Source organism: Panthera pardus, unplaced genomic scaffold (assembly GCF_024362965.1).
Source record: "Panthera pardus isolate Hobbes unplaced genomic scaffold, ASM2436296v1 HiC_scaffold_4, whole genome shotgun sequence".
NCBI lineage: Eukaryota > Metazoa > Chordata > Mammalia > Carnivora > Felidae > Panthera > Panthera pardus.
In genome coordinates, this window is record NW_026526969.1 from 6,056,625 (window position 1) to 6,199,267 (window position 142,643).

Consider the following 142,643-nt stretch of genomic DNA (forward strand, 5'->3'; position numbering starts at 1 on the left):
TCCTTCCCAGTAACTGGGTCTCTCTGTCCCCACCCTCCGTCCCCAACCCAAATCCAGGTGTCTGGTGAATGGCCCCTGGCCTCGCTGATCTTACCGGAGCCTCGGTGCCTTTGCGTACCCCGGGGACTGTGATCGGACTGGGGAACACAGGGCCTGGGCCATCTCTTGGGATGCTTGGCAGTAGTAACCTGCTCCTGGACCCCCAGGGGTCTCTCCCATCCCCGGGCTCCAGGCCTCCTGCCCCTCTAGTATACTCACTCCCAGAGAAGAAGGCTTCTGGCCGCTTTGGCTTGCAGCCCGGTGAGCTGCAGGAGGGACGGGACACACGATGGACACACACAGGTATTCCCGGCTCCATAAACCAACCCGCTACCCAGGTGAGGAAACGGAGTCTTTCGGAGGCGCACAAGGTCACCCAAAGGCATTATGGCCTGGAACTGAGGCCTCTGGAGTATTTTACCCTGGCAGCTACCCCCCTCTCTGACAGGGTGATGGCCGTAGCTTTGGGGTACACTCAACATCTGGAGAGCAGGGCCCTCTCTTCCCTGGGCAGGACACCCCAGTTCTTCCCGTGCTGGCTCTGGGAGCTGGTGGGCAGAGCTGTCTACGCCTTCCCTGCCCGGCCCGTGCTCCCTTTGCCTGGCTCAGGGCGATGCTCCCTCCTGCGCGCCCTTATCGGCTCACCTCCTCCAGCCCATCGTGCCCAGGAGCCCTTCCAAGAGCCTGAGCCGGGAACACTGTTGGGCGGGGAGCTCTCTTCCTCCTGGGTTCTGCCGGTCTCCATCCCTACACCACGTTTGGCCACTCCCTGCCTTGGGCAGACCCCTCCACCCATGCCCGGAACCCTCAGCTGGCCTGATCCCTGTGGCGCCAGGCGGGTCCCACGGGGCGGACAGGGCAGCTGCCAGGATGCAGGGTGGGAGGCAAGCGAGGCTGGGCCAGGGGCTCCCGCTGGGCCCGGGTTATCTCCTCCCTCGTTCCTTCTGGTCTCCACATTCCTGAGCTGCCTGCTTTGGCTGGGCCTTGGTCTTGGGAGGGGTGGGGACAGACGGGACACCAGCACCTGCAGTCTTGGGAAAGGAGATGTAATCAGGAAGGCTTCCTGGAGGAGATGATACCAGAGTTGAACCTGTTCCTTTCTCTCCCAGGGAGATGTGTTCCGGGTAGTGTATGCAAAGGCAGGAAGACTGAAGGCCCTGGCCTTTGCCCTTCAGCCCACCCACGGGCTGCCTGCCTGTCTGCCTGCCGGGGAGCTTCCGGAAACACAATCCCAGCTGTCCCGCCCTGGGTAAAACCCGCCAGTAACTGACCTTGGGAGGATGCTGGCCCTTCCTGCTCAGCCTTCACGCTCTACCAGCACTTTTCAAATTGTAGGCTGTGACCCATCGATGGGTGTGAAATTGATTTAGCGGCTCAGAAACGGCATTTTATTTTATTTACTTATTAAAAAAATTGTTTTTCGGGGCACCTGGGTGGCTCAGTCGGTTAAGCGTCCGACTTCAGCTCGGGTCTGATCTCACCGTTTGCGAGTTCGAGCCCCGCATCAGGCTCTGTGCTGACAGCTCGGAGCCTGGAGCCTGTTTCAGATTCTGTGTCTCCCTCTCTCTCTCTGCCCTCCCCTGCTCACCATCTGTCTGTCTGTGTCAAAAATAAATAAACATTAAAAAAAAATAATAAAAAAATAAAGAATTTTTTTTCATGTTTATTTTTGAGAGAACGAGAGAGAGAGAGAGAGAGAGAGAGAACATGAGCTGGGGAGGGCCAAGAAGGACACAGAGAATCAGAAGCAGGCTCCAGGCTCCGAGCTGTCAGCACAGAGCCCGACGCGGGGCTCGAACCCACAAGCCGCGAGATCATGACCTGAGCCGGAGTCGGACGCTTAACTGACTGAGCCACCCAGAAGCCCCCAGGAACAACATTTTAAGATGCAGAGAACAGGGTGGAATGGAATGGACGAAGGGTAATACTTGTGACCGGATCAGCCTTGCTGTCTTCAATCTTTTGTCTGAGTTACATGTGTTTGCGTGCGAGCCCTGGATTCTTGTCCCGCATGTCACGGTCAGAAAGTCTGCAAGATGCTGTTGCAATCCCTATTTACGAGCTGTCCGTGTGCATGCGGGGAGACTCTCACAGTAAATGTATCAGTGAACAGGTGGGGGCAGGAAAACCTCCCCCCTTTGACACACCTCGTTGACCCCCATGGCTTGGCTACACATCAGGGTCTTGCCAAGCTGATAAGAACTGGGGTCTTGGCCCCCAAGCTTGGGTCACATTGTTCTTGTGGTGTGGACTATGCGTGCTCCTGGCCCCAAAGCCCTCCAGACTCCTGAGGGTCGCCTCCCCGTGCCGCCCCGGGGAGGACATCATGAGTTAGGACTTCGCTCCCGAAGACAGAGGTGGGGTCGCCGGGTGGGCATGACTCCTGGCCCCACGCAACAAATACCAAGGCAGACACGGTTTTGTGTGGTTTATATACTGGGGCTCTGAGTAACATTTCATTTGAAGGAGGGCTTTGGGGGCGTGGAAATCCTGGAAAAGGCCACTCTGGTGGGAAGGCAGGGTCCCTGCCCATCCATTCCCTGACCCGCCCCAGTTGCTGTGTGACCCTGGGTAACACCTCCCCGCTCAGGCTCGGACCCCCCTCTGAACAATGGCTGTGCAGAGCGGAGAAGGTGCCGTCCTCTAGCTGTACGTCAGAACCCGTGGGGGTTTCTAAGTCTCACTGCCCAGGCCGCACCCCGGATCACAATCTCTGGTCTAGGGCCCGAGTGTTGGGGTTTTCCCAAGACCTTCTGATGCACAGCAGAGCTTGCAAAACATTGGGGCCAGATGGCCCATCTCTGCAAGTGACTCTCCCACAGGGGACTCCGGCTGTCTGGCCCGCGGTTCTCAGGGTTTAACGAGCACGAAAATCGTTGGTTCTCAAAGTGCGGTCCCCGGACCAGCAGTGGCATCAGCACCACAGGGGACGAAACTTGTTAGCAACGCAGATTCCCAGGCCCCGCCCCAATCTTCGGATTCGGACACATGGTGGGGGGACCAGCGATCCGTGCTATAATGAGCCCACCAGATGATGTGTGAGCACCTTCAAACATGAGAACCACGGGCCTAACCTTGACCATCAGACCCCTCTGTGTGAAGGTCACCTGTATCTTCCACCCACAGCTGCTGCTTCTGGAAAGAAGGAGGAGCCACCAGAGGGTGTACTAGTCAGCCATAACCAAAGGACTACAGACTGGGGGGAGGGGGGCTCAGACAGTAGGAACTTATTGTCTCGCTGTTCTGGAGGCTGACACTCGAGATGAAGGGTTGGTTTCTCCCGAGGCCTCTCTCCTTGGCTAGCAGATAAGATGGCCGCCTTCTTGCCGTGTCCTGTGTGGTCATCCCTCTGTGTATGTCTGTGGCCTAATCTCCACTTCTTACAAGGGCACCCATTCTCCTTCAATGACCTCATTTTGACTTAATTAGCCTCTGTGAAGACCCTAGTCTCCTCCTTCCTGCCAGGCCCCAAGTGCAGCGAAGGAACATTCTGGAACTAAGCCCTCCGGACGCTCTGATTCCTTCCCTGACCATCCACACGTCCGTGGCACCTTCTCCCGAGAGCAGACCCTTTGGTTCTGATTCTTGCCTAGAAGGACAGAATACCCCGCACCCACTCTGACCTCTCTGAGGGGTCTTTCCCAGTCACACGGTGGCACCAGACGGTCCGAGTATCCAGGCGGGGGGATATCATTGTTTTCATTCATTTCTTTAAAAATACTCTCCGATTCCAGCTGAACTGCCCCCTCTTCTCCCAACGGCCCGGACGAATGAGACCACTGGCCCCCAGAACCATGCGTGCGAGAGCTCGCTGATGTAGAAAAAGGGCATCTGAGGGTGTTAAGGGGAGGCCTGGGAGGGGGGATCCGGCAGAAGGGGTGCCAGGTGGGGGGCCAGTTGAGGAAGGCTTCCCCGAGGAGGTGAGATGTGGCTTTGGAGGCTAGCCTCTGCCGATTCTGCCACCTGTCAGTGCCATTCTGGGAACTTCCGTGACACTAGCTGGTTTAATGTCCTAACAAAGGTGGGGGCGCTGTTATTCCCTTGTATTAATCATATCTTTTTATTCTGCGGTTTTGGTGCCTTGATGTCTTGGGGCTGCGTTGACCCTGGAGGGGCCACCCCTCCGAGGGCGAGCTAATTCCTGGCGGCAGCAAACAGCCTGTCTGGGGCCATGCTTTTCATGGATGAACCAACCCATCCAGAGCCTACACCTCAACCCCCAACTTTATGGGGCTCTCACGCTCCAGGCCAGTACCCACTGGCCCTAATCACGCCATGGCCAGGCATCAGACAACTGGGGGCCATCTCTACACCCAAAAGCCCACCTAACTTATTCAGGGTAGCCAACTCTGAGTCCGCTTATCCTGACTCACCCGCTCCTTCCCACGGCAACCACAGCAAAGGGTCCTGTCCGCATTCCTTCCCCCATGGCCTTCTGACCAGCCCTGGGGCTTCCCCGTGTGGCTCTGCCTAGCTAGCCCCTCTCTCTTGGGATCTGCGAGTAACAAACTACCTTTCCTTTTCTTTTTTAAGTGTTTATTTATTTTTGAGCAGGGAGGGGCAGAGAGAGAGGGCGAGAGAATCCTAAGCAGGCTCTGAGCTACCGGCACGGAGCCCCATGTGGGGCTCGATCTCATGAACCAGGTGAGATCATGACCTGAGTCGAAATCAAGAGTCAGATGCTTAACCGACTGAGCCCCCCCAGGCGCCCCTTGGATCATCTTTTCAATGGCGATCCTCTCCTGATCTGTTGGCCTCACCATACCCGACCTGTATTTTGAAACATTCTCCTGCCATTATCAAAAGAACAAACCGAGGCCCAGAGAGGTTAAGCGACTTGCCCAAGGCCCCACAACCAGTCATGGCAGATGGATCTGAGCCTTCATTCAAGTCCAGCGTCTCTCCCCAGCCCCTGTCCTCAGACAGAGCAAGGCCTGGGAGAGATCGGAGGGGAAGAGCAGGGTGTTGGGAGGGGGGCTGATGCACAGCTCCTGGAGCCGGCCCTTTGCCCTGGGGGTCCTCCCCTGCCTGGCCCATGCCCTCCCCAGGCTGGCCTATCACTTACTCTGCTTTTGGGATCCGTCTCATCTCTGGATTCTTGAAGGAGGTGTGGAGAGAGGGGGGATGAGACACCGGCTCTCTCGGGAAGAGGGGCAGACCTGACTTAAAGTCTGGCCCCACTCCCTCTGGATGTCAGGAATTTATTTCACCGCCGGGAGCTCCTTGGGAGATGGCTCTAGTCTCGACCCCTCTGCGTCCCCAGCACCCATCTTGACCTGAGCCAGAACTCAGACCCAGAAGGGGGTAAGTAAATGGGTGGATGTCTCCCGCTGTCTGTCCCTTTCTCTCTATCTCTTGATCTGTGTCTCTCTGCCTGCATATCTCTCCTTCCAGTCTCTGTGTTCCTGTGTCTTTCTCTGCCTCTGGGGGCGGGGGTTCACTTCTGCAGGGCCTGAGCATTTCAAGTCCCCGGGTTTGCATTTAAGTAGTTTATGCTATGCAGACTCGGCTGCCTGAACTTTCCTTCCAGGCCCCAGGGGAGGAAGTGTGCCCCGTGGGGTGGTCTCTGTGGCCCTGGGCATGGGTGGTGGCTTTCAGGTTTGGGGCAGATACATCCCGTCTCTGCCTCATGGTCCACTTGAAATCACCAGGGCGGCCTGGTCAGCCCTCTTGCCGACCCCTGCTGATTGTACAGGACGACACCAAGGCCTGGGGGAGGTGTCCATGAGAGTGAGTGGGCCTGCATGTGTCAGTCTTACGTGGGTGTTACCTCAATTCCACAAGAGCATTTCCTTCCTTCTTTCTATCTTTCTTTCTTTCTTTCTTTTTTTCTTTCTTTCTTTCTTTCTTCCTCTTTCTTTCTTTACCTCTCTTCTTTCTTTCTTTCTTTCTTTCTTTCTTTCTTTCTTTCTTTCTTCCTCTTTCTTTCTTTACCTCTCTTCTTTCTTTCTTTCTTTCTTTCTTTCTTTCTTTTTTTCTTTCTTCCTTTCTCTTTCTTTCTTTACCTCTCTTCTTTCTTTCTTTCTTTCTTTCTCTCTCCTTCCTCCTATTTTTTTTAATGTTTATTTATTTATATTTGACACACAGAGAGAGACAGCATGAGTAAGGAAGGGGCAGAGAGACAGAAGGAGACAAAGAATCCCAGGCAGGCTCCACGCTGTCAGTGCAGAGTCCAAAGCGGGGCTCAAACTCGCGAACCGTGAGATCATGACCTGAGCTGAAAGCAAGAGTCCGGCGCTTAAACGGCTGAGCCACCCAGGCTCCCCCCACAAGGGCATTTTAAAGTGGGAATAGCACACGCAAAGTGCACAAAGCTTAGATGGGCCGCTCGAGGAGTTTTGCCATGTGTATATACCCTATCACCACCCCCCACATCAACGTACAGACCATTTCCAGCCCAGCAGACTCCTCTATGTCTCTTCCAAGCAGTACCCGCCGGAGATCACCGCTCGAGCTAGTGTCTGTCACCATAGATTAGTGGTGCCTGTTCTTGGACTTTGTAGTGGGGTGAGTTGTGTCCCCCCAAAAGATACATTCAAGTCCTAATCCCTGGTGCCTGTGAATGTGACCTTATTTGGAAATATGGTCTTTGCAGATATAATCAAATTAAGATGAGGTCATACTGGATTAGTGTAGGCCCTAAATACAGTGACTGGTGTTTTCATAAGAAGGCCATCTGAAGACATAAGGACATAGAGACACAGGGGGAAGACGGCCAGGGGAAGACACAGGGACACACAGACACACAGGGAGGAAGACAGGCACGTGAAGACAGAGGCAGAGATGAGAACGGAGCACCTGGAAGCCGAGGAAGGCTGACAGTGGCTATCAATGACCAGAAGCCGGGGACAGGCAAGGAAGTTCTTCCCCAGCGCCTTCTAACACCTTGATTTTGGACTCCTGGCTCCAGAGCTGTAAGAGAACACATTTTCGTTGTTCCAACACACCGCGTTCGTTACAGCAGCCCCAGGAGACTCACGCAGACTTCATATAAAAGGAACGTCACAGTCTGTGTTCGGTGTCTGATTTCCCGCGCTGTTACTGCGTCTGTGGGATTTGTCTGTGTCGTTGTGTGTATAACAATAGCACATTCGTTTTCGTCGCTCGTGGCATTTCATTTTATCAATTTACCACAGTTTATTTACCCATGCTGATGGCAATGTACATTTGGGCTGTTCCCACGGTTTTGCTGTCACAAATAATGTCGCCGGGAACATTCTTGACACTTTGCGGAGACATGTCCTCATTTCTCGTGGGTACAGGGCTAGGAGCGCAATTGCTGAAGTTTATGGTAATCGTATGTATAATTTTTGAGGAACTTCCAGACAGCTACAAAGTGGTTGTACGGGGGGCGCCTGGCCGGCTCAGTTGGTGGAGAGTGCAACTCTTTGTCTTGGGGTCATGAGTTCGAGTCTCACCTTAGGTGCAGAGGTTACTTAAAAATAAAATCTAAAAAAAAGGGGGGGTGCAGTGGTTGGCCCATTTAATATTCCCATCAGCCATGTCTGAGTGCCAGTTGTTCCTCATCCTGCCAACACTTAGAATTGTCAACTTTTTAAATTTTAGCCATTCTGGTGGGTGTATAGGGGTATCTCATTGTGATTTTAACTTTTGTTTCCCTGATGAGTAATGATGGTGAACACTTTCCCACATGCCTTTGGGCTTTTGAACATCCTTGTTTGTGAAGTGTCTGTTCAAGTCCTGTCCACTTAAAAAAAAATTTTTTTTTTACATTTACTTATTTTTGATAGAGAGAGACAGAGCACAAGTGGGGGAGGGGCAGAGAGAGAAGGAGACAGAATCGGAAGCAGGCTCCAGGCTCCAAGCTGTTAGCACAGAGCCCGACGCGGGGCTCGAACTCACAGACTGTGAGATCTTGACCTGAGCCGAAGTCGGACGCTTAACCGACTGAGCCACCCAGGTGCCTCTCCATTTTTGAAAATTGGGTCATTTACTGTTTTTCTATTGAGTTGTAGGCATTCTTTTTATATGCTGATATAATTCTGTGATTGGTTATATGTATTTGAAGGATCTTCTCCTACTCTGTGGCTTGCCTTTCTTTTAATGTTGCCTTTTGGTGAGTAGAAGTTCTTGATTTTAACAAAGTCAATTTTATCAATCTTTTCTCTAGTGGTTGATGTTTTTTCTGTCCTGTTGGGAAATCTTTGCTTACCCAAATGTCATGTAGTTATTCTCCTAGGTTTTCTTTTAGAAGCTTTACAGTTTTACCTTTAGCTTTTATTTTTATTGTTATTTTTTTTAATGTTTATTTATTTTTGAGAGAGAGAGAGAGAGACAGAGTGTGAGCAAGGGAGGGGCAGGGAGAGAGAGTGAGAGCGAGAGACAGAAGCTGAAGCAGACTCCAGGCTCCAAGATGTCAGCACAGAGCCCAATGTGGGGCTCGAACCCACGAACCGCAAGATCAAGACCTGAGCCGAAGTTGGACGCTTAACCGACTGAGCCACCCAGGTGCCCCTACCTTTAGCTTTTAACGTTGACCCAGAGAATTTTAAATCTCAGAGAGCCAGGCCTCAGCCTGCCCCCACATCCCCTCCCCGAGCTTGGTGGCCCCGGTGTCTGGGAAAACTCCCTTCCTCCTGGGTCACTGGCCTACTGCCGCTTTCCCTGGCCCCCGTTCTTCCTCCAGGCCCTGGAATTAATAAAAGCTCTGAGCTGCCTGTGGTTTTTGGAATGAGTGTTTGTTCCGTCAGGATTCAGGCAGCGAGTGGGGTCCCCCATCCCCTCTCCATCCGCACTGTTTTTTCCCATCTGGTGCAGGACAGGCTCACCGGTTCACACAACTCGGTCTGAGGGTCCCCAGACTGAATCTCCAGGAAGCCTCCTCACCTGATCTTTTCTTCCTCTTTCCTAAACCCACCCGACAACCTGGACCTTCCTGGTCACTTCTCTCCACTCGTTCATAGATTCAAGGCCAGGGGAGCTCATCCCCTCTCAGGATGGCAAATAGCTTCCATCACCAACCATGTTTGCCTGGCAACGGTGGCCTGAAATGGGGTTAAGAAGGATTCTGCGGATATCCCGGTTTAGCGGGTGAGAACCATGCAGTTGCTTGGTAATGTCTGCCTGGGAGCAAGCGGCAGGGGTTGTGCTTTTCATGCCTCTGATCTAGTCTGAGTCCCCATTCCCCATTAGGACTAATCCAAAGTAGAGGTCAGATGCTTAACCAACTGAGCCACCCAGTGCTCCCTCCCGCCCTTTTAAAAGTTAATTTATTTATTTTGAGAGAGAGAGAGAGAGAGAGCATGTGGAGGAGGGGCAGAGAGAGAAGGAGAGAAAGAGAATCCCAAGCAGGCTCTGCCCTGTCAGCACAGAGCTTGATGACGGGCTCGATCCCACGAACCGTGAGATCGTGACCTGAGCTGAAATCAAGAGTCAGATGCTTAACCCACTGAGCCACCCAGGCGCCCCTCCCGTGATTTTCTTGATGCCAATATTTGAGATATAGAATGAATGCATCCGGGGTTTCACGTGATGGTCACCTGCCCACTTCCTCCACCCTCCAGCCCCAGTCATTTTAAAAAGAATGGAACTTGGTGGTTGACTGTGGTTCCCCCTTTGAAATAGTTCTCTCCAGGCGACTTTCAGGAAAGGCATCCACAAACAAGGCGGGTAAACACAAAGGTGTGAAAACCCTAAGTGCTGATGAAAAGCACTGGGGAACTCTGGGGTGTCTAAAATAGTCCTTGGGGACTGCTCCGGCACCTTCTGTGACAAACCCACCCGTCTTGACCTGCTGCACCACCCTTTCCCGCTCTGAGCTGGCCTCGGGATCCTCCACCCTTCTCCAGACGTGATACACACTTAACGGCACGCACACACGCGCGTGCACACACACGCACACACGGGGACGTGAACACAGACAGTGTCTCTCTCTCTTTCTCTCTCCCACTCACATGGCAGTTAAGAGCCAAGGTTCTGGGCTCACGTATCTCAGGTTCAAGTCCCCACCGTCCCATTTTGAGCTGTTTGACTCTGGGTGAGTCACCCTCCCCGAGCCTCAGTTTCCCCTGTGGTGAGGAGTCAAGGAGCACGTTGCACACGTCGGCTGTGGGGTAGCCGCTCGGCAGACAGTAGCTGCAGCCTCCTTGCAGCCCTACTGGGATCCCTGGTGCAGGAAACTGGGGCAGTGAGAGGGGTGTGGCCCGGCCCCAGGGGCTCTGCAGAAAATTCGTCTCCGTGCCCCCTGCCCAGAGCTCGGCACTGGGCCGGGGACATAGTAGAGGCTCAGTCAAGCCCTGTCGCGGGAGGGAGGGCGGGCGGGAGGACCAGGATTTTGCTCTCAATCTTGGGGTTGTTTTCCCTCCGCGAAAGACTTAATTTGTTTCAGAGGCATAAAGGGGCATAAATTCTGCCTGTTTCTGGACCAGCTAAGCTGGGAGAAGGCCGTTGCGGCCTCCGCTGGACGAGAGGGGCCCCGGGAGGCGAGCCCCACCCTGCTGCTCGGTCTCACTGCCCTCCTGGGCCCCATGTTCTGTGCCTTCTGTCATGTCCGCCACCCCAGCTGGGCCCCGGCCAAGCCCTTGCTCGCTGGTGAGGGCCAAGCCGCGGCCGTGCCAGGCTTAGCGGAGGCCCTTGGCCAAGAACAGCCGAGCCGTTCTCAGGAAAGCTGGGGGATTAAGCCGCGGGCCAGCGGGGACTCAGGTATCCGCCTCTTGCCGCAGCTTGGGGATGAGGGGCACGGCGACCTCCCAGCTGCCAAGGCTGTGAATGCGCGGGGACCGGCGCGAGCCGCCCACCCGGGGACATGGGGACACAGTGCTGCCTGGGCCAGCTCGCTTGGGGACGGGCTTCGGGAAGGAGCCGAGGCCACATGGCTCCTGCCTCCTGTCTCAAATAGTCCTAGGTCCCGGGGCCTGGAGCACTGTCCCCCCCCCGGCCCAGAGCCAGACTGGAGCCTGGATGACAGCAGCCTAGTTCCTGTCCCTGATGCTCCAGACGTGGGCTCTCAACTCCTTGGAGTCTCCTGGGGTTGGGTACGAGGATACGGATGGCTCACGGCAGGTGGTCGCTTCTGCTGGGGCCACCTCTCTGCCCAGCCAGGGTGATGTGGAGTCAACAGCCTGGCCTCGCTGCGGGCGGTGGTGTGACGGGAGGGTTCTGGCACCTGTCCCGGGCTGTGGAGGGGCCCACCTTGCTGGGGTGTGGGTCCGAGCTCTCCTCCTCACCTCCCTTCTAGAGCGTGCCTCTCCAGTCCTGTCCTGTCCAGATCCAACCCATCCTTCCTTCAGGACTTGCTTGCCTCCGGGAGACTTCTTTGACCTCGGGCTGGATTGAGGTCTCCTTTACCTCCCTCCCTCCCCCCCCCCTCCGCCCCCCCGGGGCCCTATGGCGTGACATCAACCACCTGGACTGCCACCACCATCTGCAGTCACCTCTGTCTCCCTTAGACAGGAGGCCCTTAGAGGTCACCCTTCCTGCCTCGACTCCCCGGACTCTCTCTCATGACCCTAATGTTCCCGTTGCCCTCTGGGCTGTGCCTGCCACTGGCTGGGCCCCATCAGAGCAGGTGGCCGCCTGACCTGGCCTGGTCCTCTGTCTGGGCCTCCTCTAAGGCCCCTCCCTGTGGGCTCAGGCGGGTGGGGGTGTCTGCAGGGACGCTGACTCAGATGTTATTTTGGGCTCCCCTTGGGCCCGGCGTGCTCTGGGCCCTCAGGCCTGTTTAGACGGCTGGGCCGGATGTGACCAACTCCAGGCACTTGGTTCTCCGCAAGGCTGGGTGAGAGGCAGGCCAAGGCAAATGCCGGCTGGGGGTGGGGGTGTGGGGGGGTTCGGGCAGGAAGGACAGGCCTGGCAGGTCAAGGGACCCAAGGAGTGACCGAGGCCCTGCTCACCTCAGGCTTTGTTCTTAGCTCCAGGGGTCCTAGCAGAGGCCCTGAGCTGGGGGACAGGTGCACTCGGCCTTGAGAGGTCATTGTCTGGTAGATCCATGGTCTCAGAATCTCAAATTAGAATGCCGGTCAGAGGGGTCAGACCTCAGAGGGCATGGCCTCGACGGCCCTCACACAGACATAACACCTGTGCCCCTGGGGCAGGGGCCTGAGGCCCATCTCGACCTGGGTCTCTGACTGTCCCCCTCTCCCACGCCCCACTTTAGAGCTGTCATCTCAAAAGCCGCTCAACCAGAAGCCAAGAGGCAGGTGTCCTGTGGGCCCTGGGCAAGCTTCTTCTCCCGGTGGGCCTCAGATTCTTTGCCTGTGGAAAGAGGTATTTGGTTCCAACACCCTTTGGACCCTGGTGCCCTGTTCACCTGTGGGCCAGGACAACCCCGGTTCTGCTGTTCTGATGTGGCCCTTCCAGACGGGGGCTGGTCGTGCCTGACTCTCTCTCCCTGAAGTCGTGTGTCCTGAGCCTCTGCCCCAGGCCCTAGCCAGGAAGAGTCTAAGGAAACGTGAACATCGTTGCGCTCTGTCCACCACGTCCAAATTGAAAGCAGAAGAGGCCGGAGCCTTTGCTGTTAGCTCCTGCAGAGCAGGTGACCAGCCTAGGGCTGCAGCCGGACGCCCAGGTGCACCCCGGGGGCTGACGCCTGTGCAGGGTCCCTCACCGCCACCAGCTACCTCGGTGGGAGGTCTTTCTGAGGGAGGGTGGGGCTGGGGCACTGACACTCTCTCCAGCCGCCCTGGGGGACCAGGGAAGCACACCCATCCCAGAAATGTTCCGGAGCCACCTGAGTGCTGTGCGTGTGGACAGCACTCCCCACCACCGCCACCTTGCTTGGTCACCCGCAGCACAAGGCCAGGGACCAAGGTGAGATGAGACAGAAGGCCGAAGGGGAAGGAGAAGCAGGGCATGTGGTCAGAGGAGGTGTCCCAGGGAAGGCCCCGTGGCTGGCTTCTGAGCTCAGAGCAGGAAAAAGGAGGAAAAGCGGTTGCAGGCAAGACATCCACGGGAACAAAGCCTGATGTGTCCCTGTCACCATGAGGTGAGGGTGTGGGGATACGGGTGGGCCCCTTCCTATGCTCCTGTCTAGGTGGAGACTCAAAAGTTTCTAACTCTAGACCCCTTGGAGTTGGAAGCCCTCGAGGGAGCCCCTTGTATGGAGGGTAAGACTGAGGCTCAGAGAGGGGCACGGCTTGCCCAGAGTCAAGGCCCGTGGCCAGTAGGGGAACAGGCATCCAGGTCTCTGTCTCCCACGTTCAAAGACAGTGCTTGGCCAAGAGGAGCCTGGGCGTGGGTGGGGGGCAGTAGACCTCCATTCCCAGCAAACTGCGCCCCCCCCCCCCCACTCCAACCTGATCCCAAACCCAGAGATATTCCCACCAGGTCTCCCAGGCAGGTGGTGGAGAAGGGTGGCCTTCCAGGGCCCGGGCCCCTTTGGACTGAGGACACGGTTGGCCCGGGAACCCCAGCGTTCAGGCAGCCGCCCAAGTATGTGGACGGCAGTGTGGACAGCATTCTCGCCACGTTCCCAGAGCACGCACCAAGGAAAACATGGAATGTTTCTTGGATGACACAGTCTCCATCCAAAGTCATGCATTCCTGTGGGAGGGCAGTGAGGAGGGGTCGTGGCTGTCTGCAGACGTGGGTCCCCAGGTTGTGCCCAGAGCCAAGGGAATCTGTGTTGGATGCATCACCTGGTGGCTGTGCCATTGGCTCGTGGCTGCAGTGCCTGGGCAGCGTGTCAGCAGACGCTGGCCTTGTGTGGACGGCCGACGCCCTGGTTCTCTTTCCTCCCCGGGGCGCTCAACTAGGACATCTCCCGACTAGCCTGCCCTGGCCCATGTGTACCTCCAGCCCCGAGCAGGCAGCAGGTGCAGCCCTCGACCTTGTACACATTGACCTTCCCTTGTTCATGTGTCCTGCCTGGGCACCAACTGGTAGGTCCCGTGCCCTCTACTTAGAGGGGGGCGTGTCCTCAACCTGGTCTGGACACAGGGTCACTTAAGGCAGTTGACCAGCTTGGGCTCTACCACCGTTTGAGTTTGGCTTGAATAATACGTCCTCTCCCCACCTCTAGCCTCAGTTTCTCCCTCTCCTAGCAGTCCTGGCCATTGCCTTCACAGCGGTCACTGTGATCAGGATGGAGGGCAATGGGCCAGGGCTGGGCTGGGGGGGGCGGCGACAGAGTGAACATGTGAGGGTGTGGTGTGGAGGCCCCATCCTTTTGGTGTCTCAGTGATGGCCTTTTTGTAAAAGGAGGGAGCTTCTGGCTTTGAACTTGGAGATTCTGAGTCCTGGACAGTCCGAGGTGGAAGTTGGGGACCCAGAGAGGGCACACCTGAGGCTTCCGGCCTAGACGAGCCCAGTCAAAGGGGGTACAGTCTGGGAAGAGTGCTGAATTCTCTGACCAAGAAGGCTGGGCTAACACTGGGGGGCAGTGGGAGCTGAGGGCTCCCTTCCCTCTACCTTCGAGAGGCCACGATGACTCTGGAAGAGCGGACCTGGGAGATGGGTTTTGAAGGTTGAATAGGAGTTTGCCAGCAGATCAGAGCAGAGAGGGATTTGGGAGCCAAGGCATCATGTGTGCAAAGGCCCCAGCGTGTCAAGAAGTGTGGGCACATCCAGGGACGTGCGGGAGGTCAGGAAGGCTGAGCGTGAGAAGGGCCATGAGGAGCCACGAGGGACGGACCTGGCCTGGGGGCGGTGATGAAGGGGAGCCTGAAGTCAGGGAAAATTCTGCAGCAGGTCTGCCTTGAGAGTGGATGCAGAGTTGGGCAGGGTTCAGTGATGAAGCAGAATCTGAGAGGGAGGGATGGGGATGGTCTGAGCAGTGGCACAGAGGCGGCAGCATGGGGAAGAATGAGGGGTCCAGGACGGCTGATGAGGGAATCGAGGCCTGGCCCTGGAAGGCCCTGGAAGGTCCTGAGGCCTCCTTCTGTCCAAGACGGCTGCCTCGTCCTGCTCTGGTCTAGGTGTCTCTGGCTGGTACGGAGAAACCGCAGTGCTCACCCCATTATGGTTTACATCGCTTGCATACCTCTGGGATCTTATCTCCAAGGGTCTGTCGTGCGTGCCCACCTTGCCAAGTGGTCCCGTCGCTACTTGCCTCATAAATCAGGCCTGTCTCTCTCCACCACCTCCCCGCTCCTGCCACACCCTCCTGGTGCTGCCTGGCCTCACCCCGAGTTCCACCCAGCTGGGGAGGCAGAGAGGGGCCCGGAAGCAAGCCCAGGCCCTGCCCGGGAGTTCCGGAGCTGCAGGGAGGATGTCCTGGCTGACCTGGTTTTCAGGAAGTATTCCCAAAGATCTCCAAGGATGGCTCCTTGGGGGGGGGGGGAGTCAAGCCTGCCCCTTCCTGCTGTGGCCTGACCTAGGGTGGGGTCAGGAGCGGGCAGATCCTAGTTGCTATTCTCAGGAGGCTGGACACCAGCCCTCTTCGAAACTCACAGGCCTGTGTCTATACTCCATGTGAATTACAGCCACCACTGCTCTTCCAGGCCTTGCGTCCCTTGTCTGGAAAATGGGCGCATTCACTCATTCATTCAACAAACACGTACTCTGTGTTTGTCCCTGTGCCAGGCCCCAGCATGGAGATAAATCGAACAGAGCCTCCTTTCTTAGAAAGAGGCAGAAGATAGTTGGGATCTCCCACCCTGCCTAGGCTGCGCCCCATCCACACCGGCTCAGTTCAGCTCACCCTGCAGGACCGCCTCCGACAGGACCACGGCTCAGGAGGCTCTTCCGGGCCAGAAGGCGGCTCTTTGCCTCCAGCACCCATCTTGCTTTCCCACTGGGCGTTTCTGGAAAGGGCCAGGGAAGGCTTGGGGCCCAACCCTCTGGTCTCATTCCTGGCTGCCCACATCAAAGGCATCCGCCTGGGAGCTCAGCAGATGCCCCTGAGGCCTCCCCGGACTCTGGGAGGACCTGAGCTCGAGGCATTTATTCTCTGGAAAAATCTCTTTCTAGGCTCTTCTTCCCCAGCAGTGGGCTCCTGAGAACTCAGGTGGGGTGGGGGGAGAATGAGGGTGGTGTGGGCTGTTGCCTCCAACGAGCCCACCAAAAGCCACCCGTTGTCAACCACTGGGCTCAGCCTCGCTGAATCTCAGACACGAAAGCAGGCGAGCTGGAGGATTCTACCTCTGTCAAGTTCAGAAACGGCCAAAGTAGTCTCTGGTGGGAGACGTCAGAGAGGGCTTCTCCTTGCCAGGGCAGGGGCCCGGGGGCGGGGGGGGCGCGGGGGGGAAAGAGCTGTGACTGGAAGGGGGTATCAGGCGGCTTTGGGGGGGGTTGACCGAGTTCTGTAGGTTGACGGGGGCTCTCAACTCAAGTGTGAATTTTCACACACTGAACGCATTGGTTCAAAAAGGAGTTGCGGTATTTTACGATATGTGTATGTATATGTACGTGTGTGCATGTGTGTGTGTGCAAATCTCTCCCTCTCTCTCTCTCTGTCAATAACAGCAGCCACTTAGCTCTATATTTGGGACAATCTGGCTAATGCTCTCTCTCCATGCGATTGGGTTCAATGCTGGGGAGGTGGGTGGGTGGAGGGAGGTAGGGACTATAGGTCCCGCCCTCTCACCCTGGACTGGCACCCTGGGGATGGGGAAGGGCCCCTGGGGCCCCGTCCAGCTGCAGGGACCAGCGGCGCTGGCCAGAGTGGACAACTGTAGCCCCCTCCCGTCCCTGCTAACTGGCAAAAGGGGGCTGCCCGGGCTGTAAACCCCTCAGGGCAGACCTGTGCACCCCGGAATAGCTCATTGTTGACCAACCGACTGCCCACCATGCAGACTGCTGCCCACCGCTGGTCAGGATGCCCAGAGGCAGGCTGGAGCGCGGTTGTCCCAGGGGCCAGGGAACCTTCTGGAAAAGAGCCGTTGGTTCAGCTGGCATAGACTCGGGGACAAAACAAAGGGGACAGATGGTTGGATATTTGCACACACACAGTCACGGACACATGTGGGTGTCCACATGCCTAGCTTGGCCCCAGACATCCAGACACACACGTACCCTGCTGTTGAGGGGCACTCGTCCCACCCCGGACTCGGAGAGCCTTGGGGTCAGTGCTGGGGCCTGTGTTGGGTGGCCCTCTGTTGGATGACCAAAGGGGTGAGGCACAGCTACCTGGAGCACCCAGGGCCGCACCCTGGTGGAGTATAGACACACTGGGAAGGGTAGACACGTCCTTGCCAGGTCTCTCAATGGCTTCTCGGTCTGGCTATGTCTTGGCTGGAAGGTCTGGTTCTAAACAACCATTGGAAAAACCAGAGAGGATTCTGGGAGGAGCACTGAGGTAGGGGGGCACAGATGGAGTCCTACACTGGAGATCTGAGTCTAGGCCCCTCTGTTCCACGAGGATGCCACACGTGTCCCCGTCCCCTCGCCCCTGCCACCTCCTGATGGCATTAGCCTTTCACCTCCCCCAGCCCTGGCAGCTGGCCGGGGTCCTTCAAGGGTCTGCTTTTCCTGTGCAGCATTTGCCAGCGACCCCTGACCTCTCCCTGACCCCTCCCTGACCCTTCTGCTGCCTCCTGCCTCCCACCCTCATTGCATCCCAGCCCTGACCTCATGTCTGCAGGGCTGCGGGCAAGGGTGAGATAAGGCGGGCATTGCACCGCTCCCTCCTGGGGACCGACGGGAAGGGCGGGCCGGGCTGCCAGCCTCAAGTGCGCCCATGACTCACCAGGTGGGCAGGGCCGAGGCTGGCATCCGGGAGGAAATGCCACTTCCTCTGGATAAGGCTGCAGGCCCTCCGGTTTTGCCTTATGGTGTGTGCACTCGGGGTTTTGTTTCAAGTTCTCCCCCTCCTATGTTACAAAGATATTCTCCAACGGTTTATTCTCCTCTTGCTTTTCCTATCTAGGTCTGTCTTTTATCGCTTTGGAGTCATCTTCTTAGGAGAGACTAAGTCTGCTTCGGTGGTAATTTTTCTCCATAGAGTGAGCCCATGTCCTCAACCCGACTAACCATTCCATCCTTAACCCGTGGACCTGGGGCTGAGTTCAGCTCCCTTTGAACCGGCTGATCTGTTCTGTCGCCCATCTGGCTGTTTTTGTACCCGGATCATACTGTTTTCCCGACCGGGGCTTCATAGTCTGTGCTAATAGCAGGCAGGGCCAGTCCTCCCCTCTTTTTTTCTCAAAGTCAGCTAGCCACTTACAAATCTTTATTCTTCCATATATTTTAAATGTTTATTGATTTTTGAGAGAGAGAGAGCAAGTGGGGGAGGGACGGGGGGGTGGGGGGACAGAGGATCCGAAGCGGACTCCGTGCTGACAGCCGAGAGTCCGATACGCGACTCGAACCCATGAACCGTACAATTATGACCTGAGCCAAAGTCGAACGCTCAACCCCGACTGAGCCACCCAGGCGTCCCCTCCGTATATTTTAGAGTAAGTTTATCAAGTTCCTCAAAAACATCCAGCTGGAATTCAGGATCTTGGTTCAGAGGAGGACTCCACCGGCAACACGGCAGACGGGAGGAGGATGATATTTGTGCGTCTTAAGCAACAAGGGACTGAGGTTCTGGAATACACATGGGATGGCTGTGAAGTGAGGACGGATAGACTGCAGCCCCTATAGCAAAATGGGCAAAGGGTATGAACTGGCCATTTGCAGGAGAGGAAATGTAAACAACCAGAGAACAGAAAGGACCACTCAAACTCACTTATAATCCGAGAAATGCAAATCAGAATAATAAGAAGATACTGCTTACCACCCATCAAGCTGCCAGGCAGTAGAGAGGTAGGTACTGGCCAGTGTTGGCAGGATGTAAGCAGGAGTGGCCCCAATGAGGGGCCATCCAGCAGCGCTCCGTTCAGTCAAATGCATGTAGAGGCAGGGAGAGGGCTTCCCCAGGTGCCCATCAGTGGAGTGTGTGTGCAAAAGGTGGCCACGCCCACACCAGGGCACCATGTGACAGTCACGTGTGAAGCCACAAGCCCAGTGGAGATGAGACTAGGTCGTTAGATCTTAAAAACAGAGCACGAGGGGCGCCTGAGGGGCGCCTGGGTGGCTCAGTTGGTCCAAGAGTCTGACTTCGGCTCAGGTCATGATCTCGAGGTTCGTGAGTTCGAGCCCCGAGTCGGGCTCATTGCTGTCAGTGCAGAGCCTGGAGCCTGCTTCGGATTCTCTGTCTCCCTCTCTCTCTCTGCCCTCTTCCCTGCTTGCACACACTCTCTCTCTCTCTCTCTCAAACAAATAATAAAATAAAACATTAAAAAAAAAAAGCAGCGCGAGTGGAAAAAATAAGAAAGAAGTACAGCCCACAGCCCAACTCCACTCATGCAAATAACATCCCCTCAACAGCCAGACACATTTTTAAAAATGAGGTGAAAATGGGGCGCCTGGGTGGCGCAGTCGGTTAAGCGTCCGACTTCAGCCAGGTCACGATCTCGCGGTCCGTGAGTTCGAGCCCCGCGTCAGGCTCTGGGCTGATGGCTCGGAGCCTGGAGTCTGTTTCCGATTCTGTGTCTCCCTCTCTCTCTGCCCCTCCCCCGTTCATGCTCTGTCTCTCTCTGTCCCAAAAATAAATAAAAAACGTTGAAAAAAAAATTAAAAAAAAAAAATGAGGTGAAATTCACATAGCGTAACATTGACCCCGTTTTGAAGCATACAGTCCGGTGGCATTTGGTACAGTCACGATGTGGTGCAGCCACCAGCCTAGTTCCAAGACATGCCATTCCCCAAGAGGAACCTCCGTGCCAGTTAAGCATCCAAGAATACACAGGAATAAAAAAGACATGCTTGGGAAAGTTTGCCTGTGGGGGCACGAACAGGATTGAAAGGAACAATATAAATGAAACTTCCTCGGCACGGGGAATATAGTCGATAATACGGTAACAGTATGATAATATGGCACCCGGACTTGGAGAACGCATGTGCATATGTATTGTTGTGCACCTGAACTCATACAATATTATTTAAAAAAAATTTTTTAATGTTTATTTATTTTTGAGACAGAGAGAGACAGAGCATGAATGGGGGAGGGTCACCGACAGGGAGACACAGAATCCGAAGCAGGCTCCAGGCTCCTAGCTGTCCGAGTACAGAGCCCAACGTGGGGCTTGAACTCACGGACTGTGAGATCATGACCTGAGCCGAAGTCAGATGCTTAACCGACTGAGCCACCCAGGCGACCCGAACTCATACAATATTGTATGTCAATTAGTCTTCAATAATAAAAAAAATTAAATCAGTGAATCCTCTCTACTTGAGGGCCAAAAAGAGATTTAAAAATAACATATAGGGGCACCTGGGGGGCTCAGTCGGTTAAGCATCTGACTCGTGATTTTGGCTCAGGTCCTGATCTCACGGTTCATGGGTTGGAGCCCCATGTTGGGCTCTGTGCTGACAGTGCAGAGCCTGCTTCAGATTCTCTCTCTCTCTCTCTCTCTCTCTCTCTCTCTGCCCCTCCTTGGCTCACATGCACTCTCTCTCTCTCAAAATAAATAAATAACCATTAAAAAAACCCCATATAAACTGGAGGTTCAGGTTCCCTCTACTCCAGGCATCCAGGGATCAGAGACCCTGGAAAGACCCCGGTGCCCCAGAGGAGTGTCCCCTATCCCCTCTCGGCTCCTGGCACACGGCAGGAGACCAGGGCAAAAGTGGTAATTTGGCCTTGGAAGGAGGTGGTCGGGAGGAAGCAGCCAGTGTCGGGCGGGGGTGGAAGGGGTGGGAACCTGAGGGCCGTGTCAGACACCCCCCTTCTGCTGGCCCCTGGTCTCCAGGGCAGAGCAGGGCTTCATTTTCTGAGCAAGAAACCCAGACATGAGGTTTGCCAGAGGCCTTTTTGTTTTTTTGGATTTGAGCATTTATTTATATGAAAAGTCTTACCAAGGTATAAACATTCTGGGCCTTTGCACATGCTGTGGACTTAGCTGGAATGTTCCCTCCAAGCCCCCCTCCCACTGGGTGTCCGCCTGGTGAACTCCGGCCACCCCTGGGGGGCACCTCCTTCGGGCAGCTTTCTCTGCCCAATGTCTTTCCCTGCACCCCAGGGTGCTCACTCCCACCCTGGGGGGACCCACAGCCCCTCACGTGATGGTCGCCATCCGTTTCCATGTCAGTGCTCCCCCCCCCCCCCCCCGCCACCTCCGCTTGCCGGGGATTCTCCAGGACAGGAGGCTGCCTTGTTGTACTTTCCCAGGTGGTGCAACCCCATGGGGTTCAGAAACGTCAGGTGCACAGATAACCGGTGGGTGTTTAGCTGCACCTGCCTGGGCTCTGGACCATGGTGGGGGCTATCTTCCCAGCGCCCAGTAGTTGGAGTCTGAATTGAGGTGGTCTCCAGGCCCCTCCTCACCTCCCTAGGAGGCTGGGGCAAACTTATTCTCTCCTGCCAGAGACTCAGGGCCTGTGACAGGGAGGTCTGGTCCCCAGGGTGCTGGGCATTCAGTGTGTGTGGGTAGTCAAGACCCCCGACTCCGGAAGGGAGAGGGGAGAGGGGGCAAATGAGGCTGTCACGTTGGGGGGCTTTCTGAAGGGCCCAGGGCTCCTATTTCCATCTCAGCTGCCCTCGGTTGGCTCAAAGGATGGGGACACATGCGTAGCCTGCTCACCACCCACCCCGAGGCCTTCCATGGGCCCCCGCCCCAGCAGCTTCACATGCCTTGTCTCCAAACGGGTTCAGTCTTCCCAGACAAGGGGCCTTGTCTGGGCCAGTCTGGGGGACTTTTTTTAAGCCCCCAGTTTGGGAACGTGAGGGAGAGATGGGATTTTTTTTTTTTTTTTTAATGCATGTACTTTGGTTTTCTGTGCAACCAGCTCCCAAAGTCACTGCTCCCCTCCTCGCTTGGCAGGGCTGCCCCCCTCGTGCTGTTGACCTTGGCTGCGGGTTTGCGGGGGCTGGAGCTCTCACACCATAAATTCCTGTCTTCTAGGAATCCAGCCTGGGAAAGAAAGGAAACACGGAGGAGAATATTTGATTAACATTTTTCCAATGTGACCACATCACAGAGACGTGTGGCCGGAATTCTCACCCTGGACTGGGCAGGGCAGGACTCGGCTCGTGCCCAGCCGTGGGGAGGGTAGGCTGGGCTGGGGGCCCTTCTGGCCCGAAGGAAGAGTGGGGTCTGAGCTGGCCTTGTCCCTCGGGATGGAGGTTTTTGGATGGGAGCCGGGACAGGTCAGACCCCGGGACAGATCTCCCCTGGGAGAGCTCACCTTTGACCTCAGTGGTTCTAGGGCTGCACCCTGAACTCGGGACAGGCCCCAGAGATGCGAGGCTCTGACCTTGTTTTAACCGTCAGCTCTCCACTCTGGACAGAGCCCTCTCTGAGCCCAAACTGAATCTTGACCCTAATTCCAGACTCAGACCTGGCCCAGTGACCTCTGACTCCAACCCCAGGCCCAGCCGGGGCTTTCCTCTGTCACTGAACACTCACACAGAAGCCCTTCATGCCTCCCTCTCCGTCCCCAAACCCTGAGCCTTTGTCCTCAGCCTGGAACTAGTTCAGTGGGACTGTCCTCAACCTCACATCTCCAGGCCTCTGGCCAGCCGGCCCCTCTCCTCCCCTGTCTCTCCAGGACAGACCCCTTCTACCAAGGGGTGCCCACCTGCGCCTGGGCCCCTCCCCCCACCTGCTCGACCACCAGCTATCATTGGCACTTAAGCACTGCACCATCAAAGGAAGAAGAGAACCTTCCCGGAGCCCCACTCCCACCTCTGGCTGCCCCATCTCTTACCTCCCTGCCCCGGCCAGTCTCCAGAAAGCTGTCTGCATACTTGTCTCCACTCCTCACCTCCTTCTCACTCCCCAGCACACTTCGTCGGCCTCCCGCTCCCACCCAGGTCAGTGGGGACCCCTTGGAGCCCAGCCCCACCGGCACTGCACTGGTGTCACCTCAGCCTCATTCAACACCGGACCACCCGCCCCTCCCTCCCCCAATACCGTCCCCTTCCCGGGCTCCTGGGACCCCACTCGACCCTCCTTGGTCCAGATGGGCGGTGCTGTCTCTGCCTGGATGTCCATCTCTGGCACCTCAATCTCAGCAGTCCGAACCCAGAGACCTCCTCTTCCCCCCAAACTGCTCCCCCCCCAGTGCTCTGGGTCAGTGACGCAACTGTCCCTGTTGAACAAACCTGAGTCACTTCTACACACGTGCCTCTTCCTCCCCGTCCCAGGTCCAGCCGCCGGCATGCCAGGAAATCTCATGCTTGTCCATGTCTAGATTTCCACTAGGACAGCACTGTCCTGTTACCCACACCCACCGCTCCCTACCCTCGTCACCCCTCCCCCCTTACCCCTCTGCTCCCCGCCTTCCCCTCGAAGCTGCTATCCGATTTCCACCCTATCTCTTGGGATAGCTTTCCCACCCTACCCTCATCCCCTCCTGCCCCTTCTAATCCAGTCTGACCTGTTAAAAACACCAACCGTAGAGTGTCACTTGCCCTGCACTAACTGCCCACCACCTGTAGGACAACATAAGAAACCCTTGCCGTGCCCACAAGGCCCTGTGTTCTATGGCTTCAGACCCCCACAGCGATCTCGCCTCGAGTTCTCTTGTCCGACTCTGGGTCGGCCACCCCGGACACACCCGGGTGTATCATGTGCCCCTCTCCCTGGAGTCCTCTTTGCCTCGTTCCCTCCTGCTGGTGGCGGCGTGACTGGCTAATGTCTGCTCAACCGTCGGCTTAGTGCAGACATCACCTCTAGCGGGAAGCCTTCCTTCCTTCCGAGGGCTAGTCTGGGCCCCCTGCTCTGGGCTGCCATGGGGACCCGCGGAGCGCAGATCACATGAGTGATAATTTCCTGGCTCACTGACCTGAAGTTTGGAAGTCCCCCAGGAGCAGAGACCGAGTCTGGGCGCCCACCACTGTTTTCCCTGTTCCAGGAACACGGCAGTCCCTCCAAACCATTTTTAGAATGAATGAGACAGGGGGCGCCCGGGTGACTCAGTCAGTTCAGCATCCGACTCTTGATTTCGGCTCAGGTCATGATCTCACAGATCGTGACATCAAGCCCTGAGTCAGGCTCTGAATCCTGCTTAAGATTCTCTCTCTCCCTCTCTGCCACTTCCCGCCCCCCGAATGCAATGAATGAACTAAAGAGAGCTCTAGGTGGGTGGGTCCCTGGCTTCTTTCCCTCCGTGTCCCCAGGGACAAGAAGAGGGCAGGTACAGAGGAGGGGATTTGCAGGCTGCTGAATGAATGCATTAGCATTCATGAAAAGCCAAGGTAGCAGTGGGGCCAAAGTGAAGGAAGGCTGTTTTCCCAGAAGTGGGGACTGATGGACCCAGAGTGGTGGGTGGGGAGGGACAGAGTCCCGGTAACTGAGCATTTCCCCTTTCCAGGGACCAGGAGGACATTAAGGCTCAAGGGAGGTAACAGGAAAAGGAAGCAGGCCTGGGTGTCTGGGGAGAGAAAGAATAGGTTGGGGGGCCCGGGGGACACCCCTCAATCAGGTTTGCAGCCCTGTGGCATGGAGAGGACCCTCATTTGATAAAGGGGCTCCGAGGCCCAGGGAGGGTCTGCAGCTTGCGACAGCGGCCAGCGGCAGAGCTGGACCCTGGAACCAGGACCTGGACTTTGATACACGTTCTCAGTTCCCAGAAGATTACACCCCCTTGGCTTTGGTCTTCACTTCCCGTGCTCACATCATCACCCCTGGTTGCCCACCTGGCTCTCCTCAGCTGAGAGCCCACCTGGCTCTTGGGAGCTTCCTCTACCGCTCACTCACAATCCCCGTCTTTGAGTCTCTGGACCTGGTTCCACACTGGCCTCCCATTCCCCAAACCCACTAACCTCTCCACCCACCCATCCTTCCTCTCCCTGCTGCCCACCTCAGTCCTGTACCTGAACCAATCCCACACCCCGCCCTCCCCGACCCCCGGGATCATTTACACATTGATGTAGCGTGTACTGAAATGGTGGGGGGTGAGCCAGGTATTAAGGACAAGCATTTTTTTCTTAGAACACCACCAATGGACCCTGTATTTCATCTGGAAAAATACATGGGGGACATTTTTTGTAAGAAATTCAAAACAAGAGGAGAAGGAAAGGGAATAGGATCCTGTGCATAAGAACAGTATTTGCTGTGCACCCACGTGTCAGACACTGTACTGAGTACCTCACATGCATGCTGACTACAACCCCATGTGAGGTTGTCACGGGGGGAGTCTCCACTGCCATCCCCACCTCATATTTCTATGAGAAGGGACTTTATCAAGAGGATGTTCCTGGCCTCTCTCTCCTCCCTTGTTCCTCTTTCATCAGGATACTTGTATTTCAACTGTGGTCTGTAGTAACTTGATGGGAGAAGGCTCTTCCAGCAGGTGGAGGGAAGACCCAGGGGGTCCAGCACTACCTATGACACAGGTTCAAGTCTACCTAAGTCAGGGATGAAGGATCAGAGTGCCCACTGAGGCTTTGCTTTTTGGCTTGATTTTCTAATCATATTTTCATATCTTTTTCTTGCCTTATTGCAAAGGCTGGACTCTCTAGTACAACGTTGAATCAAGCTGTGGCAGTGGACAGCAGTCCTCAGTAATAAGGTTAATGTTTTATCTCTGTGACTTATTCCTGTAGCTATCTCTCAGTTTGTTCTGAATGTGTGAGGAAGATGTTATTTATAGAATTCCTAATACTCCATTTTACAGCTGAAGAATTCTGAGGTAGCTTGCCCAAGGTCACACATTTACTCAGTGGCAACGTTCCTATATATAAATCCCAGTGAGTTCGACTTCAAAGACCATAATCTTAGCTATTATGCTATAAAGCCTTCCATAAAACATGTTCTAAAAGAACAATAATTTAATAGCGTGCTACTAGAGTAGATCAGAAACACGCACCATTGGAACAAAACACAAAGCAGCAATTATATACAAGAGCCTACTATATATAAAAACGCAAGACTTGGTAAAGCAAGTATTATAATGAATTGGAGGGACAGCAATTTGGGGTGTGAGGAAATTAGCTAACACTTTATATTTATAAATTTATATTTAAATTATCTCCAGGCAGATGACAGAGTTAACACTTACATAAGTAAGTAATAAAATTCTACAGTAGCTAGTAGGAAACATTGCAGTCTTTCTTACCTTCTGGAAAAGCATTTATACATTTTTGTTAACTTCCTTAGCTTTTCTTAAACTTCCCAAGTGGTTTATAAGTTTCCAAGCAATAGAAGAAATCACAAGGAAAAAGATGAATCTTTTTGGCTCTGGGATGGGTGGTGTGTGGGTGGCGGGGGGAAGGGGTAGTGCCCCAGGAGTGACCACGGGGGACAGGGCCACAGTGACCAGAAATCATCTTTGAAGATCGAGAAATACACACCAACACACCACTGCCAAGTCACCGGTGTCTGGAATCCCTGGGCAGCCTGTGAATGCCCACATGGGTCACACTGTCAGGGCACACTCACACCCTTGGTTGTATGCTAGAACTCTGGTTTGCAATCTCACACCCTTGAACTTCCATAGACATGTCTTCTCTTGGCTTCGCCACCCCCATCGACCTCCCGCCAACGTGCACCATTGGGGACTTGCTTTGAGATGTCTGTGCACATGTAGGTCCTTGCACACCCAATGGGAAGGTGCAGCCTGTGGCTGGGCACAGGTCAGGGCTCCACCCGTCTGCATGGTCCGGGCCTCTCTGGGTGGCCACCTCTCTCCATGGTGTGGTAGCTGTGGACCCTGTTAGACTCCACCAGGCCAGGAGGACTGAGCCCAACCCACTGGCCCAGTGGGAGCCCACTCGGTCCGCTGCTCCACTCCCTGCCCCCACATGGGACCCTTCTCCAGCCCAAGAGGGATGGCACATCTCTGTCTGCTCTGAGGCCTATCTGCAGGCCCTGAAGATGAGTGGCATGTTCTTGGCCAGGGTGCAGGGTCCCATCATTCCTTTCACCTGCAGGGTCAGCTCTGTTCTCCAAGGGCACCTACCCAGGCTGAGGCACCACCACCTTCTCGGGGGGGCTCCGAGGGAGCAGGGCGGACCTCCGCTTTGTGCCTCCCAGGTCTGCTCCTGCCCACCAAGCCCCACATCTGCCCTTTACCCTCCTCTAGTTGGTCCAGCCCCAACACCCAATATCTGTCTAGGCTTGCCTCCCAGCCCTGGAACTCCCCCCACTCCCCCCCGCCCTCAGGATTTGAGCTCTACCCACAGTTGTGTCTGGAGCTTGGCTGAGCCTGCGTCCAGTCTCCAGGCCCTTGTGAGCCCCTTCTCTGGCAGGCCAGACCCCCATGCCCTGCCTCTGTGCTTGGGGACTCCAGACAGAGCTGAGCACAGTGCCTGGCACATACCGGGCCCTCAACCAATATTTGCCAAGGGAGTCAATTCCTCGATCATCCCCTCAAGTAGTCCAGTGAGCTTCTCGACCCATTCCCTTAGTCTGGACCCTACAGGTGGGCTGCTTTGGACCAGGGGATGAGAACTTGCTTGACTCCATTCTGTCCGTGCCCCCTCCTCCCTGCCCCCCCCAACGTATGTATGCAGGATGGTGCGTCCTTCCCAATTCAATGTGCCTTCTCCTGGACACGAAGACCAGGGCCTTCGTGCCACAAAGTACCCTGAATGGTGCCCTTTCTGTTGACCTAAGGTCTTCTGCAGGCCTGGCTCACCCTGGACCATAGCCACTCTGTCCCATTTGCCAGTCCGGCTCTTCCATCCGGACCCTCCTGCGTCAGGCGACCTTATGCATTTCCCTCTCGGGGCTGGATGGAGGGTTTCCAGGCAGCTCCAAGGACATGCTGAACCGCTTCCCTTCTCAGCCAGCCCTTGCTTCCCCCTGCCTGTCGTCCTGCAGCCTTGTGGTTCGAAATGAAAAAGATGATGGGGGGAGGGTTAATCTCTTTGTAGGTCAATGTTGCGCAAGATTTACAAGAAGCGTTAGGGCAGGTGGGACCCACATCTCCCCGCACGCCTTAGAGAGTCTCCCCACCTTACTGCACGATGACCCCGACAGAAAGCTCGTCCTCCCGTCTCTGATCTCGAAGAGCTTGGGTTTGCCCTCAGCCCCAACATGTGACGCCCTGTCCGGCCCACCCACAACAAGACAGGGAACTCTGGGAACAGTCGGTGTAGGGGAGAATGCTTCTAGTCGCCTGCACCTGTGTCCCCGAGCTGGATGGCTAGTGTACCCCTCTGGCCAGGGACAAGGCTGCAAGCGGGGCTCAGGCTTTTTCTGGGCTTCAAATGCGCTGACTTTTCCAGGGACTTGCCCCCAAACTTGGATTTCGTGGGTCCTCGCTGTGGCCCCCCACGGGACAAGTAGCCCGCTCTTGGGCACCCAGGCTGATTGCTGCCCGACCTGAAGTCTTCGGGGAGGGAAAAGCATGTTTTAAAAACACACAAAAACCCCATCCTGTCTGAACTGAACATTTTTTCCTGCTTGTCCAACACCATCATTTACATTCTTGGGCTGGTCAGCAGCCAAGATATTTATAGCATTGCCCTGGCACTCCATCTTGCCTAATTGGCGTGGCCGACGGGGCCCCCATCCGTCATGGTAAGTGGGCCTTTCACCGGCCTCTGGCGGGCGCTCAGCTGCCCGGGACATTCCCAGGCCTGGGGGAGGCTGCCTCCCCATGCCCCCTACCAGTGGGCCCGGCCATGCCAGGGGAGCCCCCAGAGCGAGCGTGTGACTCAGGCCAGCGGCCCCATCCAGTCCGAGTGACTTGACGGCCTCTCCCCAGACATTCCCAGGCCTCCCTGCTGCCTTCGAGTTCCCAATCACCCCTCACTCCACCCTTCTGATGCACAGAGGTGGCTCTGTTATTCTGCTGTCTGGTGACTTCTCGGGCTCCTTGCTCTGCAGGATTGGAGCCTCAGCTCCATCAGCCTGGGGAGGACCATCACCATCCATCCCATGACCCGTCCAACCTCCTGGCTCGCTCTCCGCCCCAGCCACATGCCGTTTCCCACAAGGGAAGGTGTGCTCCAGACCTTTCTATGGGCCCTGCCCTGTGCCTGGCATGCTTCCCCCCCCTCTCAGCTTGCTTAACCTCTGTTCCTCCTCTGGTGTCTGCCTTCGACGCCCCCTCTTCTGTGAAGCCTCACCACCTGCACCCCGCACTTCCCACCCTCTGGGGAAGCCCAGGGCTCTCTCACCACACCATCCAGCACATTCATCATCAGACTGTCCTTGCTTGACCTTGAACTCTCCAGGGGGCCAAAAGGCAGGCCTCCTTTGTGCCCCCAGGTGGTTAGGGAACAATCCTCAGCACTGCTGAGAAATCCATTACTGTGTCCCTTGGGTCCTAAGGATTGAATGGTTTTTGTTCCCCAAGTACCGTATTTCACCAATTCCCAGACGACGACGCTGTTACCACAATCTCACATCTTTGAAATTTGGGATGGCGCGTGCTGATTTAGTTCTTGGAGTCTTTATCTGACTGAATGGGCCGTAAAACAGCGGTACACCTTGCAACCGCTGACTTCTCGGACTCGACGGCCTATAGCAAAGGCATCGAGGACGGTTCGTGACCGAGACGGCAGGGTGGCTAGAAGGTCAGACCTCAGAGCTGCCCGCCGTGGGCTCTTAACCTGTCTCTGCCGTATTCTGGTTGCGAGATCCTGGGGTGACTGACCCTGGCTTCTGAGCCTTGGTTTCCACGTCTGAAACTTGGTGGGTGTTGATGTTGCCTCCCTCGGTGGGTGGTGAGGTGACTGCATTCAACACGAGAGAGCGCTGGAAATGCTCAAGAAATAATGGCCACTGCAATTACCCCGCCTGGTAATGCGTCCAACAGAGATTTGAATGCCATCCCGGGATGGGGATGATGGCTGGCAAGGCAGACACAGCTCTCACGGGCCTTGGTTAGTTGGAGAGACAAAAAGGTAAACACGCAGTTATAAATCAAGGAAAATTCCTACAGAGTGGCTCTGAGGGAACGGACTCGGGGCGACCCGGTTTGGTGTGCTGAAGGATGCAAGGTACGTACCAGCCGGGATGGGAGGGACCGGGGGCGGGGACCCGCTCGGTGCAAAACTGCAGGGAAGGGCTTCTAGACAGAGCGAGCAGTGAGTGTCAATGCACAGATGCAAAGAGAACGAGACAGCACGGGGACAGTAGATGGAGGTGAGGTCACGAGGTCATGCCAGGTCACGGGGGACCTCGTAGCCATCGAGGGGTGTCAGTTTGGCTCCAAACGCAGTAGGAAGCCTCTGGGAGGAGGCAAGAGAACGGTGGGGTCTGCTGTATGTTGGAAGCTGGGGCAGTGGGCCGGAGGGGGTGGAGAGCAGCTTAGCGGTGCCGTCCAGGGAGAGCGGGTGGTGCCTTGGGCACAGCGGTGGCAGCGGGAACCGAGGGAGGCGGGTTCGGGATTTATTTTGGAGGTGGAATTGACAGGTCTTGGCAATGGATCGATGTGGGTGGCGAGAACCAGGAGGATCCAAGGGTGCCTCCCAGTTTTCTGGCCCCAGCAACTGGGCGGACGATGGTGCCGCTTCCTGAGACGGGGAAGATACGAGGAGGAGCAGGTTGGGGAGGAAATCGAGAGTTTACTTTCGGACGCGTTAGGCTTGAGCTGCTATTTGCCTTTGCCTGGCTCACGGCTAACAGAGCTCCATGGGCCTCAGAGCTGCAGGGAGGCCAGAGAGCAGGATGTCTCCAGCCCACGTGTGGCCCCAGGAGGTGTCTCAAAGCGCTGAAATTGCTCAAGCATCTCTTATCCCGCCTTGTCAATGCCAGAGGCCACCAAGCCTTCCCGGTCCCTGGTAGCAAAAAGCCCTCCATCCTGCGGCCCAGAAGGACCGAGGCCTGGTCTACGGGCCCAGCTGGCGGTGGGGGGGGAGGCGCCCACATCTCTCTTGGGACTCCCCAGCTACTACGCGAACTCTGGGCCGGCCCCTTCTCCATCCCCCAGTTCAGCCCCCACCTGCACATCCTGGAGCCTCTGTAGAATTCTCGAGAACCACGCAGACTCCAGTCCAAATTCCGCCTCTCCCAGCCACATCTACCAGCTATGAGCTAGGTGGCGGAGGGCGAGCGTTCCACATCTGTGCAGTGAGGGTGATGACATCAGTGCCCCCCTTGGGGGTGCTGTGAGCAGGCGTTGAGCCAACGCTTGTAAGAGCTTCAAACCAAGGCTGCTCGAAAGCAAGCCCACAGGCTGCTCTTTTAATTATTTATTATGGTGAGGCACCTCGCTCAAGCCGGCTGTAAAGCCCCGAGTGTGACATCCCCAGGCTGGGACCCCAAGTCTTCCCTTCTTTCCCGGCCTCCCCTCTGGGGGACCCCCGACAACGCTTGGGTGGTGGGTGGCAATGCCAGTTAACGGGAAGGGAGGGGGCACTGAGTCACCCCCTATTGGCACACGGTGGCCTCTGGGGCCTGCAGGCAGGGTTGGCCTTGTCTGGTGACTAGAGCAGGAGCTGGAAGGGGGCCAGGGAAGGGGGGACAATGGGCCCTTGTCTTTGCCGAGCTTTCTCCTTCCAAGATGCTCCAGCCCCCAGACAAATATGACCTCACTCCTCCTTAAGGATCCAGGACGGAGGACAGACACCGGCCCCAAGTTGGACCCACCCATCCCGTTTCACAGACTGGAACACCAACTCACTGCGGGGGAAGAAGACAAGGGGGCACTGAGGCTCTGGCCCCGGTACCTGGCCTGAATCCATGCCCTATCGGGTGGCCACCCCCAGGGCGGGGACCCCAGAAGGGCGAGGCAGCCACAGCCCAGATGCTGGTGGGCACGCTCACGGGTCAGACAGGCTGTGATCAGGTCCCGCTGCCGCCACTCCCAGCTGTGTGCCCTGGGCAATTCAATCAGCTTCTCTGGGCTTCAGTTTCCACATCTGATAGGGGCCTGGCCGCCTCTTCCCGGCAGGGTCCGGTGTCCTTGAACATCCCTGACGAAGGACAAGGGCTCAGACCAGGCTGCTTAGAGCCGTGGTGCCCGCCCTCTACCGGAGGGGTGATCTTCCAGGATAGACAGGTTTGCTTGGTGATGGGGATTAGGGCCCACTTAACCCAAGACCCCAGGGGATGCTCATGCCCCAGCCTCCACCCTCCACCCTCCACCCTCCGCCCTCAGCCGGGGGTCCTGCAACAGGAGGGCCAGGTGGGGGCCTGGCATTTCCCACTGACCCGTTCTGAAAGGACATTTTCAGACACTGGTCCTGCTAGCCTCACACACCCCTGCCCATGGCAGCCCTGACTTCTGACTACCTCCACCCTGCCCAGAGGGTCTTCTTCTAGCCCCACCTCTTCCCGGAAATGGCCCCTGTGCCCCACCTCCTCTCTAAAGTGCCATATTGGTTGGCCCGGGCCCTATTGGTGCCGGGGTGGCTCAGTTGGTTAAGTGTCCGACTTCGACTCAGGTCGTGATCTCACCGCTCGTAGGTTCGAGCCCTGTGTCAGGCTCTGTGCTGATGGCTCAGGGCCTGGAGCCTGCTTCGGATTCTGTGTCTCCCTCTCTTTCTGCCCCTCCCCTGCTCACACTCTGTCTCTCAAAAATGAATAAATGTTAAAAAAAAAAAATGTGCTCATGGTAATCCATGCAGATGTGTGAGCCTCGGGTGAGAGCAGGGACCTCGGGGCTAGAACATGGTGGTCACAGGATGGGTGCTCATTTCATGACAATACGCATTCATTCTCAAAGGTCATTTAGAATAACCTCCCACTGCAATGAAGCAAGGAGGGCCCAGAGCGGTCAGCTCCCCACGAGCTCACACGGCCTGGGCCAGAACGCCTGGGCCCCATGTTAGTTCTCAGAGACGGACCCCCTTCCTGCAGGGTTCAGCCCAGGGACCCAGGTAAGGGAGACAGGCAAGTGAGGCTGGGGCTCTCCTGGAGGCCACCCAGGCTCTGGCCTTTCCCTTGGCCCCAATTTCCACTGCGCTGCATTCCCAGTGAGATAAACAAGGGATCAGTGGGAGCAAAATGAATGAAGTAACGGGGAAGATATGAGCAGCCGCGCCCAGCCCCCGGCCCGCCCTGCCCGCTGCCCGACAAGGAGGGCTTTGGAAGAGGCCAGGCACCCCCAGCCTCGGCCGGTGCCAGGCACCAAGGGAGCTCCGCCCGGGCCAAGCCTCGGCTGATCCCCAGGCTCAGGACACAAGCCCCTCTCAGAGCTCCTGGACCCTCCGTGGGCCCTGTCCCCGGGCCCCACCCTCCTCCCTGGCCTCCTCAGCCCCCAGCCCTCACCGAGCTGGAGTTAGTTCAATTCTGGAGGCTTGGTGATCTGGGGAACGCCTCACTCCTGTGCGCAAACTGACCGAGCCCCCGAGCCATCTGGAACAGCATGGGGCTCGCCACCCTGGCTCAGTTGCGGCTAAGGTTTGGCCCGGGGCGGCCCATCCACGTCTGTGGGAACCCGCTGTGCCTCTGCCCGTGAGTGGTGGGAAAGCTGTTTATTCCTCAGACTTCCCCACGCCCAGTGCCAGCCGCTTGTCCCGCGGCCATCCTGTCCTCTCTCACTGGAACTCTGGGGGGCAGCTCCAGGACCAGATGGGAGGCTGGCACTGCTGGTCTCCAACCAGGCTGGACGCGGGCTCAGGCACCTTCCGCTGCTGAGATGTAGACAAAGAGCCAGTGTCAGCTGGACGGGGCCCCGCCCACTGGCTCCGGGGCCTGGCTTCCACTGCAGGGAACCGGGGCCTGTCTGTGATCAGGGACCCCCAGAGCAGAGTGCCCAGTTGCACCCTGAGCAGGGAGCCTGACTCAGACGGGGCCCGCCCACCGGCCTCACCCTGGGCCTTCAGGGGCCCACTTTTCCAGCCGACTTCCCGCCACCCCCCACCCCACGCACCTTCCGCTCTGACCATCGAGAGCCACGTCTGATTTCCTGACACACCTTCCCTCCTCCATGTGAGGGTCCCTCGATCTGGAATTCTTGTTCACCAGCCTCCTTCTGCACTCGACATCCTGGGCCTCACTGCCTGCTCCAATGTCACTCCGAAGAGACTTTCCTGCTCCCCGCCTTGTCTGTACTCGCCCTTCATTCTGACAGCTACTAGGAGCACGTGTCACCCTGGACTAACTTGCGTCCCCTCCTCACCGGCGCTGTCTGAAGTCCCAGATGGGGTCAGCCCAAGACAGCTGGGAGAGAAGGGCCGACCGGCCTTGTGATTGTGCACACATCTTAGGGGTCCCAAAGCATGTATTAGCGTGTAGCTGGCTCTACCATTTTTCAAAGAAGATTGAGCCCCAGGCAGGGAAGTGACGTGCCCAGACTCGTTCGGCATCGCTGGCCCCAGGGCCACACTGGTCTGACCCCTGTGATCATTCCCTGCCCCGCCGGGGGGGTGGGGTGAAGGGGGAGCTCAGGGACCGGGACCACAGCCTTGGATGGTGGTTCAGACACAGGCTCACCGGGTCCCAGGTCCCAGAAGGGGCTCAGGGGAACACACGGCAAAGAGAAAAAGAAGAGTTCTGAGACGGACGACTTACCCAGAGCCGAGGCCCAGAGCCAGGGGCCTGGACACCGCGAGCAGCCAGCAGGAGACCATGCGACGCAGGCACCCAGGACACAGAGCAGCCCGCCCCCGTGGCACGCCGGGAACACGGGTGGTGAGACCCGCCAGCTCACTTGAACTGGGGCCCAGAGCCCCACCCCCACCCCCCAGCCAGCACTGTGTCTGCCCCCAAGGGCCTCAGGGCTCCCCCATGAGTCGCCAAGTAGGGCTGCCTCTCAGACCTGATGCTAAACACACCCGATTTCAGCAGACAGACGTGGGAGGCACCCCCGAAGAGGCCAGTGCCGTCTGAGCAGAGCAGCGATGAGGTGACCCCTGACTCCCTGCCAGGAAGCCACTTAGCGGCAGCTGCGGGCGCACCGGAGACACCCAATCTGTCAGCATGGGCCACGTGACTGGCCGGCGTCCAGCCATGGCCTCGAGGGGAGCCACCAGAGGAGGGCCAGATGTGGCTGAGGGCCCCGGCTCAGAGGCGGGAGGGGGCTAAAGTCACCATCCTGAAGGAGACACCTGGCTTGGTGACGAGCTCTGAGTTCTCGAAGCCAGCTTTGACGACAATCCACCTGCTGCCTTCTCTGTCCTCCCTGTGAGGAGCACCTCGGAGGCTTGCCCGGAGCACTAAGGTCAAGGTCCTAAGGTCTGTGCCTTGGCCACTTACGAACTGTGCAGTGGCTGTGGGCAGGTCCCCTCACTGCTGACCTTCATCTTCCTCTTCCATAAAATGGACAAAAAATCTCCATCTTGAAGGATGATGCTGAGCAATGCATATGAGGTGCTCAGGGAGGGGGGCAAGAGGAGAGAGAAGTTGGGGTATTTACCCCCAGGCTCTCTTCATGCCTGGTCATAGCTTTGCCAGTGGTTGTACCTCTAGGGTCTTGGCTTCCAGGGTGGGGGGTCCACACTCCAGGAACACCCACCTTTCCGGGGCCCCCCCAGGCCTGAACCGGGCAGATCACAGCTCCCCACATTTGCTGTGTTGGGCCTCAGCCTCCCTTCTAGGTTCCCTTGTCCCCACCCCTTTCTGCATACACTCCCTTCCTTATAGCCACTCTGTTAACCTCTTTGGAGGTGTCCCCACCCCCTGCCAAGACCCCCCTGATACAGAACCCAACACAGGCCCTGTTGTCCCGGAGCTGCTTAACAAATGATATTCACTCCCACCAGCTTCTTCACCCTGGTCTCAGAGCTGGGAACTAGGTCCTTTAGCCCTGAGACCTGAGACGCCTCCCCCACCCCCTACCAAGTTGGCTGACTTCTCCCAGTGACCCAGGCTTCGCCTTTCTCTTCATCCACTGCACAGCCTGGTCCACAAGTCCAAGCTTCTGACTCAGTTTCCCTATCAGGACAAAACTCCCACTTCCTTGGCTCAGGACTACTCACGCTGGCACCTCCTTCCTCATGGAAGCCAGCTGTGTCTACCAATGGCTGGCCTGGACCACCCCACTCCCGCTGGCCATGTGCATTGTGTATGGGCCAGATGGGGCATCCCCTATAGCCAACTTCCCTTCCCTCCTTACTGTGCCCAAGCCTTGCCTGATCTCTCTCTGGACAGTGCTGTGGGCCTTCTGTAGCCTTGCCTCAGCATGCCCAAAAGGTCCCTTAGGCTCACATCTGATCTAACAGGCTAAAGAAATGGAGTGGGCCACAGAGGCCTTGAATGCTGAGTCCAGCAGCTCAAGTTGTAGCCTGAAGCCAGTGGGCTATCGAAGAGTGCCAGCAGGGGCTGGTGAGACTTCAGGTGAATAGCAGAGGGATAGAGGTGGGACAGGAGTCTGGGGAAGCAGTGAGGAGTTTGCTAGTACTAACCATGAGAGAGGAGAGGGGCTAGTGGAGAGGAAGCCCAGGCTGCAGGAGAGAAAGCCACCATGCTGTCAGAGGGGGACTGAGCCTCTGCTGTCTGCCTTGTGAGCCAGGATTTGTTCTGCCTATGCTGCTGGCTTTGAGAAAGATGGCCCAGGGAAGTGTGTTGTAACCTCAGGTGCCAGGGGCCAATGGGGCAGGAATGGAAAGAAAGGGAGTGGACAGGAGGGATATGAGCAAAATGGGGATTGTGTGGCTTCAGGCAACACAACAATGGCTCAGTTGTGTCTTGTGGGAAACTGAGGACACCCAGGCCTAGGAGAGCAGCAGTGACATATGCACAGTGACTCCTCGTCAACCTTGAGCCCTTCTCCTTCCCTGTTGTAAGAAGGCTTCCTTCAGCAGCGTCTGAAAGTATAAAATCTCTCCACATCCTGCCAACACTAGGAATTATCGGTTTTTTGCATTTTAGCCATTCTGGGTGTGTATGTGTGTGTGTGCGGGGCGTCTTATTGTGGTTTTTCATTTTCATTTCCTTGCTGGGTAATGATGTCGAGCACCTTCCCATGTGTTTATGAATCATTGGAATAGCTTTGTGAAATGCCGGTTCAAGTTTTTTTGCCCATTTTAAAAATAGGGTCTTTTTTTTTTCCTTTCTGATTTATGAGAATTCTTTATATATTTTGGATGTAAGTTCTTTATCATATATATACATTGCAAATATTGTCTTCTGGTCTATGGCTTGCCTTTTCACTTTCCTTCTTTTCTATCTTCTTTTATTAAGTTATAACTTGAAGGCAATTAAATGCACAGGTCTTAGGTACAGTTCAATCTTTGTTTTGAAAAATGCATGTGTTACAAACTTGCAACTAATAGACAGGCCCTGGAAGTTTAATGCATAGTATACCAAATATAGACAATGATATTATATTATAATCATCAGATTTGCTAACAGTCTATATTTAATTATTCCAACCACAAAAGAAATGATCATTATTGATATGACATAGGTGCTACCTATCAATACGATGGCAATCATATTATAATACATAAATGTGTCAAATCAACATGTTATATCTTTTTTTAAAAGTTTATTTATTTATTTTGAAAGAGAGAGTGAGCGTGTGAGCAGAGGAGGGGCAGAAAGAGAGGGAGAGAGAGAATCACAAGCAAGTCCTGTGCTGTCAGCGGAGAGCCCGATGAGAGGCTCGATCCCATGAATGAGGAGATCATGACCTGAGCCAAAATCGAGTCAGATGCTTAACTGACTGAGCCACCCAGGTGCCCCAACATGTTGTATATCTTAAATTCACACAATGTTATATGTCAAATATATTTTGACAAAAAAAGAAACCATCTAAAAAAAAAAAAGGAAAAATGCATACACTAATGTAACCCCTACCCCATCAGGACACAGAACATTTCCATCATTCCAGAAAGTTCCCTCATGCCTTTCCCAGTCAGCCAGCAACCCTGATCTATTTTGCATCATCATAGATTGATTTTGCCTTAATGATGATTTTTGATAAACAGAAGCTTACAAATTTTAAGAAGTCCAATATATATTTTTTTCTTTTATGGTCAGTACCTTTATGTCATGTTTATTAACAAATATTTGCCTGCTCCAGAATCATAAATTCCCTTATAATTTCTTTATGGTTTCTGCCTTCATATTTAGGTCTATGATCCATCTGGAACTAATTTGTGTGTGTGTGTGGTGTGAGGTAGGAATCAAGGTTCTTCCTGCCCCCGCCCCCGCCCCCATACATATATCCAGGTGTTCCAGTAGCATTTATTAAAGAGATCTTTCTTTTATCATTCAACTGACCCCGTGCTACCAGCGCAGAGCCCGACGCGGGGCTCAATCCCACAAACCATAAGATCATGACCAGAGCTGAAGTAAGATGCTTAACCGACTGAGCCATCCAAGTGCCCCAACATGTTGTATATCTTAAATTTATCAATCTAAATTTACATAAATTGTATTTGTCCCTTTGTCCTAAGTCTAGTGACCATACAGGCAAGGTCTGTTTCTAGACTCTATTTGGTTCCATTTGATTCCTTTTTATCAGCAATTAAACATGGTCAGGTCTCCCCGCTGCCTAATCCCCTCTGACCCTCCCTTAACTCCATTCTCTCCTTCCAACTCTCTACTTCAAAACAAAGCTATTTTAACAGTTCACCATTTCCACCCCTCATCTCCCACTTTCTTCCGCAATCCCTTCCCAAGGTTGGCTCTGTCACACCCATAAAACAGCTCCCTCCTTGTTCACCAAGGACCTTTTGTTGATTAATCCAATTCATCTTGCCTTTTGCCCCACGTGGCCACAGCCTTTGACAGCGGTTTCCACCTTCCAGTCCATGGATCCCTTTTCCCTGTTTTGTGACTTGCACTCTTGATTTTCTTCCTATCTCTTCAGCTACTCCCATCTCTTGCTACTCTCCCTTTTCCATCCCTAAAGTCAGGGCTCCTTGAGGCTCGGTCCTGGGTCCTCTTCTGTCTCACTTCCCACATCCTCATCTGGGGCACTCATCTCCTCCCACGACTTAAATCACCCTCCACGGTGAGGGTTATCCACTCTGGCTGCACATTAGAATCCCCCTGAACTATGGGGAAATTCCAGTGCCAGGTAGAATCCTCAGAGATTTTATTGGTCTAGAGGTGGGACCCGGGGATTTGGTATCTTTCAAATCTTTCCAGTCTGAGATCCGCTAGTGATGCCCAAATCCTTCACTCCAGCCTGTCTGTCTCCACATAACGCCACACTGCAAACTCAGCTCAAGTCTGAGCTCACCTTCCTCTCCTTTCCAAACTCACACCCCAGCAGCATTTACTTGAGTTAGAAACACAGGGGTTATTTTTCATTCCTCAACTTCCCTCACTTCAGACATCCTCATGGCTAGCCAAGTATTTCTAAATTCCTCCCCAGACAATTCACCTTTTTCCACCCCTGTGCCTACTACAAGCTGAATGTTAGGGGCATGAGGGTGAGCAGAGCAGACTTCCTGCCTTTATAGGACTTACAGTTCAGTAAAAGATGAGTGGGAATGGGAGTGAGTGAGTGAATCAACAATCATGTATTTAATCTCCCTGACATGGTCCTGAACATCGCCCTTGCCTCCCTGGTCACTTGGTGTAATTTGTACGTTTATTTTTTACAGCTTTATTAAGGTTCGATGGACATATATTAACAGCATGTACATTAACAGGCACAGTTTGTTATGTGTTGACTTATATACACCCATGATCTGATGGGATCAGCATCACATTTAAGATAACGAACGCATTCATCACGCCCAACAGTTTCCTCCTGTCCCGTAGTAATCTCCCACTGCTAACCTCCCACCAAGTCCCCAGACAACTCGCTATAGATTTGCTTGAATTTTCTAGAATTTTCTATACTTTTTTTTTTTTTTGGTCTGGCTTCTTTCATTCAGAATGATTATTTTGAGATGTATCCATATTGTAGCAGGTATTAGTAGTTCATTCCTTTCATTCCATCAAAGGAATATGATTATACCTCTATTTGTTTTTCCATTTACCCATTAATGGACATTTGGATCATTTTCAGTTTGGGACTCTTACAATTAAAGCTGCTATGAATATTCATATATCGTGTGTGTGTGTGTGTGTGTGTGTGTGTGTGTGTGGATAGATGCTTTCATTTCTCTTGGGAAGTACCTGGGAGTAGAATGGCTGGGTCCTGTGGTGGGAGTATGTTTAGCTTGTTAAGGAACTACCACACTATTTCCCAAAGTTGTTTCATGTTTATACTCCCACCAGCCATGAATGAGAGTTCCAATTTTTAAACTGGGTTGTTTGTCTTCATACTGAGTTGTAAAATCTCTTCATATATTCCAGATACAAGCCCTCTGTTGGCTATATTTTACAAGAATTCCAGTCTGTGCCTTTCCTTCATCATTTTCTCAACAGTGTCTTCGAGGAGCTAAAGTTTTGTATTTTAACAACGTCTAGTTTATTGGTTTTTTCTTTTATTATTTGTGCTTTTTAATATTGTATTTCAGAAATCTTTGCCAAACTCAAGTGGTAACTAGGACTTTTTCCCCCTAGGTTTTCTTCCAGAGTTCCATAGTTTAGCAATGACAGGTCTGTGATCCATTTTGAATTTATTTTTGTGTATGGTGTGAGGTAGGGGACTTCTACCGGTCTTACTCCTCCTCTAATCCACACTGTAGGGTGGTTTGGCCAACGTTCAAATCTTACCATGTCACTCCCCTGCTTAAATGGTCTCCCACAAGGCAAACCAACCAGCTGCAGCTGTGTAGGTGCCTCGGCTCACAGCTGGCCTTAGCTGACCTCTCCAGTCTTTATCTCCTTGTTCCGTGACCACCAAAAGCCACTTCTCAGACATCGTATGTTCCTCCCTCACCCCTGGGTTTGGCACATGCTGTTCCTTCTGCCTGGATGCACACTCCCCCCACAACCCCATCTTCCCTATCACCATAAACCTCTGGTGTTTCTTGTGGGTCCTTCCCAGATTAACTTAGACATTGCCTCCTCCCCCAGAAGCCTTGGACAGGGTTCAAATGATGCCTCTGAGCCCCCAAATTGTGCTGATACACTGCTGGTCGCTGGAATCATAATTATCTAGTTACCTGCTTGTTTGTCCCTCATCCAGCTCCTTCGGGGCAAGGACAGGTTTCCCTCATTCAAGACATGAGTCAAAGTATTTAACAACCTCTCCAGGAGGACACACCGGCTGAAAATCAACCCGGCCTTGGGGCGTTTGGGTGGCACAGTCGGCTAAGCATTCAACTCTTGACTTCAGCTCAGGTCATGATCTCAGAGTTCGTGGGATCGAGCCCCGTGTCGGGCTCCATGCTCTCGGTGCAGAGCCTCCTTGGGATTCTCTCTCTCTCCTTCTCTCTCTATCTTCCCCCACCCCCCTGCTTGTGCTCTCTCTCTCTCTCTCTAAATAAAATAAACTAAAAAAGAAATTGAAAATCAGTCTGGTCTTTATCTGTGTCCTCAGTGGCACGAAGGAGGCCTGGCCTGTTGTGGCGTGAACGCCCCAGGCATTATGCCTGCACACTGTCCCCTCCACCTGGGCATTTTGCTCCTAGGCACACTGACCTCATGTGTGCTCCCTTGGGGGCGGGGAGGAGGCCTTTGGGAAAAGGAGGAGCTGGGGCTGGAGAGGGCTGCAGAAGCGGAGGTTTGGGCAACGCAAGTTGTAGAGGTTGAGGAAGAACGGGCCCAGGACCTCAGTTCGGGGTGGGTTTCGGGGCCTGAGTCGGGGCACAGGGGGGAAACCCTGGGGAGGATCTGTGATTCAGGAGCTCCGGGCCCCAGGCAACTTCAAGGCTTTTGCACGGTCCTGCCAGCTCCGGCCAGGCAAGGGGGTGAACCTGAGGTCACCCCAAGCCTCTCGCTTGCTCTCTCAAACAGCCGCCTACCACAGGGGACCCGGGAGGCCAAGTCAATAACGCGAAACCATAAAATGTCGAAGGCGTTGAAAGTTTGGACAGAGGAGCAGACGCAGCAAATGGGGCCTTTTCCCAGGCAGCTCGTGTGGAACAAGCAAAACAGATTTATGAGCGTCTGGTGGACACGGAGTTGTGGGGGTTGGGGTGGGCGCTGGCCCGAGACGCGGAAGTTTCTAGCGCACAGGGCAGATGATAAATGAGAATTAATTGCACAGGTCCCATGACCATGATTTAATATGCGCGAAACTCTGCCTCTTCCTTTTGTGTGTTTTGTTACAGAGTCATTTGGAGGAACATAAATGCATTTATCGGCGCTTTTGTGGGCTCTCCCAAGGCCTCCCAGTCCCCACTCAGTCCTCTGTTCTCCGAAAGGCAGACAATCAGAGAGGGATGTTGGCCTCTGTGTGTGTATGGGGAGGGGGGGCTGCAAGCCCGTCCTTGGCTGGGACTGTGGGCTCCCATGTAGCTGCATGGCCTGCCTTGGGGTCATGGAGCACATCTCATTCTTGCTCTAGACTCTGGACCGTCTGTGAGGCTTTGAACGTGCACGCGTATGCGTGTGTGCACCCTTGAGCTTTTTCTGAGTGCCAGACTTTGCCATAGGGAGGACCGAGGAGCTTGGCTGTTCGGAACCATTCCTCCCTCCAGCCTGTCTCTCGGGGATCAGCTGCTTTGTGGGGGTATGGTTTTCCTGACACCCTCGGCAGCTTCTTACCTTCCAGCATGGTCCAGGAAAGATGATGCATCCGTTTCTCAGATGCCCTTGGCTGGTGTGGAACAGGTGGAGGCTTCTCGGGTTCCAAGGCAGCCTTGAGACGTGGGAGGAACAGATTGTCTGGGCCTGGTCACCTCAGCCTCTTCGGGTCCTGACGGGAGCCCCTGTCCACCCAGGTTAGTGGAGATGGGTTGACCAGAGTCAGAGAGCCTGGGAGGTGGCTGCCTCTTCGGGAGCTGCACGTCCTTGGGCTGACGCTTCTCCCTCCCCAGGGCATCCCTGAGCCACCCTGCCTCAGTCACAACCACCCCACCCACCAGCACCTCGGCCAGCCCCAGAGGGCCCCGGGCTGGTCCCCAGTCTCCAGAGCCCCGGGCCCAGTGCCGGGGGAAGCCGCAGGGGCCCCAGGGGCTCAGAGGCCGCAGCTCTGGGAGCAGCAATCCTAGGCAGGTGGCCGGGGACCTGGTGTCTTCGAGGAGCTTATAAACCCTCCGGGCCTGCCGTCTGGAGTCTCAGGCAGTAGTCGTCTGATTGCCACTGTTTGCTTCTGGAACTCCAGTCCTGACGGAAGGCAGTGTGTTTGGGAAGTGTTAGGCTGGGCTGTCAGCGCATCATAAAGGACGAGCAAGATCAACAAAGCCCCCGCCACCTTGCACACCACCCGGCTCTGCCACCGGGCGATGTCCTCCCCTCCACCCCCCCTCCCCGGCCTGGGGATCTACAGCCTGTTGGGGGCCTGATGGGGAAACCTCAGCCCAGGGCCGCTCAGCTGCATGAGTACTCCAGCTCCCAAATTTCCCGAGGTGGGGGCACCAACTTTGGTCATCAAATAATCTAGGGTGAAGGTGTGACCTCAGGTAACCTGTCATACTGTCATACCAGGGTGTCTGAGAACTGCCCCAGTATTTTGCTTCTGGGTGGAGAGAAGAGAGGCGCCGAGGGGCGCCTGGGTGGCTCAGTGGGTTATGCGTCTGACTCTTGATTTCGGCTTAGGTCATGATCTTGCAGTCCGTGGGTTCGAGCCCCGTGTCGGGCTCTATGCTGATGGGGCACCGGAGCCTGCTTGGGATTCTCTCTCTCCGTCTCTCTCTCTCTCTCTCTCTCTCTCTCTCTGCCTCTCCCCCACTCTCATTCTCTCTCTCTCAAAATAAATAAATAAACTTCACAAAAAAAAAAAAAAAAAGGAAGAGACAGGCCTGAGTAGCAGCTTTGGGTCCCTTAATTGTCTCTAGGGACATCAAGGTGACTGCCATCACCGTCGTATTTTGCTGTGAAAAACTCTAGGCCTCTGAGGATTTTCCTGTCCAGCCCCACAAGAGGTCTTTCACCAGAAGATTCGTGGAGGGACATCAGAGGACTTGCTAAATTTTACCTGTATGCTTACAGGTGCATTTTTCCGGGCAGAGCCTCAGAGGTCAACAACTGTAGCTCAGGGAGGGGAGGGACAGAGGGACGCACAGAGAGACAGGCCCCGGGTCTGCAGTGAGGGCTGAGCACAGCCCTTCTAGATGCCCAAAGGCGTGCTGTGAGGCTGGTATCGATACAGCCCCCCTTCTATCCAAAGGAAAGTGAGAGGCGAATGAGGCCAAGGTCACACACACCTGTAAAGGAGAGAGCCGGCCTGGAAGCCTGGCCTGGAGGTCTGCGGGCTGTCTCTATCAGAGACAGAGCTGCAGATGGCAGGCTCTGGGTGTTGTGTGTGTGTGTGTGTGTGTGTGTGTTCACACCCTCACGTGCAAGCCTCCCCACCCCCCCCCCACGCACATGCACACACACATGCACATCCATGAATGCAAACCCCAACACACACACGCGTGCGCATCTGTGAGCACCCAGGGCACGCCCTGCCCCCCACCCCCCAGCATGTGGCAGAAAGAGAGCAGGTTCCCACCCGGCTCCCACGGGCCGAGCCCTCGCTCACGCCCGTGGGTGATAAGCTCTCCCACCATTGCTCCGGGAGGGTGAGGCTCAATGAAATGATGGATGAGAAGCCCGGGGGCCCAGGGGCCCAGGGCCCGGGCGACGAGCGAGGCCTCAGCAGGATGGCATGCAAACCCCGTCCAGACTGGGGCGTCACCCGGAATAAGATCATGAGGCAAACACGAGCAAGGCTGTAAACACGGGCAGACGATGGGGGAAACGGGCCCTGGGGCTCCATAAAGAGTGTCCAGCCCGCCAGAGCTCAGGGCCCGCTTGGCTCGGGGGCGGCCGAGGGGATGGACGGTGGGCGGGGGGCTGCTCCGGGCTTGGCCGGGACAGCCGTCTCGGGCCGCGGCTGGCCGGTCCAGCTCCGATTTGGCTGGGAAGCCTGGCCTCCGCACAATAAACAACAGATAAATCGCAATGTGTCTGGAACTGGTGGAGAGCGGGGAGAGGTGCACGGGGGTCACCAGAGGGCCTCTCTCCCTCCCTGGCGGCCTCCCCCTGGGAGGAGGGCCCGGCGCTCCAGGGGGACTCAGCCCTGGAGCCCCTAGAAACCGCTGGGGGTCAGGGGTGCTGGGACCAGAGACGGGATGAGTTGAGTATGTGGAGCCAGAGAGGGCCTTTGAGGTGAATTTCCACCTGGAAAATTCCAAAGGAGTGTGAGGGTTCAGTGTTGGGTTGAAGGGCTGGAGGGCGGGGGCAGGGAGCGCCCCCCCCCCCACTCCCCTCCCCCAGCCTGCAAAGCCTCAGCTGCTCTGGGCACCCCCAGCCAGGGACATGGCCCCGAAGCATGGGACCCTCCCCTTTTCTAGAAGAGGAAGCAGAGACAGAGCAGTGAGGGCTTTGTCTTCCCGGCCTCTACCCTGCCTCCTCTCTGTGCAACCCCCTGGAACCCCTCCTTGGAGTCTCCCCCTCACCCCCAGGCAACCTCATGCACCCGCTCCACCTGCTAAAAACCCCCTCCGGGGGCTGCATTCTGGAAATGTCCACCTGCACGGCCCCCAGGCTCCCTGTAGGCTCGGGCCCCAAAGGGCCCACTGCACTGCTCCCCTGCTGTGGACCTCACCCTTACTGCCCCAGCCAGAAGCCGGGGTGCTGGGCCTGACCCGCTCACCCTTCTCCACTACCAGGCCCATCAATTCCTCCTCCCCAGGTGGCCCTTCCTGTTCCCTCCTGTCTGCCCCCCACCCCTGGGCAGCTCGGCCTTCCGTTCCCCGTGGCTGACGTGGCGGCCAGGAGGTTCTGCGAGAACGACTTTGTTCCCCTCATTGGCTCCGTGCAGTCTTCAGGACAAAAGCCCATTCTTAGGGTGCCAGAGGGCCCACCTGGCCTGTCACTCGTCACCCATTACCTTCTGTCCTCTACCACTGGACACCCACGCGGGCGACCTTTTGCAGGGCCTTGAATTTCACCATGTTCCACCCGCCACCAGGTGCTCCTGGAATGTTCTGGCAACTCACCCCCTTCCCTAGTCTGAGCAGGAGTTATGGCCCTGCCCCAGGAAGCTGATATGAAGGAAGAGACTTGGACATGCCCTGAGAAGTAAGTTAGTCTAAGGGGGGAGACACAGTCATACTCTGCAAAGGGTTTGAGGGGGGAAGGCACAGCCTTGGCTCAAAAGTCTAGTCTGAGGGGGGCACGGGGCCTCCTCTGAGAAGCCCTAATCAGAGCAGGGAGCTGTCACCCTGCCCTGAGAGCTGTGACCTGCGGAAGGATGTGGCCCTTCTCTGACAAGTCTGCATTCAACTGGGAAGGTCACTGGGTGTGGGCTTGCCCCCAGGACACCTTCAGTTCCGGGGAGGGCCTGTCAGCACAGGGTACAAGCCTGCATCCGCCTTCAGGAAGCCCGGGCCCAGGCGACGCCAGAGAGATGCCAGACACAGGGCCAGGCCCGATGACAGCGTTGGCCCTGCCAGCGGCTGTAGGGCCAAAGCTGGGCACATCCAATACTGGCCCCGACGGCCTGCCGAGGAGCGCAGAGGGCAGGGGCACCGGGTGGCCTGTGGGTAGGAAGGGAGGCGGGCACCCCTGTTCCCCTAACCCAGGCAGCCCCTTGTCCCAGGGCAGAGACATCTAGGACCACTCTGCTGCCCTCACAGGCCCACCCGGCCACATCAGGGCGACTTCTGTGAGCAGAGGGGACCCAACTCCTTAGTTCTTGGAGTATAGGTCCCCAGTGGCCCACCTTGAACCAGAAGCTCCCTAGAGAACGTAGGGGTGGAGAGTCACTATCTGCCAAGAGCCCACCTTGTGCTTTACCAGCACCGCCTCATTGCTCACAGCACCCCTGGGGGGAAATGCCCTTGTAGGCTCAGATGGGGTGAGTGGTTTACCCCAAATGCACAGCCAGGGGGTGGGAGAGCTTAAATTCAAATCCAAGCCCTCCCACGTACCAGGCTGCCTCAAAACCTCCTTGGAGGGGGTTGGGTCTCCCCTATCAGACACCGATAACTTGTGCCTCTCCTGGGTCCCATCAACTGGCCCCAGACCCCGTGGCTGCACACAGCTGTCCTGCTTGAATACGTAGTCCAGTCTTCAAAGAACACCCCAACAGTACCAAATGCAGGAATGCATTCCTTGTGTCTCCTCTCCGGGCCAGATCCCACACAGGCCACTGGGACCACAGAGAGAAGGAAACAGGGTTGATTCCTGATTAAAAAAAAAAAAAAAAAAAATTATGTTTATTTTTGAGAAAGAGAGAGAGAGAGCGCGAGTGCGTGCGCGAGCAAGTGGGGGAGGGGCCGAGAGCGAGGGAGGCACAGAATCCGAAGGAGGCTCCAGGCTCTGAGCTGTCAACACAGAGCCTGATGTGGGGCTCGAACCCATCAACCGTGAGATCATGAGCTGAGCCGAACGCTTAACCGACTGAGCCACCCAGGCACCCCTGATTCCTGATTTTCTTGAGGACAGCCTAGAACCCAAATCAGTGCCCCTGAGCATAATAGTCAACAAGCCATATGGGGTCACCGGGAGGGAGGGGCAGCGAGGGGGGAGCAGTCCACCCCTCAGGCCAGAGAGGGGAGTCAGCAGCATGCTTCATGGGGTGGGGGGGCATTCAGCCAAATCTTTGGGGAAAGATTTTCCAGGCCTAGGGCTGAGGAGATATTGCCAGACAGCCCAGACTTTCCAGGGGCCACACGTGTTTCACACAGGGAGACTGGGACCCAGGGAGCATGGAAGCCAGGGGCCTTGACGGCTGACTAAGGAGCTGGAACTTTCTCTGCAGTCAACAGGGAGCCAGGGAAGATGTAAGGTTCAGGGCGACACCCCCAGCTTGTCACTAATGTAAGCCCACAGTGATGGTCGATGAGGCTGGACAGGCAGGGTGGGCCTGGGGACAGAGGATGGTGAAGCGTTCCAGTAAGGGACGGGGAGGTTCGTGCTGGCACAACGGCCATGTGGCCGCCATTACAGGGCTGCCAGGACATTGGTGGGGAGGGAGGGGCTGGCAGGTTCGCTCGCTGAGAGAAGACACCCAGAGGAAGAGGGAGCGTGCTGGAGGGGAAGGTGGTTGGGTGCGTAGGCCTCAACTTTCCCCCTCGTACCTGGGCCCCAGCTCCCCCCTCTCACCTCAGATAGCTTTCCTCCAGGTGGGTGGTGGGCAGTGAGGGAATCCTTCACCCAGGCAGCCTGGAGCTAAACTCAGATGACAGGCTTGGCCAGAGGCGGGCTCGGAGGCCTGATGCCTCCCGTTCAGTGAGGCTGTGTGCCCACAGGCAGAACCCAGGCACCTACTCAGACCCCGCAGCTGCCATGGCGGGCTGCAGGGCCTGGGCCTGCTTTGGATGGGCACTGAGGCCTACTGGTGTGAGAATCTGTGCCAGGGCCATGGGGAAAGAGGGTGGTGGCCCCAGGAGCTTGGGCGTTCCAGCCGCCCACGGAGCAACAGGCAGCAGGCCCTGGCAGGGAACAGGCTGGACTGTGGGTGGCAGGGAGCCCTGGCCCGCAGGCAGCTGGCTTTCTACTCCTCCCCGGACCACCATCCAGCTCATCACTTTTCCCCACGGGCCCAGTCAAGTGGATGGAGACGGGGGGCTTTCGTGTGTGTCTCATGAGGGGGCATCAGACAGGCTTGGCATCTAGCCCCAGCCCTGTTCTGGCTCAGTACCTTGGGCAACGGACTGAACTTCTCTGAGCCCGTCTCTCCACTCCGACATGAAGAGATGAACTTGGCATCGTGCCTGGTCTCTGGTGGGGACTCACTGAAGAAGGGAAGCTGTAGATGAAGACAAAGCAGGCAGAGACCCCTGAGCGTGACTGCGGCACGGGAGGAAGGGTCTAGATCTCCTGCCAGAGATCTTAACGTTGTCGTCACTGGCTTGATTATTGCCTCCTAGAGGCCTCCTCTGGACAGGGGTCCCGGGCCTCTGGGACCAGCACAAAGAGCACAGGAAGGGGGGAAAGCCCAGACTCCCCTTCACCACCCCTTGACCACCAGTCTTCATGACATTAGAAGGTTTTGCTGAGGGTCAGAAAGACATCACCAGCCTGAGGTGGCAGGAAAGAGGGGAGCCCAGTTCTGGCTGTGGTTCCACCCTTACCTGGCCTTTCTCTGGCTTTAGTTGTCCTTTGTACCCAGTGGCCGGGCATCCAGCTTCTTTGACCCCACACAGGCCACTCCCCTTCAGTCTCCAACACTGCTTGCTCAGATTCCCATAATTGGGACGCCATCTTCCTCTTCTCTGGTGTTCCGAGCCCTCCTGGGGTCCCAGCACTCGCCCAGTCCCGGGATCCTTGCCCCAAAGCAGCCCAAGTACTTTTTACTGAGTCCCACGGCCGGGTTTGGGCCTGTACACTCCCTCTCAGCCCAGCCTGATGGCCAGGGGCCCAATCTTCTCCCCTCTTTGGCTCAGGCCATGCGCTTCAGGGCAGGAAGTGGGCCTCGGTGTCCCCATGTACCCCTCGCAGCCTGGGCACGTGACCTCAAGCAGTTTTCCCCCCTGATTCTACCCCTACCAGCTCTGCGTCCCCCTCTGTAACGGCGGGTGACACTGCCCCCGTGTGCCTCGTGCACAGGTGAGAATTCGAAGTAAGTGCTGTCCGTGGATGTTCTCAGTGAATCCTCATTGCGGTCCTGGGAGGTAGAGTCTGTCGTTTATTCCCTGTTCATAGATGAGGCGGTGGAGGTTTGGCAGAAGCAGTGAGTGGCTTCCCCAAGGGCTCAGAGCCGGTGAGAGAGGGAGCCGGAAATGCACCCGGGACAGCAGACAAGGCGCCCTGCTGGGCCGCGCTGCCTTAAAGGAGCAGAGGCTGTGCACACACCGTGCACCCTGTCGAGCTCTCCGCGGGGAAAGGGAGGGTCGCTCTTGTCATTTGACCTGTGGGAGAGGGAATCAGTGACTTACGGAAGCCACGCTGAGCCCATGGCACAGCCAGAGCGCTGACCCCCACTTCAGGCTCTTCCCCTACCTCGGGACCTCCCATTTCCTTGAGTCATATGTGAGGACAAATCTCCTTGGAGCCAGAGCGCGTGCATCAGGTGGCTCCGACCATGATCTGCCCACAGAGTCTTAGGTATTGGCTGCATGGGCACCGAGCCAGTCAGCCCCGACCTCTCCACCACCAGGCCACCATCACCGTGCAAGGCAAGAGTCCCAGTTTACAAACGCATGAGCCCAGAGGCAGCCGGGACACGCGGTTCTGGCCACACCCCGCATCTCGGATCACCTCTTCAACCAGAGACATGCCTGTTTGTTAAGAAACGTCGAGGGGCGCCTGGGTGGCTCAGTCGGTTAAGCGTCCGACTTCGGCTCAAGTCATGATCTCGCGGTCCGTGAGTTCGAGCCCTGTGTCGGGCTCTGGGCTGACGGCTCAGAGCCTGGAGCCTGTTTCAGATTCTGTGTCTCCCTCTCTCTGCCCCTCCCCCGTTCATGCTCTGTCTCTCTCTGTCTCAAAAATAAATAAACGTTAAAAAAAAAACACAAAAAAGAAAGAAACGTCTAATGTGGGGCACCCGGGTGGCTCAGTCAGTTGAGCATCCGCCTCTTGATTTCGGCCCAGGTCACTATCTCATGTTTGTGGGATCAAGCCCCGGGTCAGGCTCTGCGCCGACCGTGGAGTCTGCTTAAGATTCTCTCTCTCCCTCTGTCTCTCTCTCTGCCCCTTCCCTGCTTGCACTGTCCCCGCCCCCCCCCACCCCAAAAAAAGAAATGTCTAATGACGTCAGGGGTCCGACCTGAGAGCTGGGTGGGGGATGATGAACTTGGTAGCGGTGAGGGTGGAAGTACGTTTGGAGGTGAAGGTAGAGGTGAGGGAGGAGGAAAAGATAGGATGGAGGAGATATCAGTGGTGACGGTGACACTGCTGTGGCGAGTGATGTTGGAGGCAACAGGAACAGAATTAACAGCTGGAGGAGAATTGCTGAGAGCAGCTCTTGCTTGACCCAGGCCCCGACCCTGAACATGGCTGCTCGTGCAGCCACAGATTTCACTTCAGTCTCAGGAGCCCCTCTCACCAGTGTCACTAATGAACATTTGGCTCCAGGTAGGATAAGGGGCAGTAAGGGGACCCAGTTGCCTCCGAGGCATTCGCTAATGTGAACGAAACATCAGGCCTGAGTCAGGCAGCTGATGAGGTGGGGGTTCCCAATCCAGGAAGAGGCCCAGTGCCTGGGGGGGGGGGGGGGGGGGGCGGGAGGCAGACCGTTGGGAGGTAACCTGGGGACAGCCCCTTCCGGTCCAGAAAGGAAGCGAGGCCCAGGCCGCAGTCACGCATGACAGCAAAGGCATTACTGAGTGCATGTGGAACGGCCCTGGGCTCCCGGGCTATCAAGGGAAGGAGGCCAAGCCCAGCAGAGGGTCTGCTGAGGGTGACACTGGTGACAAGAAGGCTCCAGGTGTGGTCCGAGCGTGCGCTCTGGGGCGGCCCCTGGGCACTCCAGCATCTTTGGCGAGCGCCCGCAAATCCCTCCTCTGTGGTCATCATCAACACGCGGGTACTGCAGGCCCACCATGACCGGGGCTCAAGCTTTTCCATTACCCACGGGCGTCCTGCCCCACCCCGCCGCCGGCCGCAGTCCCCCGGCGCACCCACTGCTGGCCTCTGCCAGGACCCCCGGTGAGGGCCTGGCCTGGAAGAGCCTTGCCGGGGTGCCGGCCAGCCTCCCCAGTGTGCTGCCCGGGCAGTGGGCCTTGCCAGGTGTCAGACTCAATTTCCCGACCCTTCTTGTCCAGAGAACCAAACATCTCGTCCCTCCACCCAAGGCAGGTCCTCCCAGGCCGCTTCCTTGGCAGCACGAAGACCCCTGGGGGAAGAGGGGCCAGTCAGACTCACCAGCCAGGCGGGGGGTGGCGGGGGGAGCAGAATGCAGGAAGGTCATTCACCCCATTTGTCACCTACCTCTCAGCAGGCTGCCGGCCAAAAGGGAGGCAAGGTTGCCGGATGGAGGGGCCGGGGGGGAAGGGGCAGCTGCGGGCAGGGTGGATGGAGGTAATGGGGTGGGGGGACGCGGGGCCGGGGGGTCTGGAGACATGGGTTCAAGCCCCTGACTCACCCTGTCCCGTGGGCAAGACGGGCCCAGCGTTCCGCTGGTAAATAAGGTCAGTGAGTAACAGGACTTTTGAGGTCCCTCCCACCTTCCATTAGTCAGCAAACTTCCCTCCCACAGCCAATCCCACGTCCCTTGCACAGCTTTGCATTGGTTGTTGTTGTTGTTGTTGTTTTTAAACAACAGCTCTGTTGTGATAGAATTCACATACGGTATACTTCGCCCACTTAAAGTGTAAAACTCAATGGTTTTCAGCATACGCGTGGAGTTGTACGGCCATCTCCACAGTTAATTTCAGAACATTTAATGGCCCCTTTAGCCACCACCAACACCCAACGCCCGATCCTTCCGAGACCTCCATCCCCCACCAGTCCTAAGAAGCTACTAATCTACTTTCTGTCTCTATAAACTTGCCTCTTCTGGACATTTCATGGAATCATTGCTCCTTTAGAGAAGGAGGGCACTGGGCAGACTGGCTGCCTGTTGCCCCCAAACCAGCTCCTGTCTCAGGCCCCCTACTGCCCCAGGCCCTGGGCTCTGCACTGCCAGGCCTTTGGGCCGCAGACTCGTTCTGTTCCCTCCATCTAGCACGAGTCCCATCTCTCTCTCCTTCTTGGTGACCCCTTTCCTTTTCTTCCCCCAACACGCACCAGCCAAACCCCTCTCCCGGGACCACTGTGACACTGTCCACTTCTCACTTCCTTCCCACGGTGGGAACGGTCCTAAAGTAAAAACCCAGTCCAATCACCCTGACCCAGCACAAAATCTTTCTACAAGTCTCCATTACCCTCAGGATACAGCCCGGACTTCTGCCCCCACCCTGGTGTGTTTTGATCTGGATCCCCCTGATCAAAGGTGTGTGTTTGGGAGATGATTCCAAGAGATAGGAGGGAGGAGAGGGAAAGCACGAGAGCCCTAAGAATGCTCTGGAGATCTGCTATAGGCAGCAGGGGCTCAATTCTGCCAGAATCTCCGGGGATTGCACAGAATGCTACCCAGATTGGTCTGTTCCAGGGACAGGAGACGGGCATTTTTCTGGTGGCTCTCATCCCTCACGGGCCAGGAGAGCTCTAACCTCCATCCCCACATTTCAGGTTGTACTTGCTGTCGGGCCAAGAGGGCCCCCAGCTTGGAAGGCTCAGACAGAGAAAGATGCTGCAGTCAGTTCTCTTAGAGCACTCCACCCAGATCCCCTTTGCCAGGCTCTGCACCCACACTATGTGGGCTGTGGACCTTGGCCCTTCTCCAGAGAACAGCCCTCAGCTGATGGGAATCATTAGCCAGGAAGCTGAGCAGCCTACAGTCTAAGATAAACTAAAATGGGGGCTCCCTTGCCTCAGGTAGGGGGTCAACACTGGGATGCAGTTTATGCTCCAGACCTTCCCTGTGGATCGGGCCGAGAACCAACTTTCTCTGAAGCCACATTCTGCTTCCCCGTCTCAGGAAATCGTGGCACCTAATCCTTAACTCGGGCTCTGCTTCTGGGGAACCCAACAGAGCCAGGCATGTGTGTGCGAGGCAGGGCTGCTGACATCTGTCAGAGCTGCCCACCAAAGCAGCGGGGGAAATCCTAGGCGGGCAGATCTGGGGAAATCCCAGATCTGGAGCTTCTGACCACAGAGGCCCGACACCTCTCTGTGTCTCCCCTCCTATCTCATTCCTCCCAAACTGCAGCCAAATGCAGTAGCACAGGAGGAAATGTGTCCCTGGGAAAATGTGGGGCCCACCCCATGTCATGACTGTCTTACTTTGGTCTGGACCACAAACCTCACAAGGCCACGAGGACAAGAACTTGGCTGCACGTGGGCCTCGGAATAGAGTTAGAAGGGCAGACTTGGGGACCAACAGCCTCGGGCAGAGTCTGGCTGGGGGTGGCCCTGTAACTGGAAGGTCAGATTTGAAAAGGAGAGCAGAGGGTCCCAAGGGCAGGCATCAGCCTTGAGGGGGGCCCATGAGGGAGTAGCAGTGTTCTCACATAACATTCAAAGTCCCGTGTGGATGGGTGGATAGTCCAGGGAGCTGAGGGCCAAATACAGAGGCCGAGGAGGGGTGACTGGCTGGGGGTGGGTGGCGGAGACAGGGACTCAGGTCTGTCGCAGAAGGCTCAAGTCCCACGATCAGGGACGGCCCTGTGAGAATAAGGCCCGCACTCAGAGAGCAAACATGCGGTTAGATCCAGAGCCAGGCTGACTTGAGGTAAAGCCCCAGATGGATGGTCTAGAACTATTTAAGTCCCCCGGTCCCAGGGCAGGTCCAAATGGGCCTAAAGCCTGAGGTGGAGCTGAGCCCACCGGTGAGAGAACAAGAAAGAGCCTATCAATACCAGGAAAGAGAGCTCCCCCTAGGTCAGGAGCCAGGTGGCCCAACTCTATACACCCAGCAAATTTGAATAAATGCTTGCTGACTGGCTAGCTCTCATGTAGCCAATCAACAGCTCTGAGCACCAGTTATGAACAGCACTCATGTTAGGTGATTTAAGGTCCTGTCCACGTGCTTAGCATCTCTTCTGGAATTGTGTGGATACTGGCTTTCTGCAGACACATTCAGGCTTCTGCCATAGCCTAGCACCCCCAGAACTAAAAGTACCTTGGGACCCAGAATCATGCCCACTGACCCTCTCAGGGAGGCCTGATGAAAGGGGGCTCCTCAGAGTAGAACCACATTTCCCCTCGGGTTACAGCTGAATGAATAAATGAAAGTATAAAACTCGCCTGGTAAAGGTAAATATACAGTCAAATTCAGAATACTCTAATAATTTAACGGTGGTATATATATTACTTTTAACTCTAGTATAAAGGTTAAAATACAAAGGGCTTTAAAATAATTATACCTGGGGTGCCTGGGTGTCTCAACGGCTAAGCATCGACTCTTGATTTCGGCTCAGGTCATGATCTCACAAATTTGTGAGATAGAGCCCCACATCAGGCTCCAGGCTCAGCATGGAGTCTGCTTAGCATTCTCTTTCTTTCCCTCTCTGCCTTGCTTTTACTCTCAAAATAAATAAATAAATAAACTTAAAGAAAACACAGCTATACCTACAAGAATTTGTTCATGGGAACAATTCTATTTCCAATAGCATCAAAAAGAATAAAATACTCAGGAATAAAGGTAGCTAAGGAGGTGAAAGATCAGTAGAGCGAAAACCATAGAACACTGATGAAAGAAATTGAAAAAGACATAAACAAATGGAAAGATATCCCATGTTCATGGACTAGAAAACAACATTGTTGAAATGTCCATTCTATCCAAAACAATTGACAGATTCAGTGCAATCTCTATCAAAATTCTAGTGACATTTTTTTTTTTTGCAGAAATAGAAAACACAATATTGGAATTCACATGGAATCATAAAAAAAACACTGAATAGCTAGTGTAATCTTGAGCAAGAAGCTGGAAGCATCACACTTTTTGATTTCAAATTCTATTACAAAGTTATGGTAATCAAAATAATATGATACCAGCAAAAAAACCCAGACATATCAGTCAGTGAAACAGAGTAGAGAGCCCAGAAATATGCCCTTGCATGTGTAGTCTACTAATCTTAGACAAAGGCTCCAAGGATATACACTGGGGAAAGGACAGTCCCTTCAATAAATCGTGTTGGGAAAATTGGATATTTACGTGCAAAAGAAGGAAGTTGGACTCTTAAACCCCACACAAAAACTAAACATAAGATCTGAAACTGTCGGGATGCCTGGGTGGCTCAGTCAGTTAAGCATCCAATTCTTGGTTTCAGCTCAGGTTATGATCTCACAGTTTGTGAGCTTGAGCCCCACATCAGGCTCTGAGCTGGCAATTTGGAGCCTGCTTGGGATTCTCTGTCCCCTCTCTCTGTCCTTCCCCTGCTCATTCTGTCTCTCTCTCTCTCTCTGTCTTTCAAAAATAAAAAGTAAAAAAAAAAACTTAAAAAAAGATCTGAAACTGTAAAACTCTAAGAAGAAAACATAGGGGAAAGTCTTCTCGACATTGGTCTTGGCACCAAAAGCACAGGCACCAAAAACAAAATTAAATAAGTGAAGCTACATCACATTGAAGTTTCTGCACTGCAAAGGATCAACCAACAAAATGAAAAGGCAACATGTGGAATGGGAGAAAATATTTGAGAACCATATATCTAATAAGGGGTTAATATCCAAAATATACAAGGACCTCATGCAACTTAATAGAAAAAAACAAAATGAAATAAAAATGAAAAACAAGTATCCTAACTTTAAAATGGGCAAAGGACCTGAATAGAGCTCTTTCTCCTCCAAAGAAGACATACAGATGGCCAACAGGTAAAAAAAAAAAAAAAATGGCTAAGAGGTATATGCATCACATGCATCATAATCAATCATCAGGGAAATGCAAATCAAAACCACAATGTGATATGACCTTACATCTGTTAGAATGGATATTATCAAAAATTTTAAAATAACAATTGTTGGAGAGCCTATAAAAGAACCTATGGGAACCTATGGGGTGCCTGGGTGGCTCAGTCGGTTAAGTGTCCAACTTCGGCTCAGGTCATGATCTCCCGTTCGTGGGTCTGAGCCTTGCATTGGGCTCTGTGCTGACAGATCAGAGCCTGGAGCCTGCTTCAGATTCTGTGTCTCCTTCTCTCTCTGACCCTCCCCCACGTGCACTTTGTCTCACTCCAAAAAATAAATATTTTTTAAAAATTTTAAAATAAAAGAAAAAAAAAAAGGAAAGGGAACCTTTGGCATGCTTGGGTGGCTCAGTTGGTTGGGCATCCAACTCTTGGCTTCAGCTCAGGTCATGATCTCACAGTTCATGAGATCAAGCCCCCCATTGGGTTCTGTTCTGACAGCGTGGGGCCTGCTTGGTATTCTGTCTCCCTCTTTCTCTCTCTGCCCCTCCCCTCTCTGCTCTCTATCTCCCTCTCAAAATAAATTTAAAAAATAAAAATAAACTTAAAAAAAAGAAAAAGAACACTTATACATTGTTAGTAAGAATGTAGGTTGGTAGAGCCATTATGGAACACAGTATGGAGTTTCCTGAAAAAATTAAAAATAGAACACCATATAATCCAGCAATCCTAATCTGGATAGCCATCCAAAGGAAATCAAATCACTATCTCAAACAGCTACTGCACTCTCATGTTTATTGCAGCAATTGTCAAGGCCAGGATATAGAAACAAGCTAAGTGGCCACTGATGGATGTATGGATAAAGAAAATATGGGGGCGCCTGGGTGGCTCAGTCGGTTAAGCGTCCGACTTCGGCTCAGGTCACGATCTCGCGGTCTGTGAGTTCGAGCCCCGCGTCGGGCTCTGGGCTGATGGCTCAGAGCCTGGAGCCTGCTTCCGATTCTGTGTTCCCCTCTCTCTCTGCCCCTCCCCCGTTCATGCTGTGTCTCTCTCTGTCTCAAAAATAAATAAACGTTAAAAAAAAAAAAGAAAATATGGAAGATATATAATGGAATATTATCCAGCCTTTAAAAAGGAAGGAAATTCTGCTCCTTGTGACAACGTGGATAAGCTTGGGAGACATTATACTAAGTGAAATAAGCCAGACACAGAAAGAAAAATACAGTATAATCATTTATATGTGGAACCTAAAAAAAGTCAAACTGATATTAACAACAGAATGGTGGTTACCAGGGTCTCAGGGTTTGCTGAATTGAAGAGATGTTGAGAAAAGAGTGCAAATCTTCAGTTATAAAACAAATGAGTTCTGGGGACATAATTTACAGTATGATAGCTATAGTTAATAATAACACATTGTATACTTGAAATTTGCTATGAGAGTAGATCTCAATTATTCTCATGTCAAAAAAAGTGTAACTATGGGAGAGGATGGCTATGTTAATGATCTTGATTATGCTCGATATTTCACAATGTATACATATATCAAAACATCATGTTGTGTATTTTAGATATATACAATTTTTATTTGTCAGTCATATCTCAGTAGAGCTAGGGGAAAAAAGAAGAAGTAACATCAGTTTTTCAAGAACTCATCCAAAAATAGGAGGCAACATTTCTCAACTCATTCTTTGAGGCCCTGATAACCAAAACCAGACAAAGACAATACAAGAAAAGAAAACTACAGACTAATAATCCTTATGAATACAGACACAAAAATTCTCAACAAAGTACTAGAAAAATGAATCCACTAACATACAAAAAGTATTATACTGTATGACCAAGTGGGATTTATCCCAGGAATGCAAAGTTGATCCAACATACAAAAATCAACTAAGTTGATATACCATATTAACAGAATAAAGGGCAAAACCACATAATCATCTAAATAGATTCAGAAAACGTGTTGACCAAATCCAACACCCTTTTTATAGTATGCACATTCAACAAACTAGGAATAGAAAGGAGCTTTCTCAATTTGATGAAGAGCATCTATGAGACATTCACTGTTTACATCATACATAATGGTGAAAGCCTGAAAATTTCCCCCTAAAATCAGGAATAAGAGAAGGATGTCTACCCTCACCACTTCTATTCAATGTTGTATTGGACATTCCACTTAGGGCAATTAGGCAAGAGAAAGAAATAAAAGCATTAAAGTTGAGAGTATCAAGCAGAATTATCTCTGTGTGCAGATGACTGCATCTTGTACATAGAATATCCTATGGAACAGGCAGACACACACACGCACACACACACACACACACGCCCCTTTTGGAACTAATAAATTAACCAAGCTTGTAAAATATAAGAGAACTACTAACAAATCACTGGAAATGAATACTTCAAAAATGAAACTAAGAAAACAATTCTTCTCATCATATGCAAAAATTAGCTCAAGTTATCATAGATCTAAATGTAAGTGCTAAATCTATAAAATTCTTGGAAGAAAATATAGGTGCAAATCTTTATGACCTTGGAGTAGTGAAGGTTTATTAAATACAAGGTGAAAAACACAAGCTAAAATAGAAAAAAACAAATAAATTGGATTTCATCAAAATTTAAAACTTTTGTATATCAAAACACCATCAAGAAAGTGAAAAAGACAACCCACAGATTGGGAGAAAATATTTGCAAACAGTTTATCTAATAGAGGACTGGTTTCCAGAATATATAAACAACTCTTACAACACACTACTAAGAGATAAATAACCTATTTTTTAATGTGAAAAGGATTTTAATAGACATGTCTTCAGAGAAGATATACTTACAAATGGCCAATAAGCACATGAAAAGAAGTTCAACATCATTAGTCACTAAGAAAATGAAAATCAAAACCACACTATGATGTATCAAAACCACTGTGATGGCTATAATAAAAAAGAAAGACAATAAAAAGTGTTGACAAGAATATGGAGAAATTGGAACCTTCATACATTGCTGGCAGAAATATAAAATGGTGCAGCCACTCTGAAAAATAGTTTGGCAGTATCCTGCAAAGTTAAACATAGAGTTACCAAAGGAACAATTCTACTTCTATGTATATACCCAAGAGAATTGAAAACATATGCTCACGCAAATACTCAAACACAAATGTTCAGAGCAATGTTATTCATGATAGCCAACCTCATGCCCATCTACTGATGATTGGGTTAATAACATAGTATATCCATACAATGGAATAATATTCAGCTGTGAAAATGAATGAAGCTCTGATACGTGCTATAACATGGACTTTGAAACTCGGACTATGCACTTTGAAAACATCATGCTAAGTGAAAGAAGCCAGCCACAAAAGGTCACATATTCTATGATTCTGTTTATATGAAATATCCAGGATAAGCAAATCCATAGGGACAGAAAGTGGTTGCCAGGGACTGGGAGGAGGAGAAAATGAGGAATGTCTGTTAATTGGTATGGGGTTTTGAGGGGGGGAATGAAAACGTTATGGTATTAGATAATGGTGATGCTTGTGTGACACAATGACTATATTAAAAAACGATTGTGGGGCGCCTGGGTGGCTCAGTCGGTTAAGCCGCCAACTTCGGCTCAGGTCATGATCTCGCGGTCCGTGAGTTCGAGCCCCGCGTCGGGCTCTGTGCTGACAGCTCAGAGCCTGGAGCCTCTTTCAGATTCTGTGTCTCCCTCTCTCTGACCCTCCCCTGTTCATGCTCTGTCTCACTCTGTCTCAAAAATAAATAAACGTCAAAAAAAATTTTTTTTAATAAAAAAATTTAAAAAAAAAGATTGAATTATACACTTGAAAAAGGTGAATTTTGTGGTATATGAATTATACTTCAATAAAAAAAGAAAATATAAGAAATCTGTGTCTATATCTACTAAAATTTGTATTTTATAGTCAAAGTTTCCAACAAGGAACAATTCCAGGCCCAAATGACTGGAACTGGTAAATTCCAACGGCTTCACTGGTAAATTCTAGTAAACAATTAAGGATGAGGTAATAGTTAGAGACTTTTAGAAAATATAAAAAGAAATACTTCCCAACTAATTTAATGAGGCCAGTGTTAACTCTGATGTGAAACCAGACAAAGATATTGCAAGGGCAAAAAATCCTCACAAAAATAGATGAGGGATTAGCAAACCTTGGCCTCTGAGCCAAAAGACAGCCTGCAATCTATGTTTATTAAAACATAGCCACACCCATTAATTTACATATTGCCCATTGCTGCTTTCAAGCCATGGTGACAGAGTTGAGTAGTTGTGGCACAGATTATATGGTCTGCAAAGCCTCAAATATTTACTACCTGACTCTTTTAGAAAAAGTTTACTGGTCCCTGCTATAGGCCAATAGCTGTCATCAACAAAGATGTAAAAATCCTTTAGAAAGATTAGCAAATCAACCAAGAAATATCCAAAACAGATAAAACATTAAAATCAAGTGGAATTTATCCCAGAAATACAATGTTCATTTAAAAAAAAATCTGGGGTGCTTGGGTGAGCTCAATTGGTTAAGAGTCTGACTCTTGATTTCAGCTCAGGTCATGATCTTACAGTTCGTGGGATCGAGCCTCAAGTCAAGCTCTGTGCAGACAGTGGGGAGCCTGCTTAGGATTCTCTCTCTCCTTCTCTCTCTGCCCCTCCCCTGCTTGTGCTTTCTCTCTCTGTCTCTCTCAAAATAAATAAACATTAAAAAAATATATAAAAATATTTAACAATCAATGTAATACAACATATTAATGGAATAAAGGTTAAAAATGACACAGTCCTCTCAATAGTTGCAGAAAAAGCATTTGATAAAATCCAACATCCATTTATGATTAAAATACTTTGCAGCAAACTAAAAATAGAAGGGAAATTTTCCCATCCAGCATATAAGAAGTTTGGAAGTCACCACTCTGTCTTAACAAGTCGAAGGCTGAATAAACTGAAAAATCAACAACTCTTCTTAGATAAATCAGAGAAGTGAGGTCATGGGGAAAGCTGCTGCCCCCAAAATTGCAGTGACAGATGAATAACAGAGAATTTACAACTTACTGGAGCAGAAACCCATGAGCAGAAACCAGCAGGAACCAGTGCTGGGATAGGGAATTTCTGGAAGCTCAGTGTAGACGAGTCTGAGAGAGAACAACTCCAGGGGGATCTAGTCACAGGGCAAACCCCTGCCCCCCCACTGTTGTGACTTTTACCTCCTGGAGCTCTACCAGTTTTTCACAGTGAATATCGGAGAAAAATTCTCTCTCGCTTCTGGCAGAGGGAGGGAAAACAAGCCATTATGAAATACAACAGAGCATTCTGTTCTTCTTAGCAAAGTCTGCCCTCACAAGAAACTGTCTAATCAGAGCCTCCCTTGCTGGGGTTTTACCAGAGCCTCGCTGACTTGGGGAAAGAGAAATACCCAATGGCAGCCCCCTCTAGCTCCCCTGTCCCACCTAAATTGAATTAGATAATGAGGATGGTTGCACAACCTTGCAAATATACTAAAAACTATTGAATGGTATGCTTTAGAAAGGTGAATTTTGTGGTATGTGCATTATACCTCAATTTCAAAAAAAAATAGAAAGCTCAAAAAAGTCTGTATCTACTAAAATTTATATATTATAGTCAAAACTTACTTCATAAAACTTTCACTTAGAATAATATCCAGAATATCAATCCTACTCTGATCGTGATAGAATTAAAGTAGAAATCAAGAACAGAAAGACAGCTAGAAGATCCCCAAATACCTGGAGATTAAACAACATGCTTCTAAACAACGTACGGGTCAAAGAAGAAACCTCAAGAGAAATTAAAAAATATGTTGAACCAAATAAAATGAAAACGTCATTTATCAAAATTTGTGGGATGCAGCAAAAGCCGTGCTTAGAGGGAAAGTTATAGCACTGAACGTATTTAAAAAGAAGAAAGATCAAAAATCAATCAACTAAGCCTCCACCTTAGGAAACTAGAAAAAGAAGAGCAAATTAAACCCACAGTAAGCAGAAGAAAAGAAATAATAAAAATGAGAGCAGAAATCAATAAAATTGAAAAGGGGAAATTGATAGAGGAAATTAATAAAACAAAAAGCTGGTTCTTTGAAAAGATCAGTTGAACTGATAAGCCTCTAAACTAGGCTAATTAAGAAGAAGAGACAAAGGGCTCAAATTTAATATCAGAAATGAAACAGGAGACAGTTATATAGGTCTTATGGACATTAAAAGGATAATAAAGGAGTATTTTTTTCGACTCTTTGCCCACAAATTTGATAGCCTAGATGAAATGGATCGATTCCTTGAAAGACACAATCTGCCATAACTCACACGGATAAGAAATAGACAATCTGAGTGGGCCTATACTTATTAAAGAAATTGAATCAATAATTAATAACCTTTCCAAACGCAAAGCAGCAAACCTAAATGCGTTCCCTGGTAAATTCTAACCATGAGCTCCATTTGTTCAAGAGATAGAGAACCATTCGGGTTATCCATCTAATCATTTTTGGTAATTGTGGTTATTGAGGAATCAGTCCTGTGGGCTCCATTGGGATGTCTCCCATCACTACAACAGAACTGCTTGGGGCTGTGGCATGAGCGATTGGAGGAAAGAAAAGGAAAAAAAGAAAAAAAGGATTTCTCTCCTTTCTCTGAGCTTAGGAAGTCCCTTCCCTGCTCCTCGGGCCAGAGCTAGAAGGTTTCGCCTGGACGTCTCGCTGTTTATGCCAATGACCCTTTTTGGTTTCCAGCTGTATGTGCTCGGGCTGCAGGGTGCCATAGGGCAAAAGAATTAGTAGACTCACCAGTGGTTCAGGGGTACTCCAAATTTTTGCCTTCCTTCCCAACGGTCTTGCTAATATTGACTTTTCCTCGTCCTCAGATAGATCTTCTATGTATTCTGTCCAGGTTTCACAGCTGTATTCAGTAGGAGAGACAGGGTGGAGTACACAAACTCCATTTTACCCAGAACCGAAACCTAAAGATTTCTGGACACACACGAAAGCGGAAAGAATTAATCGCCAGCAGATCGTCTCTTCAACAAATATTAAAGGAAGTCCTCCAGACAGAAGAAAAATGATACCAGATGGAAATATGGATGTACATAAAGGAATGGAGAGCGTCAGAAATGGTAAGGATGTGGGGAAACGTAAGAGCCTTTTTTTTTTTTCTTATTTTTAAAAACCTTTTCACAAGATCATTGACTCACTCGAGCAAAAGTAATGACAATGTATTGTGGAGTTGGTCACATGCACAAGCACAATATATGACAGCGTGAGCACAGAGACCTAGAAGGGGAAAACCAGAAATATAATAATAGGGCAAAGTTTTTACGCTGTATTTTAAGTGGGAGTATGCTGCTTGATGCTACACTAATAAGTTAAAGATGTGTACTCTAAGCCATAAAGCAATCACTAAATCATAAAAAACTAAGAGTTATACCAAATAAACCAATGAATGAGATAACAGAGAATCATGAAAAATATTCAATTAATTCAAAAGAAGGCCAAAAAAGAGGGAAAAGGCAGCAAAAAACAGATGGGTCAAACAGAAATCGAATACCAGGCTGGCGGATTTAAATCCCACCACGTCAATAATAACATAAAACGTAAGTGGTTTATGGCGGGGAGGGCAAACTATGCCTGCAGCGTGTTTTTACGTGGCCCTCAAGCTAGGAAAGATTTGTATATGTATAAAGAGTTTCAAAAACAGAAGAGGAGAAGGGTAGGTAGCAAAGACCCTATGTAGCCCACAAAGCCTAAAATATTTATTACCTGGTCCTTTACAGAAAACGTTCTTCAGCTGATGGTCTAAATGCCCCCAATTCAAAGTTAAAAGGCAGAGGGGCGCCTGGGTGGCTCAGTCGGTTAGGCGTCTGACTTCGGCTCAGGTCATGATCTCGCTGTCCAGTGGGTCCGAGCCCCACGTCAGGCTCTGTGCTGACAGCTCCCAGCCTGGAGCCTGCTTCGGATTCTGTGTCTCCCTCTCTCTCTGTCCCTTGCCCAGTTGTGCTCTGTCTCTCTCTCTCAAAAATGAATAAATGTAAAAAAAAAAAAAAACAAAAAAAACAAAAAAAAAACATTAAAAGTTAAAAGGCAGAGATTGTCAGATTGGATGAGAAAGGCAAGACCCAACGACGTTGCCTAAATGAACCAAAGAAATTTAAAAATGAAAAAAAATATAGGAGTGGCTGGGTGGTTCAGTCGGTTAAGCATCCGGCTCTTGATTTCGGTTCAGGTCATGATCTCATGGTTCGTGGGATTGAACCCCACTTAGGGCTCCTTGCTAGGTGTGGAGGCTTCCTGGGATTCTGTTTCTCCCTCTCTCTGCCCCTCCCCTGCTTGTGCTCTCTCTCGGTCTCTCTCTCTCTCTCTCTCTCTCAAAATAAATAAATAAATACAAAAAAATTTAATGAAAAAATATATATGATAATAGAAAAAATATATATATATGAATATAATATATAATATAATAAAATCTGTCTCTGCACTCAGTTCCTGGCACACAGCCCCTAAAACCCGTGTAATTTCCTAAGTGATAAGAGCGTGAGGAGCATCTTATGTTTTAATATTTGGTCTCTGACCCCAGTTCTTGACACAGAGTTCCTAAATCCCTTGGAATTTCCTGGGTGATAGCATTGTCTTTTGTACTAACGAGCTGGCTCTTGGTGAGCTCCTGGATGGGGGCTGGTCATCCCATTTCCAGTCCCTCCCCCTTCTCTGTAGAATGGGGTGTGGGGTTTAAAGTTCCAAACTTCTAATCATCTGTGAGCCACTCTAGCAAATAAGTCAAAACTGAAGACGGGGGTGGTGGGAACCTCAGATTTATAGCCAATAGGTCAGAAGCACAGGGTGACAACCTGACTTGCAATATATTTTACATATATTATAAATATATCTATATTTATATATTTATATGTTTTATATATTTTATATATTTATTTATATATATTTATATATCTATAAATATATAGATATTTATATATCTATATATAAATATATATAATTATATATTTTTATATATTTATATATTTTATATATTTATATATCTATATATCTATAAATATATAGATAACATATAATATATTATATATAATATAATATATTTTTATATATTTGTAATATACAGATGTCTACATATGTAGATATATCTATTTTATTTATATATATTATATGTATTAATTTATATCTAACACTAATCAAAGTAAAGCCAGAGTGCCTGTTATATAAATAACAGACAAAGTAGATTTTGAGACAAAGAATATTACCAGAGACAAGGAAGGTGATAACGATAACCTTTCATAATAATGAAGTGGTCAATTCATTAAGAGGCCGTCACGATCCTAAATGATATGTTCCTAAAAACAGAGGTTCAAAATACATGAAGCAAAAACTCCATGCAGAGACAGACGTGTCCAGAACCATAGTGAGAAATTTTCAACACTATCCCTTCAACAATCGATAGGACAGCACATGGATAATCACTGAGGGTGTAGAAAATTCGAAAAACACTGTTCACCAACCTAGCTGACATTTATAGCACCCTCCACTCAACAATAGCAGAAAATCTTTTTTTTTTTTTTTGGTGCAAATGGAACAGTCACCAAAGTAGAACATATTCTGCACCAAAACACACGGCTCGATAAATCGACCAGGAGTCGATTCTCAGAATATGTTCTCTGACAACAATGGAACCAAATTGGAAATCAATAAGAAAAAAAAGATAAGTGGGAAATCCTCCCAAATAGTCGGAACCTAAATAGGACATTTCTAAATCACCTATAAGTCAAAGGAGGAATCACATGGGAAACTAGAATGTATTTTAAACGCATGAAAATGAAAAGATAGCAGATCACAATTTGTAGGATGCAGCTAAAGTGGTATTTAGAGGGATTTTGTTTTTAATTCCAGTATAATTAACATACAGTGTTGTATTAGTTTCAGGCATGCTATATAGTGATTCACCAATTCTATACATTATGCAATGCTCATTACAATGAGTGTACTTTTCTCCATTTTTATTTATTTTCAATTTTTTAAGTTTCTATTTTTGAGAAAGAGAGAGAGAGAGTGTGAGCATGAGTGGGGGAGAGGCAGAGAGAGAGACACATACACACAGAGTGAATCTGAAGCAGACTCCAGGCTCTGAGCTGTCAGCCCAGAGCCTGACACGGGGCTTGAACCCATGAACCGTGAGATCATGGCCTGAGTTGAAGTCAGATGCTCAACCAACTGAGCCACCCAGGCGCCCCTCATTTTTAGTCTTTGAAAGAGAGAGCACACGACTGGGGGAGAGGGGCAGAGAGAGAGAGAGAATCTTACGTAGGCTCCACGCCCAGCACAGAACCCATTGCAGGGCTCAATCCCAAAGCCGTGAGATCACGACCCAAGCTGAAATCAAGAGTTGAAAGTTCAATTGACTGAGCCACCCAGGTGCCCCAAGAGCAAAATTTTTAATTAAGAAATATTATCAAACATATGCAGACTCTTTCAGAAAACTGAAAGAGAGTACTTTCCAATTCATTTTTTGAAGCTAGCATTACCTTGATACCAAAAACAAAGATCTTGCAAAAAAAAGAAGAAGAAAAAGAAGCAGGAGCAGCACCTGGGTGGCTCAGTCAGTTAAGCCTCTGACTTGGGCTCAGGTCATGATCTCGCGGTTCCCCGAGTTTGAGCCCCGCCTTGGGCTCTGTGCTGACAGCTCAGAGCCTGGAGCCTGTTTCAGATTCTGTGTCTCCCTCTCTTTCTGCCCCTCCCCCACTTACACTCTGCCTCTCTCTCTCTCTCTTTCAAAAATAAGTAAACAAACATTTTTTTAAAAGGAAAAACTGCTCTTTAAAAAACTCAGTTTAGGATGCTGTTGTTGTAATTAACAGGCCAATATTTTAAAACACTCCATTTATTTAAATTTAACCATAGGGGAGAATATTTTTGGAAAATAAATGGAAGGATAGAAACGCTCAGTAGATAAATAGAAGATATTTGAAAAGAACCAAGTAGATATTTTAGAACTGAAAAGCACAATACTTAAAATTTAAAGTTCGCCAGATACACTCAATAGCAGAATGTACGTAACATTAGAAAGAGCCAATAAACTTGAAAATAAGCTTTAAAAATTACCCAACATGAACAACAGAGATGGAATAGATTAGAAAAAAATGAGCAGAGTATTAGTAGAGGACAAAGGGTGTGGTATAGAAAAATATATGAGGAAATAAAGATTTAAAACTTCTGAAACTTGGGGGGGAAATACACTTACAGATTCAAGAACCGCAGCATATCCCAATTAGCATAAGCTCAAGGAAATCCACACCCAGATACATCATAATAAAAATACTGAATACTAAAGAAAATAGTAGACCAATTTAAGAAAATACCTTAAAAGTAGACATAGAAAAATGACACATTACACACAAGGTAATAATTACTAGAATGACTAGGGATTTATCATCTGAAATTATGAGGGCTAGAAGGAATTCAACACAACACCTTTTAAGTGCTGAAAGAAAAAATTTGTCAACCCAGAATTCTATATCTAGGGAAAATATCCTCCAGGGATAAATGTAAAAGGCATTACAGGAATAAGAGAATTTGTTGGCATAGAACTACAGTAAAAGAAATGCTCAAGGAAATTCTTCAAACAAGAAAGAAATAATACCAGAGGGGATCTTAGACCCTCAGAAATGAAGGAAGAACAACAGAAATGATAAATAATTGGGTAAATGTAATAAAATATTTTTCCTTTTGGATTCTTTAGAATATGCATAATTAGGGGCTTTATTTTTAGAACTCTTTCGGATTTTAATGGTGTTTTCAATGTATGTGAATGTAATACATATGAACATCAACAGGTTAAAGAGATCTATACTGTGGTAAAGGTCCTACATTTCACTACAAGTGGTAAAATATTAATTCTAAGTAGAATGTGAAAAAATTTTAGTATATATATATATATAGAGAGAGAGAGAGAGAGAGATACTATATAGAGAGACTATATATATGTATATATATATACATTATATATATATACATATATATATACATATATATACGTATATATATATATACGTATATATATGTATATATATAGTCATTGCTGGAGTAACCACTAAAAAAACTATATAGAGATATAGTAAAATGATCGAATGATATATTAAGATGTAATACTAAACAATATCCAAATAACTTAAAAGAAGCAGTAAAAGGGAAAAAAAGAGGAATAAAAAACATAGGGAACAATCAGAAAATAATTAAGAAAATGCTATTTCTAAATCCAAACACATCAATAATTATAATAAATGTAAAGGGTCTAATCACACCAATTAGAAGACAAAGATTGTCAAAACAGATTTTTTTTTTTAAGATATGACTATACAGTCTAGTAAGGTAGGATGAAAGTAATAGAAGGGAAAAAATATTCCGTGTGAACATTAATCAAAGGAAACCTCAAGTGGCTGTATTATCAGAAAACACACACCTTGGAGCAAAGAAATTTAACAGGGATAAAGAGGGAAATTACATGATGATAAAAAAACAAGACAACCTGATTTAAAATGTGAAACATCTAACCACAGAACTTCAAATATCTGAAGCAAAAACTGACAGAATTGAAGGTGAAATAGGCAAATCCACAATTATAGTTGGAAACTTCAATGCTTCTCTTTCAGTAATGGATAGAACAAGTAGAAAATCAGAAAACATTGAAGAACTGAACAACACCATGAACCAAGTAAAATTGATAAAACACTCTATCCACAACAGTATAATATACATTCTTTTCAAGTGCACATAGGGTATTTATATTTATATTTATATTATTTATATATTTATTGTATTTGTATTTATATCCTCAATAAAAAAATAAGCCTTGGGGCGCCTGGGTGGCTCAGTCGGTTGAGCGTCCAACTTCGGCTCAGGTCATGATCTCACGGTCGGTGAGTTCGAGCCCCGCGTCGGGCTCTGTGCTGACAGCTCAGAGCCTGGAGCCTGCTTCTGCTTCTGTGTCTCCCTCTCTCTCTGCCCCTAACCCACTCACATTCTGTCTCTGTCTCTCTCAAAAATAAATAAAAACATTAAAAAAAATTTTTTTAAATAGCCTTAATAAATATTTTAAAGTTAGAATTATATAAACTATGTTCTCAGATGATAATGGAATTTAACTAGAGGTGAGAAGTCAGTAATAGAAATAAAACTGGAAAATATTTAAATATCTGAAAATTAGCACCCCACTTCTAAATAATCCAAGGTAAAAGAGGAAATCTCAAGGGAAGTTAGAAAATATTTAAATTTGAATGAAAATGAAAACACAACTTATCAAAAACTATGGATGCAGCCAACGTACTCTTCAGAGGAAATTTATAGCATTAAATGATTGTATTAGAATATAAGAAAGGTCTCAAATCAATAACCTAAGCTTTCGCTTTAATAATCTATTTCTAAAAAGAGTAAACTCAAAGCAAGCAGAAATAAGGAAAGAGCAAAGATAAGAGCAGAAAACAATGAAATTGAAGGCAAAACCAATAAAGAAATCATTTAAACCAAAAGCTGGGTTTTAGAAAGGATGTATAAAATTCCTAAGCTTCTAACCAAATAAGAGAAAGAAGAAAGAAAGAAAGAATGAAAGAGAGAAAGAAAGAAAGAGAAAGAAAGAAAGAAAGAAAGAAAGAAAGAAGAAAGAAAGAAAGAAAGAAAGAAAGAAAGAAAGAAAGAAAGAAAGAAAAGAAAAGATAACTGAATTAGACAAATTTCTCAAAAACCGCAAACTACCAAAACTCACCCAAGGTAAAACAGATAACCTGAATAGTCCCATACTATTAAAGAAATCGAATTTGTAGTTAAAAACTTTCCAAAGAAGAAATCTCCAGATCCAAATAATTTCTCTGGAGAATTTTACCAAAGATTTAAAGAAGAAAAACACCAATATTATGCAATCCCTTCAAGAAAATAGAAGCGTGAACACTCCCAAATTGGTTGTATGAGGCCACCAGTACTTTTATACCCAAACTAGACTATGATAGTGCAAAAAGATAAGTCTACACAGACCCATGGTCCTTAGGAACATAGACATAAAACCCTCAGAAAGAATAGCAAATTGAATACATCAATATATAGTAAAATAATACACCACAAAAAAGTGAGTTTTATCCCAGCAGTACAAGGCTGGTTCAATATTTGCAAATTAATTAATGCAATCCATTTTATTAAGTCTAAAGAAGAAAAAGCATATGATCATATTAATGTATGCAGGAGAAGCATTTGACAAGATTCAACCTCCATTCTGGGTGCAACCTCTCATCAAAGTAGAAACAGACAGAAAATTCCTCAGCCTGATAAAGGTATCTACAAATTACCCAAAGCTAAGATACTGGTAAAGAACTGCATGCTTTCCCTAAGTTCAGAAACAAGATAAGAATGTTCACTGTCACCACTTCTATTTAACATTTTATTGGAAGACCAAGCTAGGACAATAAAACAAGAAAAGAAATAAAGAGCACACCGATTAGAAAGGAAGAACTAAACACTTTCCCTATTCATTAAACACATATAATCGTCTCCATAGGAAATCCCAAGAAATCCACGAAAAACCTCCAAAAACTATGAATAAATTTATAAAGATAGAAACATACAATTTTATATATATCTACACACTATCAGCAAACAATTGGGAACTGAAAATTTAAAGACAGTACCATTTGGAATAGCATCAAAACAAGAAATACCTGGGTATAAAACTAAAAAAACAAAAAAACAAAAAAAAACACGTGCAGGATCTTTATGCTAGAAATTACAAACACTTTTAAAACGAATCTAGAAAGACCTAAATAAATGGAGAGACATACCATGTTCACGGATTAGAAGACTTTTATAAGGAGGATGACAACACTTTCCAAATCAACATCTTAAATAGAGTTTTGTACATATATACAAGCTGATTCTAAAATTTATATGTAAAGACAAAGGAACTAGACTAGTTACAACAAATTTGAAAAAGAAAAATACAGTTGGAGGACCCACCCTTACTAAACTAAACAAATAGTTATCATATGATCCGAAAATCTCATTCTTGGGTAGGTATCCAAGAGAAATGAAATCATATGCTCACACATAGCCCCATATACAAATGTATATAGCAGCTTTATTATAATATATAATTATGTATGTAATAATATATATATTATATATTACATTACACTATATTATATATATAATTATATATTATAATAGTTTGAAACTGAGAAAAATCCAGATGTCTACTAAAAAGTGCATGAATTTTAAAAAGTGGTATATCCAGGTGCACCTGGGTGACTCAGTCGGTTGAGTGTCCGACTTCGGCTCAGGTCATGATCTCACTGTCCATGGGTTCGAGCCCCACGTCGGGCTCTGTGCTGACAGCTCAGAGCCTGGAGTCTGCTTCAGATTCTGTGTCTCCTTCTCTCTCTGCCCCTCCCCTGCTCATGCTGTGTCTCTCTCTGTCTCTCAAAAATAAATAAATGTAAAAAAAAAATTTTTTTAAGTGGTATATCCATACAATGGAATACTACCCACCAATAAAAAGGAACAAATTACTGATTTATGCAACCACATGAATAACTCAAAAAACTATGCTACTGGAGGACTGATGTCAGCGAACACGGCAGAGGAAGAAACTCCAAAATCCCATCATTCAACAAAAGTACCAAGAAAAGAAAATGCAAAAACCGTCAGAATAATTTTTTTTTTTTTTTTGCGACCGTGGAAATTAAAGGTTTGCCGCACCCTGAGAGCGCGTATTCAAGAAAAACAACTGAATCTCAGCAAAACAGCAAGCTTTGTGGCATTTAAACCTACCCCAGTCCAATCTCCCACTCTCCAGGGCCGTGGGAGTCTTCACAATGATAGCCCCTATTGCTAGTCGTGGAGGCGGAACAGACCTCATTCACAAAAAAAGAAAATGTAATTTTTTAACTTCCAATCCGGTAGTAAGATCAGCTCAGAAGGCTAGCTGATACTTGCTTTTTTTTTTTTTTTTTTTTTTGCCTGACGGCAAATGTTTTAGTCCATTCTGCCGGAGGCACTGGATAGCAGTGGGGCAAGCCATAATATAACCAAAAAAGCTTGGTAGGAAAGGCTGGGAATGTGTGCTCCATAAGGGATGTAAAAGCTGTGCCATATTTCTAAGAATCCAGAAGGTAATGCCTGTGCCCGGGAATGTATGCTTGCTAAGAAAAGACCTGACAAGGCCCTAAGCTCTCACCTCTGGCTGACCTTCGGGTTGGGCACAAGCAGGAAGTGAAAAGTATTGCAGAGCTAAAAATTGCCAGGCTGAGGGATGAAGGAGTGCGCAACATGCATATGGAGACCTTCAACAAAGATTGGGAGACTTTTTGTTGTTCCCGGAAGGCCTAACAATACTTCTACCCAATCCTTAGATGACCGCGAAGCTGACATAACAGGCTTCAGTAGCCACAGATGAGGAAGAATACAGAACTGGTTCAGAAAAGCCACTCTACAAAGGCAACAGTCACAAACCCTGGGGGGAGGGGGAGAATGATTACCAGAGTTATACATTATAGTATTCAAAATGTCCTGTTTTCAACAAAGAAAACAGTATGGCCCACACCCGGAGAGAAAAAGCAATTGATAGAGATCGTCGTGAATGGAGCCCAGACAATGGATTTTCTAGACAGGCTACAGCAGCTATTTTAGGTATGTTCAAAGAGTTAAAAGAAACCGTGTCTAAAACACAGGGAATATCAGTGGAGAATATCAATAAAGTTTCTTAAATCCTAAACGTGAACCACATAGAAATTCTGGAGTTGAAAAGTACAGTAACTAAATGATAATTTCACTAGAGGGGCTCCACAGATTCAAGCAGGTAAAGAAAGAATCGGAACTTGAAGACAGCTCAATCGAGATTATCCAGATAGAGGAGGAGTTTAAAAAAAAAAAAAAAAAAAAAAGAGGTAGGGGGAGGAAAACTGAACACAGCCTCAGAGACCTGTAGGATACCAAACGCATAGCAACATAAGCCTAATGGGAATCTCAGAAGGAGAGGGAAGAGGGAGAAGGGGAGAAAGAATATTTCAAGAAATAATGACCAAAAATTTCCCAAAGTTGATTAAAACATGACTGTACATATCCAAGAAGTTTAAAAATCTTCAACTAGGAAAAATGCAGAGATCCCTACCTACATTCATCATAATCCAACTGTCAAAAGACAAAGAAAGAGTCTTGAAAGCAGCAAGAGATAGTGATTTATCACATACACGGGATCCTCAATAAGGTTAACAGCTGAGCTCTCATCAGAAGCCATGGAGGCCAGGGGCAGTGGGTGACATATTCAAGGTGCTGGAAGGAAAAACCGTGCCTGGCTGGCACAGTTGGTAGACCATGAGACTCTTGAGCTTGGGGTTGTAAGTTCAAGCCCCACCTTGGGCATAGAATTTACTTAAAAAAATAAATAAAAATAAGGGCGCCTGGGTGGCTCAGTCGGTTAAGCGTCCGGCTTCGGCTCAGGCCATGATCTCGCGGTTTGTGAGTTCAAGCCCCTCGTCGGGCTCTGTGCTGACAGCCAGGAGCCCGGAGCCTGCTTCGGATTCTGGGTCTCTGTCTCTCTCTCTGCCCCTCTCCCACTTGTGTTCTGTCTCTCTCTATCAAAATATAAAGAAATAAAATGTAAAAAAATTTTTTTAATAAATAAATATAAATAAAATCTTTAAAAAAAACCCTACAAACAAAAAAGGAGGAATTAAGATATCCTCAGATAAACAAAAACTGAGAGTTCGTGGCTAGCAGATCTGTCTTACACAAATGCTAAAGGGAGTCCGTCAGGTGGAAATGGAATAACACTAGGCCGTAACTAAAATCCACATGAAGAATAAAGACCACCAGGAAATGTAGCCGCATAGTTCGATATAAAAGACAGTATAAATAGATTCTTTCATTTGTAACTCTTTTTTTTTTCTATCTGATTTAAAAGACAATTGTACAAAGCAGTAATTATAAATCTGTGTTGATGGGCACACCATGGATAAAGATGGAGTTTGAACACGAACAGTATGGTTGGAGGTAACAAAGCCTTATATAGGAGCAAACCTTGTGTATACCATTAAAATTAAGTTAGTATTCATCCAAACTAGATTGTTATAAATTAAACTGTTGGGGGGCGCCTGACTGGCTCAGTCAGTGGACGATGCAACTCTTGATCTTAACAGTCATGGGTTCAAGCCCCATGTTAGGTGTGGAACCTACTTAAAAATAAATAAATAAATAAATAAATAATAAACATATGAAAATTTAAATGTTAATTATAATCTCCAGGGCAATTTCAAACAACTAAAAATCTATATAATAAAGGAACAACAAAGAATTAAAATGGTGCACAAGAAAACACTTTAAAACACAGAAGAAAGAAATAATGGAGGGACTGGGGGACAAAAAGATACGCAACCTATTAGAAGACAAATAGCAAAATGGCAGAAGTCTGTCTTTATATGTAAACACATAAATTAAACTGATTAATGGATAGATTGGGGCGCCTGGGTGGCTGAGTCAGTTAAGTGTCCGACTTTGGTTCAGGTCATGATCTCAGGGTTTGTGGGTTCGAGCCCCAAGTCGGGCTCTGTGCTCATAGCTCAGAGCCTGGGAGCCTGCTTCAGATTCTGTGTCTCCCTGTCTCTCTGCCCCTCCCCTGCTCGTGCTCTGTCTCTGTCTCTCTCTGTCTCTCAAAAATAAATAAGCATTTTTTAAAAAGACTCTAAGAAAAAAATTTTTACAGAAGACAAAGAAAGACATTTCTTAATGACAAAGGGCCAATCCATCAAGGAGATACAATTGTAAGGATATATGACCTAACAACAGAGCCTCAAAGAACAAAAAACAAAAGCTTAAGGAATTGAAGGGAAAAATAAACAATTCAATAAGAGTATTTAGACATTTCAATATCCAACTTAAAATTTTTTATGTTTATTTTATTTTTGAGAGAGACAGAGACAGAGAAAGAGACAGAGACAGAGTGTGAGGGGGGGAGGGGCAGAGAGAGGGAGACACAGAATCCAAAGCAGGCTCCAGGCTCCGAGCTGTCAGCACAGAGCCCGACGCAGGGCTCGAACTCACGAACTGTGAGATCGTGACCTGAGTCGAAGTCAGATGCTCAACTGAGCCACCCAGGTGCCCCAATATCCAACTTTTAATAATGAAGAGAATAACTACACAGAAGATCAACAGGAAATGAAATATATACCAGCTAGACCTAACAAACATCTTTAGAACATTCTACCTAACAACAGCAGGCTATGCATTCTTCTCAAGTGAATATGGAACATTTTCCAGCAATGAGGCCATAAAAGAAGTCCCAATAAATTTTAGATGATTGAAATGATAAAAAGTATGTTTTCTGTCCACAATAGAAAGAAATTAAAAACAAACAATTGAAGCAAATTTGGAAAATTTATAAATATATGGAAATTAAACAATACACCTGTTGGTTAACAGGTGGATCAAAGAAGAAATCACAAGGGGAAATTGAAAAGTATTTCAAGATTAGGGGCTCCTGGCTGGGTTAGTCAGTAAAGCATGTGACTCTTGATCTCAGAGTTTTGAGTTTCAGTCCCACGATGGGAAACAGATTATGCAACAAAAATATTTCAAGATGAATGAAAACAAAAATACAACACACCTAAATTTATGGGATGGAGCAAAAGCAGTCTAGGGGGAAATTTGTAGCTATAAATGCCTAAGTGAAAAAAAAGAAGAGAGATCTCATATTAATAACCTAATGCTCCATGGTAAGAAACAGAAAAACAGCAAACTAAACCCAAAGCAAGTAGAAGGAAGGAAATAATGAAAACCAGCATGGAAATAAATGACAGAAAATAGAAAATCAGTAGAGAAAATCAACAAAAGAAAAATTTGGTTTCTTGAAAAGATCAACAGAACTGACAAATTGTTGTCAGCCAGACTGATGAAGAAAAAGAAAAGAGAGGAAACTCAAATTACTAAACTCAACAACTAAACAAGGGGACATTAATACAGACCTTAAAGAAATAACGAAGATTATAAGGGAATGCTATGAACAATAATATGCCAACAAACCAGAAAGCCTAGACGAAATGGAAAAATTCCTAGAATTGCACAAACTCTCCAAAATGACGACTGAAAAAGAAAAAGCAAATCTGAAAACGTCTATAACAGAATTTTAGTAATCAAACAGATTTCAACAAAGAAGAGTCTGGGTAAGAAGACTGCACTGTTGAATTCTACCCATGGTTTAAAAAAGTATTAACACCAATCTTTCTCAAACTCTTCCTCAAAAAGAGGAGGATAAAACACTTCCTAAGCCATTCTATGAGGCCAGTATTACCCAGTTACCAAAACCAGACAAAAAATATCACAAGGAAGGAAAATTACAGACCAACGTTCCTTATGAAAACAGATGGAAAATCTTCAATAAAATATTGGAAAATTGAATCTAGCAGCATACAAAAATGATTATACACAGTGACCAAGTGGAATTTTTCCCAGGAATGCAAACTTGTTTCAATATACAAAAATCAATCAATGAAATGTAACATATTAACAAAATAGAGGAGGCAAAGACATGATAATCTTAATAAATGCGGAAGAAGCACTTAACAAAATCCAACAGCCTTTCCCGATTAAAACACTCAACAAACTAGAAATAGAAGGGAGTTTCCTCAATCGATGAAGGCCATGTACAAAAATTCCAAAACTAACATCATATTTAATTGTGAAAAACTGAAAGTTTTGTTCCCTAAGATCAAGAACAAGACAAGAATATCTGTTCTCACCACTTCTGTTCAACATTGTATTTGAGGTTCTAGCCAAGACAATAAGGCAAGAATTTGCCTGTCCTCCTTGCGCAGGGGTTATGCTAATCTTGACGATAAGGCAAGAAAAAGATAGGCATCCAGATTAGAAAAGAAGAAGCAAAACTCTATTTGCAGATGCCATGACCCTAATACACAGAAACCCCAGCTCATCAAACCTACAGGATACAATGTCAATATTCAACTAGTCATTTTTCTGTACATCGGCAATGAACAGTCTCAAAATGAAACCAAGAATATAATTCCATTTACAAGAGCATCATAAAGAATAAAATACTTAGGAATAAATTTAACAGAAGAAATATGAAACCTATACAGAAACTAGGAAACGCTGCTGAGAGAGATTAGAGAAGATTTAAGTGAATGAGAAAACATCCCATATTCATGGATAAGAAGACTTAATATTGTTAATATGGCAATAATTCCCAAATTGCTCTACATAGTCAATGCAATCCCCTTCAACATCTCAACTGCCTTTTTTCTTTTTTCTTTTTTTTGCAGTTGGACAAGATGATTCTAAACTTCAAACGGAAATGCAATGAACCTCAAATAGCTCACAATCTTAAAAAAAGAACGAAGTGGGGGGACTCAAACTTCTGGTTTCAGAACTTACTACAGAGCTACGGTAATTAACACCTTGTGGCACTGCCATAAGGATAGACACATAGACCAATGGAATAGAGTTGAGAGTCTGGAAATAAACCCATATAATCTATGGTTGGTTGATTTCTGACAAGCATGGTAAGACCATTAGATGGAGAGAGGACAGTGTCTTCACCAAAGAGTGCCGGAACAACCGGATACCCACAGGCAAAGACTCAAGTTGGCCCTTCACATAACACTGTATACCTTTACCTCACACCATAACTCAAAATAGATCAAACACCTGTAAGAGCTAAAACTATGAAACTCCTTGAAGAAAATATAAGGATAAATTTGTATGATCTTGGATTATGTGATGGTTTCTTGGGTAGGATACCAAAATCTCAAGCCCCAAAGGGAAAAAAAAAAAAAAAAGACAAATTGAACTTGGGCAAAATTTAAAACTTTTGTGCATCGAAGAACAATACTAGTGGAGTGAAAAAAACAACCCATTGAAACGGGATGGAATTGCCAGGTCATAGGGTGTCTGTTTTAGCTTTTTGAGGAACTGCTAAACATTTCCATGGGGACTGCATTCTACATTCCCACCAGCAATGTATGAAGGCTCCAATTTCTCCATATCCTAAACAACACTTGTTATCGTCCCTCTTTCTGAGTATAGTCATCTTAGTGGGTAAAAATTAGTATTCATTATGGTTTTAATTCACATTTCCCTAGTGATTAATGATATAGGGCATCTTTTCGTGTGTTTATTGGCCATTTGTATATCTTCTTTGGAGAAATGTCTATTCAAACCACTTGCCCATTTGAAATTTGGGTAATTTCTTGTTGGCTTATTGGTTTCTGAGAGCTAAAACTATAAGAGTCTTAGGGAATAAACATAGGGGTAAATCTTTATGACCCTGGATTTACCAATGTTTTTCCTAGATGTGACACCAAAGGCACAAGCAAAAAGAAAAAGAGAGAGAGAGAGAGGGAGGAAGATAAATGGAATTTCATCAAAATTTAAAACTTCTGTACATCAAAGGATATTATTAAGGACGTTGAAAAACAATCCACAGAAGGGAAAAAAATATTTTTAAATCACACCTTTGGTAAGGATCTAGTATCCAGGATATATAAAGAACTCTTACAATGCAATAACAAAAAAGACTTGAACAGACATTTCTCCGAATAAAATACATAAATGGCAAAAAATCACATGAAAAGATGCTTAGCATCATTAGTCATTAGGGAAATATAAATCAAAACTCCATTGAGACACTATTCCACACCCACAAGGATGGCTATAGTCCAAACATGAAAAATAAGTTTTGGTGAGGTTGTGAAGAAATGAGAACTCTCTATATATTGCTAGTGGGAATGTTAAATGGTATAGCCACAGTGGAAAACAGTGTGGCAATTTTCAGTTAGTTAAACATAGAATTACCCTATGACCTAGCAATTCCATTCTTAGGTATACATCCAAGAGAACTGAAACCTGTTCACAAGAAAACGTGTACATAAATGTTCATAGTGGAGTTATTCGTAATAGTCAAAAGATGGAAATGACACAAATGCCCATTAACTGATGAGTAGGCACACAAATTGTGATATATTCATACAATGGAATATTCTTCAGCCATAAAAAGGAATGGAATTTCGATACTTTCTACAATGTGGATGAACCTTGAAAAACATTATGTTAATGAAAGAAGCCAGACACGAAAGACCACTTATGACTCCATTCACGTGAAACAGTGAAATCTATGGAGACAGAAAGTAGATGAATGGCTGCAGGAGGTTGGAAAATGGGAGAATGATGAGTGATAGTTTAATGGGTATTGGGTTTCCTTTGGGGGTGATGAAAATGGAATTAGTAGTGATGGTTGCACAATATTTTGAATGTACTAAATGCCACTGGATTTTACATTTGAAAAGTTAAAGGGGCATCTGGGTGGTTCAGTCAGTTAAATGTCTGACTTTGGCTCAGGTCATGATCTCATTGGTTCATGAGTTCAAGCCCTGCATCAGACTGCTGACTGCACAGAGCCCACTTCAGATTCTCTGTCTCCCTCTCTCTCTCTGTCCTTCCCTGGCTTACACTCTTTCTCTCTCAAAAATAAAAAGCACTAAAAAAGAAAAGAAAGTAGTGAGATGGTAAATTTTATGTTTGTGTTTTTTACTACAATAAAAAGTCACCAATAAGAAAATAGGCCACAGACTCAGTAGAAAATATTTGCAAAATATATATCTGACAAAGGACTTATACCCAGTATATATAAAGAACGCCTACAAATCAATAATAAAAAATAAACAACTCGGGGCACCTGGGTGGCTCAGTTGGTTAAGCGTTCAACTTCAGCTCAGGTCATGATCTCACAGCTCATGGGTTTGAGCCCTGCATCCAGCTCTGTGCTGACAGCTCAGAGCCTGGAGCCTGCTTCAGATTCTGTGTCTCCCTCTCTCTCTCTGCCCCTCCCCCACTCATGCTTTGTCTCTCTCTCTCTCTCTCTCTCTCTCTCACTCAAAAATAAATAAACATTAAATAAAGTAATAATAATAATAATAATAAAATAAACCCAATTAAAAAACAGGCAAAAACTCTAAAATTAAATACTTCTCAAAGGTAGTTTTATAAATGATAGTATACTCAACATAGTTGGTTTGCAGGAAATGCAAATTAAAATGGCAGTGAGATACCACTGCATACCTATTTGGCTGAAAAAGGATGTATACTGTATGATCCTACTCTACAGGCTAAAATTTAAAAGACTGACAATACCAAATGCTGGTGAGAATGTGGAACAACAATCTCCTTCACTGTTGGCAGAAATGTAAAAAGACAAATGCTGTAAGAAAAGTTTGGATGACTTCTAGTTTGGTTAGACATACACTTCCCTTACCACCCAGCCATTTCACTTTTAGTTAGTTACCCTAGAGAATATTCTGAAATGATGGAAGTGTTCTCTACCTCGACTGGTGTTACGGACTGAATGTTTGTGTCCCTCCAAAATTCATATGTTGAAGCCCTAACCCCTCAATGTGATGGCGTTTGGAGGTGAGGCTTTGGGGAAGTAATTAGGGTTAGATGAAGTCATGATGGTGGGGCTTCCATTATGGGATTAGCCACCTTGTAAGAAGATAAAAGAGACCAGAACTTTAGCACGTTCTCTCTCTCTCTCTCCCTTTCTCTTCCTGTCATGTGAGGACACTACAAGACGACAGCCATCTACAAACCAGGAAGAGAGTCCTCACCAAGAACTGAATCTGCTGTCACCTTGATCTTGGATTTCTCAGGAGAACCATGGGAAAGAAATGTCTATGGTATTTTGTTATATTTGCCTGAGATACCCAAGGCAATTGGGCTATGGGAAACATAAGTGTATGTATTTGTGAAAACTCAGCAAAGTAGACACTTCAGAATCGTGTGTTTTCTGTATTAGCTTTTATCTTAGGGCAATGTAAATAAATATTGAGTTCCAGTTGGCGGGTTTGCCCTATTACGGTGATACGGGTCATCAGCTCTGAAACTATTTTCTTATATTCTGGGCTTGAGCAAATGAGTGGAAAGTGGGAGCCAGGCTTCTCATTGCTGGAGAAGAGGAACAGAGGCATACTAGAAGTATACTAGGTGGCTGAATAGATGTATCAGTACGAACTCCGTTTTTAATGTGTGTCTGTGTGTGTATGTCTGCATTGGGGGAGATTAGATGATAAAGCAAATGGGCAAAACGTACAGTAGTGACAAATCTAGGTTAAAAAGAAAATCACTGGGCGTTCCGTATAACATTCTTGCAACATTTCTGTAAGTTCAAAGTTATTCCTAGATTAAAAGTCTCAAAAAACAATAAAGCAAATTGGCAACCGCAGCCTACGGGGACGCAGAGGATAGAGATGCTTTGGAGAATCACCCCAGCCAAGGATGCTCAGGGAGATAAATCCACTTTACACAATCAGGCTTGCGATGGTCCACACACACGCTATATTATCCCTTCCAGAATCAAGGAGAAATGCCACGTGGATTTTCCCATTTGGTAGAGGCAGCGGCGGCCTGGCAGAGAGAAAAGAGGCCGGGCCGGGAGCCAGGATACCTGGGCCCGAGTTCCAGCTCGCGCAGCCTTGGAGGATGGCTCCCGTCCTTGGACCTCACTGTCCTGTCCACACTGCGAGGTGGCCAAAATCTCCAGCCGCTCTGTTTTCACCACTCGGGATGGTCCCAAAGCCAGAATGGTGCTCGCCAGCAGCTCAAAGACCCACTTCGGCTCCCCTGGGGGTTTCCACTTTCCAAGAATTAGACTCTCCGCTTGTGTCTCTTGGAACGCCAGCCTCTCAGCACTTTCCCTGCCTTGTCCCAGGGCCAGCCTCGATCTCGTGATGTGATTTTCCAGGCCGAGGCATCTCCTTGCCCTTGGAGCCTCCCTGCTGTAGTCTGAGGACAGCCCCTGCCTCCAGCCCGCAAAAGTGCAGCGGCTGCAACAGGGGCCCCACTCTTGCTGGACTTTCTGCCCTCCGGGGTAGTGGCCACAGAAAGACATGTGACCTCAGGGCCCAGCGCCACCAATAATCACTGGGCTATGACCTGGGTAGATGGGACTCACCTGCTCATCCTGTCTGCCCACACCCGACTGTCTCACAGAGACTTCCTCTGCAGGCTCCAGCCTCCCCAGGGCAGAGAGAATATTCCTTCACTAATTTCACACATTTTTTATTGAGTGTTATGAGTCAGGGTGAGCACACATATACCCAGAGAGCTTGCTTTCCAAACCAACCGACTGGAATGTATAATTATGCACGAAATAAGTGCTCGGTTGGAGAGGAAAAAGGAAATACATTTCTTGGGTCAAAAGAGGAGAACAGAGTTTGGGTCACAAAGAATAGGAAATGCAAAAGACCTGAGGCCATATCAAGTTCAAAGAATGGAAAAAGGGTCAGGATGGGCAGTCAGCAGGCCAGACGTTCAGGTCAGTCACGCGGTGATATGAGTACATTTGCATTCGCAAAGGCGCCCTGACTACGGAGGAAAGTGGGCACACCAGTGGGGAGCTATTGCAGACAAGCAGGTTCAGACAGACCAGTCCTCTCCGTTGTCCCACCGGAAGGTGGGGTCTGGAGGCGCCTGGGTGGCTTAGCTGGTTGAGCGGCCAACTTCGGCTCGGGTCATGATCTCACGGTTCGTGAGTTCGAGCCCCGCGTCAGGCTCTGTGCTGACTGCACGGAGCCTGCTTCGGATTCTCTGTCTCCTTCGCTCTCTGCCCCTTCCCCACTCGTGCTCTCTCTCTCTCTGTCTCTCTCTCTCAAAAATAAATAGAAATTAAAAGGAAAAAGGAAGAAGAAGATGGGGTCTGAAGTTGGTCCCACACCCAGAGCCTAGGGGCCATGTGAACCATAGCTGCCTTTACGCCTCTAACCGAGAAAACCCACTCCACTTTATTAAGATATGACTCACATGCCATACAACTCACATATTCCAAATGTACAATTCGGTGGTCTTTAATATACTCGCAGCTTTGTGTAATCATTAGCACAGTTCATTCTAGAACATTCTCATCACCTCACAAAGAAACCCTGGCGCACCTGGGTGGCTCAGTCAGCGAAGTGGCCGACTCTTGACATCAGCTCAAGTTATGATCTCATGTTCATGGGATCGAGCCCTGTGTCGGGCTCTGTGCTGACAGCGTAGAGCCTGCTTGGGATTCTCTCTCTCTCCCCTTCTCTCTGCCCCTTCCCTGCTTATGCTCTCTCTCTCTCTCTCTCAAAATAAATAAACATTAAAAAAAAAAAAAAAAAAGAAATCCTGTGTCCTAGCTATCGCTCCCGGCCCCCCTCCCAGTCCCTCCCAGCCCTAAGCAACCACTAGTCTACTTTCTGGTCCTGTAAGAATGGCCCACTCTTTGCCCCCCTCCCCTGAATCTGGGGGCTGACTCCCACCCCAGGGCTCCAGGCACTGACGGAGCCCATCATGCCCACCAGCAGAGCTGGAACTTCAGGGTCAACGTCGAGCCAGCCTGCCCTCGGACGCCAGCTGTGTCCTTCCTGCCTGACTGCTGGAACAGCCCCGCAGCCGAAAGCTGTTCTTACCAGCTCTGCCCAGCCTCTCGTTTTCAGCTGGATACGGCGCGTGTCTGTTCCTCTCCGTGCCACGAGCTAGCTCTCAGGAGCCACCTCCCCAAACCCAAGACCGGACCCCTTGGGCCTCAATGTAGAGCCTGCTCCTGCCCCTTCTCCTGTCCCAGGCCAGATCCCAGACAGCTCCAGCCTCCCGGCCAAAGCCTGTTCCTCATCTCTCCCTCTCTCAAGGGCAGGACTTAGATGGCGCTCCATTTTTCCATTATCCCCACCCAAGATCCACCCTGACCTTCCCAGAGGTCTTTAGGGGGTCCTCTCCATTTCAGAAACAGAAGCCTCCCCCCAGCCCAGGTTGGAAAGGACGTCATCGTCATCAGCTGGCACCTCCACCTTCAGTAACTGAACCCCCTTTTATTTCATGGGGAATCCATTTCAACTGGTTTGGAGGGGCTGGCCCTTCCCTGTCCCCCCTCATAGAGGTAGGCATGTGACTAGGGCCTGAGTGAAATACAAAGGGAAAGGGAGACACAGAGACAGACAGAGACCCAGGAAGTGGACGGTGTCCCTTTCCTGGTCCTTTCAGGACCAGATGCACCACAGTGATTGGCTCAGGGACGGGCAGGGAAGCCCAGCAAGAAAAATTAATCTTCTCTGAGATTTGCATTTGGCAGCTGGGAGGAAGGGTGTCTCTTCCTTTCGTACTAGGACTTCTGAGAATGGTGCCCGGGGGCTGCTAGATGCCAGTTTTCCCGACTCCTGGAGACAGCTTGTCAGAGAGAGACACCGATGGACGCTGGGGGCCACGCAGAAAGCTGGAGGGAGAGAAACCCAGTGACATCATTTCCGCCCCGGGATCTGGCCGCACCCTTGGACTTCCCAGCTACCTGGGCCAACAAATTCCTTCTTTTGCTTCAATCAGCTTCAATGACTGTCAGTGCACTGCTGACTTGGGGAGCAGACACAATGCACTTCCTACGCGGCAGAAGTCAGAGACCCCCTCTGCGTCCCTGGCCTTGGTAGGTTCTCTTCCAACAACCGGCTCATGGATCTTTCTGGAGGACTGTCCCTGTGGGCTGTGGAGTGGGCTTTCCTGCACTTGCAGACGGCCAGGGTGCCAGGAATTTCTCACTTCCCGTTGCCGCAGTCCCCAACTGACTGGCACCTGCAGAAACAGTCACACTCAGGAGAGTCCAGCTTGCCTGCCTCGGGCCAGGATGTATAACACCCACTCCAGAGTCCCCTCGGGATCAGGCTCCTGGGGCTCATCCTGAGATCAGGCTTTTCCTTGATAGGTCCTCCTGTCCCCCTGCTAGCCTTCCCTAGGAGCACTTTCTTTCTTTCTTTTTTTTTTTAAGTTTATTTATTCATTTTGAGAGAGAGAGAGAGAGAGAGCGAGACAACAAGCCAGGAAGGGGCAGCGAGAGAGGGAGAGAGAATTCCAAGCAGGCTTCTCGCTGACACAGTGCGGAGCCCGACCCGGGAGTCAAACTCACGAACCGTGAGATCCCCACCTGAGGCAAAATCAAGAGGCAGACGCTTAACCGAGTGAGCCACCCTGGGGCCCCGAGGAGCAATTTCTGAATAGATGATTTGCGCATAAATCGCATCTCAGGGTCTGCTTGTAAGAAACCCAACTCAGACCACTCCCAAGGCTGAAACTCCAGTGTATTCTTCTGACCTCAGCCTGTTTCTCCAGACTCCCATAGACATGTCCAGCTGGCCTGCCCACCTCAGCCTCCATCAACCCCACACTGAGATCATCCTTTTACCCTTTTCTGTTCCAAGCCTACTCTTCCTGTTCCCTACCCACCGTATCTCCTGATCCCCAAATGCGAGGATCATCTCCAACCACCACCGCCACCCTCCGTCTGCAATCCCCAGCCCATCACCCACTCTTAGAGATCTGTCTCTTTATTACGTTGTGACTTCCTCCCTCCCTCCCTAGTTTGTTTACTTCAGGTACCACCCCCCAGATCTTTGCTTCACTACAGCTCAAGTCCAAACACTTGGCCTGCATGACCCATCCACAGCTGTTATCTTCAAGGGCTGGGCTGCATGTCTGAGGTCTGCAGGACCTCACTGATGCCGACTCTGGACCTAGTTTCTGGCTGGACCTGGGGCACACGGAGGGGACACAGACCCAGTCCCACCTGGGTGTATCACTCAGGAAGACGTCCTCCTCCGGTCCAGCCCTCTCTCCCCCCACCCCGTTACACCAGGCAGCCTTTCTCCATCATTTTCACAATTATGAATTTTTATAATTCAATTATTTCAAATTTTCTGGCACTCCATTTCACAATCCAATCGCTGTGCTCTGTTTACCACTGGGTGTTTATATTTTGGCGGTTTCTAGCTGGGCTTTGGGCAATCCAAAGTTTCGATTGTTTTTTCATGTTTCAGTGATCAAATGTGTCCTCTTGTGTCCTCTGGTTGTGTCTCTTTGGACCTCCTTTCAGAGTCTTCATGTCTGGCAACTGGCTTCCTGGGTAACATCTTTCAAGAGACCATCTGGATGTCTTTAGACTGGGACCAAGGCCGGAAATCCCTCCCCAGGGTCGCCACTGCTGCCTCCTCCTGCCAGCGCTCCTGTGGGCCATCTGGGTCACACCAGGCCACCACTCTTGGCCAGCTCCCACCAGGGCACAAGGGCTTCCCTCATATGGGCTCCAGTAGGGCCACTCACTGGGCACCCGCATGGGACCATACCCTCCCAGCCTAACCCTCCTGGCTCAGCAGAAGCAGGTCTTTCCCATGGGGAATCTACATCAAACTAGAAACAGAAAGAAGCAACATGACCAAGTACTTTTTATAGTTTACAGAATGCTTTCACATGCATGTGTCCCATTGGCGCCCCGTAAGAAGTCTGGGAAGTGGGCACGATCGTAACCACATCTGCTTATAAAGGAGGAACTTGGGGCTTGGAGAGAGAATACGGGCCACCTTCCTGACTCAGCTAACCAGCAGGGATGGAGCAGAGACTCAAACCCAGACCTTTGACCTCCAATGTCATGTTTTTCAGAAAAAAACTAACCAGACATGTAAATATAAGCAGGTGTGCGTGGTAAGTTCTGAATGGTACTGAGTGCAATACCAACAAGGCATCCATGAGGGGTACAGTGGTCCAGGGAAGTTTCCTGGGACGAACAGCCCAGAGTTGGACCATGAATGGCAAGGAACTGGATGAACAGAGGTGAGGCTCAGAACCAGAGATGGACAAGCGTGATGGTAATAACTTACATGAATCCCTTTCTATACCCCCTCATGGGGCTGCCTCCCACCTCACACAGGTGATCTCTCTCACTCTCTCTCTCTCTCTCTCTCTCTCTCCATCTTACCCGCCAAGAAACAGTGGCTCAGAGATGCAAAGACTTGCCAAGGTCATCCAGACAGTGGAGGGGCAAAGCCAGGCTCCTCAGCCCCACCTGGGTGACAGTCAGGCCACTGGGGAGAAGACAGCGCATAAGTAGGAGCAGTGGGGACCAGGGCCAGGACAGAAGGCTGTGGAGCACAGACTTTATAGACGAGGCCGACATCAGTACTGCAGAGGGGGAGTGTGGCTTTTGCTCTATGTCCAGCAATGGCTTTCTTGGGCCCCGTCCATAACCTCCCTGGTGAACAAGCAGGATGGACAGACAGCTGGGGAGTGTGGCTTTGGAGAGATCATCAGAGCTGGCTCCCACCCACCCAAGGGAAGTGGCCACTCTGCTCACTGCAGGGAGTGGGGTCCCGAGCCCCTTGGCAATTCTGTTCTCCCTTGCTCTGCCTTTTTTTGGCCTCCACAGATGTTGGGGGAGGGATAAGGATTTTAGATTTGTTTCCAATTGGTTTCAGGAGGCTGGAGCGAGGCCTCTGTTTTTCCAAAGCAGAGCGGAGACGGTCCGCATTAGAACAGGGAGCGTGAAATCCATTCTAAGAGGTTCCGTGTGTGTCGGGGGATGGGGGCTGGTCTTCACCACCATCATCTCACATTTGAGCCCTTTCCTCGGACCAGAGATGAGGAACTACGCTCTTCCAAGCTCCCCTGGTCCCAAAGTGTCAGCAGAGTGGCCCAGGGCAAATCATAGGGGCACCAGCTGCCAATCCCACAGAGCCTGACATCTTTGGAGCCAGTTGGAGCCAGCTTGGGGTCGTCACTCCCACTCCTCCTTCTCCAGGAAGTCTGCCCTGACCACTGCCACATAAAGGAGCACACAACATGGCCTCTGCACAGCCTTGACTCCAGGCAACACCATTGCCAGTTTATGCCTGGTCAAAAAACGACACGGCACCTGCTGCATTTTAGGATTCTCTGTCAGCGTTCTACCGGGTTTTCTTATCATGTGTCATCAGTTCCTTCAATTACTTATCCAACAAAAGGTTATTAGGTGGCTATCAGGGCTAACTCCAGAGGCGTGGGGTGCTAGGAACAAGGAAATGGTTTAGACACAGACTTGCTCTCAAGTTGCTCACCAGCTGGTGAAAAGGCCAGAACAGGTAAACACATGTTTAAAATTAAAAAGGGCAAGTGTTGACACAACAGAAAGAAAGGACCTGAGGGTCGGGGAAGTCTTCCCAGAAGTGGTGTTTGAGCTGGGTCTGAAGGAGGTGCAAGAGTGTAGACAGAGAGAGCCAAAAGTACCACTGTGGGGCTGGAGTAGTCAATGCATGGAGGGAAGGAACGGTGGAGAGGTAGGCGGGGGTAAGGACAGTAATAACAACGCCGATGTTTGTTGAGCATCAACTAGGTGTCAGGCAGTGCCCTGAATGCTTCACTTCTGTTAACATATTTAATGATCACAAATATCTGATGAGGTAGGTAGATGGGTGTTATTATTGGTATTTCAACTTTATACATGAAGAGATAGAGGCTCAGAGAGTTTAAGCAACTTACCTAAGGTCACACAGCTAGCAAGCCATAGAGCTAGATGTTGGCCTCAGGCAATCTGGTTCCAGAGCCCATGCTTTTAGCCCTGGTGAGATGTCATCTCTCTCAGAGGTATTACTGTGTCCTTCCAAAGGGTAGTGGACATGTTATAGCTCAAATAAGTTAGCTTTCCAATCTTGAACACCATCTCCCTCCCCCAAACGTCCCTCCACCCTTGTTCTCTCATTGCTTCCTTATGAATCTCCTTTCCCCAACAAGAGCACAAGCCCCTCCTATTAGGGTCTGCCTCTCAGAGTTCCCCGTTGAGCTCCATGTTCGTGACCCATCTTGAGGTGGCCCCAGGTCCGGCAGTATTTGCTGGAAGGATGGGTTGACTGAGGCCTCACCATGAGTCACCTGAGCTGCCAAACACCTGGAGGCCAGCCAAATGGCAAGGCCGAGTGTGAAATTTTCCACGCTGCCTCCCCAGCCGGCTCAGTCCTGAATCCGGCCGCCCCAGAAAAGATGATCTCACACAGGGGCTCTCCTGCACCTCATGAGCTGTGAACTGCAACCAGCGCTAGAGCCCCTTCCAAATCCTAACTTGAAAAACCTGTCTGTGAGCCCGGGCCACAGAGCGTGTCCGCCATGCACGATCGGCGCTAAGGAATGGCGCCCAAAGCTGGCTCAGCTGCAGCCCAGGCCTAAAACCAGGACCTTGAGCCTGGCCTCACCGCTGAGGCAGACATGGCCAGAGCCAGCTTTGGGGGCCACGTCTGGAGCTGCAGGCCAAGTCAATTAGCAAAGGCAAGGCTAGAAGTTGGAAGCCTATAAAGGAGTGTTGAAAAGGGATGCTAAGGCTTGAACTGGGGCAGCAGCCATGGTTAGAAAGGAAGGGAGATTCCCCAAGACATTGGAGAGATGCCAATGTACTTGGGTTCTCCAGATTGGTGTCTGGGGGAAAGGCAATGGACAGAGTGCAGGAATTGGGGACCCAGACTTGTGTGGCTATAGGAAAACTGGAGCAATCTTCAGGTGGGCACCGTGGAGGGGAGAGGACAAGCTGAGGGACAATGGAAAGGGCAGTGGGGAAAGTGTGGATTGTGAGGGGTCTGGGGCCACCTAAGCAGAGACGTCCACCAAGCCGTTGGCCAATAGCTCACTCCTAGAAGGGAAGGTAGGGCTGAAGGTCAAGCTTCAGGTTCCATAGTCACTGGATTGCCTATGGATCATGAGGCTTTGGAAAGAGATGAGATGGTCAAGACAGACAGCTAAATCTGATGGAGAAAGGGGCTCAAAAGGGTCTGGGTGCTGGAGAGCCCCAGGTGGGGCTCAGGAAGAGTCAAAGGACCCACAAATGAACTCAATAGGGTGGAGAGAAGCTAGCGGGGCAAAGTCATAGAATTCTTGGGAGTTGTGGGGTTCAAGAAGCAGAAGGCCAAACCAGAGATCAAGCTGGATGGATACAGAGAAAAGGTCACTGGGTATGGAGAACAGGGCATCCCTCAAGAGTTAAATGACCTAGGGAATCTTCTCCCAAACATATGCCAAAGAGAGAAAAACCCATACATCATATCCAACAAAAGACACATGCAAGAATGCTCATAGAGCTCTATTCATAATAGCCCACAGTGGCAACCACCTAAATGCCTATCAATTGATGAATGAATAAATAAATCATGATATAGTCATACAGTGGAATTGTTTCATTAATAAAAAATGAATCAACTTCAGCTACATGCAATAACATGGATGAATCCTAAAAACATTAGACTAGGCAAAAGTAGCCACCCTCAGAGTACCCATGACTTGATCTCATGTATAAAGTTTTCTGTGACAGGTAAAATGAATTTAGAGCGATAGAAGTCATAATTATGTTTACTGAGAGAGCAGGTTAACTCTCTTGAAAGGGGAATGAAGAAAACTTCTGAGGAACTGAAAATATTTTGTGTCTTGATCTGAGTGGTGGCTGCATGAGTGCAGGCGTATGTAAAATTCATCAAACCATATGCACAAGATTTGTATGTTTTGTTGTTTACCTCAATAAGAATGCAAGGTGAAGGGGCGCCTGGGTGGCTCAGTCGGTTAAGCATCCAACTTCGGCTCAGGTCACGATCTCACAGTCCGTGAGTTCGAGCCACACGTCGGGCTCTGTGCTGACCGCTCAGAGCCTGGAGCCTGCTTTGGATTCTGTGTCTCCCTCTCTCTCTGCCCCTCCCCCGTTCATGCTCTGTCTCTCTCTGTCTCAAAAATAAATAAATGTGTTAAAAAAAAAAAAGAATGCAAAGTGAAGAAAGGAGAGAAACCTGGTGACATCATGGAAAACGGTGGAGTACAACATTGAATCAGTCACTCCACTGAAACAACCATAAGCTGGCAAAGATGGACTTAATCAGCCTTTGCGGGGGGGGGGGGGGGGGAGGGGGGGGCTCTGGAATCTAATCCAAAATTTACAGAAACCAGGAAGATGCTTATTGAAGAAAAAAAGGAAAATTGAATTTTAATAAGAGAACATTGTGGCATTTTCGTCCATGTGAGTGTCATTTCTCATTTCCCAACACGGTGGCTGTGAGGATCACAGCCTTGCTGGTGTCAGGGAATTAACACAGACCTTGGTCTTAAAATACTGCAGTTGTGTGTTTGACCTGTCTGGTGGTTCCCTGAGGGATGCCTCAGAGGTTGACTTTTGTTTCATGCCCCACCCCACCCCCTGCCAGGCTGGAACAGCTTTCCAGGTAGCAGCACCATCTGTGGAAAGATTTAAAGTCATATAACCCCATATCTTCCTGGGGCAAAGGATAGCAGATGGGATAAGTGGCTGGCAGAACCCAAAATCCTGAAAAGAAGGAGACAAAGAAGGAAGGCTATAGGGGAATAAGGACTCAGAAAGGTCACTGAACATATTAGGGTAAACAGAGTGCAGTGTGTATGCCCAGAATGGAATGCATACTCAGAAAAGACCTGAGTCACCTCTGGTGACTCTGTGGGCTCCACACAAGGAGAAGGTGAAAGCTAAGGCAGAATTGTGGCTTAGCACAGAAGGAGTGTCACTGCTCACAGCCAAGCTACAAAGACTAAGGGAATACTACTTTTTTTTTCTTTTTGGATCCAGGCATAAAGGAAATCTCTGTGTGGTCACTGGCTGACCACTGAGATAACAAAACATACTTTGGAGACTGCACACAATAAAGAATACAATCTTTGCAAAACTAATTTGGAAAAGCCGAAACTAAACAAATGGACAACTGAAGCCATCAAAAGCCAACAAAAGCAAACCATGGAGGAAAGAGAGTGTCTGATTTCTAAAGGCACTACATTATAACATTCAAAATGCCTAGTTTTCAACAAAAATTATAAGGCATACAAAGAATCAGGAAAGTATAGCCCATTCAAAGGAAAAAAAAATCAAAACCACCCCTGAGGAAGCTCAGACATTAGACTTACTAGATAAAGACTTTAAATCTACTGGTTTAAATATGCTCAAAGAGCTAAGAAAAACTATGAACAAAGATTCAAGGAAATTAAGAAAACAATAGATTAACAAGATAAGAGCAAAAAAGATATAGAAATTATCTGTATCAAAAAAGATATAGAAATTATTTTTTAAAAGAACCAGAAAGAGGGGCACCTGGGTGGCTCAGTCGGTTAAGCATCTGACTTTGGCTTAGGTCATGATCTCACAGTCCATGAGTTTAAACCCTGCATCAGGCTCTATGCTGAGAGCTTGGAGCTTGGAGCCTGCTTTAGATTCTGTGTTCCCCCTCTTTTTCTGTACTCCCCTACTCGTGCTCTGTCTTTCTCTCTCTCAAAAATAAATAAACATTAAAATTTTTTGAGTAAAAAGAAAGAAAAGGAAATGTGAGCAAATGATACATGATCCCTGAAGGTATGAAGACATAAGTGAGGAAGAATTTTAAAAAAATAAAAATAAAAAGAACCAGAAAGAAATTCTAGAACTGAAAAGTATAATGACCAAAGTGAAAAATCCACTAGAGGGATCCAACAGCAGATTTGCACAAGCAGAAGAAAAAAATAATAAATTTGAATATAGGACCATTGAAATGATCTAGTCTAAGGAACAGAAAGAAAATAGAATGAAGAAAAGTAAACAGGGCCTAAGAAACCTGTGGGACACCATCAAACAGATCAACATATGCATTATGGGAGTTCCAGAAGGATAAGAGAGAGAAAGGGAGGCAGAGAAATATTTGGGAAATAATGGTCAAAAACTTCCCAAATTTGATGAAATACATGAATCAATAAATCCAAGAAGCTCAAAGAACATCTAGTAAGATAAACTAAAAGAAATCCACACTGAGACAAATCATAACTGTCAAAAGACAAAGAATTTTTAAATTCTTGAAAGCAGCAAGAGAGAGAAAGAATCCACAAGAGTAAAAGTTGATTTCTCATCACATACTATGGAGGCCAGAAAGGAGAGGGACGATTAAAGTGCTGAAAGAAAGTTTATACCCAGCAAAACTATCCTTCAAAAAAACTAAGGCAAAATTAAGACATTTTCAGATAAACAAAACCTGAAGAAGTTCATTGTTTGTAAACCTGCCCTATGAGAAGGGTTAAAGGGAGTCCTTCAGGTTGAAATGACATTAGATAGTAATTTGAAATCATATAAAGAAATAAAAAAACTCTAGTATATATAAAAACATAGGTAAATATAAAAGTCAGTAGTATTATGGGGTGCCTGGGTGGCTCAGTCAATTAAGCATCCAACTTCGGCCCAGGTCATGATCTCATGGTTCATGAGTTCAAGCCCCACATCAGGCTCTGTGCTGACACCTCAGAGCCTGGAACCTGCTTCAGATTCGGTGTCTCCCTCTCTCTGCCCCTCCCTATTTGTATTCTGTCTTTCTCTCAAAAAAAATAAACATTAAAAAAAAGATTCAATCCTTCTCCCTCTGTCCCTCCCCTCTTCTCTCTCTCTCTCTCGAAAAAAAGTCAATAGTATTACAGTTTTGGATTATAACTCCTCTTTTTATTTCCCATAAGATTTAAAGGCAAAATTATTTTAAAAATTATAAATCTAGGGGTGCCTGGGTGGCTTAGTTGGTTAAGCATCTGACTTCAGCTCAGGTCATGATCTCACAGTTTGTGGGTTTGAGCCCCACATCAGGCTCTGTGCTGACAGCTCAGAGCCTGGAGACTGCTTCAGATTCTGTGTCTCCCTCTCTTTCTTCCCCTCCCCTGTTTGCTCTCTCTCAAAAATAAATAAACATTAAAAAAATTATAAATCTATGTTAATGGGTACACAATGCATAGAGATGTAGTTGACAATGATATAAAGGTGGAGGGACAGAACTGTATAAAAGAGTTTGTGTGTGTTGTTGAAGCTAAGTCGATTTCAACTCAAGTGAAATTATTATAAATTCAGGATATTAATTGTAACCTCCATGGTAATCACTAGGAAAAAATATAAGAGATACACACAATGGGGAAGCTGGATGGCTCAGTCAGTTAAGCATCTGACCTCAGTTCAGGTCATGATCTTATGGTTCATGGGTTTGAGCCTTGCATTGGGTTCAGTCCTGACAGGGTGGAGCCTGCTTGGGATTCTCTCTCTCTCCTTTTCTGCTCCTACCCAATTCCTGTTTTCTCTCTCTCTCTCAAAATAAATGAATAAACTTCACACACACAAAAAAAGATATATACAAAAGGAAATGAGAAAGGAATAAAAACAGTCCACTATAAAAAAATCAAACACAAAAGAAAGCAATAAGGAGGAAATGAGGAACAAAAGACATACAGCAAACAGGAAAATAGCAGAAGAAGCCATATAATAAGGATGATAAGTCATCCTTATCAGTAATAACTTTAAATGTAAATGGACTAAACTCCCCAATCAAAAGGTAGAGATTGGCAAAATGGGATTTTTAAATAATAATTCAACTATATACTGCCTGCAAAAGACTCACTTTAGAGACAAGGACACAAATAGGTGGAAAGTGAAAGGAAGGAAAAGATTTTCCATGCAAACTCTAACCAAGAGAGCTGGGATAGTTATACTAACATGCAACAAAACAAACTTTAAGTCAAAACTATTACACCAGACAAATAAAGACATGATATATCAGTAAAAGAATTAATTCATCAAGAAGCTACAACAATTATAAACATTTATTCACAAAAGAGTCCCAAAATATATGAAGCAAATATTGACAGAATTGACAATGACACAAATGGAGCTAGAGAGTATTATGCTAGATGAAATAAGTCAGTCAGAGAAAGGCAAATACCATATGATTTCACTCATATGTGGAATTTAAGAAACAAAACAAATGAGGAAAGGGGGAAAAAGAGAGACAAACCAAGAAACAGACTCTAAACTATAGAGAGCAAACTGATGGTTACCAGAGGGGAGGCGGTTGGGGGATGAAGGAAATAGGTGATGGGGTCTAAGGGGTGCACTTGTGATGAGCAACAGGTAATATATGGAAGTGTTGAATCACTATATTATACATTTAAAACTAATATTACACTGTGTGTTAACTAGCTGGAATTAAAAACTTTTTTAAAAGGAGAAAAAAGGGAAAAAACCAAATATTGACAGAATTGAAGGGAGAAATAGACAATCTTACGATAAAGTTTGAGACTTTAATACCCCATTTTCAATAATGGACAGAACATCTAGATGGAGGGTCAACAAGGAAAAAGAGAACACGAACAACATTGTAAAACAATTAGACCTAACAGACCTACATAGAGCACATCAGTAAACAACACCAGAATACTCATGCTTCTCAAGGGCACATGGAACATTCTCCAAGATAAACCATATATCGGGCCACAAGACAAGTTTCAATAATCTTAAAAGACTGAAATCATATCTTCTTTGACCACAAAGGAATGAAGCCGGAAATCAGTAACAGATGGAAAACTGGGAAATCCGCAAATATATGGAAATTAAGCAACACAATCTTTTTTTTTTAACGTTTATTTATTTTTGAGACAGAGAGAGACAGAGCATGAATGGGGGAAGGTCAGAGAGAGAGAGGGAGACACAGAATCCAAAGCAGGCTCCAGGATCTAAGCTGTCAGCACAGAGCCTGACGCGGGGCTGGAACTCACAGACCGTGAGATCATGACCTGAGCCAAAGTCAACCGACTGAGCCACCCAGGCGCCCCGAGCAACACAATCTTAAATGGTTCAAAGAAGAAATCAAGGCAAATTAGAAAATACTTAGAGACAAATGAAACGAAAACACAGCATAGCAAAACATAAGGAATGTAGCAAAGGCAGTGCTCAGTAGGAAATTCATAGCAGTAAATGCCTACATTCAAAAAAAGAAAGATCTCAAATGAGTAACTCTATACCTTAAGGAAAAAGACAAAGAAGAGGTAACTAACCCCGAAGTTAGTAGAAGGAAGGAAATAATAGGGATTAAAGTGGAGGTAAATGAAAAAGAGAATAGAAAAACAATAAAGTCAACAAAACCAAAAGTTGGTTCTTTGAAAAAACAACAGGGGCGCCTGGGTGGCTCAGTCAGTTAAGCACCTGACTCTTGGTTTTGGCTCAGGTCATAATCTTGCGGTTCATGGGTTCAAGTTCCACGCTCGGCTCCTCACTGACTGTGCAGAACCTGCTTGGGATTCTCTCTCTCCCTCTGTCTCTGCCCCAATCCCGCTCAGGCTCTCTCTCTCTCTCTCTCTGTCTCTCTCTGTCTCTCTCTGTCTCTCTCTGTCTCAAAATAAATAGATTAAAAAAAAAAGACAACAAAATTGACAAATCTTTTGCTAGATTGACTAAGCAAAAGAGTAGGGAAGAGTCAAGTTACCAAAATAAAAAATGAAAGTGGGGACATTGCTACTGACTTCATGGAACTAAAAAGGGTTTGAGGAAAATACTATAAAGACCTGTATGTCGACAAGTTAGATAGCCTAGCTGAAATGGATGCATTCTTAGAAACACACAAAGTAATAACTGACCCAAAAAGAAATAAAAAATCTGGATAGACCTACAATAAGTAAGGAGATTGAGTCAGTCATCAAAAACCTCCAACAAAGAAGAGGCCAGGACCAGGTGGCTTCACTGGTGAATTATACCAAACATTCAAGGAAGAATTAACATCAATCCTTCTCAAACTCCTCTGAAAAACTGAAAAGGAGGGAATACTTGCTAAGGCCAGAATTACCCTGATACCAAAGCCAGAGAAAGACACTACAAGAAAACTAGAGACTAACAGCCCTTATGGATACAGATGCAACAACCCTCAATTAATTATTAGCAAAGTGAATATGGCAGCATATTAACAGAATTATACACTACGACCCAATGTCGTTTCTCCCCAGAATGCAACATGTGAAAAACAAGCCATGCAAAATACATCAAGAGAATGAAGGAGGACATGACTATTAGTTCAATGGATGTGGAAAGAGTATTTGACAAAATTCCATACTCTTCCATGATTAAAACTAAAAAATTCCATAGAGTAGGAACGGAAGAGGGAGTCCCCAACAAGATAAAGGACACATACGTAAAACCCACAGCTAACATCATACTCGGTGGTGACAGGCTGAAAGCTTTTCCCTTAAGGTCAAAGGCAAGGATTCCCACTTTTGCCACTTCTGTTAGACATAGTACTAGAAGTTCAGGCCACAATGATTAGGCAGGAAAATGAAATAAAAGGCATCCAAATTGGGAAGGAATAAAACAATCTCTAGTCACATAATACATGGTCCTATGTGTAGAAAATTCTAAAGAATTTACACTCTTATGCACATACCTATAAAAAAAAACAATAAATAAATCCCACAAAGTTACAGAATACAAAATCAACACACAAAAATCAGTTGTCTTTCTATACACTAGCCACAAACAGTGCAAAAAGGACATTTAAAGAACAATTCCATTTACAATGACATCCAAAAGAAAAACCCTTAGGAACAAATTTAACCAAGGAGGTACCATACTTGAATACTAAAAACTACAAAATGTTCCTGAAAGAAATATAAAGGGACCTAAATAGATGGAGAAGTCCAAAAATAGAGCCACACACTGTAGAGTTAATTGATTTTCAACAAGGTGCCAATGCAATTCAATGAGGTTAAGACTTTTCAACTGGTGTTAGAATAACCGAATATCTATATGGAAAAAAAAACAAAACTTGATCCCTTCTACATACATGCACAAAAATTCGAGATGGATCCTAGACCCAGAAGTGAAGAGTGAAATTACAAAGTTTCTAAAAGAAAACAGGAGCATATCTTTCTAACTCAGTGGCAGGTAAATATTTCTCAGTTTTAAAATATTTTTTAAAGGAAAAATACGTTTAAAATAATTTTATTTTTTTAATGTTTATTTTATATTTGAGAGAGAAAGAGAGAGTGTGAGATGCAGAGGGGCAGAGAGAGACGGAGACACAGAATCTGAAGCAGGCTCCAGGCTCTGAACTGTCAGCACAGAGCCCTACGTGGGGCTCAAACTCATGAGCTGCGAGATCACAAACTGAGGCGAAGTCAGACACTTACCGACTGAGCCACCCAGGTGCCCCAAAATAATTTTTAAAAAGAAAAAAATTTAGGTGTCGAAGTGACGCCCAAGAGAAATGGAAACCTATGATTACACAGAGGCTTTTACAACCTATGTTCGTAACAGCTTTATTCATAACAGCCAAACACTGAAAATTTCCCTGATATCTATCAGGGAATGAATGAATGAACAAATGGTACGTCCAGTGGAATTATTGGTATACTCAACAACACGGATGAATCTCAAAAGCATGTTGAGTGAAAGAAACTGTGGAGACTATATGATAGTCTGTATCCGAATGATTCTATATGATTCTCTGTATCTGAAACTCTAGAGAAAGAAGAAAGTGGTCCACAGTCACAAAAAGCAGGTAGGCAGGCAAAGCAGAAGAGGCTCAAAAACATGGAGAACAAACTGAGGGTTGTTGGAGGGGTTGTGGGAGGGGGGATGGGCTAAGTGGGGAAGGGGCACTAAGGAATCTACCCCTGAAATCATTGTTGCACTAGATGCTAACGAATTTGGATATAAATTTTAAAAAAGAAAAAAGAAAATTAAAAAATAAAATAAAATAAATAAACATTAAAAATAAATAAATAAATAAATAAATAAATAAACAAATAACCTTCTTAAAAATATTTTTTAAAAAGAGAGTTTTAGGGTTGGTTTTTGGATATTACAGCTTAATTTTAATTATGGTCAATAAACATGCTCAGCTTTAGAAATTCGTTAAAAATTGATTGATGACCCACTGTGTAATAAATTTTAGCAATGATTTCATGAAAGTCTGAAAATAAAAAAAAAATCAAAACGATAAAAAATAAAACAAAAGCAGGTAGGCAGTTGTCTGGGACCAGTTTGTAAAGGGGCAGGAGGGGACTTTCTGCAGTGCTGGCCATCCTCTATATTTGATTGCGCTGGAGATCACATGGGTCTCTAGAATTTGTCAGAACTTATAGAACTTCGAATGATTGCACTTTATTGTGTGGAAATTAAACCCCAATAAAATGCAGGGCTTGATCCCTCAAACCATGAGATCATGACCTGAGCCGAAACCGAGAGTCAGATGCTTAACCAACCAAGCCACCCAGGCACCCCTGAAATTAATTAATTTATAAAGAGTGTTGGGGGCGCCCGGGTGACTCAGTTGGTGGCTTGTGTTTTGTGAAATCAAGCCCCAAGTCGGGCTTTTCACTGACAGCGCAGAGCCTGCTTGGGATTCTCCGTCCCCCTCTCTCTCTGCTTCACACGTATGCATGCTTTCCCTCTCCCTCTCTCTTTCTCTCTCAAAACAAACACATAAACAAATAAAGATAGAAAAAAAAAAACATAGAGTGTTGGCCAACTGGCTGGGGTACAGATTGGAGTTCAGGACACATGGGAAGACTTTCCTGAGCTTACCAGGACGCAGATCTCCTCAGGTCCTCCACTAAGCCTCCTACAGGAGGCTCTGCTCATTCGCACACTTTTTGTTGGCTTTTCTCCCTTCCCTGTTTCCCTCTCCCTATGTTTCCTGGGATCTCTTCCTGGGATCTTGGACCCAATCGCCCACCCGCAGCCACCCACCAGATGTGAGGGCCTTGAGTGTAAGGACTGGTATTTCCCATACATTCATTCATCCGTTCATTCAACAAACATCTGTTGTCTCCTCTGTGCTAAGTCCTTCCTGGCACTTAGGTTCTATTAAGTAAACAGAAAACAGACCCTTCCTCATCCCCAAAAAGGATATGAGTAAAATAATTAAAAACTGTGATTTGCATCTCCAGTTATAGTCAATTATTCCCCGTGTTGTACAACAGATCCCTTCTATTTTAGTCGCTAATAAAATAGCACAGTGTGGCAAGCGCGGCCTTGAGTGGCAGGTGGGCCTTCCAGGAAAGAGGGAAGGTGGCATGGAGATCCATCATCGCGACAGTGGAGAGTGACAATGCTACGGAGAGGAAGAGACCAATGGAGCATGGAAACAGGTGACTCGTCCCGAGGGCCGCCTGGAGATACTCACAGGGGAGGGGACATTGTGGGGCGTGAGAACTGGGAACGCAGGTGAGCTATCAGCCAATGAGAGGCGTCCGTGGATGCCCCGCCCACCTGATTTTGCCCGGCTATTGGCGGGTTCCTGGCAGGTGGTGGCTTCCCACCTATGGCTCTTGCCTCTGCCTTTCTTTGTGTCGGGGCGCTCTGACACCAAGAGAACTTGCTGGGTGCCACCCAGAAATGTGGGGGGACTTCATTCTCCCAGGCACGGGCTCCCGAGGGATGTCCTACAGTTAAATGAAGGTAAATAAAAGTAGAAATTCATTTCTTCAGTTGCACCAACCATATTTTTGGTACTCGGGAGCCCACATGGCTACCGTACTGTACAACGTAGATTTAGAACTTTCCCATCATCATAGAAGATTCTATGGGAAAGCATTGTCAAAGGATCCCCAGGGGGAGTGAGCCCCAGTGTCTGCTCATTCGCACACCTTTCGTTGGCTTTTCTCCCTTCCCTGTTTCCCTCTCCCTGTGTTCCCTGTGTTTCCTGAATAAAAGAGCTGCACCCAAGTCATTGTCTCAAAGGCTACTTTCAGAAGAACCTAAATCAATGACATCAATATGAGGGCAGCTGGGGTGACAGCCACCACCACCTTGGAGCCCCTGAAGGAGCCGAAGGCTGTGTTCCTGAGGCCTGTGCCCCCCCTACCTCTCCAAAGGTGACAATCGGAGGGACATGAAGAGGCCCCCAGGCAGGGAAGTCAACAGCTCTACAGTCAGGCAGCGGGGCAGACATGGGGATCACAGAAGTTTGGGGCAGTGATGGATCAAGGCAAAAGGGGCTCCCAGCCTGGGGTCTTTTTCAGAACCCCAGGCTCTCCTCTGGGAGGCAAATCCAGTGAGCAGCTGTCCTTTGGCTAAAAGGCACATGGCTCTGGGAGCCCTGAGTGGGCTGCTTTATGGCGGGGGGGGGGGGGGTGCAGGGGGCAGGGGGCGCGGGGGGAGCCGGCACAGTGACAGAGAGTAGGAGGACATTCTGGGACAAGGGGTTCAGACCATCTCACCCTTCGACCCCACATTCCCTCACTCCCTGGAGTCTTCTCGAGCAGGGCTGGACAGGGTGGCAGTTGGAAAGCTCAGAGCCATGAGCATTGTCCCCAGGGCACAGACAAAATTAAATTAACATTTTTTCCATTTCCCCTTTATTGCAAACATATTGAATGCTGTTGTATAAACTCCATTTCTCCGCTGGCTTCTCCACCCCTGGTTTCTCGGCCTGGGCTTCCAGGACAAGGCTGAAGAAGGGTGGGGAGACAGGTCTCATGCCCCCTCCCCAGCTGAACCCTCAAAGGCCCTGCTGCCCCAGAGATGAAACCAAGTGGCAGCCCAGGCAAGGCCCGTGATCCCCTAACAACCCGTCCCTCTGCTCCACTGGCTGCCAGCGCTCCTAGCTCCCAGGCTCGCAACCCCCTCTGACCCTCTCCCATGCGGCTAGAAGTCCCAGGGGAGAATAAGTTCCCCCACCCACCAGCCATCAGCCTGTGGCAAAGATACTCAGAACTCAGACTGTCGGACCCCCGGGCCAGGAGCAGATCAAGGGGCTCAGGTCACATCATCTCAGCAGGGTCCCCAAAGAGAGGACTAAAGCCTTCCTGGGACCACAGATTCATTGGTTCATTCAGGAAGTACATGTTGAGCACTCCCTGAACCCCAGGCCCTTGGAGAGGCCCAGAAGGATCGAGCATAGCCCTGATCTCGGAGTTAGCAGTCGAGTGGGGGACCCAGCAAGGCAGTGTGGGCACAGAGCGTGGCAAGTGTGGGGTGCCGCCAGAGCACAGAGATGACCTGGACGGGACTTCCGGCTTGGGCAGGCAGTTTGTCGAGATGAAAAAGGGAACGTGCATTCCAGGCAGGAGGAACCGCCTGTAAAAGATTAGCAGGAAGAATCAGAACAACGCAGTTGGGGCTGATGAACATTTGGAGGCGGACGGAACGCGAGGTGGGGGTGCTGGGCTGGGTCAGGCTGGGGGGGCCGGTCAAGGACCTGGCCACAGAGGGCCCTGAGGGGCTTGTGGGCAGCGGGAAGCCATGAAGGGTATTGAGCTGGGAAGTAGCAGCATCAGGTTTGTATTTGAAGAGGTCTCCCTGGCTCCCCACGGAGGGCCAGCTGGTGGGGCAGAGACCAGTGCTGCGGATGTTGTAACAGTCTAGGCCAGAAAGGATGAGTTCAGGAGGATGGCAATGGCCGTCGCGGGATAAGGTCGCGGGATCGCATGGATTGGCCTTGGCCGACCAACGGGACCAAGGGTGGGGGGCGAGGGAAACGAAGAGTCTCTGCCCACAAATCAGGTAGGTAGTGGGGTCCTTCACTGAAAAGGGGGAGCCCTGGGGAGGAGCAGGGCTGCAGGAGCCTGGGCAGCTGAGTGGACGGACCGGTGGGTCACCCCAGTGGGCACATCAACCTGGTTCTGCACTTGCTCGTCTGGGGCCCCGGGGAAGGCCGGGCTGGCGATCCGATGGGGAGCGTGGGGGCAGTCAGCCACCAGGAAGACGACACCGAGAGAAGGGGGCCTGGGTGGATTACCAGCGTGAGGATGAGCTAAGAGGGAGGTTCTGGGGGAGGCAGGAAGAGGCCAGGATGGGCGGGGGCTTTGAGGCAGGTGGGGCTGGCCGGGCAGGAGGGTGTGGCGGGCAGGGGAGGAAGAGTGATACTTAGCCACAAAAGCTCCAGCATCCCTCCCTCCGTCCGTCCGTGGAGCGCTGGGGGTGGAAGCCAAGCCAGAGAGGGTTCCGGAGGGAGTGGGCCGTGAGGAAGTGGGGCATGGGAAGCGTGGACAAGTCTTTGAAGAAACTTGGCCATGGACAGATGGAGAAAGCTGCGGGCAGCAGGGAGAGTGGGTAGATGGAGTACTTGGAGGGACTTTTCTTATTCCAGGATGATAGCAAATGGAGTGTGGTATCACACTAAGGCTAGGAAGCGTTTGCAGACCCGGGAGAGCAGGGAGATGGCTGGGGTGAGGTTTCTGTGGCCAGAGGACATCCACCCCTTGGCGGACAGCGTTTGGATAAGAGAGTGAGCAGGTAGAGACGGCAGGAGCGGGCATCCGCCGGGCCCCCTTGGTGCTGGGGACCGAGGGGAGGGGCAGGCCAGCGAGGCAGGGGGATTTTGCAGAGAGGGAGGCAAGAGTCTCCATGGGTGGGTCAGGTGCTCGAGTAAGTGGGAGGAGCGAGAGAGTTTCCTCCACCATCTATGCTCCCATCGATGCTCCTCCTCCCCAAGCGCGAGGGCCCTCACCCTGACTCCACGCGGGACCTCTCTGCCCTCTCAGAGCCTCCCCGTCCCCACCTGCAGAACGGGGTCTTGGCGCTCGTGTGCTGCCCGAGGGGTGCCGTGCGACATTCCGCGAATCTTGCATTTCAGACTGTGGAATGCGGAGAAGTCAATACTCTGATTCCAGGCTCCTAAAATTCTATAACATAATTTCCGTGTTGCCACCAGGGATGAGTCCAGCAGACATCTCTCCCCTCAAAATTGCTCTGTCTGCCCATCCCAGCTGCCAGCTCTCCGTCCCTCCCTTCTCCCCATCAACTCTGGGCACAGCCAGCCTCGAACACGTCCCAAGTGAGCACTTGGCAGGCGGGGGCCGTGATTCATGCCCCTCCAGCAGGCTTCGTGGCTAGCTCGCCCGCCAGAGCATGCAAGACATTCTTGGCCTTGCCGCTCGCTCGGGATTAGCAGGGCGGGGGCGGCTGGGGCTGGGGGAGGCAGACTGTGTTCTCCGTCCTCAGCGAGGCGGGGGGCATCCAGGCACGAGCATGTCTGAAGTGGCCGCCAAGCTGGCCAGGGAGGGAACATCAGCCCATAAACCGAGGCACGTCTGGGACCCAGACAGCAGGGCTGGGGCGGGACATTCAAGGAAGTCTGCCACCTGCTCCGCGTCCAGGGAATGAAGAAGGGGCCAGGAGTCTGGGGCAAGTGAGGCTGCTCATCTCAACACCCTGCCCCTATTTTCCTCCATGAGCCCGCATCCCACCCCCATGTCCCCTGCATCTCCACCACCCAGATCCCCAGACTTGACCGAGAGTGGGAAGCCCATTCCTGTACAGTCAAGGAGCAGATGACCTGAGCTGCCTCCTGTCTCTCGGCACCCACCCCAGGTCCCCCACACGCCTCCCTGCAGGGCCGTGCCTCCACCCTCAGACCATCGTTTCAGAACAAGATGATGTCTCCCTAAAAGCAAGCCTCCCAAGTTAGGGCAGAGCCACACTCAGGGCATGTGCACACACACACAAACGCACACACACAGATATACACACAGGTCAGTGCACATGCACTTTGAGACCAGTGTCCTAGCACAGGGCCCTGCCCTCACTCAGACCATCGTCTCAGACCAGGACTGTGATCAGGGACCGTGCGCAGCCCTGGGGAAGAGAGACAAAGAAGGCTGCCAGATCCCCCACCCACCCACGGGCTCACCTGGTCCACAGAAGACCCTCTGTGCCAAGATAGGTATAAATAGTCCCCAGGGCTTCCTCACAAGTGTGTCCTCTCCCCAGGCTCTGGCCGAACTCCCAGCCAAGGTTTCCCTGCAAAAGGCAGTGCCAGGAAGCCGGGATGACCTAGACATGGCCATGCCCTCCTGGAGCCCTGGGACCGATGGGGAAGCCAGATCCCGCAGTGCAGAGGGGCAGAACTGGGTAGTGGAGAGTCTCGAGGCCTGAAAGCCACACCCAGGAGCCAGGGACCCATTACCAGCCCAAGGGGGATGGGGGCAGGGGAGTCTGTCTCCAGCCTATGGGGAAAGACTAGGCAAGCCTAGGAGGCCCAAGGGCTGAGCACAAGCCCCCAAGTGTCATAGTCACATTGGCCAGAGCCTCTGGATCTAGATGACACAAGCGTGTAGGCTCAGGAGCCACGTGCACAGATGGGCAAAGAGCCGCCTGACAGCCCAAGGTGGGTAGAATCGTCCAAAAGTGCAGTGAAAAGGGAGAAATCACAGGGGACACCGAAGGGGGGGGGTGTTACTTTACCTCCGTCCCATCTTGTGTCCCCCAAGACTGGGAGCCAAAGGACTGGGTCTAAATCCCGGCTGTGCCATCTATCAGCTGGAAAGCATTGGACAAGATACTTAATCTCTCTGTGCCTCACTTTTCTCAGCTATAAAATGGGAGTGGTAAGAGAACACAGGGCCATTGGAGAATGACATGGGCCAAGTCAGGAAAGGGGCTAGCGCTGCAAAATGACAGCTGCGGTCATGGGGACCACTACATCCATCATCCCCAGCCCCCTCTGAGAAGCACCGAGGGGGCCCCGGTCAGGGTGAGCAGTCAGAACCAGAGGCCCCGATTGCTAGAGACGGGCAGGGCACCTCAGTCCTCAGCACCACCCAAGTGGGGACAAAAAAGGGACAGGAGCCCAGCTAGACCTAGCCTGCTTCCAGCTCCGGTTCAGGCCTGATGTCAGTACTGAGACCTCTCCCCAACGGGGCACCCGGCCAAGCCCCTCGGAGACCGGGCCAGATCCGGAGGACAGCTTGGCCCGATCAGGGATGGAGCTCACTCCCTGTTCAGTCCTTAAAAGTCCATCGGACTGAGCTCCTCTCCCGCGGCAGAGGGGGTCTGCTTGTGTAGGGGCCGCATTCCCAGCATGCCGAGGAGGGGGAACCGACCGGAGGTCTCCCCAGAAAATGCCTGGCTCTAGGCCAGATCCTGGGAAGAGGCCACAGCAGCAGGACCTGGCGGTCCAGAGCTGTGCTGAGTGTGCCTGGAGAGCAAGATTGGGGGGGGGGGCACTTAGTATGGGGCTTAATGAGAAGGAGGGGGACAGTGAGGGGGGAGGGGGCTCACTGGAGCCGTTCAGTGGGGTGTGTCAGCAAGGAACCCAGGCCCACCCACCCTCCTTCCCCATCACACTTCCTCGTGTCCGGCTCTGTCACACAGCTCCCACTGGGTCACCCAGCCTGGGCCGCACCCTCTGGCCTCCTGCCGGTCTGGCCTGATCATCCCGCCATGTTCCTCTCCAGCCAGGGTCTTAGTGAAGTCCGGGCCAGAGTGGCCCAAGGTCTAGGCCCTCCCTGAGGACATCTCCACAAAAGCCTGGCCAATCCAGGCTGTCTGGGATTTGGACTCTGGTGCCATGGCTCAGAGTCACTGGGACCCCTCCCTAGAGTTACTCTGGGAGAGAGGGACGCAGGCTGAGAGCCAGGGACACTGAACACATAGAGGCCCGAGCCACAGAGCATTAGCTCTGGCGGGGCAGTGGTCAGCTCCCTCTGGCAGCCCAAGGAAGCCTGCCTGGAGGAGGAGGCATGACCCTCAAGCTGGGTTTGAAGGAGAAGGGGGCCAGATACAGAGGCCTGGGCAGGGGGCATGGAGGGGCTGTCCAGGGGCAGGTGTATGTCAGAAGCGGTAGGAAGAAGGGCAAGGTGGGGCTGCAGAAATGGATAGACACTGCCCCCCTCGGCCTGGAGAGTGATGCCAAGGGGGTAGGGCTTCATCTTAGAAATAATGAGGAATAGACAGAGGCATATAGGCGGGAGGGGGACAGCCTGGGGGAGGGTGCTCAGCATTGACATTCTCCCTGAGAAGCAAGAGAAGGAAGAGGGAGCTGTTCACCCCCATGGTTGCCCCTCTGCCTCCGAAGGCTGAGGGAACTTCTGGACTCTGCCCACCCCCGCCCCCAAACACACAGAGTTCATCCGTGGAAGATGCACTGTAAAAGGGAGTGGGGGGCAGGGTGGCTCCTACAATCATCCTCGGGCTCTGTCCAAGATCAAGGGTGAGACAGGCTCCCAGGCCCCGAGTCCCATAAACCCAGAGGGGCTGTGGGTCATGGGGCATCACAGCTAGACCCGTTCCTTCTGCCCCCTTCTGGCCACCCACCCCCCAGGAATGCAAGTTGCCCTGGAAATACTGTTTAGGTACAAACACTTCTTCAGGAGATATCCTGAGGGACAGGGGAGAAGCAGGCCAGCTGGTGAGAGGCCAGGGGGTGGGGGGCATGGAGAGACCCCTCCTGGTCACCAAGTGGCCCTGGTCCCTGGGGAGGAGCAGGCCAGGCTGAAGCTGTGTTTCCCATGGCCCAAGGGGAGACTAACAAATGGAAGGAACGGAGAGAGCAGAGGAAGGAAGGGGCAGAGGAGAGCTCTTAAGCAGGGTCCCAAGGCCTGCGTCCTACACCCTGCTCGGCTCCTGGCTCTGGGCCTCCAGTTTCTCCATCTATAAAATGGAGGTTGTCCCGATGACCCCTTTAACCCTGGTGTTCCAGCTCTCCTATTCTCTGCTGCTGTCAGGGCCTCCCCTGGGAGAGAGGGATCTTGCCCCTCACAGAAGCCCCTCTCCACCCTCACTCCCCTACTCCCAGTATGAGAAGGAGCAGCTGGTTGGATATATGGTTGGATATATGGTTGGATATATGGGGTGCCACCAGGGGGCCAGAGCTGGGGAAAGAGCCTGGAAAGGCAGGGTGGGGAGGAATTTGGAAATTTTTTAAACCTTGACAACTGGAGCCCCGTGAGTCAGTGGGGCAGACGGAAGCCATTAGGCACTGGCGGGAGGTACAGGGGGTGGAGACGGGAACCCATGTGGGGAGCTTAGACCTGGGCGGGTGGCTTCCTCCCAGCCACGCTGCCACCAGGGACCCGGGGCTGCTCTGTGTGTTTGGAGGCCCTGAGCCAGGTTGCGCACCAGATTCACGTGCTGAGGGCTGAGGAGGCCAGAGGAGGGGACCCCAAGGAAGAGAAGGGACCCCAGGGCAGGAGAGAGACATGGGACACTGGGTGGAGACCCTCTGCTATTGGATCCATAATGGTCGCTGCCCAGACAAGGAAAGGTTCTCAGTGCCTGCCCCCTCATAGCTACTCCCCCTCCCAGAAGGTCCTAGGACCTTCCCTAGTGAGAATGCAAACACCCCAAAAGTCCAGTCATGGACTCCCTCATTGGGAGCCTATTCTTGTGCCCCTCAAATGATATCTTACCTCTGGGTGAGAGGACAGCAGAGAGTCGTAAGCCATTTTGATACGATCCCATTTTAAGCCATTTATTGAGCTCTTCCTGGGCCAGCCCGGGCTATGTTCTAAGGATTCTGAGAAAAGCCCTCTGCATCCTTGCCCTTGAAAAGTGTCCAGTCAAGCAGCAGAGACTGGCTGTTGCACGTGGCCATGGAGAATCAGAGTGAGAACAACAGCAGCCATGGGGCAGCACATGGGATGGGGAGACTGTCAGTTGGGGGCTGTGGGGAACCGTGTATGGTCCTGCGGAGATGCTGGGGAGGAGGCCTGGAGGGGTGGGAGGGAGGCTGCACCTTGCTGCTCGGCCACTCAGACTGAGGAACAAGGAGGCCACTGTCTTACCAGAACAGTGGGCAGCGGTCAAGTCGGAGGAGGTGGAGGGGGGAGGACTAGGAGAGTAAGTGAAGGTGAGCAGAACCCAGCCGTGGCGGGGGAGAGGTGACTGACCCAGGTGATCCCTAAGGGGAGGGGCCTGGAGGGTTGGGGACACACATGCAAAGCCTCTCACAGGGCCCAGGCCCAGCTAGAGCCACGTCAGCCACCCATCCATAGGCCCTCCCCACAGACCAGCCAGTGACTCCCCAGATCACCACAGCGCTCAAACATGACATGACTGTGGGGCACCAAACCCAGCTAGTGCCAAAGCATCTGGTGGTTCCGTTCCTCCCCAACTGCTCCAACTACCCTCTCAGTGTTGAGCAAACATTTGCCGGTGGCCACTGTATCCCAGGCCTGTGCCAGGCTCTGCGGCACGGAGAAAAACCAAGCGCGGTCCTGGCCAAGGAAAGGAAACAGGCGGAGTGTCCTGGGTGCCATGGTTGTCATTTGGAAGGAAGGACCGTGCCACCTGGGAGGTGTGGATGGCATGGGAAAGATTAGCTCTGGAGGCAAATCTGGCAAAAGAAACAGGGGTTTGCCAGGTAGGCCCAATGAGGAGCTGTCATGGGCACAGAGATGGAGGGGGCGGAGAGGGCAGGGGGACTCCTAGAGGGTGCCAGGCAGGCACCCAGGATCTGTCCCTGGAGGCCATGGGAGGTTATTAACAATTTTAAGCTGGTGCATCTATGCTGTAGGAAATGGCTCTGGTGACCTGTGAGCAGGTCAGGATAAAGCCTGTTTAAAAGAGGGGACAGACACAAGAGGGGCTTAGGAGGTAAAATTCATAGGACTTGGTAACAGGACGTAGATGATTGAGGGAGGGAGAAGGAGGCATCCGGGAAGCAGGGAGGAAGGGGGTACTGCAGGTGGTGATGAGACAGTGGAGGGAGAGCTGATCTGGTGCCATCACTGAGCTTCCCTAGAATCTGATGGCTTTGCAGCATCTGGGACATCTCAGTGATGATGTCCACAAGGGCTGTCAGCACAGAACTGGCAATGGAAGTCTTTAGTGAGGATGAAGAGTCTTAAACAGAAGGCCAAAGAGCTTACAATGTTCTCATGGATAAGATGGGGAGCCACAGGAGGCTATAAGCAGGGAAATGACACATTCAGATCTAAAAATATCATTTAAGCAGAAGGGAGGAGGCTGGGGCAGAGAGAGGCTGGAGGCAGGGAGACCTAGGATGAGGATGAAATGTCCCCCTAGAGGCCATGCCTCCAGCAGTGGCCAGGGTAGGAGAAAGGGTCATAGTTCAGACCCTGGAAAGCAACTGACCTAGGCTTGAGACACAGCGGATCTCACTTTTTCCATAAGTAGGGTCCTGACTAGTTGGGTCATAAATGACGCTTAAACTGATGCTTTTTGTCAAACCCTACTTTAAATGACTCAACCCAAAAACAAAATTAAGGAAACAATTCCATTTGTACTATCATCAAAAAGAACAAAATACCTAGCAACAAATTTAACAAAAGAAACACAAGCCCTTGTACACCAAAAACTATACAACATGCTGGAAAAAAATTAAAGATCTAAGTAAATGGAAAGGCAGCCCATGTTCATGGATTGTCTAATCCATGAATGTTGTTTAATATTGTTCAGATGATGATACTACCAGAAACAGATGCAGTACAATCTCTATCAAAATCCCAAAGATGTTTTTCTCTCTCTTTTTCCCTTTCTTTCTTTCTTTCTTTCTTTTTCTTTCTTTCTTTTTCTCTTTCTTTCTTTTTCTCTTTCTTTCTTTCTTTCTCTTTCTTTCTTTCTTTTTCTCTTTCTTTCTCTTTTTCTCTTTCTTTCTTTCTTTCTTTTCTTTCTTTCTTTTTCTCTTTCTTTCTCTTTTTCCCTTTCTTTTTTTCTTTCTTTCTTTCTTTCTTTCTTTCCTTCCTCTTTATTTCTTCCTTTTTATCTTTCTTTCTTTCTTTCTTTCTTTCTTTCTTTCTTTCTTTCTTTCTTTCATTGTTTCTTTCTTGGCAAAATGGAAAAGCTCATCCTAAATTCACATAAAATCACAAGGGGCCCCAAATACCCAAAATAATCTTGAAAAGGAAGAAAAAAATTGGAGGATTCACACTTCCTGATACTAAAACTTACTACAAAGCTACAGTAATCAAGGCAGTGTGACACTGGCTTAGAGATAGATATATAACTCAGTGGAATAAAATTGAGCAATAAACCATTACCTTTATGGTCCACTGATTTTGGACAAGGGTGCCGAGAACATTCAATAGGAAAAGATAAGTCTTTTCAACAAATGCTGCTGGCACAACCAGATATCCACGTGCCACAGAATGAAGTTGGACCCCCTACCTCACACCATATACAAAAATTTACTCAAAATAGATCAAAGACCTAAACCCAAGAGCCACAACCATAAAACTCTTAGAAGTAAATCTTCACAACCTTGAATTTGGCAGCGATTTCTCAGATGTGACACCAAAACCACAAGGGACAAAAGAAAAAATAGGTACATTGGAAATCATCAAAATAAAAAGCTTCTGTGCATCAAGAAAGTGAAAACACAACCCACAAGATACTTGCAAACATATTTCAAATGACCTGAGAGAATGTGTTGTACACAAGTCTCCTCTCGGAAACTTCTCCACGGTGGGGGTGGAAGGAGAAGACTCTTCCCCAACGTACAGAGTACAGGGTATCCCTTCCTGCCCGTCACAGTGTGAGTTTGCCCACAGGGGATCTGCCCGTATAGGAAGTTAGGGAAATAAAAATCGGAGGAGGGTGGGAAGAAGCAGGGACGCTTGCCCCCAGGGCAGCCGCGGTTCTCTGGGAACTTGTTCACAAATTCCCCGAATTCCCCCATATTAATTTTAGAACGAGTCCTCGAAACCCGAGGAGGCCGGGGACGTCCCGGCGCCAGCTCGGGGCAGCTCTCGGAAAGGGGACAGCGTGAGGGAGAGGCTGTCTGGCCTGGCCTCCTCCCCCAGCCAGACCTTGTCCATGGGAAGGTCACGAGAGGCACGAGCCGGGGCCAAGCCCCGTGCAGGGCGCGGGCTCAGGCAACAGGCCAGAAGATCCCGGGGCCTGAGGCCTCAGTTCCCACTGACATCAGTGCAAGGTGTCAGGGGGCCTGAATCATCGGGGCTGGGGCCAGCCCCCCTCCCGGTGGGGGGGAGAGCATAGCAGAGGTATGAGGCAGCCCCAGCCAGGCAGGCGGCCCCAGCTTGGGCTGGACACCGTGACTGTTTTACAGAATTAGCGAGTGGGACCCACCGCAGGGGGGCGGTGGGGATGTCATTGTCCTGGATTCCAACAGGCTGCTTCCCCCCACCCCTTTCTGATTCACAAAATTAATTCCGACGGCTAGAGAGAGGAGCCTGTCAGCAGGGCCAAAGGGTCATAAACACGGGGAATATTAATAGCTCCAGCCGGGCTGCCTGGGGGGCTGGGGGGCCTGCCAGAGGGACTGACTTATTTAGTCTCCTCATTAACGATGTGGAAAGAGGAGAGTTTACCCAAGCCCGGGGCAGGTGCTGACCTACATCAGGGCAGGGATTACCCAAGCTGAGGACAGACCACAGGGGTCTGTTCGGGGCTACGTTTCCCCCAGAGAGGATTCCTCTTTGCTCTATCAGTGTGCTCCTGGCCCCCCAACCCAGCCGGGCGTGAGCTAGATACACCAGCGGTATATCCTGGCTAGGTAAGGATGAATCTCTTTCCTCAGGCTCGGGAGTGACTCACTGGTGTTTGTGAGCACACACACACACACACACACACACACACGTATGCACATGCACATGCACACATACACCTTTGCACATTTCTGAGAGCAGGTCTAACCCTACCTCCCTGCTCTCCAGCCAGGTGGGCCTGACCTGGGTATATGGGACCAAGTCAGGGTATGGCGTCCAGCCACCCCAGAAGTGCATGCTGGCCAGGGAAGAATGGGCTCCTTCCTTAACTAGACCCCAAATTCTCCCCGCAATTCATCAAGTTTAGGGGTACTTACAACTGGGAGCCAAAGGAAACCCCATGCATGCACACACACATCTTTCTCCGTCTCTGACACCCACTCCCCCACACTTAGCGGGGACTACTCTGTGCACCGTCTGCCCCACTGAAGGGAACAGAAATCAGGATGGTTGGCACGTTCTGCCCCCGCCCCAGTCCCTTAGGTCCTGAGAACATCATTCCAAGCAGACTTCGGGACCTCAGTATCAGGGGGTCACCGGCAAAGAAAGGAGTTTGTGAAGAGAAGCAGCTGGAAAAGTGCTTGCGGAGAGTGGGTTTGGAGGCATGCTCAGGGCCCTGCCGCAGATGGGCTAGGAGAAGCCCGCCCCCCGGGAAGCCCCCCGGCTCCCAGCTGCACGGCTCCTGGCTGCCAGCGCTGGGACAGACACAGACGGACGGGGACTGGCAGCGGCTGGGGCTGGGAGCCTGCCGAGTCCCAGGCTGGAATGAACAAGAACCTGTCCAGAGATGAGATCAAGGGGATGGCACCAGTGTCTCCCCAGGGAGCCGAGCTCCGCGTCCCAGGACATTCCAAACTGTGAACAAAACATGGGTGGGAGACTAGCCAGGCTGGGCCAGTGCCAGGTGCCCCCCCCCCGCCCCCCAGCCCCTCCAACAGCAGGGAGGCTGGCCCAGCAGTGGGACCGGCTGGGAACGTAGCATGAGCTGCTGGGAATGCTGCCCGTACAAGTCGCCTGGGGACGCGGCGTCCAGACACCTGCCACGTTCCCTCGGCAGGGTGCCATGTGCGGTCATCCGCCCGGTCTCCTCTGAGCTGAGCCCTGCGCGGGGCGCTGTGGGCCATCGAGCCCCCACATCCACCTGCACGGTGCTGTTCAACTTAGCAAACACCTCCAAAGCCACGATCGCATTTAATAACCCCCGAAGGAAGCCAGGCCTGGCAGGTTTCCCTGTTTTGTAGGAAACTGGGGCCCAGAGCGGGATGTGCTTGAGGCCACACAGTCGTGGAGAGGCCGGTATAGATTCTCGCCCAGGACCTACTGCCTCCTACTCGTGATCTTTCAACGACACTTGGGGCACACAGCAAGAGGCCACCAAAACCCTGGCCTCGGCCTCCCGGAACAAACCCCAACTCCACCGCAGAGCCTCAGAATTCAAGTGCAACACATTTGTTCCATAAATAGGTCAAGTGGAGCTTAACAACAACAACGGCAACAACGACGACGACAAGGGCCCGCCCAAGGTCAGAGGGCACCAGTGGTAAAGGTGAGACTCTGGTGACGGTGTCCACAGGTACCGTGCCTGGCAGCTGATGTCAAGACAGCTGGACAGCACCCAGCATCCATGGCTCAGAAGGCTGGCAGCGTAGGCGGGAAATCACGATGGCTTCCCGGAGGAGGTGTTCTCCCCGACAGTCCAGTCCTCTGTGAAGCCCACTCAGGTGACCCTAGGTAGAGACAGCAATAGGTCAACAAAAGGAAAATTGCAAAGAAGAATCAGAGGCCTTTGGGGTGAGCTGTCTCTTCCCCTCTGCAGGCCTCAATGTTCTCATCAGTACAATGGGGGGCAAAGGATGCAGGCTCCTGCCATATCACACGGTGACTCTCACGGTGCAGGTCTCAAGGCTAGCCCAGGGCTGCCCAGATACCGACCCTCACTTAGGAGACCTCAAGTTCTAGCAAGGTGCCCGGGAGGGCAGGAGGCAGGTTGCTTAGCTTAGGCCCGGGGAGGGGCTGGATAAAGCCTCAGAGAGATGGCCAACTGCTGGCAGGGGATGATGGGCATGAGCGTGTCAGCAGCTTGGACCATATTCCGTAAATGACAGGAAACTGAGGGCATTAAGTAAGGCAGGGTCATGGTCACATTCACCACAGCCCAGCAGCAGCCATGAGGCTACAGCAGATGAGGAGGGCTCAGGGCGAGAATCAGAGATGGGGTCTTTCTCTCCCCGTTCCTGGACTGTGAGAACAAGGGACTCTGGTCCCCAGGGCAGACATCGAGAAGCAGGACAGGCCTGATGACCGTATGCTGACCCTCAGGGAGCCTGGCCATCACGGTCGTCTGCACGGAGGGCCACCCCTGGGCTGCACTGGGTCAGGCTGACCGAAGGCGCCACGGACATCTGGCTCCCCAGGCTCCTCCCAGTGGCCACTGCTTGTGATGCAGAATGGTTCCCAGAAACCGGTGGTCCAAATGTCCACGTCCAAGCGGGGCAGAGCGTGAGTGGAGACGGAGATTCAAGGAGGAATTCATCCCTCCCGATGCAGCAAAGGCTCATGGAGCCCCTGCTGTGTGCCAGGCTTGGGGCTGGTGTTAGGGGCACAGAGATTTGGAGATAGGGTGTAATTGGGAAGGGGGTGCCCTGAGACCCATGAGCCATGAAGCCCCGGGGGGGCTGGGCAGTGGTCACAGGCCTGGAGAAAGACGTGGAAGATGAGGGCAGAGATGGGAGGGAGGAGAAGGGGCTGGAGAGACAGTGGGGGGTGGGGGCAGCTGCTAGGGACAACGGAAAAGCACAGGATTCTGGGGTCTGCAAGTGAGTGGGAGGGAGGAGGGAAGGGAGGGGGCCCGGTGAGGGGACCCCATCGAGGGGAGGGGGCTCAGCAGTCCAGTCCAGCTCCGGACTAGGACCAGGACACCAGAGCTCACCTTCCCCCAAACCACCCGTCTTGCCAGGTTTTGGTGGAGACACAGAAGCGGGGCTATGGGCCATTTTCACCTTTTAAAAACCACAGATATCCTACACTGGGCACCAGAGCCAAACTTCTGGGAGGGACAGAGGCCCTGTGGCCGCTTCGCCTGACGTCAATCGGGGCTTCTCTTTTGTCTGCGGCTTTGACAGGAGGAGGCCAGATTAGGGGGCTAAGCTGGGAGAGGGAGAGAAGAGCCAGAAGCGAAGCATGGCCCCTGGTTCTCCCGACCTGCCCTTCCTCCCCGCACCTGCCCAGGCCACAGCTCCTGCAGGGGCTTCCCACTGCCCTCCCCGTGCCCAGCTCTCGATACAGCTGCCCAAGCTGCCAGGTCCGGGCTTCTGCAGCACAAGCCACCTCCCCAACGTGGAGCTTCGCAGACAGGGAGACTGAGGCCTGGAGAGAACCAAGGGGCTAGCCGGTCCACCCTGCGCCCCCAGTTCCAGCACAGGCGTCAGGACAGATTTGCTGCAGTGCCCTCCCCACCCCCACAGCCCAGCCCTCATTCTGCCTCTGGGCCCTTTAGAGGCTCCAGGGATCAGGGAGCAGCTGGTTGTGAGGGTAAAGGTTGGGGACAGGGATCATCTTTAACATACACCCACCTTGGGGCACCTGGGTGGCTCAGTCGGTTACGCATCTGACTCTTGATTTCAGCTCAGGTCATGATCTCACAGTTCATGAATTTGAGCCGGGCATTGGGCTCTGTGCTGACAGTGGAGCCTGCTTGAGATTCTCTCTCTCTCTCTCTCTCTCTCTCTCTCTCTCTCAAAATAAATAAATAAACTTAATTTTTTTTTAATTTAACATATACCCACCTTAACCAGCTCCACACAAGGGTCTTGTCCTAATACAGAGTATCTACTAGTCTGAGACTTGACCCCCAAACCGAGAGTGACCCCAACACCCACCCTAGGCTAAGCCCAACCACAACCCCAGAACAAGCCTGAATCCAAACTGAACCCTCACTCCACCCCTAGACTGAACTCCAATCTGAAATAGAGGCTGACCCCAGAGCCCCCTCTGACCCTAATCCCCATCCCAGATTAAACCCTGATTCTGACCGCAACCCCAGATTGAACCTTGAACCTGACGCCAAGGCAGAGCCCTGTCCCAGCATAAACACACTGGGAAAGACTCCAGGGACACAGGGCATAAGCCCGAGCCCCCCTGCTCCCAGACCAGGCGGTGGCCTCCCCTGAATGTTAGGGCCACCCAGGTATGAGGAAAGGAGAGACAGGACAGGCCATGGCAATGTTGTGTCACACTGGCCAGCACCATACTCCTTGGCCTCAGGCTTATCAAATCAGGGGGAAGGGGAGCGTCACAGCCTGCCTGCCTCTGCGCAAGGTGACCCTGGCAGGATAAAAGAAAGGCTGGGCAGGGCCATCCTGGATGCAACACTGGACACATACCTCCCCCTGCACACAGGTCTTTCAGGAACAGTGGCCTGAGCCAGGGGGAGGTCCTGTTCCAGAAAGGAACATTCCACTGTGGCATTGAGCCCTCCCCCACAAGGAGCAGAGCATACACAGGGCCATGCTTCACAGAGGGTGCAGCTGATATGACCGTGCATAAGGCTAGGCCCCAGGGGCCCAGGGCTTAGCAGTGCAGGAACCCCCAACCTCTGGGCCCTGCCTAACAGCAGGAGATACAGAGTCGGGGGGAAAAGCAGTCTAAGTTCTCAGGGATGGCTGGGGACTGGGGAACCCCCAGCCTGAGGGCGTGCCCCTTCCTCCCTCCAGGTGCCTTCTGGTCTCAGTGCAGAGCCAGGGCCCCAGGGAGGCCTGCCTGAGCCCCCTTCTGCATCACCCCGGTCCCTGGCCTCACTCCCCTCCTCACTGTGAGAACGTGCGCTTGTAGCCGCAAAGAAGAAATCAGCACGAAGGAATGTGCTGTCGAGGGGCCAGCGGACAGGATGGGCTTGCCGGAGAGGGAGCGAGCAAAGAGAGCTCCGGGAGATCGGAGCCGGGAAGGAAAACAGAGATGTGCTGGGGCAGCTGGCCAGGCAGCACCGGCCCAGCCATTGTTCCCAGCCCCACGGGTCAGGTGCACTGGGCCCACGGCCGAAACCCAGCCTCTGCTCGGTGTGGCCCCAGCCTTCTCTGGGCCTGCCGCCTCCCTTCTGTCCCAGGCCCTGACCTCTGGGGCCTGGCCCAGCCTGGGAAAAATACGAATTTGTCCTCTATGCTCCCAAACAGCTCTCTGTCCTCCGTCCGTCTCTTGGCACATCTCACCTACCCCGCCCTGGGGTCCACGTCCTTCCGTAAGCCTTCCTCTGTCCGGACCTCCCCGTGGGAGGATGCTTCTGGTTTCAGTGGCCTGATAAGCTGGTCCATATGTGGACTTTAATAGCTGACAATAGCTTGGACCTGTCCCGTCAAAGTGTGGCTCCCCCCGAGACTAGTAGCATCAACATCACCTGGAAATTTGGTAGGGATGCAAGTTATCAGGCCTTATCCCGGACCTACTAAATCAGCCCCTGCAGGGGCTAGGGATGCACGCTCAGGTCTGAGAACCACTGAGTTAGAGTGTGACCAAGGTCAACTCCACAAATGTTGATAGAATATGCAATTGAATGAGCAAATGACTGAATGACTTTCAAGAGGCTTGACGTAGAATGGTTCCTAGTTGCCTGTCCGGTGTCCAAGCCCCAGAGACAGTTGAGAGCTGCAGACTGAGACAGGGAAGGACCGACCAGCTGGACTCCCTCGGAGATGGAACAGACTCTCAGACAATGTCACCTACAGGGAGCCCGTCCAGCGGGTCAGGCCTGGGGCCCAGGCAGATGCAAAGAGGACGAGCCAGAGTGGACAGGAAGAAGGGGCCCAGCAGGCCAATGGGATATAGCAACAGGCATCTGGGACTTGGGACCCAGGCAGAGACGGGGACGTCCAGCAGCAGACAGACAAGAGGGAACCTAGGAGCAAAGCTGAGCCTCCGTGATCAGAACCGGGACACAAGATCAAATGCCGATCACCTGAACATTGAGCTTGGCTCCTTCAAAAAGCCCCTAATTGAAGTCAGGCTGGGCCCCAGAACCTGAGGCAGAGCTGAACTTGCTGGTGGGGCCCAGGGACTCTTGCTGTGAGGAAGGGACAGGGATCTGAGCAGTGGTACCAGTCTTAGAAACTCATCCCCAAATCTGGTCTTCGAAGGGCACCTGGGTGGCTCGGTCAGTAGAGCGTCCAACTTCAGCTCAGGTCATGATCTCGTGGTTTGTGGGTTCGAGCCCCATGTTGGGCTCTGTGCTGACAGCTCGGAGCCTGGAGCCTGCTTCGGATCCTGTGTCTCCCTCCCTCTCTGCCCCTCCCCGGGCTCACACTCTGTCTCTCTCTACCTCAAAAATAAATAAACATTAAAAAAAAAAAAAAAGTCAGAATCTGGTCCTAGACTCAGATCTCCCCTGACACCAGGATGGCTCTTTCTAGAACGTCACACTAGCTTGATGAGTGAAGTCCTCCCAGCTCTCCCTGTGGCCTGGGTCTCGCCCAACCTCAACCACAACCGACCTAATCGTAGCTCGTACTTTCAGAATAAGTTAGAGAGATGGACAGGTCTGTCCCTAGCCCCTTTGTTCTGTCCACCTGCCAGCTCATCTCCCCTCCGTGCCAAGGAAGAGAGGACAAATCATGTAGCCAAGATCTCCACGCTAGCTTGGCCAACCTCCCGGGGCCAACTTCATCCGATGCCATAAGGGTGATTTCAAACTTGACATAAAAAGAGAAACATCTTCAGCCACAGCCACCATCTCTGCTGGGTGATTTGCCATTTCCAATCCATTAGATGCCCTCTAAACATGCACGGCCCAGAGTATGTCCCACTCATCCTGGGAAAGATTCCATGAGGAAAAATGGCACCAGTATCAAATAAGGCTGGGAAACACTGCATGCCAGTGCCCCTTCTTGGGAGATCAAAGCCCCTGTTAACAATCAAAGGCTCTGAGAAGTCCTGCCTGACTTTGTCTAGTCCAGTGTTTCCCCAGTTTATTGGAGCCAGACGCTTTTCTTCTCCCCACCCCCCACCCCCCACCAAAAAACGTTCCATGGAGCATCCCTTGGGATACACACCCTTGCCCACCGCCACCTAGACACAGACAAGCTCCTTTCCGGAGCCCCAGGGAAGGTAAGCAGAAGTCAGAGGAGTATCTTATTCCGAGGCCCTGTGGCAGAGAGAGCGGGAGATTCTGGAGACCCACAGGGATCAGCATGGATGTCCTTTCCTCAACTTCCAGGATACCCCGTCTCCAGAGCCGCTGTCCCCAGAAAAGGTGTCATTGGGCAGAAGCCTCAAAGGCGGGGCAAGCTTCACTGAAAGGGGGCGGGGGGTGGCAGTCTGTTGTTCATGGAAGAGAGGCTGGAACACCTGCATGAGAATGACAGGCACCTCCCAGCAGCCCCTGGGGTCGATATAATCTCATCCTTCGGCTGGACTTGGACCAGAGACCAGTTTGTATCTCCACCTAAATCCCCTGCTACCCAGCAGAGACCTCCGTTCTATCTGCCGAAAGTTCCTCTGCATCCCCCCAAGGCCTGGGACAACCTCCCAGCCAGCCCCCACCTGTGAGCTCTGAGGTGTCCTCTTTGGGGTGGAAGGGAGAACAGCTCCCCGCCTCCTGCCCAGACCCTTGGCTGCCTCCTGAAGCTGGACAATGCAGGGAAATGTTTGCACCCAAACAACTGTGCTGCTTCAGGAACTGCCTGACCCTGCCCAGGAAAGCACACTCCTGGAGCTCCACCCGGCTGCCCCCTCAGTCTGGGGACCACAGACCAAAGCTGGCGGGGTGGCCCAGCAGAGGGGGCGGCAGAGCAGGAGGGGTGCTAGGGGTCCCTGATGTGGGCGGGAGGGGAGCTCCGGGTCACCTCTCTCTAAGGACTGGGGCTTTCCTTCCTGCCGAAATCAGAACGAGAGCTCTGTCCCTGCCTGCGGAAGACGCAAGGGCCAGATTGTCAATATTTATCTGGAAAGCCGAGGCCCTGGATGCATCTGGCCTGGAGATAATGAAAATAGCACTTTGATGCGATTTGAGAAATGCATTAATTCATTCAACAAGCATGTGTAGCCCTCAGGTCCCACGCCAAGCCCCGTGCCGGGCACTGGGGACCCAGGAGTGGATTAGCCCCGCCGTGCCCTGGAGCACTCTGGGTGCCTTAGGCACCCAGAATAGAACAGGGGCAGGTGGGCCCGTCATCCAATGCACGCGCGGCCGTGGCCACCCAGATCGGGAAGCCACGGGTCAAGGCAGTTTATAAAAGCAGAGGTCACCGTCCCCCCGTGTGATAAAGACGAAAATGCCCTCTGGTGGCTCCCCTCCCAGCGGCCCTTCCCATCACTGGGATTCGGGCCTCGCCAACCCCAACGATCCCTGAGGTGAAGAACACCAGGTGCCAGCCAACAAACGTTGCAAAAAAGCCTCAAGAAGAAAAGGCAGACTGGCCTCTCCTTGCTCATTGGCACAGACGTGTGCCCACGCGACCCCTCCGTGGAGTGACCTCCGGGCACTCCCGCACACAGCACTGGGGGGCACAGCAGCTTCCTGCTTCCAGCAGTAGGGGGGGCATGGTGGAGGGGAGAGGGTCAGCGACCCCAAGTCCCCGTGGGGCTTGCACAGCGGCCTGCCTCTTCTTACCTTGGAGGAAACCGAGGCCCGGATGGAAGGAGTCAGGGGCAGCTAAGGTCAAGGCAGGCAGCCCGCTTGTCACAACCCCTCACGCCCACCTCGCCCGCGTGCCAGAGACTGTGTTTTTGTCTTTCTGGGGGGGGGGGGCGGGGTGCGGCTCAGAGCCTTGAGTGATGAGTTAAGTGACAATGAATTTGAACCACATGGAGCTCGGGCTTAAGGGGAAAGTGTTTTGGTGAAATGCAGCTGGGATTTCATCAGCCCCCACCCCCCAGACAGTACAAAAATAGTCCGGGCCAGGCAGGCTCTGACCCACAGGCCTGGCCCAATTTCGCCGCCCCCTGTCCCAGAGAGAGGCTTGGAGTGGCCTCTTTCCCTGAATCTGAGTTTCGTAATCTTTCCTTGTTGTCCTGGTCGCCTGTTTGTTGACTGGCCTCATTTGCCTGGGAGGATTTGCTCCCTGACGGGCTCCCCGCTGCTTGGCTTTGAAGAGGGAGCAAGGCAAGAAGACGCTCTCTCGCTCTCACTCTCTCTCGCTGTTGGTAACAAGGCCCACAGGGCGCGAGACTGGAAAGAGGGTCACGGGCACAGCCTGGGGACTGGTCGGACAGTCGCAGGACCTTGGGAATGGGGGTGGGTGGGTGATGGGCTTTGGACAGTCGGGTGAGGGGTGGGCTTCACCTCAGCAAGAGCCAGAAGGTTCTGTTGAACATCTCAAATCCAACCCTGTTCCTCAGAAAGGGAAACTGAGGCCAGAGGCAGGAGGTAGGTGATCCGAGGCCCTAGAACCTCTAACAGCATGACCAGGACTCACCCAGGGCAAGGACTTCTGCTGCCCAGCCCGGGGCTTGTCACCAAGGAGGCTGCCAGAGTGTTTGTGAACCGAGAGAATGGCCAGAGCCCTTTGCCCAAATCTTCGTTGGGAGGAAGGAAGCAGAGGGGGAGCTGGGCACCCTGGGCAGACCTCGAAGGTGGACAGGCCTCTACCACCGTGAGCACCTGCTAATAATCATCCCCTCCCCCCGGGCTGTGAATGGCGGGACCCGGCTCCTGAGGGCCCGTCCCAAGGTGGGGAAGGAGAGGGCATGCTAATGACGCCCTTGCAGACCCAGCACCAGGGCCCACGGGTCAGCAGCCCCCCAGGAGGGAATGAGAAGCACCCGCAGTGAGGCCAGAGGCAGCGTCTCTTGGGCCAGCTGACAAAGCCACTGACCTGATAGTCCAGAGGCATGTGTAGAAACCTCGTCCCAGCCCAGGAGCCTAGACCAGGGCCGGACCCCCATCCTGGGGGACGGGGTAATGAGTGGTGGCCGAAGTGATCCACAGGCCTTCAAAGGCCACCGTGGAAACCAGTCTCCTATCCTAGGCACCCAGGTTCCCATCCAGAGCATTCAGGTCCAGGGAGACTTGGTCCTGGGGACCAGGATGGACCCCGAATAAGTGGTCCAGGCACTGGGACCTTGGCAAGTGGCAGCAGAGGGCTCTGGGCTCTCCCCCAAGCTACTAGCTTCCCCATCTGACTCGGGCGTTCCGTGAGGCCTGGGTGACACGCTGGGCGTCGAAGGACAGCACCCCGGGTCGGGGAGGCCTGCTGGGGGTCTGCAGCCCGAGGCGGGGGCACGGAGCCCACCGCCCCTTCCGGCACCCGCAGCCTGCCCAGGGTGGAGAAGGGAGGTGCCTTCTGGGCTGAACCAGCAGCTTCCTCCTCTTGCCAAGTTCAACCGTGTAGAGTCCAGTTAATCTAGGTCTTAGCAAGAGCCTCCTCCACTTCCTTTCTCCTCAGGCCAGAGTCCCCCCACCCCACCCCCCCGGAGAGAGCCAAGTCCCCTAGGAAGAAGGACAAGACCAACATCCGTCCTTCCTGCCTCGGTCTCCCCACACAGGCCTGGACCACAGAGCCTCAAATGCATGCAGAAAGCATGGCCTGGGTGACCTCTCCCCACCACCGCTGCCCACCCCATCCCATGGAACCTGAGACCCAGTCCATCTAGAAAGCCCTGCCTGCCTGGCCTGGGCTGCCCTCCCCCCACTTCCGAGAGGGGTTCCACTCCTGTTACTCCTATTGTCCTCCCCCTTGGCACTCAGCCGGCCCCCAAGTCCGGGCTGGGCCCCCTTGAAACCAGCCAGCTAGGGAATGGGGGTGTCAGGCAGGGAATCTGGGAAGCATGGGTCAGCCCCTGGAGTCTGGGAAATGGTTTCTCCCCAGCCCTCTGGGCCCGGATGGGACTTAGGGGCTCAGTGAGAGCAGTCAGACAGGCCTGGGTTTGAATTTCTTGTCAGCCGTGTGGACAAGTGATTTACTGGCTCTGAGCCTCAGTTTCTGCATCTGTAAAATGGGGATAAGCACAATCCCTTCCTGCCACGGTTGTGGGGACTGAGATATTACATCAGGACAAAGTCCTCCCCACGGTGCTTGGCACAAGCCTCACCCAGTGAGTTTGTCGGAAGGTGGCTGTGGGACAAGGGGTGTCAGTCAGAGGAATCCAGAGATGACACCAATGGTCCCAGAATGCCCTCTCCTCCCTCTGTCTGCTTAATTCCCCAGGCAGGTCAGATGGTGGCAGAAGCAGAGAGAGGGAGCCCCTCCCCTGACACATGCACATTCATAGAGACCCCCAGCCACAGCCCCAGAAGCTCTAAGTGACCCCACAGACAGTGCCCCCACCTCAGAACCAGGTGTCCCCCCCAAAAGACCTAGCACAGCAGGTGGGCCTAAGGCTGACCATCACAGCCCCCAGCAGCCCCAGACACCTGCCTTCTAGAACGGCCAGAGGAAGCAGCTCTCTCCCTGGCCGGCAGGACTCAGATAATAATACAAAATCTCTCTCTGTTTGACTTTGGAGGCCTTGACGAGGCAGGAACTTTTCCTCGTGCCTGGACACCTCACACAAGGGCCTGGGGAGACGGGACAAGATGGTCCCCGCGGATGAGCTGGTGGTGCTTCTCCTCCTGGGCTGGGGACAGCAGCATCACTTGCCAGGACCTAAAAGCCACCCTGTCTCTGCCTCACTCTGTCCCTTCTCCATCTGTCTCCATATCCCACCCCCAACCCGGGTCTGCCCACATGCAGAGAGGCAATGAGGAGCAGTGGTCAAGGACCCGGCTTTGGAGCCAGACTGCCTGATTTGAACCCAGCTCTGCCACCCAAAGGCTAAGTGGACCTGAAGCCTCAGGATCCCTGTCTGGAAAATGGGTCGGTGATAACAACGGTACCTCCCTCACAAGGGAGGCTGGAATGAGTTAACACAAGCAAAGCCCTCAGAACGATATCTGGCCCACAGTAAAGACTCAATAAATGCTACCCCTTGTGATTTTTTTTATTTGTGTCTCCGTCTTGCATGTTTGTTGAGTCAAATTTTCCGTGGGTACAGGAGGTAGAGGAGGAGGCATGAAGCTCTGTGGTTTCAACTGCCTGATGCCCCGGGTCCTCCGGACTGGAGGCTACGGCATTGAAGGATTCCTTTCAACTGGGGCCAGTGATGCTCTGATAAAGCTCGACCACAGGATGCAGAATCGGCGGGCTCTGTGCTCACACCCCCAGGCCTCAGAGGCTGGGCCAGCGGCGGAGCAGAGAGCATTCCGGGCAGGGAGACAGCAAGGCCTTCGGCCCAGGCCACAGGCTAGAGACACTTGCCTGCATTCTCAGGGCGCTCTCCCCCCGCTTCCTCCCACCGTCCTATGTACCTGACAGCTGTTTGTACCTCCGGTCACAGGAAGCTCAGAGTCTGAGAAGGCAGCATTTCAGAAGCCTAGAATCTTGGAATAATGGGGCTTGGGCCTGGCGCTAGGAGCTCACTAGCCCAATGACAGTGACGAGACTCCTACGCCTTTCTCGTTAGGGCCCCATGTCCCCATTGAGGTCAGAAGGGCGGTCTGAGGAGGAACCAGTCCAGGCCGCCACTGGGCAATTCCCATGGCCCACAAGTTTCCTCCAACCCAGGCCTGCGTCCCTCCCCCCTGGCTGCCCCACGAAGTCTGTGCTGCATGGCAGCCTGCTTCCCTCGGGCAACCTCCTTTTCTCTAAGCTCTCCTCTCTGAGTCTGGGGCCTCTGGGGAGACGTCTGCCCCCATCCTGCTGAGCACCCCCATTGGCTGGGAATTGAGGAAGAGAAGGGAAGTGACAGCCAGACACAGCGTGTGAGGTGGGCTTCGTGACAGGGACCCAGGATGGTCCCCCAGAGCTAGTGACACGCCCCGCGGCACCCTGGGCGCCGTGGGGAGGAGCAGGCGGGCAGACGACGCTGGGGGCCCCAGAGGCTCTTTCAAGCGATGCCAAGGGCTGCAGGGTGAGTTGCTGCAGAGTGGCAGCTGTCACCACTTCTGGCAAGGGACATGTGTCCACGTTATGTCAAAACTGGGCTACTCCCGAGGCAGCTCCCAGGGGAAGTCCTAGGAGCCGTGTCATCCAGAAAGGAAGAATGAGCCCTCTGTGCGTAAGACCCCGGCCTCGGGGAGGGAACCCCAGGCAGCACGGGAAGGCGGAGCGACCACAGGGCTCCAGCCCTCCAGATGTGCGCCAGCATCCGCTGTGGAGACAGGGCGGAGCAGCAACCAGGGGCCCAGATGGGCTGCATTAACCTGGGAGCAGGCTCTTCGGGGCCCAGATGCTCCGTGTTTAGCCGGCTAGCCGGCTTTGGGCTCCAGATGTGGGTCTGGGGTGGGGGCGGACACAGCTCCAGACGGATGCGGTCTATCCCCAAGGTCTATCTATTCCCTGCAGCGCTCAGCTGCAGCAGCCGGACGTGCAGGCCTGGGGCTTCGGGGGCTGGAACAAGGGGCTTCCACACTTACCCTCTCCAGCACCCCAAACCCCAGGGCCAAGAGGGGTTCTGACTCTGACTCAGGAGCCACGGAGCCTGAAGGCTTACGCCTCATTGCATGAGCAGGGACGGCCCAATGACCTGTCCAGGGTCACACAAGCCGGGGACAGGCAGGACCCCAACTTGAAGCAGAGGGTCTGAGGGAGAGGACACTTCGGGGATGGATGCTTGCCTCTCCCTCCCACACAGATGCTCCCAGGCTCCCACAGTTAGGTGACCTGGACCTCCTAGTTCAAGCATCGAGAGGAGACACTGCCCTGACCTTTGAGACAGGGTCTGTGGGGTGGGCGACCTAGTCCAGCCCCAGGGGAATCTCCGAGGAGCTGGCCGCCCCTCGGCCTCCCCCCTAGTCCATTTGGGACGTGGAGGGACGGGAACACGGCCGGGCAGAGGACCCGAGCTGACCGCTGAGCCCCAGGCCCCAGGCACTTAGCCGCCACGTGGAGGTGACGAAAGAGATATTCCTATTTGCTGAGCACCCACCATGTGCCGGATCCTGTGTGAGCCCCTCACCTGCCTCGTCGGGGCCTCACAGCTCCCGTGCAGGGTGTGGGGTCCTCATCTTCCAAACGGGCAGCTCCCAGAGGAGCCACCTGTCCGAGACCACCTGGCCAGGCCAGGCAGAGCCAGGCAGGGCCGGAGGAGCACCAGGCACCTGCCGCTGGCCAGGGCTCGGGCACGGACGTGGGGCTGTGCAGGCTGGTGGCTCAACATGGCGTCTGGGGAGAAGGAACCCGGGCGTGGCGCTCTACCTGGGGCCTGTCTCTCCTGTCCCCATATAGCACATCTGCCCTTTATGGTGGGACGGCCACAAACCCAGAGACCCCTGCCTGAGCCCCAGGCATGCAGCAGCCGCCCCCACCACCCAGGGGGGCTCCGGCCTAGAGAACTGGAGGTTCTCAGTGTCCCCTCCTCAAGGTCAGGAGCCGCCCCCCTCCCACCCCTTTGCCCCAGGCCCTAGACATACTGCTGAGAGAGCGGGGTGAGGGCAAAGGGCAGGCCCTCAGGAAAGGCCCTCGCCTCTAAGCTTTAGTCACCATATCTGCACACTGGCCCCGCTCTGGCCTCTGAGCCGGGAGGGCACTGAGGCTGCAGGGGGCAGAAGTCGGAGGCCAGGCCCAGCTGAGCACAGGGGAGCCACCAGGAGACCTGGCCTAGGAAAAGGCTCTGAGTGGATACAGCTCGTGGGCCCCAGTTGCGGGGAGGGTAACAGGCACAGCTACCCGCCCCCCACCCCCAGGGCAGGTGGGCATCCCGCAGGCTCCTTCTAACCCCACCCCAGCAAAGCCACCCAGGGGAGGGACAGCAAGACAGCACAGCCTGGCCTGGGAGGGGAGACCGGCTGGGGGAACGGGCCGAGGCACAGAAACGAATTGGTTATGTCAGGAGAGCGTTCCGGGGAGGGGGGCCGTGCCTCTCAGCCCCGGCAGCCCCACCTGGGGCCCAGGCCCAACAGACTCTGGCTTGCTTCCGAGGGCAGCCGTGAAGGCCAGGGAGGGGGCTGCTGGGCTGCCAACAGGGAAGCCTCGGTTGGCCACGGTGGCCAGGAGGACGGGACGAGGATGAGCCCCCACCCCCTGTCGGGCCCCTGTCGGATGCACGGGGGTCCTATGACCTGCAGGGTGCATCCTGGTGGACGTGTAGCCTGGCTTTGCTGAGGAGCAGAGCCCCGGGGACCTCGGGAGGGCTCTCGCCACCCCGTCACTTTCTCTTCTGCCCACACCCCACCCCAGGGCTCCAGGACCCCATGCCCAAATCAGGGGACCCTGATTTCTCACTCTGAAGCTCTGCCTTCCGTCTGCCCAGTGCTCCGCCATTCTGTAAGCTGGACCTGGACGGCACCTCACACTTCTGTCTCCCCTGAGGTCGGGAGGGGGTCAGGAGCTGGGGGACAGGGAACAGCCAGAAAATGAACCCCCTTTTCCCAGGGCTGTATGCTCGGCGGGGGTGGGGGGGGCACGGAGTAGGAACTCAAGGAAGCGAAGGGGGGCTCGATGCAAAGCGAGGTCAGTGAAAGGCCAGGGACTCAGGCCGGGGACTGAGGAGGGGGCCCCTCGCAGTCGTGGCCGGGCAGCCAGCGCCCTGTGTGCCTTGGCGGAGCGGGACCCCTGGGCGGCCAGGTATGTAACAATTCCAGCCATTTCCTGCCCTATTAATGAGAAAGGGGCTGATATAAATATACGCTCAGCATAAATAAATACAGGCCAGGCCCGGGACTGCATAGCAGACAGATTGCGTGGAGCTGCTGGCCGGCCCTTCAGCCAATTCCCCCCACCCTGCCCACAGTCCCCCCCTCCTCACTGCCCCCCACTTGTTTTCCTCCGGCGGGCCAGGGCCCCTCCACACACACACACACAGAGGCCTGAGGCAGATGGACTGACCGCCCTTGCCCTAGGCCTCAGAACGGGGATCCGCAGCCCCTGGGAAGGCAGCAGAGGGAGCTGGGGTACCCAGTCCCTCCTGCCTCACGCACAGACCCGGTGACAGTCCTGCGAGGCCGGACGTGCTGTGATCATGCCTGTTCATAGGTGGGGAAACTGAGGCTCACAGGGTTCAGGGACTTGCCTAAGGTTATGCAGCCAGGAGGCTGTGGATCCAGGATTCAAACCCCTGAGGCTTTCTGACTCCAAGGCCTCTGATCTGCCCACTGCGTGCGAGGGGCAGCCAGGGGCAGGGTCTTGCCCCCCTCTTTTCTCCCAAACCCCAGTCCCCGGATGCCAGGGCCTCAGAAGGCCCCGGAGGACTTACAGCCAAGGCCTAGACGTGTAGTTCCACGGAGCCAGGCCCCGGCTCGAGTAGGGTGCGCACGTAGACCCAGCTCCCCCTGCTCAAGACCACCTCCCCGCTGAGGCGTCCAGGTCCGTGGGGCCCCCTCGAGTGCTGGCTAGCTCATGGGGGATCATCTGGTCACAGACACGGAAACTGAGGCCCAGAGAGGGCAGAGCTTCATCTAAGTCACAGGAAGAAGCAGGCCAGACCTACGGAACCTTCTCCTCGGGCCCTGGCCTCGGGGCTGGAAGGCCGTCACCTCTCACAAGCCTCCCCCTGTTCAGAGCTGCCCCAGCTCCCCAGCCTGGACGCTGCCCGGGGCAGACTCGACGTCAGCCTGTGTCCTAAAACCCAGCGGGGGGCCCTTCCCTGGTCACATATCAGCAACAGCAGGTAGAAACCCAGGTCCAGAGAGGTTAAGAGCCTGACAGTGCTGATCTGGGGCCAGAGCCCAGGGCCTGTGGTACATGCCTCTCTTGTAAACCCAGTTCCAATGCCCCCTCTTTCAGGAAGCCTTCCCAGCCACAGCAGCCCAAAGGATGGGTTCCCAAACTGCCTTCGGACCTACTCTACCTTCCAGGCCTTGAGGTACTTAGCGGGCACTTAGCCCAGGCAGCCACACTGGAGACCCCCCTGCAGAGCCCCTATGTGGAAAGTACACATCGGGCCTTTGCCAGCTGGGGCTTCTTCCCGCCAGCAGCCAAGGACGTGGGGGCCGGCTGTTTGTGGGGGGCAAGCTGAGCAGGTGGGCACACTCAGGGCAGCAGCGTCCTGAGTCCCGGCTGGTCTGTCGGCCCCACCCTGCACCCCAGGTCCAAGGCCAGGTGAGGCCCTCGCCCTCTGCCAGCCTTGGCCAGCGGCCCCGGCCCCAGTCCCTTGAGCCCCAGAGACATCAACCCCAAGACCAGAGCATGTGGCAGGTGGAGAGTCAGAGAGGAGCTCTCCGGGACAGGGGCCACCTCCCATCTGCACCCCTCGCTGCCCCCAGGCCGTTCCTCTAGGGCTCACCCCCTCCAGAACCCCAAGGTGGGAAGGGCCGAACTGGAAGCTGCCCTGAGAGCTCAGTGCAGCCATTCGGAAGGACAAGACGTCCACGCGGACCGCCTCGGGACAGGGTGCGTGGCAGGTCGTCAAAGGCAGAAAAGTCTGTCACCTACCGACGTGCATGGTTCGGTGGGTCCCTGCCAGAGACCCCTCTACAGATGTGTCGTGTGAGCACACGTGCAGGTTTGCGTGGATGCAACGACTCACGGCCAGAAAGGAGCCCTTTTTCTCTCAAGTTTTGAACCAGGGAGGAAGGACGCATTTTTACCTTAACACGTCCGAATTGTGGGTGATTTTGTAAAAGTTTAGAAGGAGGGGCGCCTGGGTGGCTCAGTTGTTTAAGCGTCCGACTTTGGCTCGGGTCACGATCTCACAGTTTGTGGGTTCAAGCCCCGCGTCGGGCTCTGTGCTGACAGCTCAGAGCCTGGAGCCAAAGTCGGATTCTGTGCCTCCCTCTCTCTCTGACCCCTCTCCCTCTTGCAGTCTGTCTCTCTCTCTCTCAAAAATAAATAAACATAAAATAATTTTTTTTAATTTAGTAAAAGGAAAAATACTAGTATTACATATGCAGTCTGGCCAGTAGCCGCTGGCCAGGGCTACGCAAGCCTGCCTGCTGGTCCCGGCCTCCAGCCCATCGCCCAGCCCCCCTCCTGGCTTCTGTCCCGTCCCCCCTCCTTGCCCCCACCACGTGCAAGCCCACCGCCCTGCCTGTCCCCTTTCGCCCCTGAGACCCCGCTCCGCCTGCCCCCCTCCCTTGCTGCCAGTACCCCAAGCCCCACAGGCCACGGTCCTGTCAAGCACCACCTTGGTCCCTGGCAGCTCAAGACCCATGCAGCTCCAGACGACTGCCCTGGGGCCTCCTTCCCATCCCCCGAGTCCCCAGCCTCAGCGGTGATTCACACACTTCAGCGCCCAGCTTTCCCTGCACATCGTGTGTTCTGGAATCCCAGTCACATTTACTCCAGCACCAAGGCCTCGAGGGCCCTTCCCAGCAGATGTTCTGCCTCGCTGGCCAGATGGGAGCCCTTCAGATGTCTCCCCCCACGGGCAGGCCAAGCCTGCTCCTCAGACTCAGGGAAAGGGCCCAGAAGTTCCCCCCACACCTACCCTGGGCCACCTGCAGGTTCATATGGGAGACAGGGCAGGAATCTGGCCCTAATTTCCCTGGGAACCAGAACGCAGAAGGCGAACATAGGACAGAATTGTCTGGAATGTCTGCCCACCCTCACACCACCCTCGGGCTTGGGAGTGAGTGGAGGGTGATTGCTAACTCCCACGAAACCATCCTTTCCCCTCCTCTCACAGAATCACTGGCTTAAGGACAGGGTGGGTGTCTGACCCACTATAGCCTGAGCTTGCCCAGCTCAGATTGGCTGAGATTTGGGATGTTTCCCTCTTCCTGGAGGAGATGGATGGATCTGTGGATGGATTTGTGGATGAGTGGTAGATGGATGGTAGGTAGGTGGTTGGGTAAGCAGGCAAAGGAATGAATGGGTGAGGGGGTGGGCAGACGGATGGATAGATGGATGGATGGGCAGATGGGCACATGGATGGATGGATGGATGGATGGATGGATGGATGGACAGATGGTTGGATGGTGGATGGATGGGCAGATGTCTGGATTGATGGCTGGCTGACTGGCTGGATGGATGGATAGATGGGTGGATAGGTGGATGGATGGATGGATGGATGGATGGATGGATGGATGGATGGATGTGATGGACAGATGGTTGGATGGGTGGATGGATGGGCAGATGTCTGGATAGGTGGATGGCTGGCTGGCTGGCTGGCTGGCTGGATAGATGGGTGGATAGGTGGATGGATGGATGGATGGATGGATGGATGGATGGATGGATGAGTGGGAAACTGAGTGGCTAAGAGTGTAAATGAATGGATGGGTTAGCTGCAGACCGGCTCAGGAGGAACTGCGTCTCAAAAGGAACTTTCTAAATCTCTGAAATGTGAGGCCTTGGCACCCCCCAGAGGCCAGAGTCTCTAACAACTCATGTCCCTTAAAGCCCTGAGAATCAGGGGCACAGACCTAGAGAAGGTTAGAGGTTCTGAAAAACAAAAAAAATCTAGTTCCACTGCTGGAACTTTCCCTGACTTACTCTGGAATCTTGGGAATGTTCAACCCTTCTGAGGCTCAATTTTCTCATCTGGAAAATTGAGCTAATCAAACCTGATGCCTGTGATGTTATGAGATTTAAACAAAATCATGTACATAAAGTGTCTGAGAGGGTCATCTGGCACATATCAGGTGCCCACAGAATGCGATTTCCTTCCGAGGGGCAGCCCTAGGGCACGCGTGCACGTGTGCACGCACACACACACACACACACACACACACCAGTAAAGAAGGGCACGGAGCGAGAAGGCCAGACCAGATCCAGAAAGGCAGATGGGGACACACTTTAATTCTCCAGGGGTCCCATGCTCTGACAGGGCTGGCCCAGCCTCGGGGCCCGGGCGCTCAGGGAGTGGGGGACTCGGACACGGGCCCTGAGCCCTCCTGGGGCTCAATTTCCTGAGCCTGGGCCAGCTGGGCCGTGTGCTCAAAGGCAGCCTGCAGCAGGCGGGAGGCAAGGCAAGTGGTCCAGGCGACGAGATAGGCCAGGTGCCAGGAGGTGGGCGCGGCTGCGTTCTCCACCCACCAGTACAGACGCTTCAGCAGAGCCAGGAGCTCGGGCACCGCACACTTGTCCAGCAGAGCCTGGAGGGGATAAGCGGATGGGCGGCTGGCCACCAGGAGCTCGCAGGGTGGCATCGCCCCAGTGCCTTGCCCAGTGCCCCAGGCCTGCCCTCAGCAGCCCACCTTGCTGAGCAACCAGACCACGCTGCGGCCACGGGCCCTCTGGCACAGCCTCCTGGTCAGCAGCAACAGCAGCAACACTACCGGCGTCAGGCTGTGTAGACACGACAGAAGCAGCTCCCTGCAGGTGGCCGCGGACAGGCCTAGCTGCTTCCAGGCCAGGCCCGAGGCCCGCACACAGCCCAGCACACCGGCCCACACCAGCCACACGGGGACTGCCATCGGTGCCAGCCCGGCCCGTAGCACCCGGCCCACGGGGCTGGCTGCAAGCCCGGGGGGTGGGTGGGCCTCGGGGCCGCAGGACCCCCAGGCCTCCTGGGCCAGCCCCGACAGCCAGCGGTTGAAGAAGACAATCTTCAGGAGCAGGAAATTGTAGAGGTAGATGCGGTTCTGGACCAGCTGCGGGAGCAGGGAGAGCAAGCCCATCGTCACCCACCCGAGGCAGGGACCCTGCCTGCCCCGGGTTTTGCCGTAGGGGGTGGGGCTACCGGGCCTCCTTCCGTCGAGGCCTCAGTTTCCCAACAAGAATGATCCTCATCTGCCCGCCGCTAAGGACTCCACTCTCAGGTGGGGACTGTGGAAGGCGTTTCGTATTATCTTTCATTTTCTTTCCCTTGGATTTAAGTGATTATTAACAATACTCTAGACTGAAGGAAGCTGATTTATTATTATTATTATTATTATTAATTATTACATAAGGAGTGACCATCCCCCAGCCCTCTGATCCTGCAGGATTTGAACCCTGGGCAGTTTTTTCTCCCAAGCGCCTGGGCTTTCCTGCCCACCAGTTGTCTGTTGAGGGCAGCTGGGGGGCAGAGGGCAGCCAGGGGGTAGAGAGATGTGAGGCATAGGGGCATCACTGTCACACTATGGAGAGGGGTGAAGGAGAGGGAGGGCCCCAAGAAGATCTCCAGGCTTCTGTCCTGGGTGACAGGGTGGATATGATGTCTCCCATCCACTGGGAGAAAAGAGTGAGCTTGGGTGGGGAAAGAGTCTGTAAACGGGAAAGCTCCACCTGAGTCCTGGGGCTGAACAGCCAGTCCCTCGTCAGAGCCCTAAAGCCCCCAGCCCTGAGTAACGCCAATCCCCTCTGTCTGGACCTCATGTGCCACTGTCCAGAGGACCACCTGGAGCCCTAGGGGACGATGCAGGAGACAGCCATCTGGGGGTGGCCATGTGCCCCACCGTGGGCACTGTGGCTTAGGGATGGGGCTCCTGAGAGCTGTCAGATTACTCCAGGCAGGCGGGCAGTCACCCAGTTCTACAGGTTGGGCCAGGCCCATGGGCTCCAACAGCCCCGAGGTGGCTGTGGATGGCTGGGTGGACCCCCCCAGTGACCCCCATTCCCCACTCACCAGCACCGAGAGCTTCACCACCAGCAGCAGAATCCCCAAGAGGCTGCATCTGACAGGAGGAACAGCCTCCATGTCTGGCCCTTCTCCCCTTCGTCCAGCTGGGAGAGGGAGGGTGACCTCACAGATACCGCAGGGTGGGGGCCAAGTTACCGTGGGGACCCAGTTGCCACAAGAGACCCCCTTTTACCTGCCTCCTGCCTCTCCAGGGCACAAAAAGCAGGGTACTTTTCTTCTATGCTCAGTCCCCTTCCTGATTGGAGACGGCCCTGGGGACATAGACTCCATATCTGGCCCGCCCACATCCCTGGAAATCCCAAAGTATTCAAGGCCTGGGAAATAGAAATCTTGATTCCCCAAGGCCACAGGTGACACAGTATTTGGAGGCAGATGGAAAAGCTCCTTCCCCATTCCCCCACCCCCACCCTGGTCACAAAGAGGAAAAATGAGGTTGTGACTTTTCCTCTCAGACCCTCGTGATACCTGAGACTCTGCTAGAGGAGGACAGGGGAGGAAAGGTGTGCTGACCTAAAGGCCCCAGGGTTCAGGAGAGAGGCAGAGGCTGCAGGAAAGGGGACAGTTTGCTGAGCTAGCCCGCTCTGGGCAACCAGGAGGCCACAGGCTGCCTGGAGCATCCCTGGAAGTTTGCAGGAGGCTGGGATTAGGATCAAAGGCTTAGAATTCTGGGAGAACCAGAACCTTGATCCCAGCATTTCTCACATTGCTTTTCTGTCTGGGTCCCTGCAGGTGGCCCCAGGAGGCTGCGGGAGGAGGCTCTCGCGCCTTTTAGAAATGTTTTTAAAGCTCTCCCTCTGCTGGACAGGCTACCGTAGTGTGGGGCTAAGTGACTCTGTGCCCATCAGACGGGTGGGCGCCGCCTCAGCCCTTGCACACAGCGTGATTTCAGTCCTCGCCTGCCACCTCAGCCAGGCACCTTGTGCAGGATACAACCTGCCCAACTGGACATGGAAACCTGCCATTATGAATCCCTGGAACAGAAAGGATGACCTCTGCCCAGGGCAGTCCTGTTTGCCCCTTTGTTTCCTCTCCTGGGGCAACAGCTGAGGGCTGGAGGGTGCAGCGTGCAAAGTCCCTCCACTCTGTCCTCTGCCTTGCCTCTCCCCCTCCCACCCTCTGTAGCTGCAACATTATGGCACTGGGGGGTCACTGGGGCTTCAGAAAGGCCTCCTTCCTGTGGGGTGCCTGGGTGGCTCAGTCAGTTGAGCGTCTGACTTTGGCTCAGGTCATGATCTCATGGCTCGTGAGTTTGAGCCCCACATTGGGCTCTGTGCTGACAGCTCAGAGTCTGGAGCCTGTTTCAGATTCTGTGTCTCCCTCTCTCTCTGACCTTCCCCCATTCATGCTCTGTCTCTCTCTGTCTCAAAAATGAATAAACGTTAAAAAAATTTTTTTTAATTTTTTTTTTAAAAAGAAAAGCCTCCTTGAGTTAAGTTTTGAAGGATGGGTAGGAAGTTCCCAGAGGAAGTGGGAAGGATGGTCCAGACAGAGGGAACAGCATGATTCAAACAATTTCGTCTTACTAGAGCATAAAGCGGGAGGAGGGGAAGAGCACAAGGCAAGTGGTGAGATCGGCAAGGGCCACACAGGCCACAGAATATTCTACATGACACAGTGAGAGCCATCAAAGAGCCAAGGCAGCAAGGAGGTTGCTGTGGGCTCTAAGACAGTCCCTTCAGCTCATGAGGAGGTGAGACTAGGGCAAAGGCATCTGGGGGGGGGGGGGGAGCTCAAACAGCTCCCAAGCTTGGTCCCCAAGTTAGATTTCAGCAAGGCCTCTCTGTGGCTCGGTGCTTGCCCAGACCACAGGAGGGGAGGGACCCAGAGGGGTCTGCAAGGCTGGAAATACAGTGACAGAGGTCAGGACCTCCCCTGACCTAGTCCCGGCCACACAGTTACCATCAGCCAGAAAACCCAGAGTCACCTGGTCGCCTTCGTTCTTCATCTTCCTGCCCAGCCACCTCCAGAGACCAGGACCATGAATTTCGCTCACTACGATGTCCCCTGCCTGGACCAGTGCCAGGTGCACAGTAGGAATTCCACAAATATTTGTTGAATTAATGAGCAAATGAAGGAGTACCTGCCTGGAGATCCCTACCTGCTAGGCTGCGTGTAAGGGCAGCAAGAACGGCTCCATATCAACTCAGATCCTTAGGTGGGGAGCCCTCCACCACTTCCTCTTTCATTCTCAACACCTAGGTTCAAGGCCATCTTGCACTACTGTGCTGTGTAACCTTGGGCAATAACTACCTCCTCGCCCTGGCCCTGTCTGCACCTTGCAGGGTAACGGGGACGACCAGGTGGGATAGCCCAGTTATCAGTGGCCGCCGCCTTGCCCGACGCCAGAGGGCGCCATTCCTCTCCCCCATGCCTCCCTGCGCAGACTCCCTTCCCCAGCTCAGAACCCAGGGCTAGAGAAGGGCCGGGAGCCCACTTTGGACTTGCTTCGTTCCTGGCGTTCGAGGTCGCTCAGGTGCTCCCCTGCGGATGCAGAACGGCAATGCGACCGCGCGGGGGCAGCAGACACCGGGGGCGCGGGCCCGGCGCACCTGCGCGCGCTGCTGAACTTGGTGGAAAGTTTTGGGTTGCTATGTTGTCCCCTGTTAGTCTGCGAGGCCGGTTTCCCTGTGACAACAACCTTGGGGCATCGTGAGGAGCTCGCCCGGGGCACAGGTGCTGTCATGGCTGGGTTGTTGGAGGCGAAACCACGAGAAATAATCGTGGTTTTTTTCTTTCTTTCATGTTCCAATATGATTTCATGTTCCAATAGATATTTATTTCATATCTACTTCTTTTTTTTCCCCCCAGAAAGACACAACAATGATAAATATGCCTTCATACTTATTGGAATTTGTATTTTTTGTTTTCTAAAAATGGCTTTATCGAAGCTACTTAAATGCAAATAATAATAATCATAATAATAATAATAATGAATTCAGGAGGAACCTAATCCTGGTTAAGGGACAACATTTTGGAGTCCGTTTGAAAAGACCTCTGACGCTTAATCACAGGTCTATGCTTCCGGCCCAAATTCCTTTATCTGTAAAACTGGGATATACTTTGTAGAATCTAGCGGGTGAGGTTGTGTGGGAAGCAGTCAATGAAACAGGGTCTGGGAAGTGCTTTGAGCAGTACCTGCCCCCACCCCCACCCCCACCAGTGCCTGGAGGCTTTGGGGTAAATGAAGTCAGCATCTGTGGATTGAAAAGTTGAAAAGTGGGGCACCGGGGTGGCTCAGTCTGTTAAGCATCCCACTTCAGCTCAGGTCATGATCTCACGGTTCGTGAGTTCGAGCCCCACATCGGGCTCTGTGCTGAGAGCTCGGAGCCTGGATCCTGCTTCAGATTCTGTGTCTCCCCCTCTCTCTACCCCTCCCCAGCTCACGCTCTGTGTCTCTGTCTGTCAATAATAAATGAACATTAAAAAAAATTTTTTTTTAAAAGGAAAAGTTGACTCAAGAATTTTTTGAAGCAAAATAAACTACAAGTTAGACAAAATTGCTTTCAAACACGTGCAAATTTGTGAAAAGAAATTATCTCCAGGCGGCATACACTGTATTGATTCATAAGCCAATAAGTGGACATATTCATTTCAACCAAACCACTCTTAGATGATTCACTTGGAGGCCAAGGCTACATTTTGAAATTCCAGAAAAACATGGGCAAATACACCTTAAAATTGATTCAAGTTGATACCTTAAAAAAACTTTTAACATGAAAAGTAATAAAAATGCCTTAAAAGTTTGTTTTTTTTTTTATTTTTTGAGAGAGAGAGAGAGGAGTGGGGCTCACCTGATGGGCTCCAGCTCACAAACGGTGAGATCATGACCCGAGCCAAAGTCAGATGCTTAAAGACGGAACCAGCCAGGCACCCAAAAGTGTTTTTTTTTAAGGACATAAAGTTGACAAACCATCCCAGTGCTCAGAAACAGTCATCCCCCCATAAAAGTTCTGATAAATGGACAAAATGCATAAATGCCAATAACAGATTGCAAAGCCACCCCTGTGAGGTACAAAAATCAACATATGAACAGACATCAATGGGAAATATAGTTTTCACCAATTTGTTTCTTGATCAGTTTGTTTGGAACCAATATGTTTATTTTTTTTATTTATTTGAGAGAGAGAGAGAGAGAACACAAGCAGGAGAGGGGCAGAGAGAGAGAGAGGGAGAGAGAATATCCCAAGCAGACTCCACATTGTCAGTACGGAGTCCAATGCGAGGCTCGAACTCACGAACCAGGAGATCATGACCTGAGCTGCAGTTGGACGCTTAACTGACTGAGCCACCCAGGCGTCCCAAGAACCAATGTGTTTAGTGTATTTGTTTTCTGCGTATTCACTTAGACCTCTCTCGGATATTCTCCCACCCACCCATCTTCAACCACTGCCCCTCTCCCTGTTTGCCCTTTTCTCTACTAGACTTCTTGTGTCCTAAATAAAATGTTCCTCCATCCACTGAAGGGCGTTTAGGTTGTTTCCATTTCTTGTCTATTGTGAGGAATGGTGTAATGAACAAGGCGGCATAGTTATCTTTTCACAATCCTGATTTCAATTCCTCCGGCTCTATATCCAGAAGTGGGATGGCTGGATAATAAAGCAGTTCTATTTTTAATTTTTTGAGGACCTCCATACGTTTTTCATAGTAGCTGTATTCATATGCATTCCAACATGTGAGAGATAGATAGAGAGATAGATACAATGGGATATTATTTGGCCTTTAAGAAGGAAAATTCCCAACAACACGGAATGGAGCTGCAGGACATTATGCTAAGTGAGGTAAGACACAGAAAGAGAAATACTGCATGATCTCACTTATACGTGGAATCTAATGAAGCCAAACTCAGAAACCGAAAAAAGAATGGTGGTTGCCAGCCAGAGCCAGAGGCTGGGGTTGGGAGAAGTGGGCTGGTCAAAGGGTACAAAGTTTCCATTACAAAGATGAATAAATTCTAGAGATCTAATGTACAACACAGTGAGCACAGCTAACAATAATACCTTATTGTTTACTTGAAATTTCCTAAGCGGATAGATCTTAAATCTTCTCAACACACATACACCACACACAAAGTCGAGGTGATAGATATGCTAATTTTAGCCGGACTGTGGTGACCATTTCACAATGTATACGGATATTCTTTTTTTTTTTTTTTTTAACGTTTATTTATTTTTGAGACAGAGAGAGACAGAGCATGAACGGGGGACGGTCAGAGAGAGGGAGACACAGAATCTGAAACAGGCTCCAGGCTCTGGGCTGTCAGCACAGAGCCCGACGCGGGGTTCGAACTCACGGACCGCGAGATCATGACCTGAGCCGAAGTGGGCCGCCTAACCGACTGAGCCACCCAGGCGCCCCTGTATACGGATATTCAAAACAGCAGGTTGTGCACCTTCAACATACGCGACTTTTATTAAAAGGAACAAAGGAAAATGTTCCTCGGTGGTCACTCACTCACCTCGCCGTTCAAATCACGTAGTTGCAAAAAAATTCCGTAACCATCTCACCGCCGCCTCCAGCCACTGGCCATTTGCTCCTGCCCCCCCACTCCCCACTGTCACCACCCTGGCCCAAGTGACCGATAAACTCTTTGTTGCTGAATCTGGTGCAGAGACACTGTGAGCAAAGCCAAAAGGTAGCTTTGGCCTGGGAGAAATGTTTGCGACTCACACAGCAGTCCCAGAATCAGTATCCAGAATGGGCAGAACATCTAAGGAACTCCTACCAACATAAAGATAGATAAGATGAAATCAAGTGACCGTAGAACACATAGGCAAAGGCAATTCACAGCCGAGGAAACCCAAAGAGCCAATAAACGCGTGCGAAGCTGCCACCCTCCTTAGTAATCGAGGGAAACGCAAATGAAAACCACAATGAGATCACTCTCTCATGCTCGTTTGCAAAGACAAAAACAGTCTGACAAAAATGTGTCGGTGAGTCCGCGGGGGCAACCAGAGCATCAGACGTGACACGCGTCCTGACCTGGCAGATCCGTTTGTTTCTCAGACTCAGGGGGCCATGCCCGTTGCACACGCATGTGAAACCGAAATGAGTTCACAAGACAGTAATTGCCCTTACTACATGCAGCGTGCGTTCTCTATTCGATCCATTGCACAAGGAACTGAATTGTTTTCCTTACCCCCTACTGGGCTGCAAGCCCCATTTTGTAAAGCACTCCTTCCAGAAGTATTCATTTGTGAACAAAGGAACATGTGCAAGGCTATTTGTGGCAGCATCTTTTCCCATCAATAGGGAAATGGAAATGAATTGGATGGATCTGTTTGCGAGATGACTACGCGGTGGTGACAATGAATGAGATCTGTATACACCAACGTGGAAGGGTCTCAAAAACGCAGTGTTAAGTGATGAAAAGGGGGAAGTCACAGAGTAATCACTATAAAATGATGGCGTTCATATGAATTTTCTCAACCCCATTAGCAATATTATGTTGTTCCGGACATGTGTAGTAAAAATACAAAAACAAGACCCAGAAGGTCCCGCCCATTCAGGGTGGTAGCTGGGTCCCTGGGGCAGCAGAGCGGGGAGAGAGGAATTCAGAGGAAATCTCACCTTCGTCTATAATGCTCTCTTTTTCTACATTCACATATTCTGAAGCAATAATGACAAAATGCTAATATTTGTTCATTCCGGGTGGCAGATACCTGAAAGTTGAGAACCAGCCAGTCACGCAGAGATCTGAAAGAAGGATGATCCAGACCCCAAAACAGCAGTGCAAGTGTCCTGAGGTAACCACGGCATGTTCCAGGAGCAGCAGAGGCTAGGACAGTGGAGTGAGGAGAAAGTTTAGGGAGGAGGATGGTAAAGAATTTGGAATTTAGGTCTTAAGCAGGGGAGTGAGCTCATCAAGTTCATACTGTGAAGACGTCATTCTGGTTGGGCATATTTTGTTAGCTATCAAAACTGAGGGACGAACAAAATACATGGGGATCATTGTGCCAATCTCTTCTTTTGTGTGTTTGGAATTTTCCATAAAAATTTTACAAACAATAATCGATACCACCTGGCTGGCTACTACGAGGAAAATGGACTGCGGGTGGGGGGCAGAGGGGAGGCAGGGAGCCCAGTGAGGAGGCTGCACAAGGGGTCTGGCTGAGAGGGAAGGAGTAAACGGGACCAGAGTGGCAGAGGCGGAAGGGAGAGGTAATAGCATTTGCCGAAGACAGAATGTGGGATGGGGGAATAATGGCTTGGGCTTCGCCCCTGGGTGCAGTGGTTCTGGAAGACGAGAAGGAGGAGGACAAGGAGGGGCAGGTTTGGGAGTGGGGACAAGGAAAGCCGGGTTTGGGCACGATGCCAGACAGAGGCCCGTGGCCTCCAAGGGGAGATATCAGGTACTCAGAGTCCAGAGTTCAGGGGAGAGTCAGGGCTTGGAGTCACCTCTTTGGGACTCGCTGGCGTATAAATAGTATTTAAAACCACGGGACAAAATGAGATCATCTGGAAAGTGGGTGCAGATAGAGACCAAAAAAAAAAAAAGGCCCAGGACTGAGGGGTGGGGCGCTCTCCTACTTGAGAAGGAAGAGGGGAGAGAAGTGAAGAGGCTGGAAAGGAGACAGGAAACCAAAAGGAAGAGAGGTTGCCCTTTTGTCCCCACCCCCCTCCCAACCCCCCCCCCCCCCCCACCGACCTGCAGACCCCATAGTTGTTCAGGCCTCCAGCTCTTGCCCCTGGGCACCTGAGTCTGCCCAGTCCACTCCCCACACTGCCTTCTGGGCGTCTTTGTGAAAATGAAGGTCTGACACTGTAACTCCTCACGGCCCATCCAGGGTTAGAGAGCCAGTCCCAGCCTGGTGGCCGGGCCCCCTGTGGCCCGGGCCCCTGCACACGTCAGCCGCACCCCTGCGGATGCTCCCGCCCATCAGACGCAGGTGCACATGTCAGCACACCCACCTTGTATCAGCAGCCCGTCCCCCTCTCCCTCCTTTCCCCGAGTTGCATTTCTGACACTTGTGTCCGGAAGCATCCCGACTGACCCCCACGGCCTCATGCATGCGCACCTCCCACCCTCCCACGCCTGGCCCCCGAAAGCCGTGCCTTCCCCCAGAGCTCTTGCCCGTTGGCATCGACCACCATGTCTTGTGTGTGGGCCATCTTGGCCTAACGTGGCCTCACCCCTGTCCGCTTGACCCTTTCCCGCTGCCCACTCTGGCCACAGGATGACCCCCCCCCGCCCCCCCCCGTCCTCAGCCACCTGCATCCCTTGGCCTCCGGCTTGTACATCTGTGAGGTTAGACAATAGTTTTGAAACATGAACTCCTGCTTTTCACCCCAGACTAGTTTCGGGGGGCGGTCTGGATGGTGTCCACTGCTCCAGGGGAGGGTCATTATCAGCAAAAGGCACAGGAAAGGCTTTGGAGTTCCAAAGCGTTGGACTTAAGGGGGCTTATGACAGGGAGCAAGAACAGTTGATGCGTCAGAGAAGGGCCTCCTGCCCTGAGGCTGGGACAATTTCCCAGGCTCTGGAAGGGGAGGAATGGAGTGGGCTCTGGGGAGAAAAGCCGGTCAGGCCTGGGGTCCAAGCCTGGGAGCCCCCACCAGTATCCCGCATGGCAAGTCTCATTCTCCATCACGGCCTAGGAGCCATTGCTATAGAAGCCATGTTGGTGCCCACAAACCACACAGCCCCCGTCAGCAAGTGGGGTACCACCGAGTGGAGATACGGAGGGGCTGTGGGGACAGATATGCTGGCCCCCCAGGGCCTCCCCAGGTTCTGTCATGGAGCCACCCAGGCCACCCTCTGATGGTCCAACAGGACCACGTTTGGGGCTATCCACCTTACCTAAGGGGACATTCCTCGTGACGACATCTTTCAACCCCCATAGTGCCCACCTACGTTAACCCCAGACAAAGGAGTGGCCCTGGACACCCAGTGGGGGGGGGGGGGGAGGGGTGCTTAGAAGGAAAAGCCTGAACACAGATACTGAGGAGACAGTGCCCAGAGCCCGAACAGGAGAAGACACCCATCTCCCCCACCCTGCTGGACCAGGGTAGAGTGGGGGCTGTTTCTGACTCACCCCTGTGACTCCGATGCCCTGCCCAGGGCCTGATAAACATTAGGTGCACAATAAATATTTATTGGCCTAAATGAAACATAAGGCTATAGAGATGAGGCCCACGCTGTCCGATGACTGAGCCAGTCCCCACCCCCAATCTCCCCCTCCCGACTCACCTGCTAGTGACCACTCTGGGGTGACGATGTGACCCAAACTGGGATGAAGAACTCCCGGCCCTGGGCTTCCAATAAAGCTTTTGTGATGATGAATAGTCTGAGCTGGCCTAGCATTTTGCCCTTTCCCCTTCATCCTATCCTGTTGGGAGGTGCAGCAGCCATGACGAGGTGACAGTCAGGAGCGCAAAGGCCTCCGTGCAAAAGGTGGCAGAGAAGGAAGATGACAAGAGCCTGGGTCGCTGATGGCATAAGTGAGCCTCTGACCCGACTGCCCA

At 51.2% G+C, this 142,643-nt stretch overlaps 1 protein-coding gene and 3 long non-coding RNA genes across 5 annotated transcripts; 1 reads left to right on the plus strand and 3 right to left on the minus strand.

Moving 5' to 3' along the window:
• The first annotated feature begins 11,691 nt into the window (after positions 1-11,691).
• Positions 11,692-18,110, plus strand: LOC109250608 (uncharacterized). 2 transcript variants are annotated; one of them, XR_002073102.2, is made up of 3 exons: positions 11,692-11,776; positions 12,155-12,532; positions 17,804-18,110. It is a non-coding gene; the product is annotated as an uncharacterized LOC109250608 (long non-coding RNA). The 2 variants fall into 2 exon arrangements; XR_008419125.1 differs by lacking the exon at positions 17,804-18,110 and adding an exon at positions 12,789-12,892.
• A 2,928-nt stretch (positions 18,111-21,038) lies between these two features.
• On the minus strand, positions 21,039-51,736 carry LOC109250606 (uncharacterized). The gene is made up of 4 exons (XR_008419126.1): positions 51,528-51,736; positions 48,731-49,507; positions 42,267-42,827; positions 21,039-21,833 (listed from the first exon to the last, which is right to left on the minus strand). It is a non-coding gene; the product is annotated as an uncharacterized LOC109250606 (long non-coding RNA).
• Positions 51,737-59,345: 7,609 nt separating this feature from the next.
• LOC128774717 (uncharacterized) lies at positions 59,346-61,119 on the minus strand. The gene is made up of 2 exons (XR_008419127.1): positions 59,800-61,119; positions 59,346-59,554 (listed from the first exon to the last, which is right to left on the minus strand). It is a non-coding gene; the product is annotated as an uncharacterized LOC128774717 (long non-coding RNA).
• Positions 61,120-131,395: 70,276 nt separating this feature from the next.
• TMEM270 (transmembrane protein 270) lies at positions 131,396-133,457 on the minus strand. Its single transcript, XM_019421574.2, has 3 exons — positions 133,167-133,457; positions 131,815-132,210; positions 131,396-131,712 (listed from the first exon to the last, which is right to left on the minus strand). Exons 1-3 carry the CDS (start codon positions 133,236-133,238, stop codon positions 131,473-131,475), a joined length of 708 nt encoding a protein of 235 aa, XP_019277119.2. The 5' UTR covers positions 133,239-133,457; the 3' UTR covers positions 131,396-131,472.
• Between the last annotated feature and the right edge of the window lie 9,186 nt (positions 133,458-142,643).

Excerpts from the sequence above, each read along its gene's own strand:
- TMEM270 (XM_019421574.2), bottom strand. The coding sequence starts at position 133,238 with ATGGAGGCTGTTCCTCCTGTCAGATGCAGCCTCTTGGGGATTCTGCTG. Across the intron at positions 132,211-133,166 it reads TGGTGAAGCTCTCGGTGCTG|CTGGTCCAGAACCGCATCTA; the intron begins GTGAGTGGGGAA and ends CTGCTCCCGCAG. Across the intron at positions 131,713-131,814 it reads TGGTCTGGTTGCTCAGCAAG|GCTCTGCTGGACAAGTGTGC; the intron begins GTGGGCTGCTGA and ends TATCCCCTCCAG.